At 41.1% G+C, this 105198-nt stretch overlaps 1 protein-coding gene across 2 annotated transcripts; it reads right to left on the bottom strand.

The window, feature by feature from the left end:
- Window positions 1–46027: 46027 nt before the first annotated feature.
- Window positions 46028–104744, bottom strand: LOC125887184 (zinc finger protein AEBP2-like). Of its 2 annotated transcripts, XM_049573831.1 has the most exons (9): window positions 104117–104744; window positions 102530–102740; window positions 100121–100228; window positions 99590–99776; window positions 95644–95768; window positions 87221–87288; window positions 50175–50288; window positions 48966–48995; window positions 46028–47440 (listed from the first exon to the last, which is right to left on the bottom strand). In XM_049573831.1, the coding sequence occupies exons 1-9, from the start codon at window positions 104665–104667 to the stop codon at window positions 47434–47436; spliced, it is 1401 nt and encodes a 466-aa protein (XP_049429788.1). In that variant the 5' UTR covers window positions 104668–104744; the 3' UTR covers window positions 46028–47433. The 2 variants fall into 2 exon arrangements, 1 of the variants encoding a protein (XP_049429788.1); XR_007449128.1 differs by lacking the exon at window positions 46028–47440 and having other exon boundaries at window positions 99601–99776.
- Window positions 104745–105198: the final 454 nt, after the last annotated feature.

The following is a 105198-nucleotide window of genomic DNA, read 5'->3' as shown; positions in this document are numbered from 1 at the left end:
TTGCTTCTCTCTACCGCCTTGACAGTAAAAGCATCTTTCCAACAGCGAAATACTTTTTAAAAGAAGAACAAAAGATAAGAACAAAGATTGCAGAATTCATTTAGGTTTCAAGGCTTAGCAGTTACACAAAATTAATAGAGATGCATTACAATGAAATCCAGTGCTATAAATCTTTACCATTTAAAGTCCCTTTCAGATATTTTTTTAATAACTTTAATATAGATGTTGAATGCAGTGATGAAAGTAGGTTGTTCCTACTATTCCTAAATATTCTAACACTTATCTTTATATTTACGATTAAAACCTGACCTGACCAACAGCACAAGGTTTTAAGCACATTAATCTTTGCGCCTCCCTTAAAAAAAAGACTAAAGGATAAAAGTGTCTGCGTAAAACAACAGCCATGAAAATATTATATAATTAATATGTTTCCACTTTCACTGAGTTAAATCATTTAACCAACTTCAGTCCTGATAACTAACAAATATTCATTCATTTTCAAAATGTAATACTTTAAATGCCAGTTTGTTTGCACAGTGCCACAGATGTCTTTTATGACAAAAAAATGTATACTAAATGCAAGGGGGACTTTGGTTCAATATGGTGGAAAAAAGTTAAACTACAAATTTGTATCCTGGGCTCTAGACTGAAGCCTGATATCATAGAATGTATGATTTTATGCTGTAATAGCCATAGCATCAAAAATTGTGGTTTTAATGGGTTCAATGGGGACATTTTCATCCTTAAGGGTTTGAGTGTCTGTATTTTGGCTATACGATTTATTATGGACTTAGTGTAGAAGCTAAGTTTGAATTTCCAGAACAAAATGTATGCCATATGCATTAACACAGCCAAAATGTTTGAAAAATAAAAATGTCCCTAGTGAGGCTCAAGGGTTAAACAGCCAGTTGGGGATGTAAGAATGTGTAACATCTATATTTTGTTTTATGTGAATTAATAAGAGGATGATGAGCAGTCTATCTATATTATCATCATTCACATCATACCAACAGTAATACCACAGTACACAGCCAGCGTCACTGCGCTCCTCTCCAGCCATAACTGTCACACTCACTTGAACGAGGCTCTGTTCATTTCAGTATTAAAATGTTCAGTGGAGCTGAAGTCTTATAGTTGCTGACTTGGCCTTACTTGACAAAGTTTCACTGAGCTGGCAGAGATGATAGATTCTGTTGGTCGCATTGTTTTTCCAACATCTCCATTTGGCAGTCCTGACCCTGTCATTTATAATGGCCCTGGTCCATGTTTAATTCATACAAGCCCCGCGGAGCGAGGCTCCATACAGGAAGCTGACTTTACAGGCGACAGCCATTCCACTTTCCTGCCTCAGATATTTTATCAAGACGGAACTGCGAGCCAAGATTTATGTTCAGCAGGCTGTACATCAAACATGAGGGATAAACGCCAAGTCCGGCTCTTGCACCCCTGCTAACCTCAAATTTCAGATCAGTGTACTAACAACTTCTCCCGGCTATTCTCCAAAGCGGTCAGCAATTACATCCTGAATGTAAATCCATGCTGGGAGTGTAAGTGACATGGCGTAAACACTAATCAGTTATTTTGCAGGCTTTATCTCATCAGTGTTACTGTGTGGTGGCATTAGCTGGGTCCCTTCCAAGTTGCATCAGAGAAGCCCTCGCAGAGGTGCAGTCTCCGCAGCCTAATTAGGCGCTCCAGTAGCTGCTGTCCACACAACCATCGTGGGCTTCAAAGCGCAGGCTCAAGCTTGTGATCTGTTTAAATATTTCTTTCATGAAATCTTCGTCACATCAGGGCTGCTATCACAAAAAAAGGTCAGTGAGAGAAAGAGAGGAAGGAGGAGGAGAGACTGGAGTCAGGTGGTGAGACTGAGCCAATGGAAGTTAGCATGACCCCCCTCAAAGTATTTGAAGCTCTTGTGCATGTCACGAGCAGATCCAGAGGGACTTCTGTGATGCATGAAAAATCTCTTTTCATCTGTCCTCACTTACACCCCCTGATGCTGCACGGCATTGCTCCGGTCAAAGCTGGCTGATAGTTTGCTGTTGACACCATGTCACACATAACTCAGTCCATGTTTACACCCCAAATCAAAACTGTGATGAAAGGAAAGTCTTTTATTGTGCTTCGCCCGAAAGGTTTATGTAAAATCTTGCCTACACTATAGATCATACTATATAAAGAATGCGAGGAGTTTCACACACCACAAAGAAAAGAAAGGCTTACCTAAAGAGCGAGCGCTGTGGTTTATCAAACATACTGTACAAGCAATCCCTCATAACAATCCACATTCTGCAGGGGGAGAATTAGCCTACACTGCTCGAGCTGAGGGTGGAAAGATGGTTGAGAGTGAGTGCTACAGACATTCTTGGAGTGTTAATGTCATCATGATGGCCTGACCATGGGTCCGCAAACTGACAGACCATCATCTGCATCTGGCCTCCAGGCACGCTTGTGGTCCCGCGTCTCTCAAGAATGAAGCGGAGGGAGAAATCTGCAGTTGTTTAAAGGGTTACATAACACAATATTTGGAGGTGATCTATTTCTTAGAAAGACTGTGGCAGCGGTGGTGACGGCAGTGGTGCTTGTGGTCGGGCTGGAAGATTCTAATCACATACCGGCTCTGTGTTTACTGCAGCTCAGAGTATGGATGTTAAATTTCCTGCATAAGAGGAGCAACAAGATGGAAACAAAAATGCATGAAAGAATCATATTTCCACTAAACATAAGGGGGATGAACAATAGACTCGTCCTATGTTTCCTTCGTGATCCCATGGAGAGATGAAATAAGACAACATGATGCAATGTAACAATTCCAGTGGCTGTGGGGAACCTCTTGAGACAATACATGCATGTACCAACAGTCATATGCACGCACACATGAGCAGTATACATGAGTGCACCCATTAAAGTCTCACAATGCCCTTCATTGTTTTTCCATCTTTTCCTACTCTTCTTACGAGCATTGTGTATTTTTGGTGCCAAGATTTCAATCTCAAGAGACAAACCTGGTTAAATAACGGTCAAATAAAAAATACATGTAAAAATAAGACACGTTCTCTCACATGTACGCAAATATTCAAAACAAAAAGGCACATGATCACATGGACACGGAGCCAACAAGCAACACTACACCAAGTTATAGGAACAGACATTCAAACATGCAGCGAGAGCATTCAGAAAACTGACATCCAAGCTCATACCAGTGATGCACACGCCAGATTATTACATATTTTTTTTTATCTATAGCTTCATTCAACATTTAGCCAGTGACACAAACTGTCTGTGGCCATTCATTAACTAAAGCTTTGGCATTAAATATGTGGCCCCTGACAAGGACAACATTTACGTCAGCATCTATAAGAGATCAATACGCCCATGTGCAAACACTGTAGATAATTAACACTACACTTAACCATTCAATGCCTAATATTGGAGATGATATCAAATCAGATAAGTGAAACATTTTAGGAAACAGCAGGCCGTCATATTTCACTAAGGTGCCATAAAAGTCTCAGTGAGTCCATAGAGCAGTATTTCTCAGGCTTCCTGTCACCAGCCAGGTAAAGTTACCTCCGGTCACACTGCACACTTCCTCTCAGACTTCCATAAATAAAGATATAAAGTTGTTGTTTGGTAATTCTTCTCTCAGAGATGAATGCCCTCAGATGTTATAAAGAATATTCTTTTTCCTTCAGAAAGTGATTGGAGCTGCTCTTACTCAGCGCAATACAAAAAGCTACTGCAGGTAATGTTGAAAGGTAAAAGATAACCAATGTGGAGCAAAGGTATTATATTGTACTTCAGCACTGTAACTACATAACTGCTCAACACATTCTCACTCTGACCTCGTCACATATCGACATTTGATTATGGACTTTCTACGTTCACATACAACATACAAGGTACCCTGGGTGCGTTGGTTGTTGACGTTCTGGGATGCCGTGTCAAGTTCTGCCTGTTACGTGCATTGTCTTCTTTCAAAATACACTTCTGTTCTCACAGGAAATTTAATGTTTAAATACAGTCTCTTTCAAAATAGACGCACTACATCGGTACAACACCACAAATGTTTTTTTTTTTTTACCTCTAGCAAAATCGTGAGGTTGGGTTTAGGAAAAAAGAACAAGGTTTGGCTTTCTAATCTCATGGGACACGAACACCGCTCTCCCAGGTGAAGGTCAATGTCTGTTAGACCTGTCCACCACCTGTCCCACCCGCCCTATTTGGATTTTCACCACATTAACCTTCGTTCTTGTCCCGCTGTGTTTCCCCCTGACGTCGCTCGGCCCTGTTAAACTATAACGGTGACATTAGAGCTGAAGCTGCAAGTCACTGCCCAAGTGCCGGATTTCGACGACTTCTGAGTGGGACTGGACTGAACTGTTAGAAGCTGAGGTAACTCCATTGCACCTCTTCAGTGGTGCCCCCAACAGTGGGCAATGGCCCCTCCAGGCAAAAATAATTAAATGCCAACATTACTGTCTTGAATAGGCTACAGCGCACTCTTTTTAAGATAGCATGAGGGTCCCAGTATCTTTTGAAACTTGACAACCTAAGTCATCCATTGATATCAACCATGTCGACATAGCCATTAACCATGTCAGAAAGGGTGCTTAACAATGCACCAAACTTAGACTACATTTTGGCAAGGGAACAACTGGCATTGCCATTTTTAAGGAGTCCCTTGAACTCTCAACTCAAGATATCAGAATGAAAATGGGTTCTATGGGGACCCATGAATCTTCCTTAAACTGGAGAAGGCTTGTTCCCATGTTTTGTTCCTCAGAATAGATGTACTCCTTCACATTAAAGCTGTGCATTTGTCTTTTTAAGGAAAAGGAGAACTATAGCCTATTTGAAGAATAATGAATCACCTAACACATGTACAGATACATAATAGGGTTGTTGTCATTTAATTAGAAATATTACCTGTAAAATAACACACCAAAGTATATCAGTGTGTGATTCCTTAACCCTCCATACTGACATAGCTTTCAACTGGACTATAAACTACAACAGCATAAGCAAATTTCTAAATAAAAATGTAGATATGGCCAACCACAGGGACAAACTGGTGATGGCTAACCAACCAATCATCGTGTTGATGGACAAACAACAGAATGAGGCAGTGGTGATAGATGTGATACATTTAGCAATGCTGAGGGACAACAACATCAGGAAGGAGGAACACGATAAGCTTGAAAAATACCAGGGGCTAAAAGAGGAGCTAGAAAAGATGTGGGGAGTAAAGGAAAGAGTGGTGCCAGTGATAATCAGAGTATTTGGGGCTGTGACCTCCAAACTGGGAGAGTGGCTCCAGCAGATTCCAGATACAACATCTGGGCTCTCTGTACAGAAAAGTATATATATCATATATCATATCATATCAAAACTTTCATTTTATATTTTCAAAAGCAGCAGACCTTTCTTTCTGTTAAAGAGAAACCCCTCTTCAATAGCACGACATAATAGAGGCATAGATGCACAGAGGCATTGCTCCCAAAGCAACAACAGAGAATGTTATTCCTTCTCCATCATAGGGATGTGATGCAGAGGTTAGACTGAGATGAGCAAAGGCTGCTGTCACCATAATCAACCCAGTCAGAGATGGGAGCATGTGTCATCAGAGATGGACTTAAGGTTATCATGGTTCAGGATGCTCTGCTCTCCCATTTTCTCTCTATCTGTCTCTATCTGTCCCTTCTCTTTCTCTGGGCTCCCCAGCCTCCTCCTGCATCGCTGTGAGCAAACAGACCCTTTCCATCAGCCTCTGCTATCTCAAAATGCCAATCAAACAGAGAGAAGAACTGCAGGCGACACATTTTAAACAACCATCACAGTGTCAGCCTTGGATTAACCACGGGGCAGGACACAGGAGATGTGCTTCCTCAAGTCCTATCAAATCAAGAGACCCTTTGAATTTCAAAGAGTGAATAAAAAGCACCACCACCACAGCGAGCTGTGAGGCAACGTGCTACAAGCTGGCCTCTAGCACGACATCAGCCAGTCACCTGATGAACACCATGTTCCGAGTAGCACCACGTTTCACCAACATGAGAAAATGCATCAACGCCTGAAAACAGAGCCATTAAGGAGGCGACTATTACTGCCAGGAGGCACAGTGGATACAGAGGTGTCCGTGGATACAACACAACATAGTACGTCGCAGGGCAGTCGCTGCACTGTGGCCCTGAGAATCACAGATCTTTGGTGGAGGACAACGTAATAAATCAGGTGAGTGGCTGTTTTAATGTGGGCCCTGCACCATATGCTTTTATCTTGGGTATTTAACTACTGTGAGCCTGATAGATGCAGGCAGTAAAAAGGAAGAGGTCTGATAAACCGTGCAGAGGGCACCACAGTAATCTGTCACAGGCACTTCTGGGTTTGGCCTTCTACTGTCGTGCTGACAACACCAGGAGATAATCTGCCACATCATTGGATAACCTGAAGGGTGGGAGCCACTGAAAGAGTTGAATTTCAGGTAACATTTAGAAATCTAAAAAAAGCAGGGTTAAAAACTTCCTCACCATTTTTTAAAATTACTCTAAAACCCATGATTTACATAGTTAGACCAGCAAACAAACGCAAAATTTACGATCCACCTACTAGCTTTTTATGTTTCATTCAACTAGAGCTTGGCAATATATGGATGTTATACTAATATCATGATATGAGACTAGATATGGTCTCAGATTTTAATTTTGTAATATAAGTTTTGTCTTTTCCTGGTTTAAATGCTGTATTACAGTAAAGTGATGTAATTTTCTGAACATTCTAGCTGCTCTCTTCATTAGAAACACTGATGTTTAACGTGAAATTGCTTTATTCAATGTTTTTAGTGGTTTAAATCCTTGGGCCCAAATGTTCTGGAGAGGAGGATACCTCTGCAGGAGCGGGGATAGCAGCCCCACCGTGATGAGCCAAACAGCATCAGAGAAACACTGATGTTTAACGTGAAATTGCTTTATTCAGTGTTTTTAGTGGTTTAAATCCTTGGGCCCAAATGTTCTGGAGAGGAGGATACCTCTGCAGGAGCGGGGATAGCAGCCCCACCGTGATGAGCCAAACAGCATCAGAGAAACACTGATTTTTAATGTGAAACTGCTTTAGTGCTCTTTTATGCGTGTTAGTGGCATCAGAAGTAAAAAGAAAGGGGCGGCAGCTCCTTCTGTAACAGATTGTGTTAAATGATCATATAATATCATCTCCTATCGATCACAGACCCCTGCATAGCAATGAATTTAAATTGTGTCGTGACAGACTTTGTGATATCGGCTAATATTATAGTTTATTGTTGTCCACAGAATCAATGTAATATTGTATCCTGATGAAACTAGTGATTTACATCCCTATATATATATATATATATATATATATATATATATATATATATATATATATACATATTCTCATTCAATGCGTTTTCTTTATTTTCATGACTATTTACATTGTAGATTCTCACTGAAGGCATCAAAACTATGAATGAACACATGTGGAGTTATGTACTTAACAAAAAAAAAAGGTGAAATAACTGAAAACATGTTTTATATTCTAGTTTCTTCAAAATAGCCACCCTTTGCTCTGATTACTGCTTTGCACACTCTTGGCATTCTCTCCATGAGCTTCAAGAGGTAGTCACCTGAAATGGTTTTCCAACAGTCTTGAAGGAGTTCCCAGAGGTGTTTAGCACTTGTTGGCCCCTTTGCCTTCACTCTGCGGTCCAGCTCACCCCAAACCATCTCGATTGGGTTCAGGTCCGGTGACTGTGGAGGCCAGGTCATCTGCCGCAGCACTCCATCACTCTCCTTCTTGGTCAAATAGCCCTTACACAGCCTGGAGGTGTGTTTAAATAAATGATCGTCCAACTAAACGCAAACCGGATGGGATGGCATGTCACTGCAGGATGCTGTGGTAGCCATGCTGGTTCAGTGTGCCTTCAATTTTGAATAAATCCCCAACAGTGTCACCAGCAAAACACCCCACACCATCACACCTCCTCCTCCATGCTTCACAGTGGGAACCAGGCATGTGGAATCCATCCGCTTCACCTTTTCATCCTCACAAAGACACGGCGGTTGGAACCAAAGATCTCAAATTTGGACTCATCAGACCAAAGCACAGATTTCCACTGGTCTAATGTCCATTCCTTGTGTTTCTTGGCCCAAACAAATCTCTTCTGCTTGTTGCCTCTCCTTAGCAGTGGTTTCCTAGCAGCTATTTGACCATGAAGGCCTGATTCACGCAGTCTCCTCTTAACAGTTGTTCTAGAGATGGGTCTGCTGCTAGAACTCTGTGTGGCATTCATCTGGTCTCTGATCTGAGCTGCTGTTAACTTGCGATTTCTGAGGCTGGTGACTCGGATGAACTTATCCTCAGAAGCAGAGGTGACTCTTGGTCTTCCTTTCCTGGGTCGGTCCTCATGTGTGCCAGTTTCGTTGTAGCGCTTGATGGTTTTTGCGACTCCACTTGGGGACACATTTAAAGTTTTTGCAATTTTCCAGACTGACAGACCTTCATTTCTTAAAGTAATGATGGCCACTTGTTTTTCTTTAGTTAGCTGATTGGTTCTTGCCATAATATGAATTTTAACAGTTGTCCAATAGGGCTGTCGGCTGTGTATTAACCTGACTTCTGCACAACACAACTGATGGTCCCAACCCCATTGATAAAGCAAGAAATTCCACTAAGGGCACACCTGTGAAGTGGAAACCATTTCAGGTGACTACCTCTTGAAGCTCATGGAGAGAATGCCAAGAGTGTGCAAAGCAGTAATCAGAGCAAAGGGTGGCTATTTTGAAGAAACTAGAATATAAAACATGTTTTCAGTTATTTCACCTTTTTTTGTTAAGTACATAACTCCACATGTGTTCATTCATAGTTTTGATGCCTTCAGTGAGAATCTACAATGTAAATAGTCATGAAAATATAGAAAACGCATTGAATGAGAAGGTGTGTCCAAACTTTTGGCCTGTACTGTAGATGTATTTTTGCACCTTTCCTAAACTGACAATCTTGCAAACGCGCCTACTTGAAGCATGAACTGGCCAGGTGTGCAGAGGTGTGAAAGTATGCAGGATTTAGACTTCTCTCTCAAACCTCTCTTCTCCATACTTCACGCAGTTACTTCTGTCACCTCTCATGTGAGCAACTCAATGCCACATCACGTCTGCCTTCACATCTCAGTAAGGTCCTTGTCCCAACATGCATGCAACAACATCTCTTTTGCAGCTGTGTGTGCAATGACCGCACATTAATTAATACATACATACTCATACGAGTCATCCTCTCTCTAACACTGTAGTGGGAGCTGTGGCCAGATGCACATGTACAGCAAAACAAAGGAAATTGTAAAAACGCTGCATGTGACTTTTTTGTAATTTTTTTTTTTCCAGTGGTTGCATGTCACCATTGTACTGTGCGCAAGTTGTTTCCTACTTGCTTCCTCATTCTCCTTGTCTATAAAAACACAGCAGCTCTCTGGTTACTGGTGTGTTTTGGGAGGACGTGGAAAAGAAATGATTTGGTCGTGGCTTCCACAGACCAACAAGTCAATCATCAACAGTTTGGCACGGCTGCAGACCGATGTTCCACATTTCAAGAGGCACACGCCGGGTTTCCGCGCCAGCCTCAATTACGCAGCTGCAGGATTTGAGGTTGCACATGTGAATGTGTCCAAAATTATGGACCATTATCCCCATTTGTACAATTCATTGCTTTACTCGCCATGACGCCAGGCTTCGCGCTATGCCCAGAGTGTGGCCATTCGGAACAGATATGAACACGTTTGCCTTTAGAATACAGTTGTGTGAATCACTATTGTATCGTACAAGAGCACTTGTTTTTAAAAGCCAAGACACGGGACAGCAGGTGTAAGCACAGGGACATTCCCATAATAGATATAAACTCTTAGAAACACTTCAGTCATCCTTCTTGAATCGGAATAACGGCTTATTGTCAGAGCTCACAGTTTGGACATGCTTTGGATCTTTATCTAACACGACGTGAACTGGGCAACAACTCTTACAAATAGACATACTGTATTTATCAGTTTAATAGAAACACAGCGGGTCAGGAGGGAGATCTGCCATCAGTGAAGAGTGACTGATGACACTGACGGAGGTTTTGGGGGCTTTCTGTTTCTATAGTTCACTGACCTGTTTGATTTCTCTGGCTCAGTGAGAAAAGGTTCTTGCCAAAGCAAACTGAGGACACGATTATCTGTCTCCCATTTTAAGCTCCACACTAATCTCTCTCCTGTCCTCTTTAGAGTCGTTACATTTGCAGACAGTACATTCTTTTGATGTGGAGAAAATGAAGAGATTGTCTCCTAGCTCTGGCACTGTCTGTGTCTCCTGTGACGCCTCTGATCACTGCGAGGAACCAAAGTTCCACTCTCATATCCGTCTGCCAGGTTAACAGCCAGGAGCTCAAGAGACAAACTCCCTTTTTCAGATCACTCCTTTCTCACTTATCACTGTTAGGAAAGCTTGCTGGCACATCTGAGGCCACAGACAGCCCTAACACCAGGATAAAATGTTGGCATTGTATGTTTCTGTACATCATGTATATGTTACATTTGTACGTTTCATACGTATGACATAGTTTAGATTACATGTATATGTGCTGAGTTTCTCATCAGGAGCAAGTGAGCTGCTGAGACAGCAGCAGACCACTGTTTGAGACCAAACACAGCAGGTGAACCGACAGTTCAGGACGTGTCCAGGCATGTTTGTAGCGTCAAAACCAGGTTATTTTGTAACTGATAGTGTGGGACATGTCCAGCCTTGTTTGTAGCATCAGAACTGGGTAATGTATAAAACTTATAATTGGTGTGTTTGAAGTGACCGAGCCTATTTTTTTAAACATATTTTATAAGCATTTTAGTGGTTTTTCCAACAATGAACCCCCTCCCACCCCCCTCAGCCAAGGTTGAGGAATGGCAATAAAATCAGCAACATGTCAGTAAATAATGAGAATAATGAGTGAGGGACACTAATATAAAGCAAGGGGGAGAAAAACGAGTAAAAAATACACACAAAAAAAAATAAAAATAAAATAAAATGAAATTAAAAAAAAAATTAAATCCACAAATTTATAATAATTTTAAAAAATATATCAAGAAAGGGGAAAGTGTACATGTATGACCCATACATGTACACTTTCCCCTTTCTTGATATATTTTTTTTAATGGCACTGCAGTGGTATTTTTTAATGATATTTCGGGACATGTCCAGCTGTTTTTGTAGCAACAAAAGTGGGTATTTGAAGCCCAAGCATAATGTTTTCCTAACTCTGACCGAGTGGGTTTTTGTACCTAAACCTAACCTTTGCGTTAACCACAGCACAGTCACATCATATAACTTAAGTTTCAACATATCCACTACATATGAAACATAATAAATATGGTATATAAACTGTATATATTTGGACTGCAACTGTATAGTGCGGGGGTTTCCAACTGGTGGGTTGTGGTCTTGGTTCATTGTGAATGGACTGCAAGTAACTCGCAAACACAAATATGTCACTGAGTGTATTGACTTGTGTGGACCTTGAAATAATGACTAAGGAAAAATCTGGACCCCCTGGCTGGACCAGTTTGGACCAATATAGCGCTTTTCTAGTCCTCAACCACTCAAATCACTTTTTCACGACATGTCACATTCACCCAGTCACACACATAGTTGCATACTGGTGGCCGATGCTACCATGCAAGGTGCCACCTGATATTCAGTAACCTTCACACGCTCACACACTGATGGGACAGCCATTGGGAGCAATTTGGGGTTCAGTATCTTGCCCAAGGATACATCGACATGTGGACTGGAGGTGCCAGGGATTGAACCGCCGGTCTTTCGATTATTGGACGATCCACTCCACCTCTGAGCCACAGAAGCCCCAACATGTATCCAAGGTTTGCCGAAACATACAATGCCAACATTTATTTTGCCGATTGGACTGCCACAGAGGACATGTGGTCACTGTCCTTGTCCGATGAGCTATGAATCACACTATGAGGCCAGCAGGAGTGGGTAAGACCACAAAAATAGAGGAGTGCTATCAACACGTAATGCCTCCTGCCAGGTGCTGTGTCAAGTGATTTGTGCCATCAGGAAGAAGAAACCCACAAACATGAAAGAAACAGACGTGCATCTTTGAAGCTATTCCTATTTCCAGTCATTAATTCATTCTGTTTACATTATTCTCTTTGACCCATGTGGGCCAGATAGTAAAGAACTCAGGATCATATGTGACTGCATGTATTATAATAATGTGATCTGTATGTATGTCACAATTCATAGAATTCAAATCATCTTTCAATAACATCATGATGCACTGCACATTACAAGATGTGACAAGACAATTGGATGATATAAATTCCTAAATTATTATTTAACTCCTTGGATTGACCCTGAGCTGCTTCTATGTGCAAAGTTATACTTCCATCATTATTTTGATTGGCATCTTATTCTGTTGAAATTCTTAAATCCATCCTGACAGAAGTGCACCGGGTGTGATTTGAATCTTGAGGTGGAGCATTTAAAATTGAAAAAACGAGCATTCTTCATCTGTGCCCATCAATCTATTTTCAGTGTCACGTCTTCTTCTCAGATGATGAATATATTATGATGGTGAGAGCTCTAATGTAACCAGCAGCGACTGTCAGCATTCTCAGGTGATTTCCTCCCATCCATTCTCCATGTAATCAGTTCACTGTTTAATTTCTGTCAGGCCTCACACTGCATTGTTTGTGGAAAACTGTTCATGCTTCTGAATTACTTAAATCAAGGTCAGTGTAACGGTGTGGACTGGTGCACTGATAAAAACCTTTATGGAAAAGACCAGATTTTTGTAAAGTCCAAAAGTCAAAATTTATTGAAAATAGATAGATACAATCATGAATTGCATATATTTGTATAAAATTTATTTAATACAAGAATGACTTATTTAATCTGATGAATCACTTTATTCAAACTGAAGATTTTCATAAGTGATGATGTCATAAAATACGACAACAGACTAGGGCTGCCCCCTCATAGTCGACCAAATGTTAGTCGTTTCATTGGTTGCTTAGTTGCAGAAAAAAAAAAGCAAATGTGAAACTCTATTATGAGCTGCGCCTTGTCAAAATAAATCAAAACCTGTATGTCTGGACCATGTGGGAATTTAATTTGAAAGGACAGACACAGGAAGTGTCCACACTCAGCAGTCAGACAGGAGTCAGGTTAATTTCCAGGGCTGGTACCTGCAGTTATTCCACAGGCTAGTTAATAATATGTCGGGCAGGAAATCCAAAGTGTGGGATCATTTTGAGAAGGTGAAGGATGAACCCAAGGTGATATGTAAACTCATCTTCATTGGTCGACTACAAACATGACGTATCATCTGAAACATGTCAGTAGCTACATGCCCATTAGCCACTTAGCACAATCATTACTGCTTTGCCCACAGCATCATTAACAGGCGGCTCGCTCAGTGTGTGACGTGCACTTGTAGATAAAATATAGGCCTATATTAATGAAGGTTCATTAGTGCGGTTTGTATTTCTCTGTAATGTAGCACAGTGTTAACAATGTTACTGATACTATTCTTTCTCACACCTTCAACTCAAACCATTGTGTTGCCCCGCCAAAATATATAATTTCACAATTAAATTAATATCGTAAACATACGGGTGACTAGTCGACTAATGGCCCTAAATGATGACTACGGTTGACTAGGAAAATTCTTAGTCGGGGGCAGCCCAACAGCGGACATTTAAAGCTTCATTTAAAAACCCCAATAGAAACTCTGAATGTCAGAAAAGAGGACATTTTGAACAGCCCTGAAGGTCAGCTAGCCTCAACTGGTGGTTCGATGAACTGCAGTTTGGTACTTCCACACTTCATTTTTCAGCCTCAGACGTGGCAGCTTGCAGAGAACACAGCCTTTGTGCTAAGCTAAGCTAACCATCTGCTGGAGGCAGCTTTTTATTGAACAGACAGACATGACAGTGGTATCAACTTTCTCATCCAACTCTCGGCAAGAAAGGGAATAAATATTTTTCCCAAAATGTAAAACTATTCCTAAGCCCAAGAATTTTGGCCCCTGGACGTCTCTTAATGTGATGTGTAGTTGAGTAATACCACATTGTGAGGTTACGGATTTAAAATGAAAAATCAGATTGGACACATACCCTAGGTTAACAGTTTAAGTATCTGTATCAATATGGGAGAGGAAAGGCGTCATCGTGATAACAGTGTGGTCAAAAGCTGAAAGAGAAGTGCCACAGTGTCCCCACATGCACCCAAAATCATCTCTACTGTATCAACTGACACCTGACAAAACTTATCAGATATGACAAGTGAAGTTCTCCACACGTGCAAATGTGTGACAAATCTCTTTACTTAGTACATTTGATCTCTTTGTATTTCATCTAGTTCCAGCCTTTCTAAATTTACACAGTGTAACGTTATCCCTCTGCCGTGGAGCTCAGATTCAGCTGAAAGTGAGCGAACAGAGGGAGAGAGTGATCAAATGGTCAGAGTACTATGAGCTCTGTGCCACATTTTAAAAAGGAAACTCTGATCCGAGTTCTCCTGACAAGCTGCAAATGTCACATCAAGCCTCATGTTCAAAGTGTTATTCTGCAACAATGCCATGTCTATTGTGAGCCTCTTGCCATGTTGCATCACGGCTGGCTGATGTAAGCTGGTGAACACAAAGGAAAACGCAGCGGTTCATGCTCAGCGTCATTACTTTGGGGAAGCCTGTCCTGCGGTTTCTATTGTCTTCTAATATAGCCCCCGGCCACACCCAGACACCACTCCAAACATCTGCCTGTGTCTGGCTGTCCTAATTCTGGCAAGACTGCAAATCCCTTTCAGCCAAGTGCTGGGATGGATGGTGATGACAATGTATCCTGAGAACAATATGAGAACAGCACTACGAAATTTGGAACATTCTTCACTCCTTTCAAAGACAGCAGCAGACAATATGAATCAGATGAAAGAGAAGGATCCATGAAGAAGAGGATGATCAAAACGCAGGAGCGATGTGGGTGGCGGAGTTTTCTAATGAAGGTGGGGGCTATTGGAGGCAGTCGTCTCTGCCATCATTGGCAATGCCAAATTCTGCGACACATCTAAGAGTTGGCGTCGCGTCCTGATCTGAATTCAATGAAATGGAAAAAAGCAGGGCGTCCAATTTTATTCATGTGAATCCCACCCAAACCCACTGAACTTCACCGGTGCCTGATTTTCCACTTCAAAGGAATATTGAGCGAGTGGCCTTTTTTTCTGCTTTGTGCGTAACGGTTTCAATCAGTTTGGGACTCAGTCGAGGTTTACGCTAAGACTGACTGTAAATGTGAAATCAGGCATTGGAAATTTTATTAAAAAAAAAAAAAAAACCTTTCTCTTCCTGTGGCGCTCTCCGTGGAGCTGGCGTACTTTTGACAGCACCTCAGGGACAAATGAAAAAAACAAGAACAAAGCTTACCTTTGTATTAGAAGCAAGGCATATCAGGGAGGGTTTGAACTGGACAGGACATAAGGGACTGAACCCCAGGAGGACGTCAGATGACTACGCAGATTTTGACCCACTTAAACCCCTGTACAACCATTGCTCTTCATTTTCTATTTTGTAACTGAACTTAAACAGTGACATTTGTTGAGATAGAATAAAATGCAAATTTCTAATATACAATACACAGAGAACGTGATTACAAGCTGTTGGGTTGGTGGTACTTCTCTATCGATCCATCATGGACAGTCTAGGTCCACTGCCCACATGTGAAAACACACCACAGTCCAGCACAGTTCTTCTCTCATTACTAGAGGAGCTGGAGCATCTACAGAGCTCACAGGTTCCACATTAACCCCAGTTATGGTTGGACAACTGGGAGACTTTTTCATTATCTGTCTTTGGAGCAGCGCCTCATTTGACAGCTCATCATGTATTCTCTGATGGTACAACTCCATCACTTACTGGTTCATCTTCCCATTTATTGCTCTCATTTTTATTGTTAAATGTTTATTGTTGTTTTCAATGATTGACTGTTGATTATTATCTTATGTCTTGTTCTGTTTTAGAGCTTGAGTGATGAGTAGATTAATGGACTGGTCGACCGTTAATCTCTTCAGTCACATTTAAAGCAAAAAACATCACACATTTGTTGTTACCTGCCTCTTAAATGTGAGTATTTCCTGTTTTTCTCACAGAGACACACAGAACGAGACATGTGAAGAAATGATGGGCATTTGGCTCCGTTTTTAGAGAGGAGATATTCACACCTCCAGCTACCTCAGATTCCGGTGTGTTGGAAAGAATCACTTGAGTCTTGGAAAGGGAAGATCTCACACACTGCTGTGGCTCAGCATAACAAAGTATTAGTTAAACTAATGTTATGGTCCTTCCGGATCTTTGTAAAGAGTATTTTACACAATTTAAACAACAAAAATCACAGTTAGTTGTAGACAATCAATAGATACATGAAACTGTTTATAACACCAGTATGACTTCATGAAGGTATTTGTCATATTTGTTGGTAGTATTGAATGCATTAGAAAATTTTAAGAATGAGAGCCAAAACAGAAACATCAATTTTACCACAATTTCTCTGATTTTGTAAGTTTTATGATTAAAGGTATACTGAGCTGGATTTTCCTGCAAAACATTGTTAGAGTCAGGGTGCTTTCAGACCTAGAGTTGTCTTGCTTTGGACCGAATCAGGGACTAATTTTGTTCCAAAGGTGCATAATTGTCTAAAGTTGGTTCGTGTTCTCACGGCAGCATTTACAAGCGGACCAGATCAAATGCCTTGTGCGAGAAAGCTGCTCTTGATTGGTCAGAATTTCCATGCAGGAAAAATCCAGGAAGTAAACAAAACATTGAAGAAGAGTTCACTTGCAAGATAAATGTGACACTTTCTAATGTCACAATGGAGGGACAACTACGCAGGTTGATTTTAGCGCTGCTCATCGTGGACTATATTGCTGTCATTGTTCATTTTAGTCAAACCATACAGTTTGAAAACAAGGTGCGGCTCCAACTAGAAAACAATGTTTTGATGCATTGGATGTGCTGAATGTGCATATTAAGGCAGTACAGGAGGAGGTGCACATTAATAATCCTCCAGGACTGTAACATGCTCATGTTTAACCCAAACAATGTGTCATGTGACTGCAGCTGGTTCGGATCCAGGTCGGAACACGTTCTCACCACAAACGAACCGCACCAGAGTACCACCTCTTCAAGAAGGTCTCGGTCCGGTTGTTTTGGTGCACGCCCAAGTCCGATTGCTGTGTTCACACCTGCCCAAACGAAGAGGGCAAACAAACATGAGTTCGATTGAACCGAACCAAACAGGGCAGGTGTGAAAGCACCCTAATACAAAAATAATCCCATTCAATCATCATGTATGACCCACTAAAAGTGTGTGGTGGTGTTTTTTTATCAACAGAGACTCTGCCCTCTGCTTGTATCTTCTTATTTTGCTCTTTTCAGGACGTGTCCGGGCACAGCGCTCAGGTATGGTCAGGACTTTATAAAAAGGTAGTGACCAGGTGTCAGACTGTAAGCAGCACATATCCAAGAGTAGGCTACAAAAATGTGGACACAATGTTGAAATAAATCTCACAAATTTAGCAAATCTGGGCCTGGCTTTCACTTCCACTTTCACAGGTGGTACCGTTTACAAACAGTCGCCAGCAATTCCTGCATACTATACCTTTAACTACATCTACGTTTTAATAAGATTTCTAGATCAATGATAAGGATCATATGAAACAGAGATAAATGTTTAAAGCTGTGGAAATATAGGAAATAAAGAAAAGATCATTAGAGACTTTGTAGTGTAAAGTAGGACAAGCCATAATTTTTGCATATGCAGCATGTCGGATCTTATCTGTTTCATGGGTGGTTGTTTGAATTACAAGCCCAAGGAACACTGCGAGCATTTCCCTGTAGCTGCACACATGGGACAAGGATAAATCTTGCATGTTAATAATTTCATAGGAGGGATTTACTCAGAGTGTGACTGGCATGCGAGAGTGTGGCACTAAGAGTCTGGTAATTGGTTTGGGATTTCAGAGGTGCGAAACGTGACTGCATGTGTGTGCATTTTTTCTCATATACTGTACAAGCAGGAGCACCATAATCTTGACGGCTGTGCTTTTGTGCAGGCAAATACTAGTGGTGCAAGTGTGTGTGTGTGTGTGTGTGTGTGTGTAGCAGTTCTGCAGAAGGACAGCTTGGAGATAACCTGGTGACGTCACAGCCAGAGTCAGGTCTGCTATCTCTCCCTGACAGCAGGGCCGTGCGTCACTTCTTACATGCCGAGCCAGCGAGAGAGTGCGAGGGAGAGAGCAGGAAGGATAGTGTGAGGACAGAGAGAGGAGTCAGGGAGGGAAGGAGGATAGAAAGGAAGATGCCTCGGATCATTTAGAGGAGGCGAGTGGGACCTGAGCCAGGGCCACGCTTAAGTGGGAGAGTTTTTTAATAAGAATAGGGAGGGACAGAGGGAGGAGAGGGGATGTGGGATGGGGGGGGGGGGGTTATGGAAACCGCTCTTTACAGTAAGTGGTAATCAGTGTGAGAGTGAGACGGAGAGGACAGATAAAAACCAGCAGGGTAAACATTCTGTTTGAAGAAAAGAAATGCATAATGAAGAAATGAAGGAGTGGAGGTTATCTGTAGTGACAGAGAGATAAACAGAGTGAGATGTGAGCAGGAAGAGGCAGGTCCACAGTTCATCATATGATAATGAACATTTTTACAAGGAGAAAAAAGCAATATGATTCAAAGAATCTGGAGCAAGGTTCGTCATTGTGTCAGAGCGCGCCAGCTTGCACTCCTGCTAATTATAAGCATTGTTGTGCGATAATTACATTCATGCCCGACTCTTTTGAAGAGGAAGATTTCTCCCTGTGGAGTTTTTCCATCACATTGCTCAAAACTCCGGTGTCAACACAACCACAAACATATCTGCTTTTCATTTATGGTTTTGGTGTTGACGATTAAAAATATGAAGAAAGTTATGTGAAACAGGAATTAAAGGAAAGACGTGTTTATTAGCTCCAGGCGTGTGTGACACATTCTAACCTTGTCTCTTTGTGTGTTTGCATATTTGTGTGAATATATATACATAATGGCTCTGCCGCCATTTCAGACACACAGCTCACGTGAAACTAATAATGTGAATTCAGACTTCATACTGTACAGAGTTTGGTAAGCAGCAACCATCTTCTCACTCCCTGTATGTTCTGCCTTCATGTGAAGAACCAAAAATTAGAAATACCTTTCAATATAACATAGTCTAATACAACATCACCTTTAACAACACATTCTCACTCAGACCTCGTCACATATAGACTTTTGGTCATGAACATGAGTCCAGATACGACGTGAAAGGTACCCTGGGTGCGTTGGTTGTTCACGTTTTGGGATGCCATGTCAAGTTCTGCCTGTTACATGCATTGTCTTCTTTCAAGATACACTTCTGTTCTACAGGAAATTTATTGTTTACATACAGTCTCTTTCAAAATAAACGCACTACATCAGGGGAACTGCCCATTGGTTCGACAGCCCATTGGTTTGACGTCCCATTGTTCTGACCATATTAAACCCATTTTTCCGAAGTCCATTCCGAAATCATCATGATGCCCTGTGGTTAAGGTCTGGTTAGGTTTAGGCACAAAAACCACTTGGTTAGGGTCAGGAAAAGATCATAGTGTGGGTTAAAATGAAAAAGAAAGTGATAAACACATAAGCCGTGAGCCTGCTTCGCCTCAAGCCTTTCCCAGCTGACCCAGAGCCGGTTGCGGCGCACCATATGCCTGCTGCGAGCCGTTCAGCACCGCGGACAGTCGGACTAATCAGATGTCGAACCAATGACATGGACCCCTACGTCAGGACAAGACCCTCCTTTCCCTTCAACAATTAACGTACATAGTTGGGTTTAGGCACGACCAGGTTTCCTTTAATTTTGGCCTCAATAATAAACATCGAATTGAATTTATACATTTCCAATAATGTCAGCAATAACTCAACATTATTAACTTTGCAAAGGTACAATTACAAATGCAACAATTTATGGCAGAGCAGTAGTGTTGAATGGCTATAAATTGTACAGGTGTACCTAAAAAGTGGCCACTGACAGGCAAACAAATTATGGATTTCCGCTGCTGAGAGCACCACGAATATTGCATCACTCACAAATGCTAACTGCGTCATCTCAATGCCTGATTCACGAAAGATATTGTGCTCATGATATTACAGCACAAACATGCCCATAAAGTTTTGCAGCTGAGTGCAAGAACACAATATGCAGAACAATGGCAGAGAGGAAAAAGTAAACTGAAATTTTCAGGCCGTGACCAACAGGTGCTGACTGTTGATGTACGGAGGCATTCCTCTAAATTCCAGGTGAAGAATTTAAGAGTGACAGAGGGAAACTGTATTTGGGTCAGTGCTAAGCGTGACACCCTCTATAAATGCACTTCAGCTACCACCAACTCTCTGAGGACGCTAATCATTTCACTGTATCTGTGTGTGGCTATTAGCGCTGATCTTTGTGAATTAAGATTTGCAGTGAGGTTTATTTGCATAGAAAGGGGCAATTTTTCCGCACCAAATGTATGTATGTTACCTAATTTAAATACATGCAAGTAGCACAGGAGCACTGAGACGCTATTTGCTTGGTGGCGCAGTTAGGGGTGAAGGTGCCTTGAGAATTACAGTTTCTTTTTTCCTTACTTGTTTAGGTTTAGCAGCTGCAGAAGCTGCTCAATCCTTTTGTGGATTTGCCACAGTGTATACATTCAATCACACCAAGGCAATCCATTTGCAGGAGCAAGCTACACTTATTAAACTCACAAAAGCATGCGTTGTGGAGCATGACAAACAGGTGACAATAGCTTAAGGTCGGCAGTGAGGATAGGCATAGTTTCCAAAACTGTGACACTATTCCTTTAAGTTGGATACATGCAGCAGCAAGTAGACTATGTCATGTTAGTGTAGCAAAGCAGCCTGAGCTCTTCATGAGCACTGACTTTTAAGCTTTGCTCCATTTCTGCACCATTCATGCACACACGTTTAAATATATGCGGTGGAGTCTGGAGTTCATTCGGTCAACATCATAGGAACGTGTCTGCTGATGAGGAAGCTCCTGCACTCAGTTCCCTCTCCATATCAATGAGCTTGCACTGGGTTGTGCGTCATCAAAACAGATCACAGTATTTACAGTCAACGTCTCTGTCTGTCGGTGAACACTCATGTGAAACCTGTATCCAGAGAGGCAGAGAGAGAGAGGGGGAGGGAGGAAGAACTGCATTCACACAGTCTGAAGGAGGCGTCTGTCACAGATGTCTCACATATCATTCTACTGTTACAACAATCTGTTTACAGCTGTTGTTAAAGTCATGTCAACAATGACTATGAGCTGGAGTGGGAGAAAAAAGATTGATTCTAAGATGCATCATGATTCTCTCTTGAAAGTTTATGACTTCATACAGAAAAATCATTATGACCCCCTGTAACAGTTCTGTAAGACCAAGCTGTAGGTTTCTTACAGCTTAACTAACTGGACAGTGAAACCTAACAGACGTAAACATTTGCGTTGTGTTTATATTATAAGCTAGACTACTTCTTGAGTTTTAGTGAAGATCGCTGTGCGTGAGCTGTTGGATACAGTCTGACCAAAATATAAATATGCTATGTTTTAGGTAGCAAAGTAGCAAGTTGTCACAAAGTGCTCAAAGTGAGAAAAAAAATCATGTATAGAAATAAAAAAAAAATTTGATATCAAGGTTAGGCTTGCACAGAATCACAGTATTGTGGTATACCAGGGTACTCAGAAATCCAGATGGTATCATTTTTAAATAAAATATGGACACTTACTTTTCAAATAAACTGTTGCAGAAATGTTGAGGTGATGTAGTGCACAACATGTGCCAGCAGAGGTCAGTCTCAGCAGCTGAGAAAGATAGTGACTGCAAGTGGTGGGGCTAACATTACAGGACTGGTAAATAGCTGGTGTCCAGAGACCCTCAGTAAAGAGACAGCACTGAACACAGCAGGATCGTTTCACAACTAATATGGTGATTGTTGAAACAGTGGCTAACCGAGATGGTTTTTGTGAGTTTTATTTATTTTTACAAAGTTTAAATGAAGTGTTTTACAATGAGTTAAAAGGGTACTTTAATTATTTTGAACCAGCTTTGTGTCAAAACAATGTGGCTAGTATGTGTAAATGAACTGTGGTAAACTTCCCTCCATCTAACCAGTGCCTAAATGTCCCTCCTCGCCCCTGAATGATGTAATATATGCCATCCGGTGGAGTTTTGCTGGCTTTCGAACTGTTGTTCGCACTACAGGCTGTACTCCCGCATTTTCGTATTGCCCGCCACCCATGCTGCCACTGTGGACACAAAGACTAACGCTAAAACTAGATAGTGCTGATCTAATATATATCAAGATTGTTACTGCATTGCCTGTTTCTCACCTACAGTGTTTTTAGAAACATATTTTAGTGCCGTGTTTAACTGTAATAGCAAGATTTTGTGAACAGGGAGTGGGTGCCATATTGTTTCCTGCACAGTGAAAACGGAGGCTAAAAAAACTGAGATTAAAAGGTAAAACTAGGCAGCACTGATCAAATATAAACCAATATTCTGTTACTGAGTTGCCTGTTTCTCACCTCAAATGTTTTCAGAAACAAGTTTTAGCTTAGTGTTGAACTGTAATACAAGATCGTTTCTTGTCAGCTGGCCACCATTGTTTCAAACGGATGTGTTCGCATTACTTCACCCACCAGCAGGAGCGTTTATTGGTCTGGTGCGGCGCAGTGCATTCTGGTAGTTGTAGGTTTTCTCCCTCTTGAGCAAAAGCATCCCTTTTCTCTGTTTCCTCTGGTTCTGTAGTACCAATTTCAAGGATTTATGTCTTTCTACTGCATAGACATCGTAGTTTCAATAGAAGCCTATCTTCCCAGCAGAGAAATGCTCTGTTAAAAAGGTAATTAAGCTAGGCTTAGTTCAGCAAATTTAAAATATAAAGGGTGTATGGCTGTACTGACACAGACACATTGAAATTATGTGAGTTTAACAGACTAAAACAGCTAGGACAGCTTATGCAACATAGTGTACTGTCCAAGCCTAATCAAGATGCATTGATAATCGTTTTATAATCACATCATAGCCCTCTATATCGGAATCAAATTGTAAGGTGCAGAGATTCCCACCCCTACTATGAGCTGAATAATGACATAGAGTTGAAGTGCATGAGTGAGTAAAATACATATCCTTATTTATTTAATTCTATGTGGCAGGAGCATTGAGCACGGGAAGTACAGGCATCATTCATTGACATTTAACATTTTGTGCAGGGCGAACACGCAGCAAATTGGTGTGGTATTCCCTTTAGGTTAGTCCTGCAATTGAAAATGGCCAAACAGGACAAACAAACAACTGGGTCCCTCATGTTTTGGCTAAATATAATCTGAAATGTTGTGTGCGATGTATCAACGATTAAAAAGACAATGATTATCCCCCTTAGAGCTGTTAGTAAATCCTAAGTGTAGGTTGCATCATTAATTTTATGGCTCATATGTTGGAGCCAAGCCACAGTTTAGTTTGTAGGGCTTATGTACTGTGATTACAGCAGGAAGTTATTTCACATCAAGAAATAATGCAGATAGCAAAACATGAAACAACAACAAAAAAAGAGATAATAATAAGGACATGATATTGGAAAAACAGATGCATAAAACAACAGCTGCAAAACAAGCAGATACATAAAATTTCCCAAGCAAACAGGAGGAGTAAAGATCTGCAACAGTTGTGGTTCTTGACCTTTTTCAGCTCAAGAAGCCCTACACTGAGACACATCAGGTCACACACCCTCGTTTGATAAGATTTCCCTTCAGGGATCTCTATCTGAAAAGATTTAGGTTATTAGATATGATTATGAGCAGAGTTCTGCAGTTGTGAACCACAGTTTGAGGAGATAACAGAAGAGGAAGTGAAACCTTTGATCAGAGCAGTCACTCTTATGACTCTTACTCAGACTGGGCTCAGCTTTAGAGTGAATTAAATAGTCAAAATAAACTATTTCTTATTTTTCTGGGGACCTTCTGGAACTCCCTCAAGGGCCACTTGTAGAGAACCATGTGCAAGAAGAGCATGACTAGTTTTAAGCATTTAAAATAAACACTGTGTAAACACTGAAAGATTTATTTAAAAGGCCAAATACACAGGCAGGAGTCTTACTTTCTGTTTCTATTGAACTCCCAAGCCTTACGGAAATGAGCAAAAGTATTTCAAGACTACTTAGAACATTTTATTTTGTAGGATACAAGAACTTAGTTTTGGGATTCAACATTAACTTAATTTGCTAATTTTCAACATGTTTTACAACTATAGTATTTAAAAATAATATACACATGTTTTAGTATGTAAGTTTCCATCTTTTTTAGATAAAGCCAGTTGCATACAATCACTATTTTATTATTATTTTAACTTATTTATTTTTATTTTAATATTTTAATTTTATCATTATTTGATTTATTATTTTAATTACTATTTTATTCATTTTTTAATTACTATTTTATTTATTATTTTAATTTTTTAATTTATTATTATTTATTTTAATCTGGTAAGGACGAGAGCCCCAAAGGTCTTTTGGCTGTTGGTGCCCTTTCATTACTTTGTGGGTAAATAAATAAATGAGCCATTTAAAAAAATAAAACCTGGTGTATTCCTTCAAGGCTGTGTACACATGTTCATGGTAAACAGAGCCTGACAGTCTCCCATTAGGACTGTTGTTTTCATTCAAATGAGTAAAGTTCCTGTGTTCTCAGGAGAGCTAAGGAAGCAGCGAAGTTCATAGAGACCTATGACTTCCTCCCTCACTCACTTTCTTCCTTTCCTCACCATATCTCCATCTTTACGTTTCCATACACACACTCATTCATGCATGAGGAAACAGGCTTTCACACAGCACTCACAGGTCGAGCACGACTGCTATTTCTGCACTTGAACTGAGGAAACACAATGGCTGAGGTCTGCCATGTTTTGGGCTCCTGGTGAATGAGCACATGAATGAATCTTACTTGCACCACAGTGCATTAGATTCACATGAATTTTGCATGGGCGATGCATTTGACGGTGAGGACAGTCCTGTGGTCAAAACGCTGCGAAAACATAACATGGTCTGGTACGTTATAGGAGAAACAGAATGCCATTGCCCTACATCCGAGCAAATGAATGATGAGTGATGAAGGATGAGGGAGAGACGAGGAAGCAAAGAGAGCAAGGACAGAGGAGGGAGAAGCAAAAGAGAAATAAAGAGAACAAGTGTGGAGAACGACTGTTTATTTGACAAGGGGTGATTACGATCAGACAAGGTGAAGCGAGCACTTTTGCGAAGGGTGTGATCCCTGAAGAGAGGGAAAATTGGAAGGGCAGACAGAATGAGGGGGCAGAATATGTGAAAGGAGAGAGACACAGATAGAAAAGGGAGCAAACGCAGAGAGAGTGGCTGCTTTAAAAAACATCTGGGAGCCATCAGGGAGCGGAGAGAAAAACGCTGGACTCAGCTGAAACTCTCGGCTCCCCGCGCTACACTGCTTGCCTACTCTCCTGCTTCACATCCAACTAACACCTTCCCCCAAAAGACACAAAGAAGAGGAGGGAGAGTACAGTCGATCAGAGAAAGTCCTTGAGCTCTGCGAGTTCCTACTCCCCTCAGACTACAAGGAGTGCTGTAAAAAGCAGACCATGCATTGTTAACGAATGGGATTCGTCTGAGGTCAACACACTGCAAAAAGTTGGCTGTAAATGACATTCAGACACGCAAGGTTTCATGTCTGAGATTCATTTGAAACTGTAAAATGCAACACATAAAAGCTGCACTATTTGATGTTTGGTGCGAACACGCGAGGTCCATGCATACACTGTGCTCGCCCGTGTTTCCACCGTGCTGTCACCTGCACTTATTGATCGTTTGAAAAAAATCAACATATGATGTTTAAGAAGGCGGCTCGCTTCCAAAGATGGCTATAAGAATTTACCTCCGCAGGCGTTCACTTGAAAACACAGAGAGACATGGAGTTTCCTGTGTGGTCACAGTGGTGTGAGCAGAGGGTGGCATCTGTCCATGTCTTCAGTGAAATGGCACGGCTCATGTGATGGCATTAGCAGAAATGTCAGTCACCCGGTCCCAGCGGTTGTGTAAAGGGCGGACTTCCTTTCTCCGTGGCACCACCGCAGCTATCCACTAAACCAGCAGATTCCCATAGCATGTCTCCATTTCATTTTCAGAGGACGGAGCAGGCAGACAGCTATAAATAATACATGCTTGGACACTGCGGCCTTTAAATAGAAAAATCTAAAATCAGGTATCCATGTTCCAGTGAATTACTGTGTCAGGAGGTAAGATTAAAATTCTTAAGTTTTTTGTGATGCTGGCACTATAGAGGAAAGGTCATGGGATCATGGGACCTTGTGTTCTTGGGAACATTAATGGTCTCCAGTGCCAGCCTGCGTCTAGGATTACAACATATCTTGTGCACAAAATTTGACATTTTGGCCTGAGGTAGGAGAAAAAAGGAAACAGTTCATATCCTAATTGAGACTACTTATACTGTGCTTTGAGAATAAATAGTACTTTTTACACATTTTTATTTCTCATTTTTTGTTGTCTTATAAATAATGTTGATAACAAAATACAAAACTAAACAGTAACAACCTGATCACTTGTTTCAGATGCATTAGTCACCAGAAGGAAATGTTTGCATTGAACAGTTCTGCAAACCACATTTATCTTACATTTGTACAATACAGACCCATCAACGTTTGTACAGAGATGCATATAAGCTGACTTTGTCATCAAGAGGTGGAGGAGATGGTGTGACATCTAGACAAGATACCTGCTATGCTGCAGATCACAGTTTGAGACCAACAAACAGCTAAACTGGATGTTTTATAGAGACTCACTGCAGTGTTTTCAGCGGTATAGCGCCATGAAAAGCGATTATTTTTCACAGAGACATTGCTGCATTTCCAGCGGCTTTTGAGCCACCAGACACAGATGTTCTTTAGAAATACATCACTGCGCTTTAAAGGGCCAGTGTGTAAAATGGGTTGAAAACAGTGACATCAGTGGTCAAATTCTAGATTGCAGGGCTCACTCGCTCACCCCTCCCGTCGGGTAAATGACGGTGGCCTCGTAAGGACAAAAAGCCTTGCACACGAGTTTTTCAGGAGTAGGTCTATCTAGCGATGAGGTGAATATTTATTTAGAAATCTAAACCATGTTACGATATTGTAATGAATCCCTCACGAGCAGGAGACCGGAGTAGCGTTCGGGAAAAGGGCCCATTTATTTGAGCACTCCAAAAACTCCGGTAACACTCCACTCCGTCCCAAACTCTGACTCTTCTAGCGTAACAGACACACTTCATACACACATACTCGTTTACCATACCGAGTGGGGACCCCCTCCCCTCTCTGCTCCACCAATCTCCAGCCAGCACACTGACTGACAGCGTAGCCGGTAAACAGAGCTCAGCTGTTTATTTAGCCTAGCAATATCTCCGGACTGTAGTAGCTGTAATGGACGACTTTGAACGTGATTTTGAAGAGTTTCTAGTAGCGGACACAGACCCAGAGCCATACCTGTTTGAGCCGGAGCATACAGATGAGGAACTCCATGTGTTTGATGCTGAGCGGGCGAGAAGAGAGGCTGAATGCACAGAATGGGATTTGGTGCTACTGCTGACGGTTCGGGTTCATTCTCTCCTGTTGCGTGGTAAGTGTGGTCCATTCGCAAACTTTATAACTAAAAAAACTTTTCAGTACTCTCTGTCGACGAACTACTAACACTCTCTGCTGTTTCCTCCTCCTTCTTCCTTCCTTCCGCTGTCTTCGTTGGTTCATTTATACATGCGCAACGCGTTCTCTGGCTGGCTGGATTGTCTGCTGGATCTGCCGTACATACATTGCGGCGCAAGATGGCGACCTCCCTAAAGCAAGGCCCTTGCTATATATATCTATATATATATATATATATATATATATATATATATATATATATATATATATATATATATGGCTACGAAAACCAAACAAATTTTATTTTATAGCGATTATACACTTGTATAAATATATTAATGGGTAGAATATTCAGATTCAGATTCAGATTTGACAATAAACCATGCCAAATATTACACATTGACCCTTTAAACAAGACATGGCTGTATTTCTAACTCGGATTGTGCCACAAAAAGCTTTTTTTCTTTGTTTGGTTGTTCAGTGTCCCCAGAGACAATCTGCGACACCAAGAGTCAACACACTCCTGCAAGTGCCTGCCCCTGCCCTGACACAACGCACCCGGCCCTGATGCCTGTCCCTGCAGGTGCTGGGCCCACGGGGTGGCTGGGCTCAGCCTTAGAGATAGGGTAAGGAGCTCGGACATCTGGAGGGAGCTCAGAGTAGAGCCGCTGCTCCTTCGCATCAACAGGGCTCGGTTGAGGTGGTTCAGGCATCTGATCAGGATGCCTCCTGAGCACCTATCGTTGGAGGTGTTCTGAGCACTTCCCACTGGTAGGAGGCCCCGAGGCAGACCCAGAACATGCCGGAGGAATTACATATCTCATCTGAGCTGGGAGCCTCATGGATGTCTGGGGTGCTTTGCTCAGCCTGCTGCTGACTTCGGATAAGCAGTTGAAAATTGATGGATGGATGGTTGTTTTAACAGTGTTTTCCTGGGGTGATAGTGCTACATGAAGTGGTTGGGTTTTTTAGAGATAGTTATTTGTTTCTAGTCAAAACAGAGCACCAAAAAGCAGTTGTGTTTTCCTAGACATTACTGTATTTCCAAGTGCCAAGAAAAGCGATAGATATTGCTGCGTTTCCAGCCGGAATAATGCCATGAAAAGAGGCTGTTCTTCTATATTGCAATGTTTCTAGTGGGATTTTGCCACCAAAACTGGGTATTTTAAGCTAAAACACGATCTCTTCCTAAGCATAGTCCAGTGGTTTTTGTGCCTAAACCTTACCACAAGTTAACCGCAGCATTGTTGAAACAAAGAAGTTTCAATGTACCACGACACTGCAAAAATCTAACATATCCTTGGTTTGCAAAAACACATTTATTCTGGTGACTGGGTTGAATCATGAATTTTGACCTTGAATTTGCAACATTATTTCTGTTAAAAAGTTAGCATCTATATGAGGATGTACTTTTTTTAATATGTGTATTCTCAAAATAATCCATTATCTTTCACCCCTGGTCACAACTTTACAGTTTTGTCCTGAAACTCTCTTGTGGCAACTTTGTACATCTGGACTCTACAATGACAACTCTGCATCAGCATTCATGTCAGGCAGAGAGAAAATGCATTCTTTTATGAGCCATTTGGAGAACGCTTCTTTCCATCAAATCTGTAACAAGTCCAATTTCTGTTGGTAATCCCTTTCTGAAGGAACACAATGATATGTAAATTGTCGTCTCAGAATGGCAGGATGGTTATTAAAAAGGAACACAGATTGAAAATGATTTAGGGATGACCCCAGTGATATATATTCATACCACGGCAGCATGCTCCTGTCCCAACATGTCCTACCTACAAGACCCCGTGGATATCTCTCTACCCAAAGTGTCTCTATTTCCTCAGAGATAAATGGGAAGTGATTGGTTATGAATGAAAAAATGTAGGTGAGAACAATTTCGCCTGGTTAGTTTTTAGGCCACTACTGCAATCAAATCCCCCTCTAACTCTGATCTGCATGTCATCATTTCTTTTAAGTGATTTTCTCCACTCTCTAGCTGCTTCAGTCGTCCCCTCCCCCACTCCTTTCCTCTGCCCTCCTTTTATCCAACTTCCATTCTTGCTCTCCTCGTCTCCCCCACACACACCAGCCCCGCCTCTCGCCTCTTTCTCCTCTCCTTGCCTCCTCTTTTCTGGCACGTCCCTCTGTCTTTGTGTTGCCATCCAGAAGAGGTAGCGGTGACGATAGCAGTGATGCACGACCTGGGCACAGTCCAGGACAGTGTTGAGGAAGAAACACGGGCATCATCATCACCATCATTGTCATCATCAGCCAGATGAGGAGAGCCAAACTTGAGCTCTGTCCATCCCCATCAGGCTGGCTGACAGTCACAAACTCATCTCTTATTCACTCCACTCATCAATTATACACAGGCCAAAGGAGCCCTGAGAGGCAGGAGGCTGCAAAGGCCCCTCTCCACGTGTTGTCGCCAACTGCAGCACAAAGACGCATCGCAGCGCTTCTGTGCTCAGCCCTTATCATCAATGTCCTCCTTCAGTCTCTTTGAGAGCAGGAGGCAGCTTGTCATCATGCCTTTAGCCACTGCTGCTATGTGCGGATGTCATGTATCTCATCGCAAGGCTAAGGTTAGATCATCTGGCCAACAATGACATGACGCTGAGAGAGTGCAGACCTGGTATCTTTTCTCAGTACAAGTATTCCATTAAATGCTCATTTGTGGCGTTCTCCATTGGGATCCATTAAGAGAGCAAACATGATGTCAATATTTATATTTTGAGCTGGAATCTGCAATCTGATTGGTCGCTGCCTTCGGACGAATATGCACTGACCAAAACAAAACTGACAGATAGCCAACATTAATCCTGCTCAGGTATTTATACAAGCCTCCATTTTTCAGTCCGCACGCTGAACCATTGTTTCGCCAACTGTGATTTACCACACAAGTGGGACCAATAACAACTAACAAACATGACATATAGTCCTGGAAAACAGATTTAGAAAGGAAAAGCAACATTTAACAGTCGAGACAGACCATTAAAAGCTCCATCTTGGGCTTGTGTCAGCAATGTGTCAGCCAGGAGCAGAGTAAAATAGAGCTCAGAATTTACAGCTTTGTCATCAGAGATTAGATGTCTTTTGATGTTGTGTTCAAGGAAACATCTTTAATATGAGACGAGCTGAGCCTCGTGATGTTATCTGGAGGATACAGCTGTCAAGTGGTCACTTCTAGCAAGAAAGATCAGAGGCTAATGGTTGAGTTAGCTATTACCTGTGTGCAAACACTGCTAATTCTGACAAGTACGAAACCCTCCCAGCCATTCTGGGAAAGATATACCGGTGGACTACGTGGCAACAGAAGTGCTCTTGTGTTGTTTATGGCTTCATGATCTTACCTCTTAAAATGCTGCACAGACAAGACTTTTTCTTCTTCTTTTTTTTAACATGCGGGTGGTTTGATGGTTTAACAAGACACAAGCATCCTCTCACACTCTCACACACCAACAGTTTTACAGTCACTAGTTATTTCCATATCAGGCAATGCAGCTGGCGTAAGGGAGCCCATTCAGAGAGGTGGGCTGGCCCTTACATGAAAGAGGTAGCATCCATGCCAGAGTTAGCGTGACATGCCCATTCCTTCTGTGTGTGTGTGTGTGAGAGTGTGTGTGTGTGTGTGTGTGTGTGTGTGTGTGTGTGTGTGTGTGTGTGTGAGAAACTGGTCACCACTGCATAAAGTAATCTGACCTGAACAGGCAGCTAAACACTAACCTTGCAAGTCAGCCGGATCTAACAAGCTCTGCTCAACAGTTTCATTTGCACGAGATGTGACTGTGACAAGCCCAGTGTAATTAACAGGACTTGTTTTTCTTTTACTGATTTTAAGATTGTGACTATTTCTCTGATTTATCTCCACTGTGAATGTGTTTTTATATAGAAATTCCTATGATGTAGGTCATAATTTTGGCCCATTGCTCATTTGGGGCTTGTCTTTTCACTTTTTATTTATTCATTTATTAATTAGTGACTTAATGTTGTCATTATATTTCGCTTTTTTCCCTTTTTGATATAATTGTCTTTTTATGGAGTCCTCTATGATAATTGCTCCCTTTTTGGATAATTCAAGCATTTTATTGAATTTTTGATGTGGTAGATTCTAGGGCTGTATTGAATGACTTTTTAAAAAAATATATATATTAAGCTTTTATCAAGAATTTTAAATGAAACTTTGATTTCTGTCATCGTATTTAATGACATCACATCCTAAATAAAATAAAAAATAATTTAAAAGACTCTGCAATTTGAATGAAATGATTCATAAAAAATCATATAAAATACGATACGACACGACACGATACAGTATACTTTTTTTGTCCCATAGGGAAATTTGTCTTGGACTCATATGTGCTGCATACAATAAAAACACAGACAAACAGTACAGTAAACATAACAACAAATAACACATGCCCCCTCCCCAGTGCAATCCAGTAGGCTATAAATAACAACATAACAACAATGACTTAGCCTATTGAATAAATTCCACTCCATTATTGAATAAATGCAATCTAGAAATCCATCGGTAAAAAACAAACAAACAAACAAAAAAACTATACGTTACTATATCACCGTTTAGACTAATCTGATGTTTGTAAAGTCTATAAACACAATGATTGAACAAACATTACTATTTCTGTGTGCACGTTGTGTAATTAATTACATGGTTATCATAGATTAGGGGGCGGCAGTAGCTCAGTCCATAGGGACTTGGGTTGGGAACCAGTTGGGAACCGGAGGGTCGCCTGTTCGAGTCCCTGTCCGGACCAAAATATGGAGTGTGGACTGATGGCTGGAGAGGTGCCAGTTCACCTCCTGGGCACTGCCGAGGTGCCCTTGAGCAAGGCACCGAACCCCCCAACCGCTCAGGGCGCCTGACCAAAGGGCAGCCCCCTCACTCTGACATCTCTCCACTTTGCATGTATAGGTCCTGTTTGTGCATGTGTGTGTCTTTCAGACCTGTGTGTAATTGACAAGCAAGAGTGAAAACATTGAATTTTCCCTCAGGGGATTAATAAAGTAAATAAACTAAACTTATAAACTTAAAACTTAGCTGGGCTAACCAGGGCTGTTAGCCCCGTTAGCGGTGTCTGTAATAACTCATTAACTCAATAAACAGCCCGTGAAAAAAATATTTTTTCCAGTGGATATCTTAGTTACAACATGATTGAGCTAGCAAAGCAGTTTTGTGTTGCTATGTGTGGTATTTATTCAGTTTTGGGAAATCACGATGTCTAGAGAGCATCAGTGACTGCAGCTGACAGGGTCAGCTAACAGCAGCAGCAAAGCTAACATCAGGACATCATCTGTTAAAAGCCTCCTGAAATTACGCCAGTTAGCTCAATCATGTTGTAAATAAGACATCCGCTGGAAAAAAAATTTTTTTTTTCACATTGATGAGACGGCGTTTTGGGTGGAGTGGTCGCCATGGACGCGGAGCTTGCTGTTTCTGTAGGTACACATTTCCTGGGGACACCTGCACGTCTCGGCCCCGCCCCCTCCATTGTGATTGGCTAAAGCGCAGCATCTTCAAACTCAAAGCTCCGCCCTCCCCCCCGTGTAGTCGTCTTTCATACAGGGCTGCCGACAGATTCTACAATGTAAATTGCAGAATCTGTTTTGAGAGATTAGAATATATATAATTGATGGTGCTGTTAGATTTATGTTTGACTGTTCGGTTCATACAGGTGCAAACAAGTATTTTGACTGCAGTTAAAATGTTCTTTGTCTAAATGCCAACAAATATGATTTGAAGTAGAATTATTTGGTTCGATAAAACTGTCAGACTTTGCAGCGCTCTGGAGTTAATGGAAATATTTGGATCGCTAGAGTCAGAGCCATTCCAATACAGCCACAACTGAAATCTAATTCTACAAATGGTTTGATACTAATCATATTAGTGTGGCCTGATCTTTACCTGCAACTGTGCAGAAATACCAGCTTTATACTGAAAGAATATACATGCAAAAAAAAAGTGCAGCATTTTAAATCTTGATTAGAATGCAAATGTCAGTGTTATGAATGAAGCTTTGAACCTTCCAATACAGGCATGTAGATTCAATATGTTTTTCATACAATCTTTTGTGTCTATTTTTGGTTGTAGTCCTTTTATAGAGGCATTTTCCAACCTCTAGTGTTGTCTTGTGCTGCTCTGATTAGTTTTGTCTGGGAGCAGATTGATTACTAATCATGCTGATTGCAACCACCTGACTAATGAGTGTGTTGGTGTATATGCATATGTGAATGTATATATAGCCTGTTCTGCTCTGTGACTTGACAAAACGAAGATGCTCCATTGTTGCTCCACTGCATTCAATTTACTGAGCCATCAGTACAGTGTGCAGATCTTTTGTCTAATTTCTGCCTAAAAATATAACATCCTATGTGCCTATGAATGTAGACAAAAGTTGTATCTGCCATCTCTAGGATTGCACTGCCATCATCTTCTTCACAGATAATTCAATGACTAGTTCAGAGATATTTCGCTTCAAAAAAACTACTCCTATGAGAGCTGTGTTGCTGCACATTCTGAGAGATTCATGACATGACCTAATGCAAAATCCTGGCAGCAAATCTTCTGCTTTGTTTATTGTGTACATGACAGCATAGTGTCAACAGTCGCTGCGATGGTTACACAGCATGCTGCTGTGTAACCAAAGAAACATGTTGGCCTACAATAACTGAGCAAATAACACACTATGTAAATCCCAGACATCATATTCTGTTTCCTGTTCGCAGTCCTGCCAAATCTATAAGGGATTGATGGACTTTCATCTAACTCAGCAACGAGGAGGACGTAGAGAAATCGAGATGTAGCTGTCAGGGCCTAACGCTTGATATCGTAAGAAGATAATGAAGGGAGGAGGGGATGGAAAGAGGGTGAGAGATAAAGATAAACATAGAAAGAGACAGAGAGAAAGAGACCACACAGAATGCTGGGCAGCTACTCTGACAAATCGCTGAAGCCTGGAAAATGGGAGACTGCGAGAGGAGCAGTAGCGGGCCACTCACATTTTAAGGATAAATGTTTTTAATCATGAGAGGAAAATGCAGCTCAGATAGAAGAGGAAACTCAACACAACCAGCAAGCCCCAAATACTGCACTGATACATACCTGTATCGGGGCAATGGGGGAGATGCCAATGATGACGAGATAATGCTGATGAGCGTCAGCCATACTGCTCTGGCAATGATTAGTGCAGAACTTGATGTCTTGTGAGTAATTTCTTTTGACATTATCTTGCACAATAGTACAGTGTTGCACCATCTCCCCCTCATGTGTCCTCTTTGTCATAGAGAAAGTAGTTTATATTCTTTCTGAGGCTGAGGATGATCCCGGGCAATGTGACGTGAGGGAATTGGTTAAAAGGCGGACAAGAAGCATGACATTATTCCCATATGGCGACCTCAGTCATACACACATCCATCCTCCACAGATATATGCATGGGAAATATGTTATGGCACAATACCTAAAGGATTGAGACTTATTCTATTTCACATGAGGTAGAGGAGAAGCTGATGCTAGGCATGGCTAATGTGCCTTCACTAATTGGTTCTCCCGAGAGCCTGAGTTCAGAACACAGAAAACAGCCCTAACCATTTATTTCTGCATCTGTCATCAGCGTGCAGCATACTGCAATCACTATCACCCTGTCCGCTTCCCTTGACCCTCATGAATCAGCACGTTGACCTGTCACGATTAAGACACAGCATCAGAGCCGAAGCCTGGAATCAAATGTGCCGATAATGAATCAGGAATGAAGCTGCACAGCCTCCGAAAATCCATCTACACTCGAATTCTTTCGCTAAATTGTGTATCGTCTGTTGTAAACTGAAATAAATCTAGAGGATGTAAATTAAATCTCACGTCACTGCACGCAGCACACAACTGGAAAAGCCTGATTTACAGATAAATAAATGAGAACAAATAAATACCAGCAGCATAAATCATACGCAGAGGTCAGAAACATAAATTAATGCTGGTCTGGAAGCGGAGCATAATTGGTTTCTGTTTATATTGGTGATTATTTGTCAAATGATGATCACCAGCTGGAGGTCATACAGTTTTATCTCTGTGCACAATCTAATCCCACCAGATCCTCCCTTATTCCCACAGAACCAGAAAACAAACATGAAAAAACAGACGCTGCATGATATATGAACAGTGTTTCACAGCAAATCCAAACACAGAACATTATTTTGGGCTGAAATAGGAGACATAATGCCCCAATCATATATACTGTGTCTCTCCAACTCCCCACTGTTGCTGTTTATCCTCTGGTGCTGATGACACACTGAGAATCTGATGAAATACTATCATCTATAAATAAAAGCTGGTACTATTGTTAAGCTGCATAGCCTGATGGGAGAGTGGAGAGGAAGCGTGATGCTGGGTAAATGGCCAAAGGGCCATCCGACACTGTAGCACAGCCTGAATGTTGCAACTGCAGTGACTGAGTTTTCAGCGAGCACAAAGACAGAGCTTGACATTAACTCATTAATGCAGGCCTTCCCTTTGCTTGCAGTTCAACCGTAATGACGACTTACATAACCTCTACACACTGACTTTGCCACATCAGAGGGTCATGCTGGGATATTTGCATGATGTCAACCGAGTCCATTGGACCGGTTGTACTTATGAAGCAACCGTGTGCCTCTGTGGGGAAGTCTATACAAGGACAGGCATGATATATTAAAGTTGGAGTGCAGGACTTGCAGCCTTTTGACTTACATATAAATGAACCTATACCACAGTTGTGGTGTCTGGTGTCTTGTGGCAACTCTTCCGCACTGGGGCACCAGAAGTGAGGCAATTCCGGTCAACCAGCCAGCCTTAAGGGGGGCAGGAAGGGACTATAGCAACGGAGCAGCAGCGAGAAGTATGGTGAAACCCATAGTGGAAAATATCCTGAAAGTTTCTGGAGTTGATGATCCAAATAAAAGAAACTCAGGGTTCAGAGGAGGGATTAAAGGTCCCCTATGCTTCTGAGGGCAGGAGAAATGCAGCAACCTCACCTGCAGGCATACGTCATAAGCAGGTGTCGACAGTGTTCGTTTAATTACTCTGACTGCCAAAAGGGGGAGACAAAAGTTCTGCTCTCCAGCTTTAAAGGAATACTTTGGGTACGTTCAGAATCACATACCTTTTCTCTTTACTTTTAGTATGTACTGCAGCTGCCCTTAAAGTGTACACACTGTTACATGCATTATGCACACAATCAGGACATACTAATTTTTCATAACATTACACCCTGAACTTTGACCCTCTTGCTTTTATATCTGATACCTTAGAAATAAATACACCACAGACGGAGATCGACCCAAAGAGATATGCTGTTGTTACTTGGCAGTGTATGTAGTTTAACCTTTAAGTTACAACTGCACAGACTGTAGATTCTAACATTTTATATTGGTGACATCGGCACCTCTCTGTCACTGTTATTTTTTTAGTTACACCGTTTGTTGTTTGTAATATTTATGATTGTTTTATTCACTTAATTAATTAATATTCCAATTATTACTATTCCACAGGCTGTCATCGGCTCATTCGATGTAGTCTGAGTGGGTGGAAATTCACTGCAAAGATCAGCCTCTCATTGAGCGGAACGAGCCACCCACTGAAAGTCCCGCCCTACCACCTCCGGTTGCAGTTTTCAACACGTCCTTTACTAACTTTTGCGGTGTTTGATCTTGAGGGGATGTAACCATTTTTCTGCCATGGTTCGCGTCCTGTAGGTGATATTTTTGTGGGCGTGTTACACCAAAACCTGTTTCCCCCGGCAAAATTTTTGCAAGCACACTGTTGCTGTGGCACCGCCAAGAACGATTGTGATTAGTTGAAAGAAATACAAGCAGCCGGGGCGTTTTTTCTCCAATCTTAAAGTGAGAGTCGGCCCAGCCAGACCTTTCTTTTCTTGAGAAAGGTCTGGTGAGCGAGACTACATTCGATGTGACGTATCGTCCACTGGGCAGAGGATTGTGGGTCAGAATAGACAGAAAAGCATGCTGGCTCACATACTGCAAAATCGGACCCGATGTAGTAGAACATCCTGGTAATTTTGGCATACTGTATTGGGACATTCTAAATCTTTTCCTGGCATAGTATGGTAATATGGGTACTGGAACGCACAGTTTGACATTTTGGGAAATATGCATATTCATGTTCTTTCTGAGAGTTAAATAAGAAGATTGAAACCACTCTCATATCTGTGCATTATGTTTAAAACTTGAGCCAGGAAGGTGATTAGCCTAGCTTAGCATTAAGACTGAGAGAAGAGGGAAACTATCAACATCTGTAAAGCTATAGGCACAATGTATCTCTCTTTCACTTAATCTGCGTATAAACACATGTAAAAACAACAATTTGGGACATTAAAGAGTTACATAGTCTAACTTTATCTCAACAGACAAACATAACTCCTCCTAAACTGCTGTTCTTACATTCCTGTTTGTATATAAAGGAGACACAATGGGCTTTAGAGATGCTGGTTGGGGGATTTAAACATTTGGAGAGAGACTTGCTAGCATTTCCAGTCTTTATGTTAAGCTAAGCTAACGGCTGCGTACTTAATACAGAAACATGAGGGTGGCATCAATTTCCTCATCAAACTCTCAGCACAAAACATTAAGACGCGAATACACATTAGCCATGCACACATCCCAGGGATCCATCTTTTTTGTTTTACCCTACTGAACAAAAGTTCCTGCTCGGATGATCCCTGCCCTCAAGCCATGGCACAACATGCTCATTTGATTATTACACTGAGATTCAGAATCAGACTGTTCTTGTTACCAAACACTGCAGAAACGGCTCCTCCACCTTTATTTGGTCAAATTGCTCCAAGATGAAGAAAGAAAAATTCCTGAGCTCCACAAAATCTGAGATAAGCTGAGAGGAAAGGATACCCTGCACTGTAACCTGGTGGCTAGAGAGCCTGAGACCACCACGAAGGATTAACTGGCTTCCACAGCTGGAAGATGTTTAGACAGGATCAGGTCCCTGTGTTGACAGGAGGGGTCAACAGTCAGGGCCACTTAAGGACAGATTATTGACCGTTTCTCCATGCAGTCTGCACTAATGGAAAGGTTCAAAGCTGTCAAAATATATTTGTGCACAATGCTTAAACAAATGAATAAGCCATCAGAATGAATAATACAAGGAGATAAAGCTATGGATGGACAGTTATGTCACAACACAAGATTTGCAGCATCTCAAATAGACTTGAAAGAAAAACACTGAGATAGAGTCCACTCAATAAAAAGACCATTAGGGCTTCTTACTGTAGCAGACGAATCAGAAACATGATAGAGACCCAATTAAAACGACATCTACAAAGGAAGAATTAGGCAGTTTATTAATACTCGTGCACCTGATATCCCCCGTCCTCTTTTCTGCAGACACGCAACCTGTGTTTTTTTGTTCCAGGTCCCTGATTGAATTCCTTATATGGTCTATTGTCGTGCTGGTGCTTATGCAAATGCCAATGTCATGTAAATATGATTTCTCTGACTCTGTTGTTTTTACAGTTACTCACCAAAGTGAGATGTTGATTATTTCAAGTTTTTGATTATTTCTTGCTGAACTAGTTGTATGAAATGAAGTACAGTTGTCAAAAGCATTGTACTTCTTTGAAACTATGCATTTAAAACGACACAATCTCTATTAGATCGCAGCCACAATTCTTGTAATTACAGCAGATGCACTACAGCACATTTCAGAAGTCACAGAACTTAATAAAAACCAAGAAAGTATAGCTGCAGCAGCTTCATGACTGCCTAACCAGCTACATAACTCACCCACCTACCTACACGTCAGTCCACTATCAGCCCCCTTTGCTCCCTGGCCTGTAAGTGGAACCCCTTGACAAAAATTTGAAATTAGTGATAAGCTAGCTATCAAATATTAGGTTACAAGAGGTGGTTAAGGTTAGGGTAAGGGTAATGGGATAGGTCACATCTCACCACTGACTTGTAAAGTGGATTATTGCTACGTTTGACCTATTTGTTCTTTTAAGTAGTGCCTCGCACTGCATAGTTGGGTTTGTCTTGTACTAGTGGTGAGTGTAGATTGTAGGGGCGTGTTGTGTACGCTACAAATGGAATGTGTCTGCAGCTATAAATGTCTCATAAAAAATACACACCTTTTCTGTTTTTGACGGAACCGTGGCACATTATACAGAGCAGACCAAGTTTTCCTGCTAACATGCACTTCATGAAAAAGGGTTGATACAATATAATTGTGAAGATTAATGCATTTTAAATTATTAAAACACAGCCACAAATCTTTTGACTCGTCTTTCATTGTTGGAATTTTAAAAGTATTAACGTTGCCTGTAGGCTACAGCGCAACAACATAGGAAATCATAACAATAAACAATTAAAATAAACAATTAAAACAGACAGTAAAAGAAACCATTGTATACACAGCATGCTTACTTACTTCAGGTAGAAGCACAAATATCAAGGAAAAATTACCAAATCAATTGACTCTTGAAGTCTACAAAATCAGACAAGCAAAACGTTCTACTTCTTAAATGCTTCCGGTGTGGTATGACGCTGTGCGGAAGATGGAACAAAACTGGGTGCGGCGGTATCTGGTGGAATTGTCCCTCCGTTACAGATAAGAAATTGGCAAAGATACCAAAAGTCGAAATAGGACCAAACTCTTCATCTATGGATGTCAGTTTTTGAGCTACGACAAAGGTCAAACGTGGTCTGCAACAGGCTATTTAAGGCTTGTTGTTTTTAGCTGAGCTGATTTCTATAAAACATGTCCCCCTGTTAGGAAGAGTGAAGAATCAGCTGTCAATAATGGTATAAAACAGTCAATTAGAGTCAGTTTTTCAACAACTGTGAATCCACCAACTGTGAGAGATCCTAAATGTGCACACAAAATATTAGGATGATTGGTCCAGTAGTTTGCTAGATTAGCTGTGGACTGACAGATAAACATACTCACACAGGCACACACAACCAAACGCTCAAGCAATAACAAAAAAGAACAAAACAAAACAACTCTATTTTGTGTGCCTAGAACTTTTTTCTTTTTGGTGTGGGATCAAAAGAGTTTTTTTCAAAAGTGTTTTTTTTTTTTTCAAATACTACTATTGTATTAAGTACAAAGTTTAAAATTCTGGTATCATGACATCATTATGAAGTGAAATTTTATAGTATAAAGAGACAGGAAGAAATCATTAAATCTTATAACCACTGCTCCTAACTCCTAACTTTAAATGTTATTAATAGCCTTAGCATGCCACAATAATTAATGAGGCTTTAACATAATACTCCTCACTGAACTCTTCAGGTTTACTGGTGAACATCTCATTTCCTAGCATTTCTTTCTGTGAAATATCTGAAACAGTGAGGAAAAACAATTCCAGTCCAGGATTTAGAGCAGCAGCTCATCGCTTTTGTTCTTGATGTAATGCTTTCCTTCTTTACTGAGACAGCACTGCATGTAGCCAAAGCAAAGGGAAGATTTTGTGCACAATGAGAAACTCAGATGGATGATTCGGGACCAAGTGTAAGAAGAGCTGCAGCTGATGGAAGACGTCCAGGTTTGAGCAGTTGGACCGCAGAACCAACAGACAACACTTACAGACACAGTGTCACACATGACTAATGGCCCGGCTTAATGAGGTTCACATGTCACAGTGCATAATGTGCTTCCATTACTGGTGTAACTTAGATCAATATTAAATACAGTGACGTCAAGAAATTCACATCTGCTGACATGCTGTGATTAATCCAAGACAACAAAAAAATGTTTATCTGGGATTTTCCAGTGGAGATAGAGGCGAAGGGATTGGCATCATCCTTGGAGGAAGAGGAGCTGAAGGAGGGAAACTCATCTCATGGGTTGAGTGAACAGTCACTTCAGGGTAGGATCCCAGCGTTTCCTTCACAGACAGGCTGAGGAAGGATTAGGTTCTGCAGGCAGAGCTGCTGTCCGCTTTCTAAATCTGCCTGCCAGCTTTCTATCAATCATTCTGTTCGCTCCAACTGATGTCACTTCTGAAGGTTCGGATGAACCTCCTTAACAACGTGCTATTGTTTCATTCAAAACATCCTGCAGGAAGTGCTGGAAATATGATGTGCTTAAGAGAAATGAAGACATTTAAGGAACATGGATACTCAACCCAACATGAGGATTATCAAACCTTGAAAGTGAGTGGTTTACAATAATATTTATCAAACTCAAGTTGAGCAGGTCGAGATTATGGTGGGTTAAAATAATAATACAAAAAACAAAAATGAAATAAATGTCTAGTTAGTCATTGATGTCAGGGCACATTCAAGGAATTCATAATAAAAATAAGTGAGCGCAGAAGCAGTTATTTACAAAGTAACAAAAGCAAAACAATGAAGCACTTTGCTAGACTTAAAGGGGCGGTTCACCCCCAAATTAAAAATACATATTTTTCCTCTTACATGTAGTGCTGTTTATAAATCTGAATTGTTTTGGTGTGAGTTGCAGAGTGTTTGAAATATCAGCTGTAGAGATGTCTGCTTTCTCTTTAATATAATGGAACTGGATGACACTTGGCTTGTGGTGCTCAAAGCACCAAAAAAAAAAAAAAAAAAAATACATTTGAAAAACTGGGAGCAAGTTACTGCCCCAACAAGGGAGTTCAAGTATCTTGGGGTCTTGTTCACAAATGGAGCGTGAGATGGATCGGCGGTTTGGCAGCGTCTGCAGTGGTGCGGGTGCTGCACTGAACTGTCGTGGTGAAGCAGGAGCTGAGCTGGAAGGCAAAGCTTTTTATTTACTGTTCCATCTCCGTCCCAACCCTCACCTGTGGTCATGACCACTGGGTAGTGATCCAAAGAATGGGATCACGGACACAAGCGCCTGAAATGAATTTCCTCCGTGGGGTGGCTGGGCTCAGCCTTAGAGATAGGGCAAGGAGCTCGGACATCCAGAGGCACAGGGAGCTCAGAGTAAAGCCGCTACTCTCGCGTCAAAAGGGGTCAGTTGAGGTGGTTTGGGCATCTGATCAGGATGCCTCCTAGGCGCCTCCCATTGGAGGTGTTCAGAGCATGTCCCACTGGTAGGAAGAACCAGGGGAGAGTGAGAACAAGCTGGAGGGATTACATTCCTCGCCTGGCCTGAAAATGCCTTGGGGTCCTCCAGGAGGAACTGGAAAGCGTTGCTGGTGAGAGGGATGTCTGAAATGCTTTTCTTGGCCTGCTGCCCCCGCGGCCCAGCTTCAGATAAGTGGTTGAAAACTGATGGATAGATGGATGTCTCTTTCCAGAAATCATGACCTGGTTGCTCAAGATAATTCAATTCACCTGAGCAGTGAGCAGTTTCTTGTCAGAACTTTTTTTCTTTCTACTGAACTACACCTGCCATCCATATCACCAAGCACAGGGAAGCGTGCATCTACTGCTACTGTACCACGGAGCTAGCTAACATTACAACTCAGCTGAGGAGGATGCCATTATTGTTTAGAAAGCTTCCTTTTGCACGGCGATACAGTTGGTGGGTGTAGTTTGGGAGTTTCCTACAAAAAACCGCTCACAACAAGGTCTGTGGATTATCTTGAGTAAACTGGTCATGATTTCTGGAAAGAGACATTGCTGTTGTGTTTTTATTTTTGGCACTTTGAGCACCGCAAGAGAAAAGGCAGACATCTTTACGACCGTTATCTCCAACACTCAGCATCTCACATCAAAACAATCCTGACTGATAAATAGCACTTCAGGTAAGAGGAAAAATGTGTCTTTTTAATTTTGGAGTGAATTGTACCTTTAAAGGCCAGATCAACACACAGACCTTATGATGTGGAATTTTAACACTGATTCTGCTAATGCTTAACAATCCTGTAAAAGGGAGGGCAGTTCACTGAGGTAAAGGTACATTTAACTATAAACTGGAGATCAAGGCAGAGGCACATCAAGCAGAGTGTACTGTAAACATGCAAAAAGTACCCTGTCTTCCTTCTGAGTAATATTGAATGATTGGAGAAAGCACTGCAGATTTGGCCTACTTCCTGTTTGTAACCTCGACTCCAAGTTTGTCACAGCCATACGGTCTGCAGTTAATTAATCGAGTGTTGTCCATAGAACTGTGGGAATGTTATTTACTCACTGATACAAGAAACTGATAGGTCTATTCAACTGTCTTGCACTGTGACTCATGAGCAACTGAATTATTGTAAATAATGTGCACACTCTAAACTCACAGTACATGCTTATCATTGAGAACTTCCTGCTCACTGATAGCTTTAAATCTGTGATCATGTGATAAGTTCGACACTCTACTTATCAAACTGCAAACAGAAATAAGTGGGTGTTAAAGGCAAATTGAAGCAGTAGGATAAACCAGTAACTTTAAGTATAAACTTTTACTTGAAATGGTTTCTGAACAATTGTTATGGAACAAAACAGAATATTTACACATAAAAAAAATTACTAACATGGAGTTAAATTGCTGAATGGGTTGTAGTATGAAAATAATATGCATATGTCACAATAAAGGCATCTCAATGCTCCTTTCTTTTGCATATAACTGAATCAATTCTGTAGGAGGACAGAAATAAGTTTGACTTAACCATTTAAATGGACTTACAGTGACCAAAACAACCTAAGAATACATTCATTTTTCCTTCATTTCCGTAACCACTTATCCTAATGAGGGTTGCAGCGGTGCTGGAGGTGGGGTACACCCCGGACAGGTCACTAGACTATCACAGGGCTGACACACAGAGACAGACAACCATTCATCACATTCACACCTACGGGCATTTTAGAGTCACCAATTAACCTGCATGTCTTCGGACTGTGGGAGGAAGCTGGAGTACCTGGAGAAAACCCACGCTGACACGGGGAGAACATGCAAACTCCACATGTAGTGCCCCCCATCCCGGGACCCTCTTGCCATGAGGCAACAATGCTAACCACTACACCACCATTCCAACCCAACTTAGAATAAAAAGGTTAAAATGTGGCGATATATAAAAAGGTTATAAAGTGTGCACAGGCCGAATGGTGCTGCTGCATGACTTGTTGGTACGTAAAAATTAAAGTTTCTATCTCTAAGGATAAATTTTTTTAAACTTTTTCAGGCTCCATGTGCTGGACTTGCATAGAGACTGGACAATTTTTTTTCTTATCATTACAGCTCATGTATTGGTTATGCTTTTTCCCCAGACACATTATTTTGCTTACAGTTGGGAGTATTGAAGTTTTCACAGTGTGATAACAGCATCCAAAAGGCATGAGATATTAAGGCTGGCTCATGGTTTCACGGACAAAAAAAATAAATTAAGAAAAAAAACAACAAAAAAACCCAAAAAAAAAACAGGAGAGGGGGTGGTTGTGCAAACATTCAAATGCCGGCAAAATAGAAACTGGTCAGAGTGACTTTAATAGTTGTTGTTTTTTCTTTCTTGATGCAAGAACACAGACAAAGATATTTGCTGACACATGAAAAGGTTCACAATTCACTATAATGCAAGTTTGTTCTTCAGGTAGCGTCACTGTAATGACTTCAGAATGTATTGCCTGCATATCTTGGACTCATCTCTTATCAATTTGCCACGAAGCAGTTCCAAGAGCTGCCACAGACCATTGCAGATACAAGACAGACGTAAAACAAAGCACACAAAAACAACAGGGTGCCAGATAACTTTCAGTGCTTTCCCAAACAAAAGAACGGAACAACACCTGAAGGCCTCATTATATCACATGCTGGAGTCCTAACTCCCCATGAATTTTGTATGTGTAAGTGTATAAGTGAATGAGCTATTGAAGAGCAGGACAGCCATATTGTAGAGGACCTCTCTCTGAACTCTGTTTTCTCTGCAGGCATGTTCACTAACAGCTGAGGCCAGCAGGGGTTCTGCCCTGCTGGCCCAGTCATTAGCTCCTCCACAGCATGCTCCCAAAGCTGTTCTGCTAATGGACGCCAAACAATCCAGCCAATCCCTCCAACGCACACATAAGGAACTCATATTCATACCACAATGGATGAACTGCTCCTTTCTGCCAGTCAAACACCTTGCATTCTCATCCTTACAAGCAAGTTGCGTTCATCAACATCTGCCGTTTCCCCTCATTTTATTACAAACAGAGTATTCCATTTCAAACAGGGACAACATACAGTAGAAAACACATCTTTTTTAACAATAACTTTTAAGTGCTTAAATAGCAGTAATGTAAATTTATGATAATGATATACACAGTTCATGTTACTGGAGGAGGTGGAGGAGGAGGAGGTGGTGCGGGTAAGTTGTGATTTACGGTCCTGACACACCAGGCCGACGGTCAGCCATCGGTTGGGCCATCGGTGAGCATCTGTCGCCCTAATTTTTGAAGTGTGTCCTGCACCGTTGGCACAAGCAGGCCTTTGCTGGCTCTTTTTCAGCCAATTCAGCTTGTTGAATCGGCTGCAGAACCGGCACAGTCCATCGGTGAGAGAAATCCCTCTGATTGGGAGTTCAGCTCAGTGCACAAGAGGAGAAACGGAAGTGAGGAATGCAAGCAAAAGGCTACAGTCAGGAGGCCGTGAGGTTGAAACTAACTTGTTATATTAGTTAAGATTTTTTTTTTTCGCCATCAAGCAGAAACAGTCCGTGATTGTTTGTGCTATTGTTTGCTAGCACACGCTAAATACAATTTGTTCTTTTAACATTAAGTTGTGTTGTTAATGTGCTAACTAGCATCTTGAATCCTCCTGTCAGTCTTCCGGTTTCCTCTTTTGAACGACAAATACAGACGACCACCGTCTGCTGGAATGGAGAATTATTTCCTCTCTTGCGGGTGCAGAGCATACGTCCGAGTTGGCTGTCAGCCACAGTCTTTGCAGTGTGTTCAAGTGCAACTTTTTGGCCGATACACAGGTGACATGAGACGATGCAACAGTCGGCCTTCGTCGCCGCTAGTTCTTCGATGTCGGTTTGGTGTGTCTGGGCCTTTACACTTGTGTGTCCTGAAAAGTCATTTCTATGCTGTACTCTCCACAAACTGGTCAAGATTAAGTCATGTCTGACATGACTGGTACAACTTCAAACTTCATTGTCATACACATGAGTAAAAGTACTGCATTCAGTAAATTTAAATAAGATAATCTGTTAAGACTTCTGTCATGTTCAACGTACTTACAACTAGAAATTTCCAAATATTCCTACAAGTGACAGTTACCATAGATTATCACAGTAAATACGGTTCTATTAAAACCTTCACAAAAGTCCACAGTACAACAGCATTTTCATGGTATAAAAATAAGTTACAAATCTGCATAAATATTTTACACAAAAACAGTTATAAAATATGCTGTATTTTCTGACAAGGTTACACAAAACAGTCTTTTTTTTACACCATGGGTATTAATATTTTCAGTTTGGTGCTTGTTATAAAAACATTCATTAAACTTTTTAAAAACTGTTAGTCCCATTCTCCGCCGCACTTGGCTACAACAGTTGTTCAGATATACAAAAGTAAGAGGGAGAAAAAACTGCAGCATTGCCAAGTTTCACTTCCCTTTATCGCCACTTCACTCCCCCCGTTCGGCAGAGACAGATGAAGAGCGTCCCATCCCATATAGATAAACCTCCCATGAACAAGCATTTCCCCACAAGTATCAAGTCCACAGATGACTCCTTACAGGCTGAGCACAAAGACAGGAGAGAAAGACAGACAGAGAGAAAATGAGTTGTCCTCAGTGTGTCATGAGAGAGATTACAGTATGAGAAATAGGCTTTATCCTGGATGTTCAGACATTAAGCTGACTTCCTTCACAGACACATTACACTGTGTATTTTACAGCTTTTTGCTACACTGAACTACCGAGGTCAATTAATGGAATAATGAACAACGGCCAAATGTGACCTCATGTTTGAGTGAGACTAGGGAATGCCAAGGGTCGTGGCTCCAAAATGGCCCGCTTCCCAATTAACTGGCTTCACGGTACACAGGAACTGTGAAACTGTGGGCGATAAGTAATCAGCCACGATGATGTTTCACCACAGGAGAGCCAGAGCCACGGGTAATACTGCAGATGCACGAACATTACCATACCATGGAGGCATCAGCATTGTTTGATCTCCATTATAGCACAAAGAATATGGAAATTTTAAATGCACAGTATAGACATGGGGGAGCTAACAAGCAAGAATAAGGCAGAATGAGCTCTGTGTTGTCTGCATACACAGACCAACATCGCTGTGAACTTCTAAAGCTGCGCACGGATGTTGATGAAAGATACTGATGTTGTGACATTAATGCGTCACGCGGCTATCTTTTATGCATCAGCCTACCCTCTCTGTGCATTCGTGACTACAACATTACTGCTACAAACTATGCCAGTGCTGCGCTTATTAAAAATACAGTTAAACTCAAAACTGACTTTGAGGGAAATAATTGAAAGAAAAATAACCAAGAGGCAAAATCCCTTGATTTAATATATTCCAGAAGTTTTTAATCATCATTTGTGTTCTTGAAGAAAAAAGTTAACTTCTACAGTTCAAATATAATAGCTGCATTACACTTACATTCTTATATACTCACAGTGTGTATATGTGGTTGCAACACTGTGCAGTAGGACCTGTCTACAGCAATATGTGAGGTTCTGTTTGACCAGTTTTTAGTTTAGTCAGCATCAACAATCAGGTCAAATAACTTGTGCACTTGTAATTGATCAACACAATTCTAATTGTTGGCTGTGAGGTACAACCAGACTAAGTTTCAGCCAAACACACACTGTGGTACCATGTGTGTGTAGAATTGGTATCTAAATATATCTTTAAAGGTCCAGTGTGTAGGATTTAGTGGTATCTGACACTTCTCCTGGGTGCCAAGCTTGTAAAAGAACTACATGAAAACACGAAAGGCCATATCTAGAGCCAGTGTTTGGTTTGTCTGTTCTGGACTACTGTAGAAACAACATGGCGGACTCCGTGGAAGAGGACCCACTCCCTATGTAGATATAAACAGCTCCTCCAAGGTAATAAAAACACAATGATTGTTATTTTTAGGTGATTAATAACTAATGAAAATATACTTATTACATACCATTTCTGCCAATCGAGGCCCCGAAATCTTACACACTGGACGTTTAAGTGCGTTTAAATATATTTCTTATCTCTATCCAACATAAATATGCATGTGTTGCATGTGTAACTGTTTCAGCTTACCTGCGCTTCAGCCGCTTTTGAGGAAGTGCTCTGAAAAGACAGAGAAAGTCTGTGAGGCCACTGTGCAAAAACACAACGTGATCATGTGTGTGAGCTGATTTCAGTCCAGTAGGACTTGTGACAAAGTGCGAGAGCCTCGACATGGAAACACTGTTGAAATAATATAATCCTCGACTGCCGCTACGTCAGTCTCATCCTGCCATCCCATTCACATGCAGAGGGGTTCAAACACCCTACTATATTTACAGCCACAGGCACCAACCACCTCATTTGTTTGGGGATTTCATGCATTAGGACAACCTTGACATAAACTGGCTGAGTGCTGACGGTTATATTCAACTATGAAACCAGAGTCCAGCAGCAGCCCCTGCAGTTACTGAGCCTTCAGGTCTAATTAAAATCAGCCAGCCTGTGTGCTGATCAGCACACTCGCGAGCCATATATCTCCGGTAAGATGACCACTCTGTTATTTTAGGCACATTGTTCCTCTTTCAGGATTCATTTTCAGCCTTTTATGGTGTATCATAAAGCTAGCCTTGTTTTTTCATTTCAGTGATGAGTGAACTCAGTCTTGCAGAGCTGCACAAAATCCAAATAATATCTCAGTTAATGTTTACTGGAACGTGGTGCACTTGAAAGAGAAAATATAAGCTGTGGAGTTACATTTTCATGGAAACAAAGTTTATTTTTCCTGGTTTAAAATCTGTAACTGTAATAATTTCTATTATTAAGTAAAACGTATTACTTAGACCGCACTTCCTCAAATAAATCATCATGTGTCAGTGACCTCCTTGATTAGGTTTCTCTGATCACACACACACACACACACACACACACACACACACACACACACCCCAGAAAGTACTTTTTCTCTGCACTTGTCTTTTTTAACCTAATTGTTGTAGTCAGGAGTTGGTGCCACCTGGTGGAACAAAGAGTTAAGGATGCTGCACACAGACAAACACAGAGCCCCACACACATCCACATTCACACACACAGGTGTGGAGGGCAGAGGAAATGCTTTCAAACACTTTCTTGTGGCACTTACACACAATGAATCCCACTGAGGATTAGATAATCTTTACACATGGGCAACATGTGTTTAGCTGAGACAAAATGCATCAGCAGCAGTGTGTTTTTGTGCGTCTGTGTGTACACAAAGATGTCACTGGCATCATCTCACACACACACACACACACACACACTCACCTATAGATGTTTGGGTCTAGCAGCATGGCAGTGTCCTGCGGTAACTGGGATAGGTGCACCACTTTAGTCTTCAGCTGAGATCGCTCCGTTTCATTCACCCACACGTCAGGTAGTCTGCAAGACAACACACACACACACACACACACACACACACACACACACGCACACACGCACACACGCAGAGAGAGGACATGTGGTCAGGGTTTAAACTCTAACTAGAAAGGGGGAGAGAAAAGGGGGGAGGGTGAAGTGGGAGTAGGTTGAATGGAGCAGGGTGAGAGGGATGGACAAAGAGCCTCTTTGAGTTCAGCACACATGTTAACACCTTCCCCAGAACACTGAGTACATTTCCATACGTAACATGGCCTTGACCAAAGCACTGGGACTGACACATACACATGGGTGTACACAAACAAACAGAGGACAAAGCATACTGTCCTCCTGTGTTATTAATTATTGAGCAACTTCAACACTATATCTTCATGATTATCTTTTGTTCACTTGTGAGAGGGCATTTTTGTGCATTTAAAATATGTGCAAAATGTGCACCTAAAAATCAAAATAGCCTGATTTTTCAACCTTTTTAAGCTCCAGCATAGGAGATGATGTCTCCAGAGACAGCTGCACACACACATACACGTGCACATGATGTACTGTACTGCTCAGCTGCACCTTACTGTACCCACAGCAGTGTGATCCCCCAATGAAAGAAGGGAGTGTGCGAGCACTGGCGTAGCAAGTCGAGGTACAGAAGAAACAAAGAGCTTAGCAAGTCGACTGAGCCTCCCCTCCCTCCTCCAGCGCCCCCTCCGTCTCCACCCCTAGCATTCCCCCCGTCACTATGTGCGTCATCACAGGAGCCCCCAGAGATGCAGACACACACACACACACACACACACATTCTTGTACTTGCTGCTTAGTGAGGACCGAGTAAATTGACTGACAAAGTGAGGACCGGCCTTTCTGCTTTACCTATCAACATGAAAATAGCATTTCTGGACAGTAGGTGGCACCCTTACCCTATACACCCCTTCAGGTTTTGAGAAACACAAAGTTTTCAGAAAAAGTTTTTGACCAACAAAGTGAGGACTGCAAACTCTTGACTGACTTACAGTATTTCACTGGGAATATTAACTGAGATATGCTTACTAGAGGTTTATTGAGGCCAAGTTTAGCATAATTGCATACTATGATACTCTCTTTAACACATTTTAACCTTATTTAGTGATAGTGAAGTTGCATACTGGATATGCAATAATGAAATGTTTAATTTTAGACTATTCTGAATAGCCATTTTTATTATTCATATCTTTATTATGTAAGGAGGCAAAATTCAATAGGGTGTCTTTTCGATATTTGACTGCTGAATATTTTTTAAAAGGAAAATTGAAGATTATCTGTCAAAGACAGAAACACAGCAAGTGTAAGCAAGCACGTAACTGTTAATTTTATTGCAAAAAAATTGCAATGAAAAACTCAACAAATTGTTAGTCTATATTGTTCACATGAAACAATAGAAACATGGTACTCATAACTGCCAACTCAATACAAAATTTGAACACTGGCAGGTGTAACCAGCAGAGTGGATCTTAAAGAACAGATCTGCATCAAGTCTCTAAACACTAGAGAAACATATGAGTCATAGACCCCTTTCAAAATGCCAGCTTTTTCTTCACTTTAACAATTTCATTATAGACAAAGTATTTAACATCCTTCCATGTTCTGGTGCTCAGCACTGGAGACTCTTTCTCGATGCAGAGCAGGCAGTCATTCTTTGCTGGTACTTTCCTGAGAGCAACAAACTTTGTCATCCTTCGCTGGACTGCAGTCCTCTCCTCAACAGACCACGGTCGCTTTGTTTGCACTTTTGAAACATCTAGAAATAAGAAAACAGGGTTAACTGTTGGGTAGGTTTACTATTTTAACCTCTTGCACTCCACCCCCATTTTGTAGTGAAAATGTCTAAAATGACATACCCAAATTAAAATGACTGTAGCGTCTGAACCTCTGACTACATGCATGCATGAGGTCTTGCCAGAAAGCAAACTCTCTGAAGTTTCTTGTGAAAGTGTCAGAAACACTCTAGGTGATACAGAGACAGAGTAATGGGCCTCTGAAGTCAGTAAAAATTGAAGATTTTGCCTAAAATAAAATTTTAAAAAATGTGGCTTCATCTGAGCAGGTAAATGACACTGTGGGGCTGTAGGCACACTATCAATGAACACTTGTTTCAAATTTGAAGAAGACTGCTCAAAGTATGACCATTCTACAGTGTTTTTTCCATGAAAAGATCCAGGCAGAGCCCCAAATGACAAGTTGGTCATTCTGCTTCAAAACAGTACTGTCAGTGATCAAACAACACTCAGCCAGCTTCAAACATTGTACCTTATTGAAATCAGGTGTGATTATGATAGCTGATGTTGTTTATGACAGAAACACCATAAAATATCACCAAATAAAGCCATATGAAACGTGAAAGTTATGATCCCACTTTCTAGACGGTATATCTCAGCCAAAAATAGTGGTAGGAGTGAGACCTTTAATAAAACATCTAAGTCTCCACTCGCCGCTCTGCATAAGATCGCGAGTAATCCTTTAACTTTTTCCCTCGAAAAACGGCATGACATGACTTGTCACCACTCATTGCAATTTTGGACTTTGTGTGTTTAGGCTGCTCTGGTGCGAAATACATAAGAAATAAAAGAAAAACGATGCCGGAAACAGGAAGCTCTCGGCTTCCTGTTTCCGGTGATACCAAACATCACATGGTTTGATGACATAGTGCGCCTGTGAGATTCCATTAAACAGAGGAGGGAGGGAGCGCGTACGCCGGTGTCTGAATGGAGTTAGAGAGGTTAAACTCAGTCTTTCTTAAAACGGTGTTTACAACATGGATATAAAGCCATTTGAAGTGAATTCAGCATTTTCTGCCAAATGTTGGTTATTATGATGAAGAGTTATCATCTTGGATAAAGGGATTCTTGACCATGATTTGGCAACTCATAACCTCCAACTGCATTATGCCCTGTTGACGAGCTGCAGCCCTGAAGTAGCAGCAGTGGAGTTTGTTAAGTTTGATGGTGAATCTGTAATGATAACTATCTACGCTTTAAATTAATATCAGTAATTACATTAAAATTATACTGTTTAAGTGCTTATTTGCTGAGCAAACAGCGGATAAAGACAGCAGGCTCCTATTAAAGAAAAAAAAATTAAACCTAATAGCTGAGCTAAGATAATAAGGTTCTGTAATCAATCCAAAATCGATCCTCTTTGAAATAAGTATGACAAATATTCACTATTCCTCCTCTGTAGTGGATCAAGAGCAGAGTTGTTACTGCATATGGGTTATTGAGACATATGCGTTATTTAAAAGTTTAATAGGCCACAGCATGTCAACTGTTTTGTTTAATGCCAGGCTTTGTTTTATTTTGAAAATCCTCCCAGCTACAGCCTTAGCAACACCGACAGCTGTTGAGCTGTAGACTCTCAGGTAAGCGCTGATGCCCTCATGAAACATTTTAAGTTTAAGTTCAGGGGCTGACTGAAAGATAATATAAGTGTTCATTTTCAAAATCATTTAAATATGAGACTGAGTGTTGTCGTGGCTCTGTCATTGAAGTCTGCAGTTGTGTTGCCTAAATCAAAATCAAAGAGCTACAGAATCTCAGCTGAGATTTCAACAAAGCTCATGGCAGATCCATACAGGGGATAAGTTATTATGTGAGTGGGAATCTCTTCTCTGCTTGTTAGAAGCTTTGTTTTCAAACCAGAGTGGATACATGGAAAGACAAACAGCAAAATATAATCATGTAATTAAACCTTTTCAATCATGAATTATAAAAGTCTCAGAAATTCATAATTTAATCAAATCAAATTTTGCATTTTTACTTGAAATGTATAATTTTCATGTCATAATTGTGACTTTTAATCTTTGTATTTAATGACATAACATGATTAATATCCTAGTCCGATCAATTACCTGATCCCAGTGACTTGAAATTTTATCTGATAACGTACCTATTTTACAGAAATTCATCTTACCATCGTCGTTGTGTTGTGTTTTATTTGCAGTCTTCTTAAGTCTCTTAACAGTTGGTCTTGTGGATGAGACGTTTTGCCTCTCTCCATCTGAGAAATATATATTAGCTCAGTGAAAGAGTTAAAGATTTAATTTCAGAGCACAGGTGTACATTGCTGGACTCACCATCATCATCAGCAGCATCAGCATCAACATGGTACTTTCGTTTAGCTGCAGTTTTCTTTACCCTCTTCTGTCTTGTGGTGTTTGTGGGTTGCTTGTTTCCATCTGACAAAGGATACATCAAAACAGTTAAACTGTTGTCAGGTCTCGGATGCTGCACATATAATCTTGTTTTCTTTAAGCTTAAATCTTGTTTTGAATCTCAGATTTCGAGGTTGTGTTGGACTTTGCAACACCAGGACTTACCCTCATCATCATCATCATCATCATGTCTCCGTGCTTTCTTTCGGCGCTGAACACAAGAACTTGTGGGGGACGGATGTGGCAGACCTCCATCTGTAAGACAGCTGATGTTAGTACAGAGATATCATTTGACCACATGATTTGATCCATAGTCAGCTGATTCCAAAACTATCAAAAATATAGATCATTTCTGAAATATGTTTGGGCCCAGACCATTCAGTGACCTACAGGCAATAAGTAAAACTTTAAATTTAATTGTATATCTGACGATGTCAACATCAAAATCTGAAAACTGGTGTAATGTCCTCTTTTCTATCTAATGTTCACAACACCAGGACTTACTCTCATCACCATCACTCCCATCACCATCATGTCTTCGTGCTTTCTTTCGGCGCTGAATACGAGAACTTGTGGGGGACGGATGTGGCAGAGCTCCATCTGTAAGACAGCTGATGTTAGTACAGAGATATCTTTTGACCACATGAATTGATCCATAGTCAGCTGGTTCCAAAAGTATCATGAATATAGATCATTTCTGAAATATGTTTGGGCCCAGACCATTCAGTGACCTGTAGGCAATAAGTAAAACTTTATATTTAATTGTATATCTGACAACGTCAGCATCAAGACCTGACAACTGGTGCAATGTCCTCTTTTCTATCTAATGTTCACAACACCAGGACTTACCCTCATCATCATCACTTTCATCAGCATCATGTCTTTGTGCTTTCTTTCGGCGCGAAAGAACTTGTGGGGGACGAGAACTTGTGGGGGACGGGTGTGGCAGAGCTCCATCTGTAAGACAGCTGATGTTAGTATAGAGATATCTTTTGACCACATGATTTGACCCATAGTGAGCTGGTTCCAAAACAGTCAAACATTGAGCATTTCTGAAATGTATTTAGGGCCCAGACCATTCAGTGACCTGCAGGTAATAAGTAAAACTTTACACTGACATCCAGTCAGATGTACCGATTAAATTTAAAAGACCTGACAACTGGTGCAATGTCCTCTTTTCTATCTAATGTTCACAACACCAGGACTTACCCTCATCATCATCATGTCTTTGTGTGGTCACAGCTTTCTTTCGGTGCTTAACTTGAGAACTTGTGATGGACAGGCGTGGCAGACCAGCATCTATAAGACAGCAGATGTTAGTGACCACATGATTTGATCCATAATGAGCTGGTTCCAAAAGTATCATGAATATAGATCATTTCTGAAATATGTTTGGGCCCAGACCATTCAGTGACCTGCAGGCAATAAGTAAAACTTTATATTTAATTGTATATCTGACGATGTCAACATTAAAACCTGAAAACTGATGTAATGTCCTCTTTTCTATGTAATGTTCACAACACCAGGACTTACTCTCATCACCATCACTCTCATCACCATCATGTCTTCGTGCTTTCTTTCGGTGCTGAACACAAGAACTTGTGGGGGACGGATGTGGCAGAGCTCCATCTGTAAGACAGCTGATGTTAGTACAGAGATATCTTTTGACCACATGAATTGATCCATAGTGAGCTGGTTCCAAAAGTATCATGAATATAGATCATTTCTGAAATATGTTTGGGCCCAGACCATTCAGTATCCTGTAGGCAATAAGTAAAACTTTAAATTTAATTGTACATCTGACAATGTCAGCATCAAGACCTGACAACTGGTGCAATGTCCTCTTTTCTATCTAATGTTCACACCACCAGGACTTACCCTCACCATCATCATGTCTTTGTGTAGTCACAGCTTTTTTTCGGTGCTTAACTTGAGAACTTGTGATGGACAGGCGTGGCAGAGCAGCATCTATAATACAGCAGACGTTAGTGACCACATGATTTGATCCATAATGAGCTGGTTCCAAAAGTATCATGAATATAGATCATTTCTGAAATATGTTTGGGCCCAGACCATTCAGTGACCTGTAGGCAATAAGTAAAACTTTATATTTAATTGTATATCTGACAACGTCAGCATCAAGACCTGACAACTGGTGTAATGTCCTCTTTTCTATCTAATGTTCACAACACCAGGACTTACCCTCACCATCATCACTCTCATCACCATCACTCCCATCACCATCATGTCTTCGTGCTTTCTTTCGGCGCTGAACACGAGAACTTGTGGGGGACGGGTGTGGCAGAGCGCCATCTGTAAGACAGCTGATGTTAGTATAGAGATATCTTTTGACCACATGATTTGACCCATAGTGAGCTGGTTCCAAAACAGTCATAAACACTGAGCATTTCTGAAATGTATTTAGGGCCCAGACCATTCAGTGACCTGCAGGTAATAAGTAAAACTTTACACTGACATCCAGTCAGATGTACCGATTAAATTTAAAAGACCTGACAACTGGTGTAATGTCTTCTTTTCTATCTAATGTTCACAACACCAGGACTTACCCTCATCATCATCACTCTCATCATCACCATCACTCCCATCATCATCATGTCTTCGTGCTTTCTTTCGGCGCTGAACACGAGAACTTGTGGGGGACGGGTGTGGCAGAGCTCCATCTGTAAGACAGCTGATGTTAGTACAGAGATATCTTTTGACCACATGATTTGACCCATAGTGAGCTGGTTCCAAAAGTATCATGAATATAGATCATTTCTGAAATGTATTTAGGGCCCAGACCATTCAGTGACCTGCAGGTAATAAGTAAAACTTTACACTGACATCCAGTCAGATGTACCAATTAAATTTAAAAGACCTGACAACTGGTGCAATGTCCTCTTTTCTATCTAATGTTCACAACACCAGGACTTACCCTCATCATCATCATGTCTTTGTATAGTCACAGCTTTCTTTCGGTGCTTAACTTGAGAACTTGTGACGGACAGGCGTGGCAGACCAGCATCTATAAGACAGCAGATGTTAGTGACCACATGATTTGATCCATAGTGAGCTGGTTCCAAAAGTATCATGAATATAGATCATTTCTGAAATATGTTTAGGCCCAGACCATTCAGTGACCTGTAGGCAATAAGTAAAACTTTATATTTAATTGTATATCTGACTGGATGTCAGCATCAAGACCTGACAACTGGTGTAATGTCCTCTTTTCTATCTAATGTTCACAACACCAGGACTTACCCTCACCATCATCACTCTCATCACCATCACTCCCATCACCATCATGTCTTCGTGCTTTCTTTCGGCGCTGAACACGAGAACTTGTGGGGGACGGATGTGGCAGAGCTCCATCTGTAAGACAGCTGATGTTAGTATAGAGATATCTTTTGACCACATGATTTGATCCATAGTGAGCTAGTTCCAAAACAGTCATAAACATTGAGCATTTCTGAAATGTAATTTGGGCCCAGACCATTCAGTGACCTGCAGGTAATAAGTAAAACTTTGAATGTAATTGTACATCTGACGATGTCAACATCAAGACCTGACAACTGGTGTAATGTCCTCTTTTTTTATCTAATGTTCACAACACCAGGACTTACTCTCATCACCATCATTCTCATCATCACCATCACTAAAATATAAATAAATATATAACATTTCTGAAATATGTTTGGACCAAGACCATTCAGTGACCTGTAGGCAATAAGAAAAACTTTTTTTAGTCTTTTAACCAATAAAATAAATTGATTTTGCCTGTAATGCAGATGTGTGTCTCTGTCTTTGATCTGATTACAATTAATGTGTAATAAACATCATAATCTCCTACAAGCTACGAAATAACTCCAATCTTCTTGTTGATCCAAGACATACCCAGCATGAGGGAACACAAGAGAGAGAAAGGCCAAGGCAAACTGCTATAAGTAACTATCAGATCTTAACAGGGCAATAAAAACTTTGTGGTGCTAAATTAGCCTGAACGTTCCTATGAGAAGAGAGGCATGAGTGCATAAGCTAAACTACTGTACATTTAAACCAGATTTTAAAATAATACAACAACAGAGATTACTTACCATCATTAGCTTCCAGTTGTCTGTCTGAAAATGATATCTGTCTTGCTTTGACTCCTCTCGAACCCTTGGCTGAGATGACTTCATGTTGCTTCCCTATGAAAATGTTTAGAAGAAAATAGAAAACAAAACCTTACGGCATGTAAAACGAAATATCATTGCTTCAGTGGCAATTCTCATAAATAACTAAAACAAACATGACTTGCAATAGTGCACACATGATGTGTAAATTACAAAATACATACATATACCAAAAAGTGCTATACTCACATATTCAAATACATAGACTATAAAGTAGAATAAAAATTATTATTGTCAATATTAACATACCAAAGACCACAGGGTCCAAAGTGTTCAGAGTCTTCCCTTTCAGTGCCTTTGCTCCATGCTCCATTGCAAAGAGGAGCTTTCCAATTTTGGCCACCTGAAAGGTTTTGTCTGTTTGACGATAATAATCACAGTGGACTCTTATGTCATGTCCCATGAAACGTGCTACTTGCTCCAGTTCTTGATTATCCAGGTCCAGAAGCTGGCATAAGGTAGCAACATGCTTTCTTAGTTTTGTTGATCTAAGGAGTTCTGGATTGCCTGCCTTGCACTCTTGTGCATATTTCCTTAGGCAGTCACACCCACGAATATTGGTTGTTGTACCGATCCTGGCAAATAGAAACGGGTTTTCTTCAAGAATGCCAACATCACTCCTTTTTTTAATCAAGAAATCTAGAGAGGATTTAGTGCGGTCGAGAAGCAGAATAGGCACCTTTCTACCCCTCTTTCCACGTGTCACAATCCGTGTCAGCTTTTGGCTGAGTTGTTTTTCCACTGGTGAGAGTGTTGCATAAATGTCCTTATTCACAGGGCCAGTGTCTGCTTTAAGATATGTATCCAAGGTTAAACGTGATGCTTCTCCTTCACGCTTCTTATTAAAAACTATTATTTGTGCAAGAAGGCTCTCACTTAACATCTTGTATGCTGTAGTGCTCACACGCTCTCTTAACTCTGCCTTTGCATCATCCTCTATCTTTCTCAAATAGTTCTGCAGAGTAACAACATCCTCTGTCAAAGGTACACAGTCATCCTTGTTCCACTTCCGCTGTTCCATTGTACTATGTGCATTAGTTGACACATAATTGGACCAAGAAGAATCTAACAACTCCTTAAACTTCTTAGCCTTTTTCTCATTTAAGACATCGGATGTCATCAGGCAATGTCCAATCCAGGTTTCTGTTGCCCCTTTGAGTGAAAATCCAATTTTAACTGCAGTAGATGGCTTCCCATATTCAGTCTTAGCTGTGCTGTAGTTTGAAACTCTCCTAGCTGCTTTAATTGCAAGCTTAAATTTTGTTGGATCACATACATCTTTAAGACCTTGGACACTTTTGTCAATCTCCTTGGCAGCTAAACAAAACCGTCCCAGCTCTCTCATCTTCTGTGCAATGTATCTATGTTGAGATTGTTCACGGCCCTTTTTTGCAAACAGTGCATTGCCATATGTGCATATCATTTCATCTCCTCTGATATGAGCGGTTACATGATCTTGAATCATACTATGAATGATCTTCTGAAGTCCGTCTGATGAGTCCTTGATTGGAATGAGTTGTGAGGAGGCTTTTTGTGCTCGTCTTTTACCTTGCACTTTGTCACCTTTTTTCTCTCTACATGACTTCATATGTCTCCAGAGTTCTCTCCTCTTGAACATTGCATAACAATGTTGGCATGGTAGATAGTCCTCCACAGATGCACCCTTAGATGGTTGCTTCCATGTCACTATCTCCCCGCTTCCATCTTCTAAGACTTTAAGATTATGCTGCCAGTCACCCTTATTGCGAAGGGATTCCAAAAGTGCCTTCCTTTGTTTGGAGCCAGGTGGGAAACTGAAGGCGTGTGCAACGTCAGTTTCATCATTGTGTTTTCTTTGTAAATGTCTTGCCATCTTCAAATTGGCCTTTTTGCAATATAAGCAATAATGGGCTTTATCCCAGGCCCTTCCACCATCTCTTTTCTTGGTTGTTTTAACTGTAACTTTTTTCTTTTTTCTTTTTCCTTTTTTTAAGTGCTCACCAGGCTGGCTTGACCTACGTCTGGTTGCTTGCTGCTCAGCTTCCAGGACTTCCTCTTCACTGGATGTAGAGTGGCAGCAGTCTCTCTCAGGCAGTGGTCTTACAGTTACATTGTGGCTAGATGACTTAGACTTATCTGGGGGCATCTCACCATCACTTGATGGTGTTGATGAGGGTCGGTACTCCTTATCAGATCCACTGTAGCTGGATAACTCTGTCTCTTCGAGAAGTGCGTCCTGTTCGTCTGATGAGGACTGGTGATCTTTGCCAGATCTGGTGTGGCTGGATAACTCCATATATTTAGTCGGGGGTTCCTTTGAAGGTTCCACTTCCTCAGGGAGCACCTCAGGGTGAGTGGACGATGAAGACTGGTGATCTTTGCCAGATCTGGTGTGGCTGGATAACTCCATATCTTTAGTCGGGGGTTCCTTTGAAGGTTCCACTTCCTCAGGGAGCACTTCAGGGTGAGTAGATGATGAAGAGTGGTGATTTCAACCAGATCCAGGCTGGCTGCATAAGTCCATCGCATTAGACAATTCCACCTTGGTGGCCTTTAACAACAGTGCAGAAAAACAGAAGGAAAAAAATTATTCACTCATCAGCACAAACAGCAAAGACTCTGAATCTCCTGCAGGTAGCACATTGACTATGCTAACTATCACTTATCAATGATAAAGTCAGAATCATTATGAACCACACAAATAAGGGTATGGATGAGATAAAAGTAAACTCTACTCAGCTGGTCAATGGCTTGCCCAAGTTTAAATCCATTTCTATAAGCCTTGTTTAATCACTGTTATTCTTTTGTTAATATAATTTTTACAGTGTTGTCTATGAGAAATAATTAACTGCAATTCAAATGCATTTCGATTACCTCCATTTTCAGCTCATTACCTATAAGCCACAGAAATGTGAAGAGTTACTTCACTGTAGGGATGCACCGAAATGAAAATTTGTGGCCAAAGCTGAATAAAATTAAATGTTTGGCCAAATACAGAATACAGAATACAGAATACTAGGAATGCACCGAATATTTGATAACCAAATATATTCGGTAACCTAATATTGCAAAAAAAACCAAAAAAAAAAACAACAAAAAAACACATTCGGTATTCGGTGTAATAAGCGAAAAGCAAGGCTAAATAATAGCGGCGTGTTTTGATAATGCAATCAAACAGCGTGCGGTGACAGACGGAGTAAAATGTCTGCAGTGTGGCGATATTTTATCCAGGTCCGGCCCAGGTTCGAGTCCAGCCTGTGGCCCTTTGCTGCCTGTCATCCCCCCTCTCTCTCCCCCTTTCACACTTAACTGTCCTGTCCATTAAAGGCAAAAAATGCCCCAAAAATATTTTTAATAAGTAATTTATTCCATTGAAATATCATTAATGTATTATAGAAAAGTGATTTATCTTTTTATAAATGACAAAAGGCACATCTGCCTCATTTTTGCTGTGGTATCCTGATACTACTCAGAACGATGATATTTTCATTGGTATCGCACCGTGGGTCCCAATTTTGGTACCGTGACAACACTAATCTGGAGGGGGTTCATCTGCAAAAACTAATGAAAAACTAAACAACGATATTCAGTACTCGGTATTCGGCCAAGCATTTAATTTTATTTGGCTTCGGCCACAAATTTTCATTTCGGTGCATCTCTACCGAATACCGTTGTTTAGTTTTTCATTAGTTTTCAGATGCCACTCATTGTTATCCGCATCACTGGGACCATGACAATACCAATGAAAATATCATGGTTCTGAGTAGTATCGCATTTGGCGAAAATGAGCAGATGTGCCTCATATGGATAAATCACTTTTCTATAATACATCAATGATATTTCAATGGAATAAATTACTTATTGACTTATTCATACTTCAAAAACAGCATCAATAAGTGATTAACATAGGGGGGATCAAAATAAAATAAATAAATAAAATAAAAATCAACCAGCCACCTTCCTCCCCTGACAAGTAAAGAACAGTCCCTTCATAGGTAAAGAACAGTCCCTAAAGTGCGGTGAGGTTTGTGGACCGTTACCTGCCACAAAGAGAGAAATGTGAATGGCTCGTTTCTCCTCTGACACGTCACATACCTGTGTGCTGCCACGGCTCAGCTGTTTAGGTACTTTTGGGCAGTCCTGACGCCAAGAAGAGGACATTATTGGAGCCGGACTTCTCCGTCACCGGTAAGCCTTATCTCGCACCGCGGAGCACTATGGCTGCTGTATTGGACAGGAATACATTACTGTCTGTGTCTGTGAGACCTGTTCAACCCACAACCAGCGGGATTCGCCTTTAGTTTCTGCTGCTGGTTGAAATCTGTACTCACACAGTGTGCTGAATGATTTATTTTGCTCGCACAAAACTAGTTTTAGTCGCAAATGCGAGTGCAGTGACGGAGTAAAATATCACCACACTGCCGACATTTTACTCCATCTGTCACTGCACGCTGTTTGATTGCGTTATCAAAACATGCCGTTATTATTTGGCCTTGCTTTTAACTTATTACACTGAATACCGAATGTGTGTTTTCTTGCAATATTCGGTTACCAAATATATTTGGTTACAGAATATTAGGTGCATCCCTACTTCACTGTCACCCGTATTCAAGTTCACCTCTAAAATAGATCTTCTAAATATTACTTGATATTTAATACATGAAGGTGGATACCAGATTCTGTGAGATACACTGTAAAAACATTGCCACTACACAAACAAAGAATAAGTGAAAAATGAATTATCTTCCTAGTCTGTCCCACACAGTTGTCCCATATTAATTACACAGATTTCATGCATTTTTACACCATGTAGACTCTAGATTAAGTTTGAAAGCAGCACTCAGCACTAGTCTAGATTAATAAGACTGAGGTGCTATCTAAGAATCCAGATCCAATAATGCACCAAGAATAGTGAAGAGCTGGTAGATCAGGACAGTGACTGTTAATACAGCAGAATGATGAAACAGACAAAACGACCTCAGAATATTTTCTGTACCCTGTTTACTTCACTCTCAGGTCCTTGTGTCAGCTGTTCTCACAGCTCCTCTAGCTGCTGCTGTTGTTGTCATGACATACACAAACCAATAATCACAATATCAACAACAGTTTATTTAACCTACATTATCTCTGATCAAAGACTGCTGCTCTATGCTCTGATATTCAGAAGTAGATTATAAAGTGACTGAACAGCCTGTTTACTCATCAAAACATTGCTTCATGAAGGAGGCTCTGAGATTTCAACCAAAATATAAAATTATATCACTTGATGAGTGTTGAAGCACAATTACATTCATGAATTTGGTAAAGACAGACCAACCTACAACCTGTCACTGAATCAGAAGAGCAGACATGTCAAACTCAGGCCCGTACAATTATATCCAGCTGCCAAAATATATCATATCATGACTGCTGCCAGTGTACAGGACCACACAGTGATTTATGACCAACACTGCAGCGACCAGTGTGATCTCAACTCTCTGATCAAAACACACAGCGAGCATGCACGTTACTGCACGCGTGTTCGTGAGTCTGTTACCTATGTTTGTATCAGACACGTGGCGACAGACGAGCAGCTGAGTCGCGCATCAGAGAGAGAGAGAGAGAGAGACATAGAGCGTAAACACCGTGAGCGAGCGGTGATAGAGAGTCACCGGTGAACCGGAGAAATTTAACGTACTGTCTGATCGTTTCACAGCGTTAACGGAGGCACGAAACACACTCACAACCCTGCTGTCAATCACGTAACATCTGACTGTGTCCTTATGAGCTGCGTTTGAGAGCGAAACTATTTCAATAAATGAGTAAAACGTGCCAGTATTGTTACATTTTCAAAGCTCAAAACAGCCTTTGTGGTGACTTAAAACACTGAATACATGACGTTTATTTGTGATAAAAAATAAAGAATGCTTCCTCACAGCTCCTGTTAGCCTCCTGTTAGCCTCCTGTTAGCGTCGTGCTAGTTATGCTAAGTGCAACCCGGCTAGCATGCCCCCCCACACCGAAGCACGGACGGTAAACTCGTTAACTCAAACACATTTCATCACCGCACGTCACTCACAGACTCACAGACTCACAGTCACTAATAGTTAGATTAAATAAAATGGCTTACCTCAGCGTTAGCAAAGTTGAGCTCACACTTTCGGTGGTCGGTCCTCAGTTTGTCGGACAAATGTCTCCACGCAGCGCAGGAGCTGACGAGTCTGTGTCCTGACCTGAGCTTCACCTTGGCACTGGAGCTCACGGAGAGCTCTGATTGGCTAATTGGTAAGGGGCCATTACTGCGGTGGGGGAGGTGAGCAGGACAGACTCCTGACTCCTGCTCAGCAAGAGAGACTTGGCTGAAAGTTTCTGAGGCCTTTAGGACTGTCTCTAGTTCTCATTAAATATCATATAAAATGTTATCACATTTTCACACAAGTCCCAAAACCAGACAAAAGTGTCCACATTAAACAAACTAGACCCAAACATTTATCCCACAAAATTGGGGGGAAAAAAACTTTTTTTTTTTTTTAATAAAAATAATAATACTGTACTTTTTTAGTTTCACCAAAGCAGAGAAAGAAAATGTTGTTCTCATGCTGGTGACACACCTCAACAAAGTAAATTGTGCATATCTTGAGAAAACAGGAATATAGAATATAAAACTATAATCTAGATTTTGGGCATTAACTATTTACTGCTTAGATAATATGTTACTTAGGAACAGACTAATATACCATGTTTATGAACCATATCAAAAATTGTTTGCCCACTCAGTGACCCCTTACATAATTATTTGCTCCAGATTAATTCAGAATCTTCTTATAATATTACATGATGAAGAACTGATCATAAGGTCCCCATTGCATCTGTAGTAACTGTCTTGTGTACCCTGAATTCAGGCATCATATTGGTTATTTTGCATTATTGCTTCATGATTATCTCAACATTACTTACCATCCAAAACACCTAATAAATGACTATTTGTTACCGGTAATGTATTTGGTTAGAAAATCAGTAGCTAAATCCACTTTATTGGCTTGGATTAATGATGACAATGATGACATGACTGGCTCAATGGAAACCAGTGTCTCTTCCTGCGTCCACCGTGCGGAGCACACTGAAAATTTCATGTGAATGAAATGATGTTCCAAAACTGAGGCCATTCTAGTCGGCACTGCCCACCAGGTCCGAACTTCCACCATCACCAGCATCACCTTCTCTGGTCAAGACATTCCACTATCTCCAGTCGTCACCAATCTTGGTGTAAAAATGGATCCTCCCCTCACTTTCAACTCCCACATCCAACAACTCTGTAAGACCTCACTTTACCACCTCAGGAACATCGCCAAACTCCATCCATCCATCACTCACTCTGGCAGATGCAGAAAAGCTGGTCCACGCCTTTGTCTCCTCCAGGCTGGAATATTGCAATGCACTCCTCATCAGGATCTCTAGCAAGAGCATTCAAAAGCTCCAATACATCCAGAACAGCGCTGCTAGGGTCCTGATGAGGGTGCGAAAATTCACACCACTCGAAGGAAGACAATGTTATGTCCTTCATCACCCATGTGATTTTAGAAGACGGCGTTTGATCATATTTTATCTTAGTATATCAAGTGTAGCCTACACCATAAACTGTCATTTCCATTTCCAGCCTGCCATATAGATATATATGGAACATATAACGTGGGCAGGGGGGAGGCTTATGGCTGCTGAACCCCTGCCCGTCAAATTCCCCGTTAATTCACCGTCAATCACTGTTTACTATTGCTATTATGCTAATAGGTGGTTGTCTGCTCACCTGCTGGCCCTGCAATGCCCCCCTGGTTGAGCCATATGTGGGCAGGGTTATCTATGCCTAAATAGTCTGGTTACTGTTGTTCTGATCTGACCGATTTAATATAATTTTAACTGGTTTACTGGTGTTTTTATTTGACCTCTGTATTTATCTGTTTTATATGCACTCACTTGCACTTTGAGATAGGCCAGTGCAATACCTGTAGTTCCCTTGTTTGTAACCTTACAAACAAGGCAAATGGTTGCACTACTCTTGCAACAGTAGTCTGCAACTGTAACACACTCAACGCAATGTTGGCAACTTGTCTATGATGATGTTGATTGTATGTATGTATGTGAATATTGCAGTTGTTTGCACTATACTGCCCAAGACGAATTTCCCTTGTGGGACAATAAAGTTTATCTTATCTTATCTTATAGGGAAAGGGGAGACATCATTGGCTCAAACTATATATGCCATACATAAACCGTTTGACTGATCTGAATGCCGTTTGGCACACTTCATCACTCCTCCACAGGGAACAGATTTGTGTATTTTTTGTAGCATTTGTATGTACTGTTATGGAAATACAGATGTGTTATTATATTCCATAATTTTGAAAAATAGAGTAACAGAGTTCAAAATAGACCATAGGTTGCAGCATACAAAAGTTGTGTCTCTCTTCAGTGAACAACCTGAAAAGATTTCAGCTTTCTGGGACGTTGCTGTGAATTTAAAACTGAATTTTGATGCACAGTTGTCTTCAGGGCGGGACTCTCATCATACACGTGAAATTTTGTGCAGATTCGATAATGTACAGTTGAGTTATAATAATTTTCTACTTTTGGCAAAAAAACACAATACGTCAAACTTTGCTGCCAAGCCAAAATGAAACTGAGGATTTTTTTTGAAAAAGTGGCAAGGCTGTTTTGTTCTTAAAGGCTTTAAAGGAGCAACAAGCAAAATTCATCATTTCGAGATTGAAGGAATTAAAAAATTGCTATGTGAAGAACTAGGGGTGTAATTTCGTCTGGAATATAACATGACCTCACACACCCTCTCTCTGTGTTGATCTCCAGCCCCTTGTTTACAAGCCGGTCTGGCTGCACGTTCATGTACGTTCATGTGAACCCCCCCATAATAGGCTACAGCCAGTGAGCAATGGCAGCACGTATTTTCGAAGTGAAATGGTAGAGAGCGGCACAAAACGTTCACCTGAAGATGACCAGGATCCAACATTACCTCTAAAGAAACAACGGTTGTTGGTGAAGAAGTTGTCGGATAAAGAAAGGGACAGAACTCGGATTAACATTGGCCTTGCATTTCCAAGGTGGAGAGCACTGCGAGAGCTAAAGGGGCTACAATCTGACTCGGAGCTAGCTCTTCTTCTCCTGGACAGGTACAACATAAAGCCAAATGTCTGTTTTAATTAGCGTTACAGTAACGTTAGGCACATGTCGCTATGTCGATTCAATTAAATTTAATGTTACAATCATAGCATGGGTTAATGTTCGGAGCTTGAGTTATTAGCGGCTCAGTGTTACGGTTGTGTTCGGTGAGTAGCCCGGCAGCCCAGCTAACATTTGCAATTAGCATTGTAAAATGTAGCAAGGCGGGCAGCCTGGCGGGCTGTGTTTAGCTTCTTCCCTGCCTAGCAGGGACCACGGTGCCGAGTTTCGGACCCGTGTGGCCTTCCCAAGTGTCAAAGGTCAGCCCGATGGTTGCCGGGTAAGATTGGGAGCCTTTCTTAATGAGGTCAAAAAGGTCAAACAAGGCCAGCAAAGCCTTTTTTTTTGGACTTTCTGCCTGATTATTTACTATGTGGTGTGCCACAGAGCCTTCTGCTAGGACTTTTTCGTCACGTTGCAATACGACCACTACAGAGCTAGTTAGCTTTGCAGAGCGTCTACAGAGTTGGGACTCAGGGAGACTGATACAGGTCGTACGTAAGGCCCGCAGCTCAAGTTTCATGTGGTTCAGTCCATTTTTGTGGCCGTGGCGGGCCTTAATTGGTTAAAAAATGCTAACCTTTCAAGGCCCGCCCCTCAGAAACTACTGGGTCGATCGGAACTTAACTGATGTCTACCAGCTCATCTTGGGCCCCTGAACGACATATAAAAAAATCAGACTCCTGCGACCTTTAGAAAAACATTTCCTCCAAAACCTCTTCTCTGGTCAAAGGGTGTAAGAGGGCTTAAGTCTGACAGCTCCTGATTTTGAGTTTCTGAAACAGGCAAAAAAAAAAATCTACAGGACTTTGGGGGTTTTTTGTTCCAGATTATCGTTTAGTGGCTCCGGGGGATCCTCTGTTCTGAATGTGGGACCCCTGGGGTCAAAGGTCGCCACGCAGCGGCCAAAGAGACACGTTTTTTTTTAAAAAGTACTGTCTTTTCTTTAATAATTCATTAACGCTTTGAGGTAGGGGGCTGACCTTCAAGTATGTGCATCAGGACGCCACAGGTGACCACTGTGCAAAGTTTCAGACCTGTGCGACCTTGGGAAAGGTCAAAGGTCAACCCTTTGGGGCGATCTGGACAGTTTTTTCATACCTTTGTTCCAGATTATTGTTTAGTGGCTCTGGGGGATCCTCTGTTCCCAATTTGGGACCCCTGGGGTCAAAGGTCGCCGTGCAGCGGCCAAAGAGACATGTTTTTTTTTAAACAATACTGTCTTTTCTTTAATAATTCATCAATGCTTTGAGGTAGGGGGCTGACATTTGAGTATGTCGTGTGCCACAGAGCCTTCTGCTAGGATTTTTTCGTCACGTTGCGATACGACCACTGCAGAGCTAGTTAGCTTTGCAGAGCGTCTACAGAGTTGGGACTCAGGGAGACTGATACAGGTCTTACGTAAGGCCCGCAGCCCAAGTTTCATGTGGTTCGGTCCATTTTTGTGGCCGTGGCGAGCCTTAATTGGTTCAAAAATGCTAACCTTTAGAGGCCCGCCCCTCGGAAACTACTGGGCCAATCGGAACCTAACTGACGTCTACCGGCTCGTCTTGGACTCCCGAACAACATATAAAAAAAATAGACTCCTGTGACTTTAAGAAAAACATTTCCTCCAAAACCTCCTCTTTGGTCAAAGGGTGTAAGAGGGCATAAGTCTGACAGTGCCTGATTTTGAGTTTCTTAAACAGGCAAAAAAAAAATCTACAGGACTTTGGGGGTTTTTTGTTCCGCATTATTGTTTAGTGGCTCCGGGGGATCCTCTGATCCCAATCTGGGGCCCCTGGGGTCAAAGGTCGGCGTGCAGTGGCCAAAGAGACACGTTCTTTAAAAAGTACTGTCTTTTCTTTAATAATTCATCAATGCTTTGAGGTAGGGGGCTGACCTTCCAGTATGCACATCAGGACACCACAGGCGACCACTGTGCAAAGTTTCACACCCATGCGACCTTGGGAAAGGTCAAAGGTCAACCCTTTGGGGGCGATCTGGACAGTTTTTTCATACCTTTGTTCCAGATTATCGTTTAGTGGCTCCGGGGGATCCTCTGTTCTGAATCTGGGACCCATGGGGTCAAAGGTCGCTGCGCAGCAGCAAAAGAGACATGTTTTTTTTTTTTTAAAGTACTGTCTTTTCTTTAATAATTCATCAATGCTTTGAGGTAGGGGGCTGACATTCGAGTATGTGCATCAGGACGCCACAGGCGACCACTGTGCAAAGTTTCAGACCTGTGCAACCTTGGGAAAGGTCAAAGGTCAACCCTTTGGGCGCGATCTGGACAATTTTTTCATACCTTTGTTCCAGATTATCGTTTAGTGGCTCTGGGGGATCCTCTGTTCTGAATGTGGGACCCCTGGGGTCAAAGGTCACCGCGCAGCGGCCAAAGAGACACGTTTTTTTTTAAAAAGTACTGTCTTTTCTTTAATAATTCATCAACGCTTTGAGGTAGGGGGATGACCTTCGAGTATGTCGTGTGCCACAGAGCCTTCTGCTAGGATTTTTTGTCACGTTGTGTTATGACCACTGCAGAGCTAGTTAGCTTTGCAGAGCATCTACAGAGTTGGGACTCAGGGAGACTGATACAGGTCTTACGTAAGGCCCGCAGCCCAAGTTTCATGTGGTTCGGTCCATTTTTGTGGCCGTGGCGAGCCTTAATTGGTTCAAAAATGTTAACCTTTCAAGGCCCGCCCCTCGGAAACTACTGGGCCAATCGGAACCTAACTGACGTCTACCGGCTCATCTTGGGCCCCTGAACGACATATAAAAAAATCAGACTCCTGCGACTTTTAAAAAAACATTTCCTCCAAAACCTCCTCTTTGGTCAAAGGGTGTAAGAGGGCATAAGTCTGACAGCTCCTGATTTTGAGTTTCTGAAACAGGCAAAAAAAAATCTACAGGACTTTGGGGGTTTTTTGTTTCGCATTATTGTTTAGTGGCTCCGGGGGATCCTCTGATCCCAATCTGGGACCCCTGGGGTCAAAGGTCGCCGCGCAGTGGCCAAAGAGACACGTTCTTTAAAAAGTACTGTCTTTTCTTTAATAATTCATCAACGCTTTGAGATAGGGGGCTGACCTTCCAGTATGCGCATCAGGACGCCACAGGCGACCACTGTGCAAAGTTTCACACCCATGCGACCTTGGGAAAGGTCAAAGGTCAACCCTTTGGGGTGATCTGGACAGTTTTTTCATACCTTTGTTCCAGATTATCGTTTAGTGGCTCCGGGGGATCCTCTGTTCTGAATCTGGGACCCCTGGGGTCAAAGGTCGCCGCGCAGCGGCAAAAGAGACATTTTTTTTTTTTTTTTAAAGTACTGTCTTTTCTTTAATAATTCATCAATGCTTTGAGGTAGGGGGATGACATTCGAGTATGTCGTGTGCCACAGAGCCTTCTACTAGGATTTTTTGTCACGTTGCGATACGACCACTGCAGAGCTACTTAGCTTTGCAGAGCGTCTACAGAGTTGGGACTCAGGGAGACTGACACAGGTCTTACGTAAGGCCCGCAGCCCAAGTTTCATGTGGTTCGGTCCATTTTTGTGGCCGTGGCGAGCCTTAATTGGTTCAAAAATGTTAACCTTTCAAGGCCCGCCCCTCGGAAACTACCGAGCCGATCGGAACATAACTGACGTCTACCAGCTCGTCTTGGGCCCCTGAACGACTTATAAAAAAATCAGACTCCTGCGACTTTTAAAAAAACATTTCCTCCAAAACCTCCTCTCTGGTCAAAGTGTGTAAGAGGGCATAAGTCTGACAGCACCTGATTTTGAGTTTCTGAAACAGGCAAAAAAAAATCTACAGGACTTTGGGGGTTTTTTGTTCCAGATTATCGTTTAGTGGCTCTGGGGGATCCTCTGATCCCAATCTGGGACCCCTGGGGTCAAAGGTCGCCGCGCAGTGGCCAAAGAGACACGTTCTTTAAAAAGTACTGTCTTTTCTTTAATAATTCATCAACGCTTTGAGGTAGGGGGCTGACCTTCCAGTATGCGCATCAGGACACCACAGGCGACCACTGTGCAAAGTTTCAGACCTGTGCGACCTTGGGAAAGGTCAAAGGTCAACCCTTTGGGGGCGATCTGGACAATTTTTTCATACCTTTGTTCCAGATTATTGTTTAGTGGCTCTGGGGGATCCTCTGTTCCCAATCTGGGACCCCTGGGGTCAAAGGTCGCCGTGCAGCGGCCAAAGAGACACGTTTTTTTTTTTTAAAAAAAGTACTGTCTTTTCTTTAATAATTCATCAATGCTTTGAGGTAGGGGGCTGACATTCGAGTATGTCGTGTGCCACAAAGCCTTCTGCTAGGATTTTTTTCGTCACGTTGCGATATGACCACTACAGAGCTACTTAGCTTTGCAGAGCGTCTACAGAGTTGGGACTCAGGGAGACTGATACAGGTCTTACGTAAGGCCCGCAGCCCAAGTTTCATGTGGTTCGGTCCATTTTTGTGGCCGTGGCGAGCCTTAATTGGTTCAAAAATGTTAACCTTTCAAGGCCCGCCCCTCAGAAACTACTGGGCCGATTGGAACCTAACTGACGTCTACCGGCTCTCTGTTTGGATCCAACCGGAGCACCGAGCCCTGGTTTGTTATTCAGGTTAATGTGGGAAGAAGCAGCGGGTTTATTGGGCAGCTGAGTGAAGTGGAGCCTGTGGAAGAAACGCTGAGACCGTCTGGATGTAATAGTCCGTGGAGAAACTGCGGTGCTCGGCTGCACAGACGAGGCGAGTGGGGTGGGGGGTGGAGAGCAGAGGTAGAGGGAGGTGTGGCTAATGACACACTTTGTTTTGGTCTACAGGCAGTGCACAACAGCAAACCTAGCAGTGAAACAACTCTGCTTTTTGCCCCTTTAAGAATGCAGAGACCAAAACCAGAAGTCGGTCAGATGTAGAAGAGAAGAAGAGAAGAAAATCCTTGAAGGAGACATGGAAACATTAGCGTCTGAAGTTCGACTCAAAATGGCTGACTTCCTTTGGGGTTTAGGATATTGCTTCAAGATACTTTTTTTTGTGCTTCTGGACATGGTATACGTGCCACCTGAATTTCAGAATTTTAGCTTAAACTTGCTGCCAGGGCTGCACTTTAGGGGATGCTGTCGAGTCATTTTGCCCTGCCCATTCCGAACACGCATAAAATATCAAATTTTCATGAGTTTCATGGACGGATGGACTGTGCACTCCCTGTCTTTTTGAGGAGGAGATGGAAGCAGTTCCCCTATCCTAACCCACCAAACTCTGCATGCTTAAAGCCCATCCAGAGGACTACCAAATTTCACAGCTCTACCACCTTCCTGGTTCCATCATCGAGGATTATCAATTTTCACCCCCTTACCTACAGTTTTTTTTTTTAAGTGTCATTTGAAATTTCCCTTTGAAGGAAACTATGCCTTGTCTATCCACCTTATTTTCAAACACGGAAGTAAATAGTAATCAACTTCCGTTTTTTTGTGCGTGACTTCCAGTCAGCCACTTTCCCTCATGCTTTCCCTTACCGGAACTAACGGTGCAAGCTATTTTTTTTTTTCAATTTTCAGTTGTTTATGTTAGTCAATCAGTTAGTTAGTTAGTTAGTTAGTCTGTGTATTTTGTATAGATAACTGTGCCCACGTTTCCGTTATAACGGAAATTTATTCCCTCTAAACGCGAATAAATCGCACGTCAATCATAAACTATGAACCAAAAAAGCACAATCTATCCCGAGTGAGACAAACTGCTTGATCCCCGTCTCCAGTGTACCAGCAGAGAACCTGCAGAACCGAATCAGCAAAAAAACACACCGGGCTACACAGCTTCTCTACCTGAGCAGCTGAAGCTGCGGCTCGTACCCACAGACGGTGCTTCTGCATGCCAGCCAAATGTGTGCGCAACTGTGAGAAATAAATATGTGAGGTGTACGCTGCTTTTCTATCTTTTTTTCCCTTTTCTTTCTTTCTTTCTGTCAGCGACATACACTCCCAACACAGGACGGGTTGTTTTAATTGACTGAGTTGATCATTAAGCCATAGTGATGCGCGGATCGGCTCTGATAGCACCTGAATCAGCATGTATGCATCAACCATCCAGCCGTTACAACATGATTGAGCTAGCAAAGCAGTTTTGTGTTGCTATGTGTGGTATTTATTCAGTTTTGGGAAATCACAATGTCTAGAAAACATCAGTGGCTGCAGCTGACAGGGACAGCTAACACTAGCAGCAAAGCTAACATCAGGATCGTCATCTGTTAAAAGCCTTCCGTTGTCGGATACGACATGAAACTACTCCAATTAGCTCAATCATGTTGTAACTAAGACATCCGCTGGATAAAATATTTTTTTCACGGGCCACTTTGTGAGTTTAGTGAGTTATTACAGACACGGCTAACGGCTAATAGCTAACGGTTAGCCCAGCTAATCTACGATAGCTGCACACAGAGAAAATACTAATGTTTGTTCAGTCATTGTGTTTATAGACTTTACAAACATCAGATTAGTCTAAACGGTGATATAGTGACGTGAAAAATGTGATATATATATATATATATATATATAGCTAAACTCAACAACGTAAACAACAAGGCGATTCCCATTTACACAGTGGTAAGAGTGCTGGACCAAAAAAACGGAAGCTGGCTGCGTTCTGTTTTGCCTCCGTGTTTCCGTGAAAAATAAGATGGATTAGACAATAAAAAACTGAAACCTTAAAAACAATAATATTGAAAGACCATCATTTCCTAATCTAACCCTTACACAACCTAACCCAGTTAAAAAAATAAAAAATAAAAATTCCAAATTGGGGACAGTATAAGAGCAAAGATCAGCAAGAGAGGTCATTTCTGCAGAACAACATCTCCAACCTTTCAGGAGCAGCCAGTATTTTCCTTTTCAAGATCAGTTCCCCTACCCAAACCCCACTTTGTGCTGTACCAGCTGAAAGTAACAATCCACACGTAGGGCCCCGCTCAAGAGGACAAGCAAATGTTCTTTGAATCCCCTTAGCCACTGACAGTTTTTCAGCACTTATCCTAACCCTGACCCCCCTCCCCTAACCCCACGTTGTGCTATACCAACTGAAGGTGAAAATAAATACATATAACCCTGCACAAGGAGAGGCAAATTTATTTTGAATTCCCTCAGCCACTGCCTGTTTGTGGAGACATCAAAGTGGAGTTCTTTCATAAACAGAATAAGCTGAGGAAGAGGGACAAAATGTTCCACTTCTGGGTCAACACCTTCTTCATCCCTGGACCAGAGGAGAGTGGGGACAAGATGGAGAACTGGGTGGTAAACAATGCAGACAGCCAGTGAGGAGTACCTCATCCTGATGCTCATGAAGAACGACTTGGACAAGGCCAACAAAGACAAACCCTCCTGCCTCACCACTACCCAAGGGGTGACTACATTTCCAATTTTTGTAAGTTTAGTTTTGTAAGTAGAGTTTAGAGTAGATAGTTTGATAGGATACTTAATAGATTAGTTAGACGTTTGTTCTGTTCTTTAGTTCTGGTTCAGTTACTTTGTGTTCACAAAATATAAATAAAAAACAAAAAAAACAGGTGAGTCTGAAGTTTTATGAGCTCATTCACTACTTCTTCCATAGTTCGTATTTGAATCCTGTTTAGAATCTGTTCCTCAGCCTCGTCGAGTCTCAGTTTAGTTTTGCTGATCTCTTCTTTGATTTCTCTCAGTTGCTGCTTATTGTCTTGTCAGAAATTTTTTTTATTTCCTTGAATATAGTGTTCAGATTGATCTTCGTGTCCTCATCCACGCCCTCTACTCCGTTAGCATTAGCTGGTGAGCTGCAGCTAGCAGGAGAGGACACATGACTCGGGTTATCATGTGCATTGACGCTCTTTGTAGATTTCTTGCTTCTGGCTCTGTTATGTCAGTCTTTTGTCATGAATTAGCCCTTAACCATGATTTGAGCTCAAGTTTAAAGCAAGTTTAGTATATTTATAAGGCTATTTAATCTAGGTTGCCGGGAGAGAATTTCTCTTAAGCTGCCATCTTTGCAGGTCCCAGATATTTGTTTTTTTAAATAACTAGAGTGACTGACATCAAAATAGGCCATAGGTTGCAGTGTAGCAAAGTTGCATCTCAATTCAGTGAACAAGCTGAAAGATTTTAGGTCTCTACGACATTCCTGTGAATTTATAGTGAATTTAATTAATCAGCTTCCTGTGTCATGGTGCCATCAGAACTTGGATCTGTTGCCAAGATCACACCGTGTGATGTAGCCCCACGGAATTCACAGGAATTCATCATCAAGATCCTGATGCTGATACACATACAGTATGTCATGACTGAGGACAGCTGTCTTGAAACCAGCTCACTACATTGCATTGTTGCTGAGATATGTGCACTCAAAACACATAAAATCACAATAGTATTAGTCCAGTATTTGGAATTTGTAACTGGACAAATCAAATTTCATGCATAATGCCATCATGTTTGGTGGTTTGCTTATTTGCTTATGGTTTGGTTTGGTATTGCTTAGTATTTGACTATTTAATAGCCTCAACTTCAGTAAAAACCATGTAAAACTGACTCTGCTATCTCCATTCATTTGCATTAATATGTGAACATCCATTATTAAAATGTCTTTTATTTTATATTTTATCATGATGAACCATATTCGATTGATAATGGCTTTTTTAATTCACCATGCACAAATTGAACTCATACTTAACATGCTCAGAGTGAGTTTCTATCTGAGGTTCAGTCAACTTAAAGTTTAGTGCTTACATGCTCCTAAAGGTGGATGTAATTAAGGGCTTGCAAAATTGGATGCAAAACTCATCAGAACACTGGCACCTCCTTACTTACAAACTAAGAACCAGATACACCTCAAGCATATGCAGGCAGAGAGTTTATCTTAGAACTTGTATGTATTTATACATTTTCTCAATGCATATTTTTGCAGTTATACTAGTTTTACTGTTCAGGTATGAATTTATCTCCTTTCATTAACTTGGTTAACTTTTTAAAACCTTTTATAATCAATTGAAATTATTAATCTACCCTCTCAAACTGATGATCATGCTCCCACACCCTTGCGCTGACAGGGATCTGAAATTTTATGAGTTTCATTGCAGCTCAAATGAAGCCAACATCACTTAATGCATCCACAGTGTGATGCAAGACAACAGCCTTGAATCATCTTTAATCAATGGACCACACCATGAAAATTTCATGGAAAGTAGATGGTGTTTGATGGCTTAGTTCCTGTTGCCAATAGGTGGCACATTGTCTATGACATTTGCCATGTCCCCAGGCAAGGACTTTAATCAAATGTGAAATTTTATGTAAATCAGATTATGTTTGTCATGGAGTTAGACATGTGCAAAACACCTATAATGGCCGCTAAATTCAAAATGGCCAACTTCCTGACCGGTATAGGGTTTTCTACAAAAGATATTTTTGTATGTTCAGACATGATACATATGTGTACCGAATTTCGTACACGTAGGTAAACTTGGCCTCCCTAAAAACTATTTACTTTGGGGTAATAAGAAAAAAAACCAATACAGATAAATAATCAGAGCAATTACAATATAGTGATTTGCATTTAATAATTTTCTTATCATTTATATTATTTTATTATTTATATTATTATTTATTATCATCACAAAACTGCTCATTCTATTTGTTATGGCTGTAAATGCAAGAGAGCAGGAGAGGACTACAAGCCTTGTAGTTGTGGAGTAATTTGGGTGCAGTACCAGAAATCACCTGTAGCGGGAGCCGGAGAGCAAAATCTGTGTGAAACTCCGGTGGGAAAAATAAATTCTCAACCAAAAAAAACGCAATTTTGGCCCCAAGTGAGGACCTTTGAGAAAACCAGTTTAGAACATGTTAACAACCTTTTACTACCTTGTGGTGAAATTTCAGTGAAAACAAAGTGAGGACCGGCCAAAATGTCCTCACTTCCCAAAAATGACCTCACTTTGTTGGTTAAAAACCCGCACTGGTCCTCAGTAAGTAGCAAGTGCAAGAACACACACACACACACACACACACACACACACACACACACACACACACACACACACACACACACACACACACACACACACTGCAGGCGGCAGTTAGGCAAGCAGGCAGCCACCCAGCCAAATCACTCATTCACATGCCTAGTCAGCCCATTCAGTGTTGTGCAGGTAGCACTTCACATGCATTGCATTCAGCGCAACTAGGTGCAGGTAAGAGGTGGAGAACAAAGGAGGGCAGGACAGAGGGAAAGAGGAAAGTGGAGAGGGAGGGGAAAAAAAAGAAATGGCTCATGTTAATGTACAACAACTCACTTTAAGAGTGGTTGCAAATCCTTTTATGGCATATTTTAGTGGCTACAGGGTGGGGTTAGCCACACGGGATAATTTAGTAAATACTATAAAGTTTAGAAAGCCGCCGCAGTGTATTTAAAATCAGTCCCACCTGAGGTGCCACATTAAACAAATCCTATCATTGTAAAACAGAGAATAATTAGTATATAACCTCTATATGACCTTAGCTTTATTAGATAGTCATCACTATGACAGGCAGGGAATTCTGTCCATCTGTCTGTGCCCTTTACAGATCTTTTGTGCACACATGCAAGCATTACACAAAGTGCCTGCAGACAAGTACACCTCTCCATTCATGTCACGACGTCAAAAGCCCAACGCACCCCTTTGCTTAAAGGTATATTATGCAGGTTTACTGGTTACTGTTGGTAAACATGCTCACCAGCAACAGTGAAAGTAAAAACCAACCCCGATTCACTCTCGTTTGGCATTACGCCTCACTATATTTGTGTTTTTCAGCTCGGCCCTATGCCTCTTGGATGCATGCCGCTTACTGTCTGACATCTGGTTGCTTCCTTTTTATAAAGCCCCAACCTCACCTGAGCACTGCGCGAGTACACACCCACAAATGTTTGAGAGGAATATAAGAAGAAAACAAAAAAATACAGGCAGAGAAATATACCACACACTAGGGGGTCATAGGTGATGAGTGAGAGGGATTTTCTATATGAGTCTATGCATTGTTTTAGGAAAATTTTGCATAGTTTATTATTTTCAATAAACTGTCAACTGACAAAATTAAGCACATCAAGTCAAACTGAATTAAACACTTAACATACTTGTAAAAGAAAACAAAAAACACGAGTAAGTAAAAAGAGCAAAATGTTTTCTGAGCAGGTTTCCATCACACAAATAAAATCTAAAATAAAGAAATTTGCCCATTTGAAAGTAATCACGCATAGATGTGAGGCATATGGTAGCAATGATATGTGATCATTGTATAGCTGATGGGAGTTTTTACCCCTAAGTATGGATATTTGGAATTGATTTAATAATGCTTATATATAGATTAATTTTGTTAAATGCACTGAAAAGTTTTTTTTTTTTTAAAGTAATATCTACAATGTTGCCCTGACACTTGGTTAAATTGTCTTTTTTTTTATTCTGTAGTGCATGGCAATAGTGTCTCTATCCCCGTTAATGGTGGGTAGAGACTAAAGAGGAAGTTGAGAAAAGGCAGGGACAAGACGAGAAACAGTCCCCTTCAAAGCAGCTTCAAAGTTTTGGTTAGTCTTGAGTTAGTGTCCTTGTGCTACGCAAACCTCAAATGACAGACGAGGACCTGCTGAGTGTTAAATATGCAGTAAACACCCGTGTGTGTGTGTGTGTGTGTGTGTGTGTGCGTGCACGCTCACATTCCCGTTCCACTCGAGTCACCGTAAACATGTCAGAGCGAGTGTGCGGTGGTACTGATGAGTTATTACATTCTGATGAATGGCAAGGCACAGGAGGGCTGTACTGGAGGGGTCAACATGTCACACACACGTGTCACGCATACACATATATACACCCAAGTGTTCATATCCCTCCCTTAAAATGCGCACACACACACACACACACACACACACACACACAAAAACAGATTTTCAAAGACATCTCCACCCAAAGACTCCATTCAGTCACACCAAACCAAATAAAAACAAATGGATTTATTCTATTTTCCAGAGGAGACTGTTATTTGGCTCACTTCTTTATGAGCCAGAAATGTATATTGTGAGTGAGGCCTCAGTGGGGAGAGCTACTGGGGGTGCCTGCCAGAGTGAAGCCCGGTCTTCCAGCCTGGATTGATGGCTGGCTCTGGGCCTTGAAGCTCCCAGTGGTGACAGGAGCAATAAGTTCATCACAAAGCAGCAAAGTGTGTATAAAATCGCTAACATATTAAATGGCTTTATATGGAACTCGGCAGGAGTGACTGCAGGAGTTCACTGTCCTTATAAACTGCATCATTCTGCAAAGCAGAAGAGAGCGGGCTCAGAGAGCTGGTTTGGGGACTGCAAAGGTCACTGCAGCCCAAAGAAAAACCTTGTCTGGCAAAAAGAGTGGGACTGCAAGGTTTTAGCACCGTCAGCGCGGACCATTGTTCATGAATGTGATTGCATTCGAATGCCTCAGATGGATGTAGCAAAAGTATCTTTAGTAAGGTTTTTTGCCATGCTAATTCTCATGGAGCAATACATTGGTTTAAATCAAAATGTACTTACACACAGAGAACTGTAACTCAGACTTCTCAATTAATTTGGAATCATGAATGGAGTTAGATGCATGCATCCAAGTGTTCAGGTATTCATGTGCATGCAGTGAAGTTTTAAAGGGGTAAAAAGTGTCAGTTGTAGTTACTGCTGTTCAGACTTAAGTGTTTTTTCCCTGCCTGATATTCTCTCCTGCCTGCAGCAGTTTTAAGTTCAGTGCCACTGTGACTCGTTTCTCTCAAGCACAATTTTCCCTCTCAAAATTTCATGTCTGCAGGCAAGAGAACTGAAAAAACATGAAGGTGTATGGCCCTGTTAGAATGTGAAAAGATAAAAAAAAAAAAAAAAAAAAAACTCCAAAAGACCCATCAACCTCACGCTGGTCTTCCTTAGGGTCACGCCCGGGGTTGTGTCGGGTAAATCAAGATGAGAGCTGGATATTATTTACTATTTATGTGACTGATTTGCCTGTGTGTGACCATTTAACCCTGAGGAAGATCGTTTTATTACTATTAGATCAAAGTTGCGGTTCCTCTATTGTTTTACAACACTTTTATAAATTGCAGTGAAGCATTTCCGTGCAGTTTTGTTTCTTTTATTCTTTCGTCTATAGAGCAGATATGTAAATGTTTATGGTGCAGAACAAACGGACACTCCCTGCTGTTGCAATATCACAGCAGGAATGCAATTAAGCAGGGACAAATTGGCCATATATATGCCTACGACTGACTCACCCATATTCACTGGCAGCTTGTTCAAAATGTGTTCAGCCATCCACGCACTGCTGTTCCTCCATGATCAAACATACGCACAAAGAAGGGAAAACATTTTCACACCCTGAGAGGATGTTGCTTACGAACCATTAGTGTATTTAAGGTCCTTGATCTCTGCCATAATTCTGCATGCTGAATTAGCAGTGGCAATTTGATGCAACAAAGTTCTCAGGATTTTCTGTACATTTCATTCACTTATGAGCTCATTAGTTTTTACTCTTGAATGTTTAGGTTGGGGGAATTTGTTGAAAGAGTTATGAGTGTTGGAAATTGTCCTGTTTTGTTAGCAAACTACCATGAACATTTTATTATTTTGGAAATTGCACCATATATCCAAGTGTGCACAACTGCTATTCATGACAGCCCTACCAGCTTGTGACATTTTGTGTGCAATCCAAAACTAGCTAACAAACGTTTTCAGAGATAAACCCATGTCGAGCATGATAAGCACCGTGTAGTTTGTACCAAAATGATGTGGCAGCATGCATTCACTGGCTCGAGGCGTTCACTGTCACCGACCGTGTATTCTTCCGTTTGTTATTCTGAAGTGTTCAACAGCATGCAGGGGAATCCATTCACCTATCCATCACAGATTAGACAGCAATTATGGTTCTCTCTTTCTCTCCCAGCCCCCCCACCCCCTCTTCTCCTCCTCAGCGAGCTGCTGGTGCTTCATGTTCAGAATGGTTCATGTTAATCAGTTACTCATTAATCCAAATGGAGTTAATGAGTGTCAGTCAGAATGTGAATGGTTCGCTCCAACATTAATAAACATGACTTCCCACATTCACACGGTTAATCATTGACTCAGTGACTGAGAAACACACACGTACACACACTTGGTGTTGACCTCTGTGTTGAGGGTCATGACACTTGATGGAGGACTAAATGACCACCAGATTGCCTGTCAGATATGAGGACATTACACTGAGACAAAGACTAAATATTAACTTGGCCAAATTGACACTCACTACCAACCATCCCTGTCTCAGAGCAGTTAATGCTAAATCCCTCCTCTTAACAGTGACAGCATGGCTATAAAGTCTTTGATTTCTCCACATGTTGATATGGTGTGCATGAGGCTGTACTAAGAGCAGGATTCCCACACATTTTAATTAATGAATTTTAAAAACTTTTGCATAATGTTTTACCACATTTCCATGACTATATTGAAATAGTTTTAAATGGGTAGGCCTATAAAGTGATATAGCCAATTGTAATTTTGACAAATTTGTGTACATTTATTTCTTGTTTAACAAACATATGTGTTATAGACATGTCTAATAATTGTTTTGCAACCTTGCTTGAATGTCAGCGTACATGATACCTGAATAAATACAGGTTGATCGCTGTCATGTTACCTTCTGGCTTCCCCTGTCCAAGTGGATCAATCCTGCCCTTTTCAACCTGTACATGGATGAACTATCCAAGCAACTGAGTGGATGTAAAACAGGCTGTATGACTGGTAATACCCCGGTAAATCATTTTATGTATGCTGATGACTTGGCCATTCTCTCACCAAGCACTGCTGGCTTTCAGCATTTATTGAATACTTATTGAATGATGTTCAGTACAATGCTAGAAAGAGTGTTGTTTTGATATATAGATCAAAAGGGGACAAAGATCTGTGTTTCTCACACTTCTGTCTGTCTGGTTAAGTATTGAATGTCTCAAAGAAGACACTACATTACTGACAACATGTATGATGATGATGATATCTACAGACAGTGCAGAGTATTATATGCCCAAGCAAACATGTTGACCAGGAAATTTCACATGTGCACACATGATGTTAAAATAAGACTTTTTTTAAAAACATATTGTACCCCTCTGTATACTGCTCCTTTATGGACAGGGTATAAAAAGGCAAGCATGCAGAGACGACAAGTCGCGTACAAGGATTGTTTTAGAATTCTGCTTAAGAGACCCAGATCATTCAGCGCTAGTCACCTGTTCTGTAATGCAGAGGTCAGCACCCTGAAGGCACTGCTAAGGATTTTAATGTATGAGTTTATTTCCTGTCTAGATGAGTCCCAGAATTATTTTCAGTGCGCTGGTGAATCCCAGATGTAGTGATGTTAGGTATCAGTCACCCCTGTGTAAGCACTGGTACAAGTGTCTCCTAGGGGATAGGGGATATTTTTTTCTTCTTCTTTTACCCTACTTATCCTTGTTTATCCGGTTATGTGTCGTTATGAGCTACATGTGTCTTGCGTGTGTATGTCATGATTTGGACCCTGTGTCTGGCTAATAAAGTGATGATGATGAATAAACCAACACCGCAGACGTATATTATAGATTTCTGGATCACGATACCTGGTGATTAAAATATGTATATCTGATATTATCACCAGGTAGTGTTAGGATCAGTGTTGTCTGTAAACAACAAACCTGTTAAAAGCCAAACCTGTTTGATCTATAGACTTAGATTTAGTTGGAGACGACAGTCTGATGCTGCTACTTTATATCCTATTTGAGCTCATGTTAGTTTTACAGCTTCCAAACCATTTCCAGGCCTGGAAAACACTACTGCTAATTTCATAACTTTCAAAAATTTCCATGGGAACCCTGTAAGCAATATCTGACATTAAAGAGTGTGCAAAATAGTGCCGTCTTTTAGCCTTTCCAAAAGCAAAGCAGTGAGGAAAAGATAAAACAGTGTGTTGATCTCCTCTTAAAAAGACTGCAATTGTTTGCATGTCTGGCAAACTAGCTGATGACTATCAGATTTTAGGCTAATGCTAGCAGCTGTGTCCAGATATTTAGTGAATCTGGGAAAGTTTACAGCCCAACAACTCCACCAAAGTCACCCAAAACACCTCTACTAACTACCTGTACACTGCAATACAAGGCCAATGCTGTCTCTTTATTCCCATTTCAATCAACAACTGGTGAGAATGCTGACTAGGACAATATCATTCGACAGCGATTAGGTAGCCAGAGAGATACGTACGCAGGCACACATGTACGTACGCACGCACGCACGCACGCACGCACTAACATGCACGCACTGCCGGACAGTCTACTGCAACAAAGAACAGCATAGCTCGGATTACAACACACACAGACTGAGCGTGACTTCATTCTGTGGTCACGATGCCATTACTCCACTAAATCTTTACATAGCAAATAGATGTTTGCTGCTATATTAATGCGCTGAATGTTACGTACAGCACTGTTAATGACCAGAACACTCGCCTGCCACAGGAAAAATATTGGACTCAGTATCATCGCCGATTTCTTCTGCATGGACCAAGCCAAATAGCATCTCTCTCTTTTTCTGTCTCTCTGTTTACTCCCCATAATTCACTCTGCTTTCATTCTGCCTCTCCTTCACATTTCTCTCTCCCACAACCATTTCTTCCCACTCTCATTTCTCACCTTCCTCAATTCTCTGTCTCCCCCATTCTCTCCCTCATCCATTCTGCCTCTATCTGTCTTTGAGTCTCGGTATCAATCTCCATCTACGTCTCTCTGTTTGGAATTAATCTGAGGAGTTTTTCCTGATCACCAAACTTCATCTTTCTCCACCTCCCCCTTTCCCTCATTATTTCTCTATGCACAAGATTAAACTCCCACACACGGGGCGAGGAGGAGATAGCAGAGGTGGATCAGAGAGGGGAAAAGGGAAGGAGGAGGAGGAAGGATGAAGCAGCAGAAGGCTGAGAGAACAAGGGTTTAGCTGCAGTATGTTCATCGGAAGCTGTCAGCTGCAATCTACTTCATGATGCATCATCCGGTTTTCTTTGCCCAGTGCCATCGTCACCAAATCTGTTTTTCTCTTTGTTTTCCAGCCTCTTTATTGTCTCCTTTGACCTTGTTCTCTTTTCCCCTCCTCCTCCTCCTCTCTCTTTATTCACCTCTTTCTGCTTACTTCCTCTCATCTCCCAACTCCTTCACCCTCTTTCCTCCGCTCTTTCATGATTCCTCTCGCTGCTCTCTGATCATACTCAGAGGCCGCGCAGTCAAACCCTTTAATGGGAGTGTGGGAGCGTTGAAAGTGTGGTGGGAGCTTCCCCTGAGCAAGAGCCCCCCTAAATGTTACAACGCTCTCTGAAGCTCCCCTCTCTTGATGAGACTGACCCATTTCATAAGCACAGTAGCGAACCTGCCTGCCCCATCTGCCAAACTGCTCAAATGAGCTGGGGCTTAACGGGTGTCAAGGTTCACCTTAAGTGAGCTGAGCCCGGTGGGGCTGGGATGGGAGCAGGTATGTAGCTGCTGAGGACTGGGTGGACCGGCTCATGCCCCAGTGAGCTTTGCATGAATTTTTTAGTGCAAGTTCATCCAGAGGTTACATCAAATACTGCAATGGTCATTAATTGCTTAAACTGGGAATTGAAATTTACCAGAGCCACAGAAAAGAACAAAATCAGCCTCCAAGTAATTTTGGATGCTGATCGCCTGTTTAAAAAGAAACTTTAGTGGCCAACTTAAGGCTTATGTGAGTAAGTCCAAGCAGAGCAGATGGTATAGAACCAGCACCACACCCAGACAGGAACACAGACAGACTTTCTAATGGCCAAGTCCCGTCTTCTCTACATCAGCACTCCAGGCATGAATGTGGCTGTAACACTGAGTGAGGAGGCTGGCTGATAATAATGGCTGATGCCCTCAGCACCCTTTAAGGAGAGCCCTGGGGCTTTGAGCAGAGTTGCTAGTGTAGTGTGGTCTATAAGAGGACCTGGAATCCCCACACTACGAGCTCTCCTCAACAAATATTGGATCAGCCAACGAAGACAGGCTGGGAGGATTTATAGTGAGCTGTGACGTGGAAGAAGCCCACAATGTTGAGTGCACAACTGGATGGGAAGGAGAGTCATAAAACTATCAGAGAGATACATATACATTGTCGATGTTCACTTGCACACGCATGCACCCTGCTGCTCTAAAAGGAAATGTCTGTGTGACAGGCCCTGGCTTTACATGGTAAGCATGTGCAAGAGATTTGTAAATGTGATCTTGAGTTGCCTGTTTGTAGATCACTGACATTTTAAAGGCTATCTACAAATCTTAAAAGTGTTTAAGGACACATCTGTCACATACAAATGCCTTACTTACATATACAGGACAGTATTTCAAATCTACCTTGTGCAGTTCCCCAACAGGAATAAAGCTACAATTACCTCCGCCAAGGAGGTTATGTTTTCGCCGACGTTGGTCTGTTTGTCTGCAAAATAACTCAAAAAGGTCTTAACGGATTTTGATGAAATTTGAGGAAAGGTTGATAATGGGACAAGGAACAGATGATAAAATTGTGATGGTGATCGGTGGAAGCGAAGTGGATAAAATAATAAAATGGCGGGAAATTCGGGCTGCTTGGCGGAGGTCTTTTCTAGTTTTGTCATGTGGCTGAGTCGTCTGGCATGTTTACCTAGAAGTATCCGCAATGCTATGCAGTTTACTACAACAAGGTAGGCGATTTGAGAGTGGATAAGGACGGATGCCATCCTCCTTGTTCGGTTTTGGGTCTGGATCCAGACACCCTCTTCCTACTGCTTTGGGTTGGGGCAACAGCAAAAGGTATTTCACAGTTTCACAGCTTTACCTTGCTGTCAGACAGCCCGTTCTGATGAGGAGTTGAAGCCATTATCTTTGCTCTCTTCAAAGCTATCAGACTTCTTCGACGAAAACAGTATTTCTACCTAGCAGAACACGAAAGTTGTTGGTCTACCACTGCCTCAATCAGTTAGTTCATTTGTGTTATTGTGTGACTTTGGGGTTTTGAAGGGTTACTTCCAAATTCACGAATCAAGGCAGCAGTAGATCAGCATCTTCCGTGTACTGAGAACTTGAAGAGAGCTTTGATGGATATAAAGGCTTCAGTTCCCCGTTGAATAGGGCAGAGAGGTAAAAAGGTGAAAATATTATATTCTAAATATAGTGCAAATTAACGTTGCATTTTTTTGGGGGGTCATCCCTGATAATAGATGAACAAATTGCTTACTGACTACAACAGCAACCGGGATTTCCAGTGGAGAATGTTGAGGTTTCTATTCTTTTGTCTCCTCAATTAGAATTTGATCTTTGCATCTCTAGTTGTTCTAAAAAATGTATTTCTCTATCTTTTAAAAGTCTCTTAGCTGGTGTAAAGGTTCATGCAGATGTACAGTAAAGTGCTTGGGAAGTTTTACTCACATATCTTCCGGGGTCCAATGTAGGAGGACCTTCACCTTGCCAGACCCCTCTTTCCTTCTGGCTAGCACCTGCACAGAGACAATTGAGCAAAAACACCAACAATAAGCGCTAAGAGGCAACGAAAATGTCTACTTCTGTTCTCTCACCATCATTTCACTCAATTTGTCTCTGTGGTAATGTTGGCGTCTGACATATGCTTAGCCAAGTAACCATCTTCACCGATGGAAAGAAACCACCAAAAGCAGAAATGCATATAATTTAACCTACATATTATGGTTAATTTCAGGGCCGTTTGTGATTTTACAAGTGTCAGATTAGCATAAATGTGTTGGGTTTGGTTCTTATTGCAGCATTCACTCTTGTCTGTTGAGATCGGGCTTCAAAGACATGCCCCCATCCTGGCCACGTCTCTCTGACGAATAATGAGGCTACATGCTTCAAACATCTCACCAAGTGATACAGTGGCTGATCATTACACTAATAAGCAATGTGAGCACTCTTATTAATGCATGCAAGACCTCTGTGAGATTTCTATTTTCAATGGGATCTATCCCACATTCCCCTGCAACACAGTGTAAGACCAAGGAATGCAAATCCAGACAAAAGTTAGACATCTCCTGAGTATCTGGACTTAACACAGAACTGCTTATCACAGCTGGCATTCTTGAGAGCCAAGAGCAGATACATGGAGTATACACTGAGAAGTTATCACCATATACAAGTCACTGCTCTTATTGTGGATTATGTCAGCACCAGACGCTTTAGACGGAAGTGTGTCTGACGGTGAGACTGGCACCCACATTTGAACATTTGCTGCAGTAACATGGCAAGTTGTGCTCATTTTATCTGTGTTTTGTCACCTGGTTTAACTACTCAAGACTTAATCTGCCAACACAACCTCCAACTTCAAGGCTTTTCTCCTTGTGAAAATACAGTTGAGACAATACCAGACTTCCTGAATAGTTGGCTCTTTTCATGCATAACATTTCATCTATCATGCTGTGTTGGTTTATAGTAAAACTGGTCTGGAATTCACACAAATATTGTCAGTGGGGGAAAGCAAAGCTAGAAAAATAACCAGGAGAGTCAAAAATAGCCGCAGATATAACCTCTTACGTCAATTGGCTCTTTTTTGTTAGGAATGTCTATTTTTAGGACAGAGAATGAGCTCACATGTGAAGAAGTTCGCTTACGCACATGAATATCTGAAATTATTTTTGTGACTCCAGGGACTGGCTGTGGCATTGATGGAAACTGGTTTGAGGACAGGAGGGACGAGGCTCCACTGAGACAAGAGACAGAGACAAAGACCTAGAATCACTCTTTGCCTCACAGCTTTTCTTGCCCTTCTACTTTTGAGCCAAAACATGCATTAACTTGTTTGGTTTTTGAAACCTTAATCAGCTTATTTATCTCACTGATTTGCTTTGTTTTTAAATGCTCTGGTCCATGTTTTTGTCTTCTGTCAAGCACAAAGTAAAAATGCATGTTATTTGTCTCTTTCCATACTTTCTTTAAGCTAGAAAGAAAAAAAACTCCTCCCATTCCGCTGTGAGTAAAAGAGGGGCAAGATAAGGTGTGCAAATCTATATTTATATTTTGATAAGCTTCCAGGTATAGAGCTGTCCGACACAAATGCGCTGCACTTTGATTAATTATTTTTGTAAGAAATATTTAGGCTCTGTTGGCAGACATGAATTTTGTTGTTTTTGGCTTTGTGCCTTATTATTTGTCTGTGAGAAGCTTTGCAAATAGCAGCCAAGTTGGCAAATCAGCCCTGTTGTTGCCTCTTGTCTGTAATACAGTGTTCAGGCGGAAAACTCTTTTGAGTGGAAAAGAGAACAAGTAGGCAGTGTAACACAGCAGTAACAGCATCAATAATGAGCAGAAAAAAATTCTTGGGCATCTCACACTTAAACATAAACACTGCTGATGTGAAATCTAGACCTGCCTATGGCCTGTAAAAACAAATATGTGGACTTCAGTCTGACTTTGTAGGCAAATATGTGTTGATTTCTGCTTCTTTTTCCCTGTTACTGTATCACAGGAAGGATGGATAGAGTGATACATGGAGCTGACATTATACTGACATCCTTTTGTATTTGAATATCTAAGTATGATGTCATTGGTTAGATTGCAATGTCAGTGCCACAGCCCTCTCTTGGTTCATCAGTGTGTCAACATACAATTAAGTAACCAGATGATAGTCGGCTTTCTCCAGTAAGCTAATTTCTTAAAAACGACATATAAACATGAAATCTGGTTGCTGTAATCGGGTAGGGATTAAGGAACCTGATTTCCTCAGGATTTCTCCTCCATGTAAACAGTAAAACAGGTTTCTAATCAGCTTACCCAATATTTTTACGCAATATTTTCACTTCAACTTTTACTTCAAAATGATATAATTAGTAGTAGTGGGAATCACTAAAACTCCACGATACGATACGATCACAATACTTAAGTCACGATACAGAATGAGTGCAATTTTAAAACGTGTTGCCATATGCTGAATATTGCGACTTTATCTGATCTATTGGTAAGATAAAGTTTTCAGTCTGTTTATCTCACTTCAATCATTTTAACTGCAGTACAATTTATCTTGTAGATGGAAAAAGCAATAAATGTTAGTATTCTAGTCGACTACCTAAAGTTAAATTTGTCTTTGTAATACTAATAATTTCTATAATAAAAAATCAGTACATGACACTATGTGACGATACTATATTGCCACATAAAAATATCGCGACACTGTGCTGTATCGATTTTTTTTTTTAACCTACCCCAAATTACTATCTCCCCCAACATAAGGAAAAAAATACACTTTGATGAATTTTGCTAATTTTTTATATATTTACAAATACAAATTCTGTTGATCTCCACTTTGTTTACTGCCTTTTCGTCTAAAGTTTGTTGTTCCAATTGTACCTTATGAAGAAATAATAAAGGTTGTGATTACTACAATTATTGTTGTATCAATACTGATCTTATCTTTTTGTTTCTTTCTTTTTTGGATCAACTTTTATTCTATTTATCTACTTACTTTATCTTAACCCTTTGTTTTTCACACATTCAATTTTCAATTCAATTCAATTTTATTTATAAAGCCCAATATCACAAATCACAATTTGCCTCACAGGGCTTTACAGCAAGAGAAAGCTACTAAAATTGTGATCACAGTGCAAGAAAAAACTCAAATACAATGAAACACAGACACTGGACAAAGCTCATTCTAAAACCAGAGTGAATCTGGGATTGACAATTCCTGCACAGTACACCTTAAATGTCATGTATTGTTTTATATATGTATAAATATATAGATATTTTTTTTACAGTTTTTCTTTTATTGATGCTTTTTATTTCTGTTGTTCGACTGTATATATGAGCACTGTAGTATAAGCTATTTATAGAGTATTAAACTTGATGTTGACATATCCAAATCAATCTTTAGAAAATGCAACACCACCAGCCCGGCTTTTCAGCGCATTAATCTCGCCTCATAAATTAACACTGTCATTTCATTTTGTTCTTGATTATCTGCCACTGCCTTTATCTGCTACCTTTCCACCAGGGCTTGGCTAACTACTGCTGCTTCACTGTAGACCAACACGAAGGAGGATAGACAACTTCTCAGAATCAACAACAGGGCCTGGCTGCAGCATTAGCCTGAATCCTTTGCCGGCTGCAATGGGCCCTACAGTAAATGTCTCAAGCCTCACGGCTAAGACGCAGCACACCAGATGCTGCTTCACTGCCCTTTTAATTAAAAATGCATAGCTGTTAACCTGTGCCCTCAGGCTCCTCACAGCACCAGGTTAATAATCACAAGCTCACAAGAGGCCATGACCATGTATGTAAAGGCTGAGGATGAAGAAGTGGGCTTGTGTTTAAGCAGCATGAAGTGATTTGTGAGCTGAGTGGTTTGATGATGGCAGTTGGTACTTTAAGGGACAGATCTTAATCCTCTATAGACTCAAGGGAGGGAGGTAAGAAAGAGAGAGAGCAGGAGGAAACAGGGAGTGAGGAGTGGATATTAGTGCCGCTCCAAAACAAGGCAGAGAAAACTGCAGGACCAAAGCCGGGGGAGGGCAGGCCTGCTAAAACTGGGTGCCTGTCTAGTGTCAAGGGGTCAAGCTGTGGATGACGCAGATTGGCGCAATAACAAAAATATCCCATCATAAACATGACTGAGCTGCTCTGGCGTGTCAGCAGGCCCGCTAGCCAAACTCCACAGAACCCCTACGGCTCTACTCAATCTCCCCAGGCCTGGGAGGGTCTGCTGGGGCCTGGGGTCTGACGCAGCGCCGCAGTCCTTCTCCACCACAATCCTTCTGGGATTAGAGAGAAGGAGAATGTATGCCCAACTGGCCAGATCCCCTTCCGATTCCATGACCCTGAACTTCACTTAACCCCCTTTTCCTTGTCCTTTCTCTCCAAGTCTCTGTTTCTCTCCATTTGTTTCTCTCCCCTCCCCTCGCTGGCTCTTCCTCCTTCTCAGTCTGTGTCCAAATATGTGGTTACCTCTCTTAACCTCTTCCCAAGCTTTATCTTCACTTTCTTTTTTTTTCCTGAGCTTTTCTTTTAAAATTCTTGGCTGCTGGTGAGCAGTTGAGGTTTGTTGGGAGCAGAGCAGAAAAGAGTTGAAAGGGACTGAGCAAAGAGCAGACAAAAACTGTGTTGAGGGTAGCACTGATGTCAACACTCTAATTACACTTTAACATGAACAGTAGCATTAACAGTGAGTTTGTCTGAAACACCACTCAACACTGCACATTTTTATAAATGCCTAAAGGGATGGTTCACCCCAAAATCAGAAATACATAATTTAACTTTTACCTGTGGTTTTATTTATCAGTTGAGATTGTTTTGGTGACAGTTGCAGAGTGTTGCAGATATCAGCTGCCATCTCTCAAACATAATGAAACTAGATGACACTCAGCACCAAAAAAAAAAAAAAAAAAAAAGAAACAATAATAATAATTTGAAAAACTCAACAGTAATGTCTCTTTCCAAAAATCATGATCTAGCTCAAGATAATCCACAGACCTTGTTGTGAGCAGTTTCATGTGTGAACTGTTTTTTTTCTACTGAACAAAGCCGGCCAACCGTATCATCATGCAGAAGGAAGTGTGCATCTACTCATGGACACAAGGTTCATGACAGTGTGAGATGTAAACATTAATGGCGTCCTCTTCGGCTGAGCTGTAAGGTTAGCTGCTTCAGTGGTGCTAGCAGGGTGTCGATAGGTATAACCAAGTTAAATTTAAGACCTTTTTAATACCACCTTATATGAAATTTAAGACCAAACCTGCAATGGAAATACACATTATACTATATACTGTCATAAATGCCATTTATTGTTGCAATTCTTCAGTCTGTCCAATTATTGTCAACAGTCATTGGGTCTGTCTGGCTAGAGAAGTTTTCGTGGTAATGAACATATTTAGGAGGAAAGAGATATTGTTGTTGAGTTTTTCAAATGCATTTATTTATTTGCATTTTGAGCACCGCAAGCCGAGTGCCATCTAGTTCCATTAATTTGAGAGAAAGCAGACATCTCCACCCCCATGACTGATATCTTCAACACTCAGCAACTCACACCTAAACAATCTAGACTGATAAATACACTGACGGTTAGAGGGAAAATATGTATTTCATGGAATTCTAGCGTGAACTGTCCCTTTAAACAATAAAAAGGGTAAACATTTCTGTTGTACTAATGAATCTGCATGCAAGCTGTATTATAATCAAAAAAATTAAGATTTTCTTTTGCACAAATGAAGAAATTGATCTCATGTAACAGTGGATCTCTTTCTCTGCTTTGTTAATGATATAAACATCGATATCAGAAAATATCCTTATTAATATGATGATAATAATTTAACCAATACTGCCCATACCTGTAAACCACCCTCCTACCTGCTGTGTGTGTATGTTTGTGCCTTTAAATGTTGAGTATGTGGTTTAAATCACACGTGAGGTGCTCCAGGTGTTGTTTCCACATTTCTCTTAAGGGAGAAAATTTAAAATCTTCCCATGAGCACGCCGGTTGTTTCCGACGGTGGCAGGCTATAGCACAACACGTTAAATGTTTAATTTATATACAAATAACTAATTTTATCTGCAGGGTGCTAGAATCAGATAATACAGGCCACTTTTCTGCCCTAAGGTTCCCACTGTCACTGACTTTAAAAGTAAGACACACTGGATGACGAGCCTTTCATTATTCCACCGTCATGCAGAGTGAGGCTCTTGAACAGGAGACAGAGTGCTCCCTAGTGGAGCTGCACAAGAAAAGCAGTCATTCAAAAAAAAATCTGCCATTCACATCCAGAGAGTCATTACAGTTAACCTCCCTTAATATAGAAATAATTCCTCCACTCTTTGAAGCTGTTGTCAGTCAGAGACAGAAAATCTTTCACTGGAAAAAAATTGTTTTTTTTTTCCTCCTGTGAGTGCTCATACGAGCCCTCTGTAGTAAGGTGCAAAGGCATTTTAGAGCTCATTAATAATGCACCACGCACTGGGCTCAGAATTGGATTGAGCACCATACACGAAAACAATCCAATTGTCTTTCCTGTGAAGCGTGATTCAGAGAAAAACAACATCAAGCCTTGGGGCGATTCACAAGGTTCACTTCAAGTGCACGCAGAAAAAAAAATCTGCCAAGAGGGTGATTTTCAAATAGTGATTCTTTCACGCCCCCTGTTGTCTAAATTGAAAATAACATGAAATAAAAGACATTTTGGAAAAACCAAAGGGTGCACAATATTAAAACAACCATGTTAAATGACTAGGCGGATTGTCTTTTCAATATGCAAAAGATAGTTTGTTAAAATCATAATCTCATAATCTAAGTTAAAAAAAAGAAAACTATATAGTTTCAACAATGTCCCAACAGAGATCTGATGATGCATTGTCTGGTGAAAATCAGTGTAATGGCTAGTAAGGCTAGTTAATAACATGTCGGGCAGGAAATCAAAAGTGTGGGATCATTTTGAGAAGGTGAAGGACGAACCCAAGGTGATATGTAAACTCTGCAGGCAAACCATCTGAAACATGGAAGTAGCTACATGCCAATTAACCACTTAGCACAATCATTACTGCTTTGCTGACAGCGTCACACTGATAAACGTCAGTGTGTGACGTGCACTTGTAGATAAAATATAGGCCTATATTAATGAAGGTTCATTAGTATGGTTTTGTATTTCTCTGTAATGTAGCACAGTGTTAACAATGTTACTGATACTATTCTTTCTCACACCTTCAACTCAAACCATTGTGCGCAGCCCAAAATATATACTTTCATAATTAACTTAATATGGTAATCATGTGGGCGACTAGTCGACTAATGGCCCTAAATGACGACTATTGGTCAACTAGGAAAATTCTTAGTTGGGGGCAGCCCTAGAAGTAAGTCATTTTTAAACATAATCATCAATTTGAGCCTCTGAAGTCTTGTTTTCAAATTTAAAATTTAAGAAGTATAGCACAGTAATCAAGTAGTCATCAAGCACTTACAGTGTTCTTTTTGGGCCTTTTCATCCATAACATATGGAAAAAATATCAAACTATTGTGATTCTATTTCTTTTTTTACTTTACTCCTATGATACTTTGCCTCACGGTACCCCGTCTGCTTCCAGCTAACCACCCGATGCTGGTGCTGCATATATATCGAAATCATGACGGAAAAAAGAAAGTCATTTTCTCTCAATGAAAAACGTTCACCTTGAAGCTTATGACCCCGAATGCACACGGGGAAAGCACCTGTGGTTAACACTGCCCTTGTCAAGTGGATTTATAATGCACAGTCATGCAATGTCCCCATAATGAAACAGCTGTAGTGCTGTATTTTGAAACAGTCAATAAAATTCAGTTTGATTTATTACTTTACTTTTTGTAATAAATATACAAATACCAATTAGGTATTAATGTGCATGAGTTATTAAGAAAATAATTATAATTTATATTGTGATCAATTTGACCCACGCCAACATGATCATTAAATGTAGTTTCCACTGTACAATTAAAAGTTAACCATTTAGACCTTTTTGACTTGAGGCAGCCTTAAACAGCTCCATGGTTAATGAATATAAATGGTGATTACTGTCATCACATATCACATTTCTGTTAATGGACCCATGCAAGTATGTAAAACTGGTTTTCATATTTCAAGTTCTTTGGTTAAATTCAGTTTCTGCTACATGCTGATTAAGAAGCAGAAAAGAGCATAATTATTATTGTTGCCAATGTTTTGTACAGAGTCGACCGCAGAGCAGAGGAGCATCTGGTAATTATAAATGCATCCTTCAACCCTTGTCTTTGAATTCCCTCGGCTACTCGCTGTGTTTAAACCCATTAAAATGGAAACACGTAGCCAGAGGCAAACACTACACGACAAACAAAAAGTAGTGAGGCTGCTCACCGTGCTGTGGAAGACCACACTGTGGCCATTGCCCACACTTTCGATGTGGGTGGCGAGGTTGAGACAGATGGCCCTGTGGCGAATAGCGTCCATGGTTTGGGCATCGAAGAAGTCGTGGGGCCTCGCTGGAGGAGGAGAAGGACAGACTCAGATGAGAGCGGAGTCAAACAAACATAACACCAGGGTTCCCACTGTGGCCCGGTATATAAAAATTCCACGGCTTTTCCAAGTCGTTCTGTAACTAACCATAACTACGTCAGAATCATCTCATGACTGAAAAGTGATATTGCTTTGCGGTTTCTAAATGCTGCTTTGCACCAACACTAAAGTTATAAAAAGAGGTACAAGTTTCCATTGAAAGCTGTAGTAATCAGATTCTTATGGTTTAACTCTCCATAACTGCCTCACTGCACATATTCAGTGGTAATGATACTGAAACCTCGTGACATTTCTAGTTATTAGAAAATACATTTATTCAGGATTTTGGGCTGAAATCCATGCGAAGAAATCTGTACAAACTTTGCGGTAGAAAATTTAAAAAAAAAAAAACTTTGCAAGTTTTGACACGTTGGCTCTATTTGGGCTCAATGACCAAACTAGCAGAAATTGAGGTTCTGAACAGTATTTCCTTTTTATGATTTTTTTTTTTTTTTTTTTTACATTGACCCATCTAGGTGACACCGGGTCTCTGCACTGAATCGCACTGGCACTCAATGGGACAATGTATAACTCTTGATAAGATTTCATCATTGATTCACCATAACCATACCTTTCTTAGTTTTGTGTGTTACTGTCAAATGTCCAAGAGCCTCAAGATGTTTGCAACTTATTTTAGTAGCTACTCTTTTAAAGTTAAGACTGGAAAAATGCATCTTTACAAAACTCTGCAATTAAAATCAAGATTTAATTGTACATGTTGCACGCTTTTCAGAGACAAACCCCTCATGAAGGACTACATTTAGATGGATCAATAATATTACAAACATCAGCATCATCCCTGCTGACCAGCATGTTGCTCTGATGCAAGAGACTAAATGGATACACATGTGGGTCCACACGAAGCAGCTGCATGCAACTGCAGCGACTTGCAACAACCAACAGGAAGTGATTAATGCAAGAATATTAACCTCAAGACATCCACTGGTTTCCAGCTAATTCACTTCAGTATAAAACCAACTTGCAGAGACATATGCATTACTTCCTATATTCTGAAACCTTTTTTGTGTTGAAGTAACATTATCATCTAATTGTAATGGAGCAGCAAGTTGAGACTGATCCCTGAGCTGTCAGTACATTCAAAAGACACCTAAAAGGCTAGAGAGCTCCCTCCCACAACATATTCATTTTCTCATGTGTGTCATTTTCTGGCAGGATGTCTCCTGAATTAACTGCTTTTTGGCATTAAACCATCGACTGTCCGCTGTCAAGAGCGTCCTTGAATGCACCACTAAGGAGTTTTCAAAAGGGCCTCTTTTCCAGCTGAATTACCATGCAACAGTGCAAGACCTTAAAAACCAAAAAGTCTAGATGGATCATTACCTCAGACACGTTTTGAGTCTCTGCAAGTTGATTGTGATTTCGTTCCTAAATGAATGTAAACAAAGACCTTGCTACCCAGGAGGTGATCAATGTACAAGTTATGCTGGGGGAAAACAGTTGGTAATAACTTGAAATAAACACAATTTGTTGCTAATGGACTGAAAACTGCAAAACAATTGGTGTGGTCTCTTAAAGGAATACTACACCCGCTAAGTCATCATTTATATATAAATTACTCAGCATGTGTTACCTTCAATTTGTGAAGTAAACCTTGTTTTTCTCACATGCCTCTGCAATGAATGAAGAACACAAAAAGGGCAAATGTTCTTCAAGTCATAGGGGACCATGTTTAACAACAGCAAAACTACAGCAGAACATCTGTTCACCAACTCTTACGCAACTTGTGAAGGATAACCCAAGTCTCATTTATCCAGTCATACGGCCAGTGCTTCCCAAACACATGTATTATATCTTAACATTATGATCTAAAACATGTCAGTACATACAGTCTCATGCACAGTCACGTGCCTGAGCATGCACATGCATGTGAACTTTGCTCAAGCAGAGCTCATGTGCACGCACATGCTCAGGCACATTACCTGTAGGCAAAAGTATTTTATAGTTAAACTTGTTTGTAAGAAATGCATGTGCTTGATAAGTACTGAGAATATAACTGGACAAATGAGACTTGGATTATCCTGCACAAGTTGTGTTAGGGTTTGTGAATGGATGTTTTCATATAGTTTTGCTGTGGTCATAGGTGGTCTTCTAATTCAAGAGCATTTGCCTTTTTTGGGTTGCAGTTTTCTTCACAAATTCAAGGTTACACACGGTGACAAACCGATGCACCAATGGTCATTTTGCGGGTGAAGTGTTCTTTTAAAAGGCCATATAAAGCTTCAGCTAAAACTGTAAGAGTCACAGTAGAGGGAGATGGTGCAGAAAAATGCAACATGTTATCTGCCTGTAATGTAAAAAAAAAAAAAAAAAAAAAAAAAATTTAGATCACGCATTTCACCTCACACATATTTAGACAGCAATAAACACTAAGACAAGCAGGGGTGTTCAAGTAGAGTTTTCATAATGCAGACAAAGGCTATCTGAGGCAAAACAGGCCACCAGGTAGGTAGGTATCTGCATCAACCTGAGCAGAGATGCATCAGCTGAGAGACAATATGCAAACAGACTGAAAACTTGTTCTCTGAAAAGCAGAACATTGCCATGGGGAGAATCCGTCTGTCTAGCTGGCACAAGCACATGTACCTGTTTGTGTGTGTGTTGTCCAGCTCTAGCTTCTCCAAAAAACAAGGATGTGGGAGGTTCGTAGAGGTAGATGAGAATAGAGCAGAAAAGCCCTGTTTTCCTGTTCCCATTGTGACCGCTGCAACAGGCTAACTTTTCATATACATAACCCAACCTGGAAACATGAACTGAGCTGAGGAAACGTTTTGCAGTTTATGACCCAACAAAGAGTGGAGTGGTGTGACGCAGAAAGAAGAGTTGAGGATTTCTGGATTTAACTGCTTTGGGCGCCATATACATGCCATGTTTTTTTGCGCCCTCAAATCCATTGTGTTTTACGTAGAACACAAAAGCAAGGCCATCGCAACATGCAAACGTTCCTGAGTGCCCTGTTTTTCAGGATGCGACAACTGCGCCCCAAGATAAACAAAGTTAAACTTTTGGAATGCAGCAGTGCATACCGCATGTCATGTGAAATGAACAAACAATCACAGATACCAGATTTCCTTCCATTCTTCCGTAAATATCAATCTCTGGGAAATATGGAAAAGAAGTTGATCATTTTAGCGCTGGGCTACTCAGAGTTTTACATCTGTCCCACTGAAAGTATTTTAGGTCCACATACTTGAAAACAATACCTGGCTGTTCTGGTAAGCAGGCTTTGATACAGAGCTGGTTATGGTCGCTTTGCAACCTCAAACGTATCCTGCCTCAGCGCTCTTGAAAATTGGCACAAAGTAGGCACATGGGTACCAGTCCCTTTCCAAGCGGTTGAAGACGCAGCATGCGCACAAGCCCTTACATCTGTATTGGTAAGTTCTCAAATTCTTTTTATTGAATGAAAATGCCAGCTCAGTGTGGATGTAGGCTAAAACTGAGTTATCAAACAACTGAGTGTGACACATAGTTGTCACCATGACACCTATCAGTTGTATTTTCTGTTGAACTAGTCAAATGATCAAGCCAAACAATTCAATGCCCTTTCTTTTCATTCTGTTTTTATGGGGAGGCTAGGACTGTAAAAGTCTGCTCCCTCCCCACAACAAACATGGCAATGCCTCAACAATGTGTTCAGCTTGTAATCCTTCCCAATGAAGAAAAGAAGAAAATCACAATGAAAAACATTTTCAAATAGGGTTAGTTTGTGTGTCTGTTAGGTACGTACGTAGGGAGCACCTGCGTTTGTTCCTGAGTTTCTTCCTCTTGTTGAGTCCGGCCTTGGAGGGGGACTCCTCCTTGAGTTTGGCCTGGCTGGACATTTTGGAAGAGCTCTGCTGGCTGAAGTGGCTGGGGACGTGGCGAGCTAAACCTCCTTGGGAAGCAAAGCTGGCGTTGCAGCCACCAACTACACACTGCAGCAGAGCACGAAAACAAAGACCATTTGGTTTGTTTGCTGCTTAACAGGGACCGATGACAACCTTTTAAGCAAACTACTAACTAATTTTATTTTAGTTTTGGGCATGGTAGAGTAGGTATTGGTACTTAAATGCATTCATTGACACATACTATCACCAACATACACAAAGGAAACTGTCCGATGATGATGATGATGGCGGCTCAGACTAGATATCGATACTATAAACATTACTCATAAACAGTCTATCACTTAGCAAAATTCATTGATCATCAGAACTTGGAGAGAGAGCTGCAGATGTTCATTGTATCTGAGTTACAATTTAGTGTTTGTTTTTTTTACCTTGAAGGGCTTATCTCCACTGTGGGTCAACATGTGCCTCTGGAGCCAACTCTGACTGGTGGACGGTGTGTTATACACCTTACAGCCCTTCCACAGACACACAAACACCTGAGGGATAAAGAGAGACATAAAGAGAGGAGAAGGAAAATAGAAAAAGACAATGAAAAAAAAAGCGGGGCAGAGTGAAAACAGAGGTTAGCTGCCAAGACAGCTTTGAGAGGACAGAGACACTACACTACAGGAGATTTCTCAAATTATATACATCCTCGTCCTTACTTCCACTCTCTGGAGTCTGGAGACTTTCTTGGATGCAGCCTACAGGTGGAAGAGGTTCAAGTGCTCTCTGGTATTTTTTTGTCTTTAGTTAAGAAATAGAAAATGTCAATGTGTAAACCTAAATCAGTGTGTTAAACACACATTTTTGCATTGCACATGTTCTCCACACTTCATACTGACCATATTTTACAGTATATCCTCTTCTTTTTAAACACTGTTCAACTCGTTTTGTTTTAAAGCATATTTTACTTTCTATTATAATCCCCAACTTTGTTTTCTTCTAATGTTAAAGCAAATTCCTTGAATATGAAAACCTACTTAATAATAAAACTGTTTCCGATTCTATGTCCCTAAGGAATGATTACTGTGTACAATATAGTGTACTTATGTTACTCTTGGACTGGTGCAGGCTTGTATGACCAGACAGTAGTAAATAAGCATGAGCATGGTGGCAGTGTGCGTGGCTAATCGTGGCCTCTCATGTGTCTGCGTATGTTCATGTATGTGTATGTACTGTGTGTGGGCACATGTACTTATTTGCTTGTCTGTATACATATACTCTATTTTTTTTATGTTTCTCTAGATGGCTGCTCTCCAGGTCAGGGTGGGTGGGTTGTTTGTTTAGAGTGGGAGAAAAGGAAAAATGGAAATATCATTCCAAGTATATATTTAATGTGTTAAGTAAATACTTACTGTATTTTGTACTTGTTTGCGTTTCCAAATAAAAAATATCAATTAAAAAAACAAAACAAAAAAAAAAAAACTTTCTGATTCTGACCATCACAGCTGATTCATTTTGTAAAACTGTCTTGACTGTGCAGGCAGAAACTTAAAAAATATTGTTTGTTTACCACAGCTTTGTACATAAGGTATATTCTGAGTGCATATTGATTTAATGATGCTGCCAACTAGGTGGCATGAAGTATTGAGCAATCAATAAACTCTGGCAGTTCACACAAAACCACAAAAAAAAAAGTATCACTTAGTTACAAGCCATCTAAAGGTATCAAAAAGCATTACATTCAAGTGTGTCAGACCTTTTCAGGATATCTTAAACCGCATTTCAGACAGATATTTGGTCAAATCATCTTTTTCTTATCTAAAAATTGCACACATGTAGTATATATGCAATACCCTGCAGAGGTAGGTTTAATGTGGGAATATGGTAATTTGAGTTTGTGAAGTTAATCTACATTTTGCCAACAGGTAAGTGCAAATATAAAGTAAAAAGACAGTCTTAGATTCAGTGGCATGTTTAAAGATTCATATCAACATAGTGTGGACTGTCATGCAGAAGAGGTTGACTTATTTTGACAAAGACATTAAAAGACAGCTAAATTAAATTATATAAGAATGTTAGAGGCAATTATGACCTAACAAATTAAAATTAAAGCCTAATCAACAACTTTTTAAAGGATTCTTTTAGGCTTTTATTGCCTTTATTACAGTGCAACTAAAGAGTGAGAAGAAAAGGTTAGAGAATGGGGATGACAGGCAGCAAAGGGCTGTAGGTTGAAATCAAACCTAGGCCGCTGCAAAAGAATCAGCCTACTTGCGAAGAACATTCTCCTGGCTGAGCTAGAGGCCAACCCTTTGAAAACTTAAGGGGTAATATTTATTAAAAATTTTAATTTAAGACTTAAGGAACTGCAGACACCCTGAATTACTTAGCTCTAATGGTATCTAGCAATGCAGAACGGTTTAGTTTTTTGTTTTCCAGGTTTTAAGATGGAACTCTGTCTCCACCCCAATAAAATGGAGGTGAAGGTTATGTCATTTGTAGTTTTCAGAGCATTGATAAACTATTTTTGAAAATGTTTGACAGCAGCATCTCTTTTCAAAAACAGTGCGCTTGCTACTCCAGATAATTCACAGAATGCACTGTGGACAGTTCTCAAAGGGAGTATTTTTAAGCAGAAAGCAGCTTCAGTGCCTTTAGCGATTTAAACCAACCTTTTAATAGTCAATGGGTGTACGCAGTCCGACTGCAGCAAATCATTCAACTCTGTCTTTGGTGTCTGGACTGTCAATGTTAAGCTACAGCAAAAAAGGACATTATCTTGCCTGGCTACCTGTTGGACAGAATAAAGGAGATCAAAACGAAGCTTGTCCAAAAGTTTAAAATCTACTGACCCCTCCTCTCTGCCCATCCACGTGAATGCCCCTGATGTGTTCGGCCAGATCAGGACTTGAGTTGAAGTACTGGGGACAGAGGTCCCAGCAGCAGGGGTAAGCCACTGTCTTAGTCCCAGAGGAGCTGGAGCTGCCCTGTCCGTTCATCATAGCTGGGGTGGAGCGCCCACTCGACCCCATGCTCTCCATCTCCATCAGGGTACTGCTGATACTGAGAGATGAGAGAGAGAGGGAGAATACAGTCCCATTGTTGTAAAACATGTGTGCCAAGGCCATGCAGAATATCTTCCTAGCTTAGATGAGGCTTTGCACAGCCATGAAGAACAGGTGCAGATATTACAAGCCACATTAAATAGTCAGTACGCGTGAAAGCCTTCAGGCTGCAACTGATTTTTCACGCATGCCACTTTTATCACTCATGCCAAATCAATTATACTGCTACATTCAATGGTCCTAGCATTATATTATTAATTTGCTGTGCTGTCAACATCACCAAAGAGCTCACAAGCAATAGTTTACTCATCAGTCATTCAACAAGTAACTGCTACTTGTTACACTTACCAATGTTTTGGTCAGTTTTATGAATGGGATCAGTAGTACCTTTCAAAAAATGTAATTTACCCTTGGATGTTTGGCCTTTACTGTGTGGAATGATGCATATGCAGATGTTTTTCTATGCATGGAAAATGAAGGTTAAGTTTCTCTGTATCTACCTTAAATTTGTCATATGAATTATAACATTAGTCTGTTTGTACACAAGACATCTGCTGTACACCTGTCTGTCCTGGGAGAGGGATCCTTCCTCAGTTGATCTTCCTGAGGTGTCTTAGATTTTTTTCCTGTTAAAGAGGTTTTTTGGGGGGAGTTTCTCCTTATTGCTGTGAGGGTCCAAGGACAGAGTGTATCCTATGTTGTACAGCCCTCTGAGGCAAATTGTGATTAGTGATATTGGGCCATTTAAACAGAATTAAATTGAACTGAACTAAGCTGAAGAACTTTACCTACAAGATGATTCTGTGACTAATTTGGAAGCAAATAATGGTCCAATGTGCAGGTTGCACAAGTGTGATGGGGACATCTGAAACCTCCTTCACACATGTGCTGAAAATTGACTTTCCACCAAAGACACATCTTGCATACAGCAGTGACAGTTTTGCAATGTACTTTAATAAAATATACACTGATATATTTGCATTTAGATGCATAGATTGTGACTTTTTCAACAAGGGAGTAGGAGTATATGTAGATGTTTTTTTTAACAAGATGGAGTTAGGTACACTTTAGGAGGAAAACTATGTTACAATTAATTAGAGTAAAGTATCTGTGTTTTAAAACATGTCTGGTCTTATTGTTACTAGCTAATATTAAATAAGACCATTTAAAATGAAAATGGAGGATGTTTTTGGTTCGTAACATAAGTGAGGGCATTTCTCATAGCTTGACCTGTTAACTACATTAACTCTAATTAGGCTAATTGTTATCCGGTGCTCGTTAACGGCTGGGATGAAAGGACCAACCGTCCGTTGCTAACGTTACCATAACCTGTTCAACTGGTGAAGAATGACCGTTTAAATGTCTCCGACCAACCTGTCCTCCGAGTCCATACGGCTCAACGGTTCACCATCTGAGGATGATATCTCCACACTCGGCCGCCTCTTGTCGCCCAGCTCCCCGCCTCCGGCTTTCTCACCATCTTCACAAACTGTTTTGCTCTTCTCGCAGTTTATCCCCGAGCACCGGCTGTCCTCCCCGGGCTCCTCCTTCGCTTCTTTCAACGCGGTGTCGCTGGCTGGTTCGGTGTTACCTTCCCCCGGGCTTGGCTGGGACTCCGGTTTTTGCTCCGGTTCTTCAGGAGCAGCTACCGCCGCCGCCTCCTCCGCCTCCTGGTTCGCCGTTACAGCACCGTCGTCTGTCACCGCCTCGCTCGCGGCCTTGTCTGCCGCCGCAGCGGGCTTCTCCTCGCCGGCCTCCGTGTCCGCCTCTTCCATTTTCGGTTCTACGCTACCGCCTGGTTCCTCTCTTTCCGGCTCGGCGGGGGCCTTTTCTTTCTCCTCGACGCCGCCGTCCTTCGTCTCTGCGGGCGGTACATCGGTGTCAACAGTCAGCGCTGGTGTTTCTTCTGGAGCCGTTGCGGCCATTTCAGCGGCTTACGTGCTGTGGGACACTTTCGGTATTAAAATTCAGCCGTGGCACCGAGACGCTCCTCTGCAGACGAAGGGCTGGGTCAAATCGCTCTAGCTGCTCTCTGATTGGTCCACAGGCGGCACGAGGAGGAGAAACTCTGACGTTGGTATTTAAACTTTCCATGTGTTTGCAGCTTCTTTTAAAGATGGAAGTCTTTGTTTACTACAGCATCACATTAACTGTGCATTAACTTTAGTTTTATTATTTAATACATCTGATGTTATGGGTCTTTAACGGTACACTGCGGTGGCTTTACTCGTGATTCATCATTTTCCCATGCTCTCAATCATAAGCCATTAATATGACAAACTTTTGGGTTACCAGATTGTGAAAAATCTCTTTATCCTCCTCCAGCAGAACCTCTTGTCTTCTGGAAAAGCCTGCCAGGATCAAAATCAAAATCAATTATTAATATCTTATCTACAGTTATAACTCCTTGATGGCTCATTAGAAAGTGTTAAATCCACAGGCATGTATTAATAAAC

Source organism: Epinephelus fuscoguttatus, linkage group LG4 (genome assembly GCF_011397635.1).
Source record: "Epinephelus fuscoguttatus linkage group LG4, E.fuscoguttatus.final_Chr_v1".
NCBI classification, from domain to species: Eukaryota; Metazoa; Chordata; class Actinopteri; order Perciformes; family Serranidae; genus Epinephelus; species Epinephelus fuscoguttatus.
The sequence above is the reverse complement of the archived record's forward strand: the minus strand, read 5'-3'. Positions and strand labels throughout refer to the sequence as shown.

Coding starts and splice junctions, on each gene's coding strand:
- LOC125887184 (XM_049573831.1), bottom strand. CDS start 104,667: ATGGCCGCAACGGCTCCAGAAGAAACACCAGCGCTGACTGTTGACACC. Junction 102,741..104,116: donor CGTATGGACTCGGAGGACAG/GTTGGTCGGAGA, acceptor CTCATCTCTCAG/TATCAGCAGTACCCTGATGG. Junction 95,769..99,589: donor CAAACGCAGGTGCTCCCTAC/GTACGTACCTAA, acceptor CTCCTCCTCCAG/CGAGGCCCCACGACTTCTTC.